The sequence below is a fragment of the Oryzias latipes genome, chromosome 22 (genome assembly GCF_002234675.1).
Source record: "Oryzias latipes chromosome 22, ASM223467v1".
NCBI classification, from domain to species: Eukaryota; Metazoa; Chordata; class Actinopteri; order Beloniformes; family Adrianichthyidae; genus Oryzias; species Oryzias latipes.
In genome coordinates, this window is record NC_019880.2 from 7,410,916 (window position 1) to 7,555,094 (window position 144,179).

Consider the following 144,179-nt stretch of genomic DNA (forward strand, 5'->3'; position numbering starts at 1 on the left):
TTGTTTTTATGGTTTGTTCTTGTCAGTACAAAAAGTCAAACTTTAAATAATAATTTTCTGTATTTCTCCATGCAATGATCTGTAGATGGGCACGTTGTTTTGGGTCTGTATAGAGAAAGAAGGATGCAGCATTTTTTTGTGTTGTTTTGTTGAAAGCACCACAAGTGTGTATGTGTGTTTGTGTTCTGGCCACTTATCCTGCAACCTTGGATGGCCTGTTCTGAAACTCAATTTATTGTCTTGTCATTTGAAGCCTTAGTTTCTCATTACACTCAAACTTTTTGTGTCCTTGTGTGACAAAAATTAGCTTGTATGTCCGTGTAAATCACCTGTCATATGCACATGCTCCTTTAAGGAAAGGCCAAGGGTGTCATTTGGCTCCTGCCGCCTTGCCTTCATATTTATGCGTCTCATATTCACGTCCATTGGCTGTGTCTCAGTTGGGCAATCTATCAACACTTTTTATCCCCATTCGCACCAACAATAAGGACATAAAATGTTCTTTTACGTCAGCAAAAACGCTGTCACAAATAAAAACGTAAACAACACACCTCTTTATTTGTCTGGATAATAAAACTGCATAAATTAAATGTGATAAGTGACAAAATTTGCATTAGCCATTTCTTATGAGTGTGGGCTTTCATGGAAATTACAAGGGAGAACGGCTGTTATAAAGCACAACCCACAAAATTGGAAATCAGGTGACATATTAATGAGTTAACAAAACTGAAGGACACCCAGGCCCAGGGGGATTGTCCTGCTTCTCTCCAGGACAGGGACATTTTTTAAGCCGACATATCAAAGGAACATTTGAAAACTATATCACTCATTCTGTCAAATGAACTGTCCAGCAGAGATGAAATATACATTTCACAAATATTATTTTGGTTGGTTGTTATTGTGATTTATTTAGTGTACTTCACAAACCTGTGGCCCAGTTGACTTTTACCATGCCACAACATTGTGTCTGAATATACTTGAGTTTTCCAAATATAAATCACAATTTCTTTTATTGTGGATAGGTATAATAGGATAGTTTTTTTATTATAAACATGGAAATAAAAAAGAAGCAAAAGGTAAAGATAAAATATTCAACATTTTTTCTCGTCCCTTTGGTGTAAAATTAACAAATTATTTAACTTATACTGCATTGAAAATGTATCACTAAATAAACAGCAAGATATACTTTACTTTTTTCTTGGTGTTCTACAGCACAGATTATCCAAATCTACAAGTTTTAGGCTTTTTATTTACTCAGGATGAAACAAAAACAGAAACAAAACAAAAAAAGGAACCTAGTTAAAAGCGATGGGATGAAGATACGTCTCTCTCAATTTTGTACTTTCAGACAGAATGAGTTGCCTTTGGCCCGCTTAAGGGTAGAAGGTGAGAGAGGCACACAAAAGCTCTGCAATTATTCAGCTCTGGCACAACAACAGAGAGCAAAAGGAGCATCAAAGGGTTTCCTCTGAGCAAAACAGGGCTCCCTTAGAGGAAAAGCACTACCTCTGTGTGTGAATACCAGTGCATGGACTTTTGGTCCTCTCATGGGACCACAGGAAGCAAAGGATGAGTGTGAACGAAGTGAGGGGGCCTATCTACTTTGATTATGCTGTAATACACTATGCACTGCGGCTGGTGTAAATAGAAAAATCACAAAACTTGGTACATTTATTCAACATGTGGTAAGTTTATAGTAGACCTGGGAATATATGACTTAAGATAACATAATTGATAAAAGGCAAATCCCCATTTTTATTATTTGTATAAAGTTAATGTGAAAATTTATTTTTCTAATATTGAATTATGAAATATTTTGTTGTTTCTTTTTTATGTAGCTACAGCATGTTCCATATACAAATTCCCATATATTTTCAATTGAGGTCTATTTTACAAATGAGCTTGGTAAAATTAAGTTGTGTCCTGCCAGGACATTTAAAAAATACACTTAGTTGTTTTTCTTAAATTATTATTATTATTTTTTTAATTAAATGTTTGTCTCTGTAACAGTATATGATGTATGACAATAAAAAGCCTGTATCCTAATATGCATTGTTTTAACAAAAATGAACTTTTATTATTCGGAACTTGACTTGGTACATAATTTTTTAATAACAATATCTTTTTTTTAACACACTAAAACCAAAATAACATCGAATTACAATCAGGCATAATAAACGACAACTTCCATTTTAAGGGGTCCTTATTGAACCCCGGAAGTCTGTTACTCACATGTTCTTGTTTACATTAGCAAGTTGCTAGCGTGTATTTTGTACCCTGTGCCATAGCAACTATTTTCCTCGCGTTTCTAAACTCCTGAACTATAAATCGGTACAACATGATGAAGGTGGTCGCGTTGATAAGGTAACATTGCTAAGTTTAATGCCTTAAAATGATTTGTAGTTTAGTCAGTGATGTACTGTTGTAGAAAGAAAACCGGCGTCCTAGTGTTGCATTTATCCAATGATATATATGCATCCACCTTCTCCCTTTTTCAAAACGAAGGTTTAAAGGGATGTCGTTAATATTTAGCGTTTTGATAAAAACATTCATTGAAATAATGCAGTTGAAAATTCAGAGGGTTTTCTTCTGATCTACTAAATAAAAATTATTAAAAAAAAAAAAAAAAAACTTAAACCTGCACAGACATTTTCCATTTCTATTTAAGTGATGCACAGTATCTTGGTTAGCATATTTTGTCTTTCCCCTTTTGCGTGTGTTTTGTGTTGTGCTGCAGTGGGGGTAAAGACAGCTGCTACAACATGATGCAGTGTGTTGCAGCTGGACACAGGATCGTGGCTTTGGCCAACCTACGCCCTGCTCACACAGGTGAAGAACAGCTGATAATGTCTGGATTATTATATTGAAAGTGGGTCTCAATCTTTTCCTAGTCATGTCTCCTGTCTAAACAGCTCAGTAAAAAAAAAAAAAAGAAAAAACTTTTGCACAGATATGGAAAGCTTGGACCTTCTCTGTTTACTACTTAAACAGAGCAAAACGTTTTATTGATATAAAATTCACATTTTCATGTTTGATTTTTTTTTACATTTGAAAACAAAAGAGATGAAAACAAATTAAGGCTTGTACTAAAAATAAAATAATTATTTTATTGTCAACAGAAATTATTCCACATAAAACTTCAATTTTTGTTTGACTCCACAATTCGAGTTCTTAAGGTGAGAGTGAATGAAAACCATTAAACACTAATTTCTATTCATATTTTTATTACAGGGACAACAGAAGTGAAATAAATCTTTTTTAGACCTTAAAAATGCATCTCAAGTACCTCTGGATACTATCAAATTTACCTTACAGTGCGTACCCCTCTTTAAGAACCACTAATTTAGGATGTGCTTGTCTGTTGTGTATGCATAATTTAGAGCAAAATTAACAGTATTCACATGACCTAAGTTTTTCAAGTTCATTCTTGTTAATACACAGAAACACTGACTGACATAGCCTACTTTCTTGGTACACTTAACACTCGCAACATCAGTAAGTTTTAGATGATATTATCTACCTTTTTTTAAAAATGTAAAGTAAGTATGTTGTCAGTGGGGACATTAACATGTTTTTGATTAATCATAGATGAGCTGGACAGCTACATGTACCAGACGGTGGGCCACCAGGCTATTGAGCTGTATGCAGAGGCCATGGACTTGCCGCTGTATCGACACACAATTCAGGGCTCAAGTCTGGACACCAGCAGAAACTACAGTGAGACGGAGGGCGACGAGGTGGAAGACCTGTACCAGCTGCTGCATCTTGTTAAGGTAGATATTTTATTTCTTATTTCTGCCAAAGGGGTTCACCTGTAACATGTACCTATTCTGATTTGTTATTGCTTAAAAATCTCCAAACCTCAAGTCAACTGTTATATCTCTTGAGAGAACAAGCTTGGTGTCAGGTTTTTAGGTGACTGGATGGAAGAGCTAATTGAAACTCAAATTCAATTTGTACACATTTGACCTATTTCCTGGATCTGCTCTCAACACCAAAATACCATAAATCATCACAAACTGTCAGGCAGTGAAACACCGCAGGCTTCTGGATCATTACTCAATAAAAAGTTCCTACATTTACAAGCAGTTGGACTTTGTGTTGAAAAGAAGAACACAACTGTGATAAACTTCTTTGGATTGATCTTGGGTGTTAGCATTTTAAACATGTACATTTTGGGATGCATGGTGGTCTGGTGTATCATACAGTTGCTTAACTGTACAAAGGTTCATTTCTGGATTAGGTTTACATCTTCTTGCAAATACAAGTTTTTCTGGCTTTCTTAGAACAAAAATATATGCTGATTTTTTTTTTCTTTGCTGTGTGTTTTGTCTTTCTATGGTCCTCATGTGATGGAAAAACGAGAAAACAAATCCCTCAGGTAACCACCTTACGCCATCAGAGAATTTAAATATTAAAAAAACAGGAAATCTTTCTTTTTAGTAAGATTTACTATTGATACTAGTTTTTTGTTTGTTTGTTTTTTGCTAAAAAGTTTGAATTTCATCATTCTTTTTGATGAACTTCAACTTTTTATTCTTTTTTTAACAATATGTTTGTATAAAATTAAATTAAAGTTTAAAAAGTGAGTTATTTTGGCTTCATAATGTGGACTTACCTTTCCATACACCACAAAACCATGTATGTGTTCTGCAGATAACTATTCTGTTAACATGACCACAATAAGGTAACCTCACTCATTCAAGACATTCATGGATATTATAGAAAAAATTCCCTCCAGTCCTAAAACATAATAAATTTAGTCAGATACATGTTAGACACCCCTAAAAATAAAGAGCATACTTTATACAAAAAAGAGATTGTGACTGACAAAACATTGATTTAAAACATTTTCATGTGTTTCCACAAACCAGTAATGCCTGGAAACAAAATGTTTGATGATAAACTTGCTGTTTAATTTTTTATTTTTTAATGTCATTTTATTTCTTATGCATTTTGTTTCTGGCACGTTTAATGAAACGAGGCTAATACTTAATAAGTGCAAAAAAATTGCTAAATGCCATTTTTAGACTTTAAGACTTTAATTTACTTTTGAAATCTTGCTATGTTTTTTTTTTAACTGGTATTTTCATTCAAAATTGTTAATGGAGTTTGAAGCTTTTTTTTAAAAGCATGCATTTGTTAATTCCCTACATATATATTATCATTCACTCTAATTTTATATGTAGTTTTCTTTAAATTTTTTAAATGAAATAAAGAATATTTATAAACACATCCATACAAATCTGCTTTAAAAAAAGTATAGTGAAGATTAAGATTCAAAACACTAGTTTTAAATTAAAGAAGTACTCCTTTCCCCAGCCATGCATTATGTCACAGTATTTAAACACATCTCTCTTTATAGAATCCGACTCACTTCATCCTCCTGATGTTATCCGTACTACCAGCTGACTCAATTTGTGAAATGTAACCAAGCAACGCAGAAGTGCACAAAGTCATGTTAGTGCTTTTAGTCTGTCTCATTGATCATGCTTATCTTTACTTTTAAGTGAAGTAGGTTTTCTTTTCATTGTACTCTGGAGCTATACAGCACTTCCTCTGATGCTTGATCAAAGTTTGATGCTCAAAGTTGGAGAGGAACCCATCACAAGAAAAGAAAGGACTTGTTTTTTATCTCACTTGACAGAAGATCAAATGCGAAAAATTAATCAGTGAATTAAAATTTAATCAAATACCACTTTTTTTTTAAACTATGTTGAGAAAATATTAATTCAATTGTAATTTATGCACAAGAGCGTGGTGGTCCAACATGGTACAAGGACTTTGACTGACAGGTTTGAGATAACTGCGTGTGTGTTTTACTCACCACTAGTGCTGCCTGCCTATCTGACTGCCTGCAGTTATGAGGAAGATACCTGGACAGAAACATCAGCAGCGGGCAGAGCGCAGTGCTGTCAGCGCACACCGGTGTGGGGAATCATCCTGTGAAGAACTTCTTTACTTTCTGTTTGCAGCAAACTTAGGCAGCGTTTGTGGACTAGTGGATTGGAATTTGTTGGCCTGGATGATAAGGAAGTGAGTTTGCTTCTCTGTGACGGGACATGTTTGAGTGGAGCACAGGACTGATTTGGAGCTTTGTCATGCCAACAGTTACCATTCACTTTAGTAGCAGCAAATCCCGCTTTTTGGGGTTTTTCATCCTGTAGTTTTTTTTGTTTGTTGTTATATGTTTAAATTATAAATGTACGTATTTTTCTCCACAGTTAATCTGGTTTAACATTTATTTTTTTTAACCCCTAGATGCTTATTGGTGGAAAAACGCAACAGACCACTTCTGCTCCAAACTTGGCTTAATTTAGTATTTAGTTGAAAGCAAAAATATATGCTTTTTTTTCCATTGCTGGAAATAAATCCAGGTGTCAAGTGATCCATTATTTGCAAAAAAAGACAAAAAAAAAGTTGTTTTTTTAATCAACTTTGATGCATTTGATAGTAAATTAGCAAAAGTCTGCTAATTTCTCATTTCCAGGGTTTGTCTGGCAGGACCTCAGCAGTCAGGCCTTCCACAGATCAGGGCAGTTGAATTCCCATGGGGGTCACAGCAGACTTGCAGACCTCCACTTATATCCCAGCTTACCCCTTTCAGTGTCCTAAACAGTCCAGCTCTATAAACAACAGGCTTCCCTGCATGCTGACTGAGTGATGGAAAATGTAAAAATACAACTCTCTATCTCAGATTTCCATTTCAGCTGCAGTTCTTGAAAGTGAAATAAATGAGCTAGTTGACTAAATTGGACTAAACGTTTTTTACTGCAACTCTTTTTATCTGAAATATTTACCTATGGTTAATGAGAACAGTTTGACTCAATTTTGAGATTTAAATAAAAAAAAATTATTTGACTTTTGGTAAAGTCTGTGATTTTAGGCAAAACACTGAGGCGTTAATAAACCTCTATTGCTGGAGATAGCGAAAAAAGAGCAGTTTTAACATGTTGTGTTTGCAGGTTGTGATATTTTCAAAGATCTTCTCAAGCAGTTTGAATTAATTAGAAGCTTTAAAATTATATATGGCAATTTACACTTGGGGCTTAGATGAAAGATTTTTTCCCGTCTGATCCAGAGTTCAAGAGTTTTAGGTGGATGCTCGGTGGCTCTCCTCCTCTGTTGCAGTGCGGACAACCACCCCATAGCGTAAGCCAACAGTGCCATCTATGGATCATTCCCGTTAGCTCCCAAACCCAAACGTGCATCTGAGAATGTTTGGAGCCATTCAAAAAGTTTCAAAGGGAAGAGATCATATTCTTCAGAACCATTGTTGGTTGATAGAGAGGAAAAAGACCAATTATAAAAGAAGGAAAAAAAGAGCTTTCTTTTCCTGGCGTTTATGATAATGACAGAACGATAATGTGGCTCTTTCCTTGGACCCTTTGCTCTCGTTTCTGCTTGTGCATCGCAGTTTTTCTTTGAAGTGTGTAACCTGATAGACATGCAAGACGCACTGTACCCCCTTCTGTCCTGCAAGGTGCTGATCTTTGAACCTGCTTTTTGTGAGGAGGAATAAACGTTTAAGTGAAGAGATATCTCTGTTTCTGTCAACAAGAACTACAAGAATTGCAATAAGAATGCATGTTTTCTTCTTATTGCAATAGGATGTTCTTTGTTTAAATTTTTTTAAATGTCTGGGACATTTTTCAAATAAGCATTTGTGAGTTGTATGCCGGCAATTTGTTTTGTGGTTGGTCTGCCCTTTTCTCTATGATTTGCTCAGATGTGTGATACAGATCAACAGTGTCAGTCACCCCTGGCTGTAACGCCAGTACCCCCCTCCTCTGCCCAAAGCCAGCAAAACCCCTCATATTAGTCATATCAAATCCCTTAAGTCCTTTATCCTTCTCTCTGCATGCTGCGACCTGACACAGTGGCTCTTTATGCCCCATGACCCTGCGTGCGTGTGTGTCCCTGCATACACATTTGTGTGTTCAAGGTCAGATCAAACCGGGCCTCTGTTACATGATAACAGGTCCATCTCTGTTCTCCGCGTACACCTCTTCCTTTCTTCTTTTGCCCCGGTTTGCTTTCTTTCAACACTGCAGGTAAAACAAAGGTACTTTCCTGGCTCTCATCCATGGACCCCCGCACCTCCTTCCCCCCACTGAACTGAACTAATTGAAGTTGCACACAGATAGATATTTTATTGATACTTTAAGGGAATATTGTTCTTTAACAGTACAAGCATTTCGGAAAACATGATACAGAGTTTTGGGAAAACTTCCACTTCTGTCATTTTTGTGTATAAAACATATAGAAGCAAAACAACCTTCTACAGCATCTGTGAAACCTTTGAGCTGATGAATAAAGACAAAGACATTTAGGCTCATTAGAGTGATGAGAAACAATAGATGATATCTACGCACATGTTCTATTCCGCCAGCTCTAATTAGCAGCCCTGAAACATCTCTGTCATACTGAGACGCAGCTTTGAGAAGGATGGAAATGTTATTTTCTAATTTAATTTCTTATCCTAAGGCAGTCAGCCTACTATTTTTTCAAGTTCTTGTATTCTTGTATTCCCCCAATAAAGGCTTATATTCCTTTTATTTAATTTAAAAAGAAATGTATGTTAAACGTCCACATCAACCATGTTTTGATCAATTGTAAAAGAATTTCCATTATGATTATGATGTTTTTAGCCAAAATCAGAAAACCTGTTTTGTTTCCTAGGACTTAGTGTCTGCAGAGTGGCAGTAGTTCATTAGAAATTTGCCTTTGAGTTGTGGGCGGGACTGTTGGCACGTAGTAAACCTGACTTAATTTCCCATCATCCATTTGTTTACACTCTGTCCTGCTAACTTACAGTCACTCACAACCCCAACCTAGCATTAGTGGTGCAACGAAAATGGCAAACAATATCTAATATTCAGCCGCAGTTTTGAGCCAGATGCCAGCTCAGACAGCAGTCTATTTGACTGCAGTGGATGCATCAGAATGAAACGGAGCAGGTAGCTCGTGGCCCGCCGATTTTAGCTTCTAAGTCACTGCTACAGGCATTTTCCAGTAGGAATTTTTCATCTGCTGCTGATTCATAGCAATCTGAATAAAGAAGTACTCAGAAATGCAATTTTAACTTAGCTTTTTAAAGTATGTTCTCCATAATAATAAAAAAATTGCTGCAAAAAGATGTTAAAACACGATTTATCATTGTAACAGGGGTTTAATGCTCGGAGAGGTAGGCTGATCCTTGGTCTTTGTTGATAAAACAGCTGCTTCCTCTGGTGTGTTAAAATACTTTTTTGTTTGGTGATCTAATTTTCTCCAACTCGCAGAGACTCTTCCACCATGTATCCCACCTCCCTTTCACCCCCAGCCACTTCCGTCACTTCATTATCAACATCAGTTCGCAAAAACAGACCCTCTGAGATCACCTAGGCAGTGTGTCCACAAGCCCAAATCTCCCCTCTTTCTTCTCCCTCACCCTTTTCCGTTCCTCCACCGATGTTGTTCTGGTGTCGTCGCACTTTCATCCGGATCTATCTGAAGTCTTGTTGCAAATGTCCTGATGGAGGCGCATCCTGCTGTGAGGAAAGAGGAGCAAAAAACCGAAGGGAGAGGAGAAAGGAATGAACAGAAGAGACAAGGAGGAGGAGGAGGAATCTCTAGTTGATTCAAGAGCGCTGTTGTATCGATTAGGCAGCTGAGGTGTTGTGAGACAAGATGTTGAGGAGGTGTGTGAACTAAGAAAGGTGGAGGGGGGCTCAAAATCAAACACCCAACCCTTCTCTGATTACTGGTATGGTGCCGCATTAGATGTACATTGGGGGCTCAACAGGAAAATGGATTTCTTTAAAAAGCTGCTTAATACATAAATCATGACCTCTGGGGTCACAGTGAGGGTTTAGGAGATGAGATCAATAACAAAGCTAATGTGTTGTAGTTGGTTTGTGGTGCAGACAGACCTGTTAACGCTGCTATTGGATGTAGCTTACATGTAGTTTAGGGCCAACAGATTTGTTGATTTATTTTTTTGTTTTCTGCAAAGTTCAGGTTGTTTGTTTTATTATTTGGGAATGTATTTCTGTAGGAGGAGGTTCAGATGACTTCAAACAACTATCCTGCCTTTTTATGATAGCCGTTGTTATCTCTTGCTCTGGTCTGGATCCTTGTACTTATGTTGGTCCAGACAGTGGCAGTGGGGCTGAGATTGCTGGTTTGTTTTGCACACGAGGAAGGATAGCATTAGCGCTGAGATAATGGCACTGTGTATTGTTCGCTGGCCGTGTGGAAGTGGTGGGACAGGATCTATTAGATGCAGGCCCATTTCCCACCAACTGACTCTAGCAGTCCCCACAAACATTAGATAAAGAGCCAAGCCTCAAGCCTTTGTAATTTGTTTGCATTTTTCTGCTTAATGTACTTTGCTCAATCTTGTTTAGCAATGATGGAAGCTGATAGCCTTATCTAGCCTTGCCAAGGGCATAAGTCACCACAAACTGCTTGATTGAACACTTTCCCAATAAAGACCCAGAGATTTTTTGTTTGTTTATTTGGTTTGTTTGTGTGACTTTTAACTCCACTGTGGATCTATCTATTGAGACTGCTGAAAATATCAAGCTTAGTCCACAATTATCTGCCATCCAATTCACTAAACAACACTCTTTTTAGTTATAACGCCATTAAAGAACAAGCCTAGTAATATTTTAATAATTAACCCAACTGTTGGAGATATCAACAGCGCTTTACTAGAAAGGATTTAGGAGCATAAACTAAAAATATTACTGTATGCCTGCTAGGTTTTCTTAACAGAAATTGCATGTGGCAGATATGACATCTGCACAGCACAGAACAGAGGAGCAGCGAGGTTATGTCATTTAAAAGGCGTCAGCTCTATTTCTCAGTCAACTTTATCAGAGGAATGAAAACAATGTTAAATTGTAACTTTCAATCAGCCGCTCATGTATGAATTATAATTATGCTAGATAACTGTAAATGCATACATTGATGTTACCAACATTAACCTCTACTGTCAAGTAGGTCCTCTTTAATTTTAGGTATTGCCTAATCTTTTATGTTTTAACACGCGGGTAAAAAAATGTTAACAAAATAGTTATTATTTTGTTATCATTATTATTTTTGATCTTTTTTCTTTTTTATCATAGCAGTATTTCAGAAAATCTTAGTATTTGATAAAAAAAAATTAAAATCTTCATATTTTTACTTAACTTAGATTTGAGCTTTGTCTGAAGAAATATTCATGGTTTTGCATGGTTGCCACTAGAAATTTAGGGAAATTACAACTTTAAATGTACTGAGGTTAAATGCTCATCTGGTAAGTTTGCTATGGTCTGTTTAACACGAAGCTGTGAAAAGATGGTGGTAAGTCTGTCTCCCAACTGCCATTCATCCACTCGAAATTGAAAAGGCTTTTATGTTTTGTTTTGAGAGCCATTCCCCTGGAGATGTTTTTCTATCCCAATCATCTCCTGCAGTTAAAGTCATAACCATATATAAAAATAAATAAATAACACAGTCTGGAGTCTTGAGAGTTGGTTAAACCAGCATCACTGCTATATTTTCCTCTGCTCCGTCTCTCTGGGGAGTGGAGGAGGGATCCGTGATTTCTGTTGGCACTATGGTGGATGGATGACGGGAGAGCCACAATGCCAAGAGCCTGGAACGTGACCTCACCAGGAAAACATTTACATTTTTGAGTGTGTCTTTGTGTGCATGCTTAGGCCAGCAGATGCTTGCGTGTGTATACTTGGACATCAGTGCATGTTTGTGCATGTACCCTGTGGATTAGGTGCTTGTTCTGGACCATAAAAAACAACCGACATAGTTTACCTCTCTGTGGCATGAGACTTGCGCTTTGATTCTGTCCCTCTCTCTTTCTGAAGGCCGCTTCCTGTCTAAGATGCTCAAAGAAACTCTTACATCAGCCAAGTGGGAATGGTAATACGACAGAGCTGGGATTATGACTTTGTTTTATCCTCCACTGAAAACCTGTGCTTAGTCTTATCCTTTTTGTTGAGAAAAAAAAACAAACCAAAACCTGAAATGTTTGGAACTCCATTTATTCTCTCACCATTAAAGGCCATTCTTTAAAGTAAAATCTTCAATTGACAGTTTGATTAAAGTAAAATATTCAGCTTTTAAAATCCATTTACAAACGTGTTTGCCTGCATTTAAAGTATTAATAAATTATGTTACATTTCTAAACACCTCCCTGTGTGTACTCATCTCTCCATGTAGTTTTCTGAACGTGCTTTTTTATGAAAACCTTCCTCGTCCTTGGTTGGATGAAACTAAGACTTGTGCTTGCTTTGGCCAAGGCTTAGTCTCTCCAAGCCTGACAACTGGCCGGCTCTGAAACCTCGGGAAACGTTTGTCTCCCCACGTGTTTAGCTCTGATGAATTTCTACATTTTCCAGTTGTGCAGCACGGCATATTTACGCTCAGCCTCTATTCCTCAAAACAGTTCTGTCATTGTAAATGAATCACCATGGCGGTTGTGTATCTACGTATAAATGTCTGGCTTCAAAACTTTATAAATACCAACATGGCTATGAAATGCTGCTGCAGAACCTCCACAAAAAGGATCTGTCCTACTGTCTGTGTTATACCATATTCAGTAGAGACTTACTTGACACTCGTCACATTGCAGTAAGTTAATAAGCATTCATCAGTCATTGCACTGAAGTGACAATGAGTCTTCTGATGGCTGGTCTCACCTGTTTACTATCCTAAAGCTCCTTGCCTAACTGATTGTTTCTCTGACTTGAATAACTGCAAAAACTCAGCATTTGCGTTAATAGGCACTCGACTTGGGAACACTTTGTTTTTCTAGTTTTAGTGCTGCCTTAGGTTGAAGAAGGACATGCCGTGAGTCATCTCACAAGCCCATCCGAAAGCACAAAGGAAAAGCTTGTCTTTCAACGGCTGCCTTAAACACAGGGCACCTCTAATTTACCAATAGGAATGTTTCTTAAGCCTTTCTGACCGAGATCTTGACTGGTGTTTGTTCTCTGAAGGCACTTGCTAAACTTGCTCTTTCTTTTGTTACGATGGATTAGAAACAGGTCACAGTGTTTTACTCTCAGGTACTCGGTAGATTCTACAAAACTTACATGTCGTTTTGTATGTGTTAGATTGGAGAATTACATTAACTCAGTGTAACAACAACAAAAAAGTCCAAACAAAGATCCCTTTGTCTAGATTGGCATGTTATTGTCATGGTACATTACAATAAAACAAATACTGACATGACTTCATCATTAATCATCTTACCACTGTAAATGTCACAGAACAAAGTGCAGCATCATGTTGGGGCAGAATACAGGTCATTTCAACAAACTTTTTTTTATACATTTAACATTAAATGTTTTTTTCTTTTTCACTGTATCCTTGTCATACAGACAGTACATAGAGGTCAACAAATTTGACTAATTTCATCACCTTTATGTACTTCTCGTGACAAAAAATAGGTGTGATTTAGTTGCATTTTAAATAATTTCTTTAATTTCTTATGAGTTTTGCCCTTTTTTCCTTTTCGTAGCTTACTTACATTTGAGTAAAAGTTTTGTCTGTTTTTGTTGGGAATTGGTTTTAATTGGTTTTAATCGAATTGCGAATTTTATATAGACTAATATACACCAAGAACCATTTGTACATTGGATTGTATACCCTCCAAATGTATGGATTTCCTACGTTTTTACTTTTTCACCCAACCTGATTTTCATCTAAAACTACGCGACATGATGATAAAGAACAAATAAGCAGCGATTACTGAACCGTAACACCTAAGCTTCCAGTGAGTTTGGCTTGTCTGAGCTGTCAGGATTTCCCTACATGCCCCAGGTCTATGTCAGCATTACATTAAACACAATCTCTTGACCTTAGCACACCCTGTCTCCTGTACTGCGTTTACTTTAGCAGCTACAACAACCCCCTCTCGATGTCCCCCACTTTGTCAGCTAACATGGGGGAACAATCCCATTACATTACAACTGGCTCATAGCTGATCAGATGCAGAGAACATTAAAACCATGTCGCATCAAGTCACTTACTTGATGGATCCAAAAGGGAGGGATGGAGATGAATGTTGAGGAGATGGAGGCACGAGGTTGAAGGCGGTGGGGTCAGATGAAGTGATAATGCAACGTTGTGATTGCAGCTATGGAGTGTATGTGATGGCGCTCCGGTGCCCTTGAGCAAACTGTCAGTCAAACCACTTTCATTAATTATCCCTACTTGTCCACTTTCCCACCTCCCTGCCATCTCTGACAAGCACACTGCATACAAGGAGGCAATGATATAATACAATGCACATGTCACCAACTTTGGGCTTGATAAAAAGAGGGTTTTGTTATGGAAATTTACGACTGTGTGTGTGTGTGTGTGTGTGTGTGTGTGTGTGTTATAGTTATGACCTGGCAGCTCTGGGCTCCTGCTTGTCAGAACAGACAGAAGCAGGCATTTTAGTAACCCACCATTTTGCAAATTGGAGCTTTGTATTGTTAGGGTGTATAATTAAGACCTCATTGTGACAACCATTGAGAAAGAGTTAATGAGGGTTCTGATGTATTCCATATGAATATGAATATTGAATTTTAAATATTTTATGGCTTTTTAATTGCCTTGGTTGCCGTTAATGGCTTTTACTGTTGAGCATTAGTCTGAGTGAATACGTGGCATGGCTAAGTACCTTTGAAACACTATAACAGATGAAATGGTTACATTCTTAAGGGGTTTTTTTGGTCCTGATTTTTAACTGTGTATCTTTTGGGCAGAAACATTTCTTGACTGAAGGCATGTCTGTGACTGAAAACATTTGAAGCAGTCTCTTACTCCCCTTACAAAGATAAATGTATATATAATTACAAACTATATCACGCACGCTACCTTGATATAGAGTTTAATGGCCATATCGTTTCTTTGTGGAGCATGTCTGCTGGCCTTAATCTTCTCCACAGCTGACATCTTAATAACTCAGCCCTCTCCATCCATTTCCACAGGAGACATCCGGATGTAGGGGAAGGATTAGTTTAATGAATTTGACAATTAGTAACAGAAGTTAATGACTGCATGGGGCTAAGTACCCTGATGGACATGGCTGGGGGGATGAAGGACTTCCATTGCTCTGAGCCATAGATCCTCATTAATAGCTTCTCTGCCAACGAGGGCAGAGGAAGTCGGGCCCTGCCTTTGTTTAGTCTGCCTCTGAAAGAGATGCTAGGGGTTTGCGCTGTTACACACCACTGTGCCAGAAATAGACTTTCTCCAAACACAAGTGCTGCAAGGCCTAAGATGTGGAATCCTGTTATGTTTCTTTTCAGAAAATAAAAAATAAGCACAACAATTAGGCATTCGGGCACTAAATTTCTACATTTGACTTATTTTTTCTACAATGATTTATGAGCTGCTTTGTTTAACTTGAAAGTTTTTTTTAATTTTATTTTTCCAATTTTAAAGCTGTTTTTTTTGCCTGCAACATAACATCAGTGGCATTAGCCAGCTAAAACAATTCATATTTCCATGTGGGTTTATGCCATCATTCATTCCATAACTAGTTGTGCGTAAGCTTTGCACTTTTAAAAGTCTTTGGACACACCAAATAAGGAGAATCTTGTGGCCCGGCTATTGTAGATTTTTACATAACAACTACAAGCTTTTCTCAAATGGCTTGTTTTGTGTGGTTCGCAACAATTTTCTTTCTTTAAAGCCTTCACCATAAGAAAAATGTCACAAGAACACCAAAAACCCAATTTTCTTTGGAGTGGGTGTTAAACTTATGGAAGTCAGCAACTAACAGTTTCAACAGCTTTAACCCAATACACTGAATACACTTTTTATACAGTCATACTCCTATGAAAACATTTTGATCAATGCCCAGGCTCCTGCACTGACACTTTAATAGTGGCCAGTCTGAAAAAGGAAGACTAACACCTGAGCCAAAATCGGTCTCTGAGTAAAGAGAAGGATTATCATTACATTAGGATAGATTGTTGGCCTCAAGGCTTATGTGGAATTACATGAGTCTCCCTGCAGCCACCTTTACCTCTGTGCTGGGCGGAAATGTTATCAGTCTGACTTAATTACTGTGACTGGTCAGTGGACTTGACTGTAATGGACATTCCATCTTTGGACTCTTTGCAGAAATGTTCAAACTTGGTTAAAGTCTCTTGCCGTGATCTGCTGGTGTTTAACCTAGGTCAAAGAGTTAATTTCTGGCTGTGTGTTTGCCGATCAGTGTTTAGCTTTATACCTCATACCATCTGCTGCGCAGTGAACACACACACACACAGAGCACACCCCTTATCTGATTAGCCAGCACGCCTATGTGAAGCTGTGCACGTCTTTGCGTTTGTGAGGAACTGCGCGTTTCAGCTCAGCATCAGGCCTCAGGCAGAGCATGGATTTCATTTAGAAAAGTATCAAAGGTTTACACGCTGTTCGCTTTAATCAGCATGTTTATCAGGCAGAGAAAAATTGCAGGAAGGGACCACAGGGAGAGGGGAGGGGCAAGGGGGTTATCTTAAGGACCAGTAGCCAGGGAAATTGATAATGGCTACAAGGTAATTTACTGGAGACTTGTGCATCCTTCCACTGCGTCTACCCGCTTCTCTCATTCTAATTACAGCCCATGTAATGTTCTAATGAATCTGCAGGTGTGGGTAGAGGGGAAGTGGGGGTGTCTATGGACGTATATGTGTCAGCATGGTGCTCTTGCTTGCTTGTGTGCATGTTTGTTTGTGCATGTCACTCCAGATCAAGGCTGTTTCTATGGAGGAAGATTGAATGCATCTCAAGGCTCTGCCAGTATCTCTTGAGTGCTTTGTTGTCCCACTGTTTCTGAAATATGAATATGAAATGAAAAGCAATTAGATTAGCCTTTAGCAATATTAAAGATACATGCCATTCAAAGATGGAGGTTCAGCTGATACAGTACTTCAAGATGTCAGTACTGGTCCATCTCACAGTGTTGTGTAAAGCGGATGGAAGCTGTGACCAGATGCACTCATGTCCTGCTTACTGGAGATGGCTGATAAGGTCCAGTAACTCCTATTGGCGCTGCTTCTGCCTCCATTTTTGCACACACACACTCACACACATTCACTCATGTAAACCCCGAAGGGATATGGGCTGGACCGCACTGGCCTTGATATGACCAGAGTGTAAACATCCCCACAGGATTGTGGTCCAGTTAAAAGGCAGGACCTGTCAGGAATCTGTTTTCTTTGTTTTTCCCATTGGTGTGCGCCTGGGTGTGTTAACATGTATTTTTATGTAGTTTTGGTTTTCAGTTACGGTTTTGAAAGTCACGTCAGGTGTATTTAAACCAGAATTTACAGTCCCATCATAGTGCATTAATGGTTCATGATATTTCTTCCCAATAAAGGAAAGTTTTTGAAATTTCTGTTATGTGACCATCGTGTCTTCCTTCCCACAGGAAAAGGAATGTGTTGAGGCAGTGTCTGTGGGGGCCATCATGTCTGATTACCAGAGAGTCCGTGTGGAGAATGTGTAAGTCAAGCTCACTGAAGTATAAAAGGACAGAGACAATAGATACAATAATCAGGCAACAAAATGCCAACTAATAAAAAAAACGTTTCTCTATAAACTTTATCTTATTGTTAATTCAAACCGGAGTTTTGCTAATACACATTAATGCACACAACTCTTTTGTTCCTTTTTATTTAAACTAGGTTAGTAACGTTTGATCGACTCAATCAATTAATCGATTTATATTCCTACACTCCCACCAGATCAATCTGTCTGAGGCAAGTTGGTTATTATTGTATTAATTTATACTATGATAAAAAAATGTTTTAATCGATTATATTGATTTTTGCAAATACTGTTTGGATTGAGGCACAGTAGGTTTATTTTACTATAACGTAATAAACACTCAAGTGCATCACAACAGACAAGACATACAGTACAGACCAAAAGTTTGGACACACCTTCTCATTCAATAGAATGGGAAGGTGTGTCCAAACTTTTGGTCTGTACTGTATGTGATGGCAGCAAAAAATGATCAAGTCATCATTACAGACCAATGAGTGGAAACACTTTAAATTTTTCTAATCATTGTTAAAAGGAATCATTACACCCTTAATTTAAACCAAATTTTTTGTTTTTTTATAAAGTCTTGTATCTTTTAGGAACAATATACACCAAAGTCATAACTGTCATGATAGCTTGTTTAACTAGGAAATGGACACAGTCCCCCTATTTCTTGTTGATTTCCTTGTTTTTTCTCTGTTTTTTTCTGGATTTATCCCTGTTCTTCAACTTTTCTTTTTTATAAAATAAAAACCTCAAAGCATTGAATATCTAGCTGCCATAACAGATGGGAGCATGTGCTATAGGCATTTCAGAGTGGCAGCCTTTCTGTAAATGAAGAAGGTGCCCATCAAAGTAGCTTAGAAGCTGTTGGAAACTTGGCAAATATTTAACATTCCATCCCTTTCACCTGTTCCAAAGATGCTCACGGCTTCACTTGCAGCCCTTGGCCTACCTGTGGCACCGGAACCAAGAGTCCCTTCTTCACGAGATGATATCGTCTGACCTACATGCCATCCTCATCAAAGTTGCCGCCTTAGGTTAGTTTCCTGTTACTTTATGGTTGTGTCTCCACCATCCGGTGAGCATTCTGATGTCCTCTTTTTGTAGCAACACTTTTCCTGCACTTTTTATTCCTACTCAGTGAAAATTGTTGAGTTTCCCCTGTTGCTTTGACAGAGTGTGTAGAATTTGGGTAAGTAAAAGATAGTAGGAGAAAAGAGGGGGTGAAACTGGAGGGAAAAAAGAGACAGGTAGAACACTGCCCTAATCATTAATCTGTGGCTTAGCATTAGTGTTAAGACTTGCGCCAGCGGCAAAGGTATTGAAGCAGAGAACAAAATGGAAAGATAAGAAGCGCAAACGGAGGAGGTGTGAGGGGAAATAGGCACTGGTATTGTACGGGAAGGTGGAGGGAGGGTTGGCAGTTGAGAAATAATCACAGGTGATCGCCCCGCACATTAATGCAACCTGTCAATAAGCGACGCATGTCCCTATTGTGTGAGAAACACTGCAGAGTGAAGCTTTGCGGGAGCTCTGCTCTCCGAATACATGGTCCGTGAAGCGAAGATTAAAATCTGGCATCTCATTTGAGATTTTCAGCTGCTCGAACGCCGAGGAAAGGGGTTAATGCTATGTCACATGCTGTCTCCTCGCCTGTTTTGGAGCCTGAGGACAAAAAGATCAGATTACTGAAAAACAGGAGAGATCCCGAAAAAAAAGTTTCTCTGAGTCTTTTCTCTAATACTTGATGTTGAGATCTGCTTGACAGTGCAACCGCTTCTTCTTTGACGGTGCCAGTGATAAATGATAATTAGGGTTTCAAATGGTTCTTTTTACTCTCACATGTTCGTGGGGATAGATCATCATATAGACACTGTTTACGTCCTGTTAAGTGCTTGTTGTCACCTTTGGGAGCAATCAGCCGATAGGGGTCCACGCCTGACTGATGACCCGCACCGCTCAGTACTTTACCCGAGATATTCTGCATATCTTTCAACACTGCTGAGAAAACCTCTTATGGAATGCACTTTCTGAGCCATTTATCTTTGGTACTTTAGTTACTGGAGCCATTTTTCATTTTTAATGGCTTTGCTAAAGGACATTTTGGTAATAAATAGCATAACATGTCAGATGCCCATCAGAGAGGATGATGTCAGAATCCATACTTTGAAGATTTTTTTCCTCTATGCTACATTGTAGTTGTTTGCAAATCAAAACTACTGTTAAATCTTTATACCGAGAGTTCTAACACATTATTTCAAATGTAATTGATAATTAAGTCAATATATTCTGAAAAACAGCCACGCCCTTAAGATCTTTGTCACCCTATAACCCTGCTACCTTCCTCCCAGCTTTTAGATTCAAACTTTTTTTTTTTTTGCGGCGCACATTCTCAACATTTTTTGAAAGATCATAATTAGAAAGGAGGATCAACTCCGGTGCCTTCAAGCGTGTACCTCGGCTGCCCCACTGTAGATGTTTGTGTGAGCATGTGTACATGTGTGCTGTGGCTACAGATAAAACGAGCAGATCTTATCAGCCTTGACTTCTCACCTGTCCCAGGGCAGTAGTAATTAGAAAGGAAAGATTTCAATGGGGGTGAGCACCTAAGGCGTTTTAGGCAGCGCTCGTATAATTGCAGCTTTGGTTGGAACAGGTCTGAGCAGTGAGGTGTGCCTTTTAGGAGAGATTGGGTGACAGAAGGGGGTACACCTCCTTGGTTTTAGTTAGTGTGTGTGTATGAGAAGAGTGCATAGGCAGAGAGTTGGGGAGGGATTTACTTGTGAAAACCTCACAAGGGGAAAAAAAACCCAACTTTCACAGGGCAAGGGTTAATTCTGCATTTGAACTGAGAGAAACAATACATTGTGACATCCTGTGGCAGTTAAGATAGATGTTTATCATTTTTCTTTTACATATAAGTGAAATTTGTCCCAAAATATGTATTTTATAAGTATTTGGTTATGTCCTAATTGCAGAATCATCAAAAAACGATTATTCTGCTTTAAATCTCCCGTACAGGGAAAAAAAAACGTAACCATTGGAGTCTGTTATTGAACGCCAAATAAGAATTTTGAGTTGGACTTTCTTGTGGTGGAGTCTTTTTCAAAATGCTGTATCTCATGGGCTAAATGACATATGTAAAAGCTATTATTAAATATTAATGTAATGAGATGATTGATTGGGTAGTCCAGGTTTGTATCAGGACAAAGGTCCGCCAGTTAATTGGTCTGCAGCTCCAAAGAGAATTGCCATGTGTGACCAAGATCCAACTCTTGGATCTTTTATATATAACATAAAAAAATCTGTCAGCTTCTTAGATGAGAATCTATAATCTTGCCTCTACTCTTGTTGTTTTATCACTTAAAGCCAATTAGAAGAATTAAATTATAGTACCTTGATATTTAATGTGCAAAACTGAAAAATGTAAAAACTCCAATGAAAAAGACAGCTCCAATGACAATTGTGTTTTTAACATGTTCTTGTAGCATTTTTCTCATGATGGAGGACATATTTAAAGAAAATTAAGTTTAAAACTGCCTTTCTGAGTATTTCTTTATTCAAATTGTGATGAATCAAGAGCAGACAAGAAGTGACAGCTCGTAGTTGTTAGGTACAAACTACAATGGGCGCGCCCCAAGCTTGCTGCTTTACTCCTTTCCAATGCATCCCCTTGCAGTCCTACTTTGGTTCGTTTTATCCTATACCCAAAAAATAAACGACCGTTTTGATGTTTGTTACATCATATTCTATCAGCATTTCAGTTTCTCTTGAATTCGGGTAACTCTTAAAACTGAATTAAAATGACCCCCCTGTTCTTTCTTAAAAAGATTGAATCTGCTAGTTATTGCTACACAATTTGCCCTGAAAATTATTATCCCTAGAGACAGAGTTTAAGATAAGAGCATGACAAATTTCACATACAACCCTAATCTCATCATCCTTCACACTGTGGCACTTTCCCCCCTTCTCCCTTCTGTTTGGATTTTTATTTCTTTGTCTGTCTTGGAAAGATTTCTTGATGGCAACAGCTATTTTTTTGGCAGGAGTCTTTTATAGCTTTGTCTAAAGGCTGATACGGCTCACCTACATGGAAAGAAATACTTATATCCTCCATTTAAAGACTAGAATGTTACACATGAATCCCATTTTCTGTGCCTTTTCTCTGCGAAGGGTTGAATTAAAGCCTAGCTGTCAGCTGACACGCTAGATCTTAAGACAATCGCAGACGCCTTCAATCCTGAGCTCAGCTCAGTCTATCTGGAATCTCCTATCTTGTAATTTGGCATTAGGCACAGTAAGCACAATTACACACAGCTACAACTAGAACGAGAGCTCAATGGTGTCGGCTTACCAAATTCAACTATTAAAAGTGAGAAAGCCAATTAAAGCTGATTAAAAGAGATGATTAGATCATGTTTTTGTTGGGTAAAGAATTTATTTTCTGTTGATTTAATATTCTCTTCAGAAAAAGGAAGTTTTCCAGTTTACAAGCCAAACTAATGACATTCTTTATCTTTGGAATATTTTTAATGAATAGTCAATGCATTCTTTACACCTGGATGGCATTTCTCAATACTGTTTGAGTGGCCTGAATGTACTTTAGAAAACTGCTATCAAGAGGCATCCTTTCTGAGGATGTGTGCACTCCTCATGCAACAGTATATGTGTCCTTTCAAATTCATATCTTTGTATTTGTAAGATCCAAATATCACGGCATTGCAGCAAATCAATGCAAATCGCCCTAGAATTTTCTCACCTAATTCTAAAATAAGCTTGATTGTCTTATTTCCTTGGCCAACTTTGTCTTCCTTGTTAATTTCCAGCCCTCAATGCCAACAGGGCTTTTAAAAATTGTAGTCTCTCATTACTAAACTCCCTGGTTTTAAAGTTCGCTGAATTTAATTAGAGTTTTATAGGATAATACAAGGCAAAAAGCCCTTTTAAAAGAGAACTATTCACTCAGTCTCTCTTAGGGAAGTGCAGTCTTGCTGTCTCCTGTGGCAGACTAATGGCAGCTTCTAGTGGGCTTATTTGGGTTTAATGTGGCATAATGAGGTTAGGTAATTGAGTTTAGGTCAAGTTGTAAAACAGGTTCAGAGTAGACAAAGATGTGAAGATCATGTAAATGAGTGGCATTAGATTGGTAAGGGCTCACATCAGTAGGTATTCTTTTTTTTTTTCGTCAAAGCATGTATTACACTAGTGCACACTCATTCCACCTTCCCTCTTGTCCAGATGGTTTCATTCAGTCAGGTACGTCAATTAAGAAAACAGTCGTAGAAGTGCTAAGTGGTCCAGGGAGGAATATTCCACGTTAATTCAATCTTTGCATCATTTTACCTCTCACTCCTGTCTTCCTGGCTATCTGTTGTCTTCTTCCGTACTTGTAAATATCACTTCATGTGTCATATATTATTTAAGAGCTGGGAAGTTAATGAACACATTAAAAAACACTGCATCCACTCAGCAATTTGGAGCCAATTATTAAAATTTGTTAAAAACCATGACTAATTAAAGGGGATATTCAAATGGGATTGAATTTTAATGCTTTTTTTCCACCTCCCTTATTACCTTCATGGCAGGGTTAAGATGAGACGATGTTAAGATTAGATATTCTCACACTAATTAAAACCACAGATCCCCTGGGAGGAGAATACGGTTGTGTTCTTTCGCTCTTCTGTACACCCTTTTAGTCCCCCTCTTTCCAATGATAGTGACCCTGTAATTCCCCCCCGTCCCCTTAATTCTGGACCAAACAGGCCCGGAGGAGAATTACATGTGGGATTAAGACGAACCAAGGATGGGATGCGACATCCCTCCTTCACATCTCCCGTCCATTGCTTTCATCCTTTGCCCCCCATGGGGCCCGAGGATGACACATTAACCTTTGAGGTTGTCAGGACACGAGAGAAGAGACATTCTCACATTAGGATTAACTTTTTCCCTCTAATTAACCACATGAACATGCCCATGAGCAGAGCCATGTGATGAAGGGGCTTCTATTGGATTTTCAGAGAACTTATTAGGCCAATTCAGCAACTTTTTTTATTTCAAGAGACATCAATGTCACAAATGCACATACCCTGTGTGGGTTCTCAGTCGCTCTTTAATTATCATGTCAATCATAGGTAGTTTTAGATATCGGAAGTGGAAACATGTTGAAGGAATAAGAAACCATTTTTGGATTTAAAGAACTTTTTGAACAAGAAAAAAAAATCTTTTTTATTCCAAACATTGCAACTTGTACCAACAAGTAAAGTGTTTGGTGATTCTTTAAATTTGGCATTTCACATTTTAGTCTACCCATTATTCTATTTTTGGCTTACAAATCCAAGTCAAGTCCCAAGTTTTTAGCTATAAATTAAGGTCCAAGTACCAAGTCTTTAGCTTTAAATTTCAGTCAAGTATCAAGTTTTAAGCTATAAAATAAGGTCAGGTCCTTAACCTTTATTGTTTAATTAATGCCAACTCCCCAGTGATAAGCATTAGATTAAAATCCCAAGTCTTGACTTTAACTTACAGTTAAGTCTAATCTTTACATATATTTTAAAGTCAATTCCCATGTCTTTAGCTTTTAACTAAAGTCAAGTCCATAATCTTTAGCTTTGAGTCAAAGCCAAGTCCCAAGTCTTTTGATATAAAATTAAAGCCCGAGTCTTAAAAAATTACTATTAATAATTGGTTGGTTTCTTTTGCACAGATGCTTCAAATGTCTGTAGAACATTTGTCGACACAAGATCTGAAATTTAATGTTTCTACATCTTCCCCAATGAAACAATAGCAAAAAACGTAATCATGCATTTTGTAGACCTTAAGGTAAAAGGACAGATGTCCTTGAGGTACAAATAAGTGAATAAAGTAAAACACAAAAACGGGTAAACACTGTTCACAATTCACAAAAGTCAAGCCTCAAGTCCTTAAGGTCAAATCTAGAGTTTAAGCCAAATCCCATTCTTTTGCGCTTAAATTGTCAGATTTTAAAATATATCTATACATTTCCTTTTGAGGTAGATATGTTTATATTAAAGGGAGAGAGGATTTCTTTTTATATGACTTTGATTCCCAGAAATTTTCTTAATTTGTTGAGCTCCAATGTTTTAGAAAAGTGCTTTTCCTTCTATGCTTGTGAGTCACTTCCAAGATCCCTTTCAGGAAAAGGGGAGGAAAAAGGCAAATAAACACAATCTCTTTCCAGAGTTTACGTTCTCAAATGGAACGATATGTCGGTCTGAAAGGTCAAGGGTGTTTTTTGCGTGTGTTTCGGGGGGTGATGTGGCCAGCAATTGATAATTGTTGCCCTTACCAGGACAGATCTGTGTACATTATTCCCAAAGTCAAACAAATAGATCCAGGGTGCAGGTTTATGTGTGTGTTTTTGAACTGCCTGTAAACCTCCTTGGCTGTCATCTTTAATTACTGTTCACTTTTTCTGATCAGACCTTTTTTCTCCCCTTTCCTTGCATCATTTTTAAATAAAATTGTGTTTAAGTGTTTATTTTTTTTAACTTTTTTTTGTTGTTGTTTAAATTCATGTGTGTTCTTTCCATGTGGATGCCAGGCCTGGATCCAGAGAAGCACTTAGGAAAATCCCTTGCTGACATGGAGCCGTATTTGAAAAAGGTTTTGTCTTTTAAGATATCCTTCGAGATTAGTGTTCATGCTCAAAGTAGGATCTGGTCATAAAATTATGTTACGCTATTTATTTTCATCTAACGTTCAATACATAGTTTAGATTCTACCTTTGTATTTCAACTACTGTATTCTTTTAGCTCGGCTTTCTGATGAGAAAAAGGTCTCATAAGGCTTTCACCAAACACTAAAGCCTCGTTTCCACTGAGCGGTCCCGTCTGGGCCGGTTTAGAATGATCCAGGCAATTCAGGTGAGCATTTCCACTCAAAGTTAGACAGTCACGGTCATGTGTGGTGAGGCTAACAACAACAATGGAGGTCTAATTTTTTTCCGCTTGGTGTTTTGGTTCTTCAAAGCATTTATTGTTGTCTGAGAGAAGACTGTGGGTGGTGAAGAGGAAGACTCCCGCTTTCTTGGAGCTTTCTTTTTTTTTTCGCAATGACCTTCAGCCAATCAACAGGTTTCAAAAGTAACGCTGCTCTAATCAGCTTGTTCCATTTTTCTATGGACCTACAACCAATGGGGGCCCTAAAATGGCATGATTTAGTCTGACTTAATTGGTCCATTTTATATCAGAAACCCTTAAAATACCTGATTGGGCTGAATTGGACCGTACCATACCGCTCAGGGGAAATTAGGAATAATTAGCTCCGCTATTTATTCAAGATCTGCTGCCTCGTAAATATCTACCTCTACTAGGAGAAACTGAAAACAGAAACACACCACAAACTGGACTTCAAATGTGAATAATTCCCACATTAGAATTAGATTAGAGGTTTATGTAGTATACATTTTTATTATTTTACTCTTAGTTCTTTGAATGTATTTTACAGAAATGGTCATAAAAACCTCTTTACTTCTTTCTGAAGATATAATAAACTCTAAATGTGAAAAATGGTTTGACTTTTTTCTACCTGGCACAGCTGTTACAGATTTTTTTTTTAATGAAACAGTGCTTCATAAATTAAAAAAAGAAAGACTCTTGAAATATTTATTGAAATTTGAACCTTTTAATTTATTGCCATAATATGATCTTTATTTTCTTACTTAGTGGCATAATGTTATGGACGATGTGTTTCAATTATTGTGCCGTGACATGTCAAAACTGCTGTTAAACCTTTGTAGAAGAAAAAAAGACAAATCTAGCAAAGTTAAAGTAAAAAAAGAGACTTTGTATTTGTTGTTGTATTACATTTTTTGTGTTCTTATTGGGCCTTGCTTTATTTTTTTCTTTACACTGGGCAGCTTTCTGAAAAATATGGAGTCAATATCTGTGGTGAAGGGGGAGAATATGAAACATTCACCCTTGATTGTCCTCTCTTCAAAAAAAAGATTGTTATGTGAGTAAACACAGTTTAACTTGGAAGGAACTTTATTGTTGGAGATTTTCTGAAGTGTTTTTTTATGCTTTTGCCCAGTGATGCAGCAGAGACAGTGATCCACTCAGCAGATGCCTTTGCTCCAGTCGGCTACCTGCGCTTCACCAAAATGCACACAGAGAAGAAAACCGGCGTGAGTCAAACGTTTCACAAGTACAACGTGTTTCACAAAGGAGATCAATGCTGTTCAATGCTCTGTCTGTTTTACAAGCAAAACTTTGGGTTGCTTTGGGGTTGATCACTTTAAAACTGCTGTCAGGGCAAAAACAAATGCAAGAGCAAAACCCTGTGGTGCCTGATAACTTTGTGGAGGAGAGGAGAAAAAGAGGACTGCAGGGCAGAGTTCAGATCGGGCTCCAGAGGGTCTTTCTATCTCACTCTTGCTTTTGGTTCTTCCCTTCATCCCATCCACATGCTCCTTTAGCCTCACATGGCCTACTTTGACGTCTGCAATATTCGCTGCAGCCTGAAACTAGGCCCAGCTTAATAAACATGTCTGCTCACATTAAGGCGCTTTGCATTCAGGTAGCTGGCTAAGTGCACACATGCAAGAGTTGCAGGCTGGCAATAGGAATTGGCTTTTGGTAAATTGGAAGCTGAATTTGGCCTCAAAGACTAATGAAGATTTTTTACTTTGTATGCATAGAAAACATTTTGAAATCTTTATTATTATATTTTCAATCTAATCAGCTAATTTGATAATAATCTGTGCAGCAAATGAGAATCCCTAAAGACGAGTGCTCCTCTCTTGCTATTGTAGTGGTTTCTGAGCTTTTGGGGAGGAGGGGTTAGGATGCTTAAGAAATACTCAAAAATCTACATGTCTGCAAGCATGTGCTTTGCAACGTTACTTTGCACACTAATATGCACATGTGCTTTTGTGTTTATGTGCAAATGCCTGTTCTTGTACTGTATATCATAAGGGGGGGTGGGGGTGGGGGGATGGGACTCTTATGGACAGAAAACATACCCCCATCCTACAACCTCTTTGACCCTGCAGCCTCACTCCCTACAGCTATATATTTTTTCCTTCCCCTCTCCCACCACCGCCCTCACCCCAAGCACACAAGCACACATACATGCTCCCTTAGCCCCTTTTTGCCTGCCCCCCCCCCTTCCCCCAGGTTGCTTTGAGAAGAGCAGAGAGAGCTAAAGCCTGCAAGAACGGGGGGGGGGGCAACCAGGGGAGAACCTGCCCTGGTTCAGCCTTCTGAAGCTCTTCTCGTCAGGGTGACAGATCCACGGTGACACCAGCACTAGAGGAAACTGCACCGAGGGTTGGACCACCATGATTTGCCCTCCATTAATGCTAGTCAAGCTATTTTTCATGCTGGCCAGGAGAGAGGGGCTGAAGTATAATTAATTTGATTATCATATGGCGTAATGCAGCTGACAGCAAATTTGGAGGGATGGGGTGGAGTTGGGGGTGGGGGGGGCAGACATGAATGAATGTTGGGTTAAGAAAATATGAAATATGTATTTAAATATGTGACGCCCCAGCAAGATTTGGCAGGTAATATGTGCGCCTTAGAGAATGGTAATTATTTGTTATTTAAAGGCAAGGCTGGAGGCAGCAGCAGAACAAACAGGATACCAAAAAAACTAGTGAAATCCAAAACATGTCTCACCCATCTAGTCATGAGTTTTGACTGACAGGCAGCATGATTGAATCTACAATATCAGAAAACACCACTCCCTATTTGCCTGAACCACGAATATGTTAGCATGTTGTTTCATATTCATTCACCTTGAAGTTATCTGTGCCTTGGTCCCTGTCATGCAAGACTGACGCACAAACATAGTTCACTCGTGTTGGAAAAGGTTGGCTAATTATACAACGTTTTGTCTGTCCGTGCAAAAGGCTTTCTGCTCTTTGGTGGGCATTTGGCCTGATGTATTCCCTGTGGTGCTTCATTGCAGGACTTGGTGGCAGGAGCTTTGCCCCATGGTAGTTGTCCTTGCCAGAAAGCCATTGACAAGATGACAGAGGAGTTGGAATATGCTGATCAAGCTGAAGACAACCCGTGCAAATTTACATCAAATTCTGACCTTAGTTGTCAGGGAGGCCACGGTGGGATTCATTTGTTTGTGAGACACGCACGTGCTGATGTGCGTGCATGGGTGTGCGCTTACGTCTGTGTGTCAAATGATATCTTTTAGTGGTGGGAGTGATCCCTGAATCTTTGTCATAAGCAACCAGCATTGTAATATCAGTGTTTTTTAACTGTTTGACAAGACTTTTTGGGATTATAGATTTCAATCATTTCTTTTTTCCTTTGTTTTTTAGTCAGACTTGCTTAATGTCTTTAGCAGTTCACCCCATGATTGTAATTATGAAAAGTACTCTACATCCTTTCAAATTTCCAATCAAACATGATACAAAAGTGAACTCTGTGTTTTTTTTTCCTTGCTTTATCCATGAAGTTGTACTCACATTTTTCGTATTGATACTGAACCTATATTTGCAGAAATTCTTCCATCTGTCTCCCAAAGAAGCTCCAGAGGTTTCCAGTGGATCTCTGGCATCAGTGGGCTCCAGAGTGAAGACACTGGGATTGAAGGACAGACTCTGGCTGCTTTCAAAATGCTGCAAAGTATGTTAAAGTGTTAAAAAGTTCCTAGACTAGAGCATTGGAAGCATTGAAAAAAAAAACAAATTTTCCAAAAACTTTCAAGTCCGATTTCATGAAAACCTTTAGACAAAGTGACCACGGAATAAAAGGAGATTCTATCGCTAATAGTAAATGTTCATGGAAATCTGAGTCATGGCAAATTTCTGTTAGGATTTACTTTGGGGAGTCTAGAAATGTAATAACTAACAGAAGAACACGACTTCAAGCAAACTTTTGATTAGTGTGTGTCCTTTTTCCTGCTGTGTTAGCCAGACTCACAAGAATATGTAGCACCCGTTTGACAAGTCGTTTCTTACTCAGAAGTGTTTCTCAACTCAGCATGCAAACCTTGTGTCAGAGTCGCCTGTCAAACGAAAAAGACATGGTGAGCTGACCACCAATCAACAACAAGCATTTCAAATTAACCCCAGACCAGGCTCTTGTTTTATCTGCTCATATTCACACACACATACAGACACGCAAACATGGACGAGTTATTGTTTTTGCCCTAAAGAAGTTTAGAAGGGCTCACTTTCACTGTTTTTTTTTTTCTTCTCTTTTTTCCGTTTTTTTCTGATGGAGATACAAGAGCGAAAGATGAAAAGCATATTTAATGTTTATGGTGGTGCTGGGCTGAACAGCCTTCACAGTTCAGAGACAATATTAAACAAGTTAATATTTAATGAAGAACCTCTTTGTATAAAGGCGATGCAGGCTGAGATGCTGGTGTTAGCAAAGGAAAAACAAACTTGAAGATCTTTCAGATGGGAGGCTGTGCTTCAAGGGTTTGTCCTGTGTTTACATACAAAGCCCACAATGTGCACACATGCTCTATTGTGTTGGAGTTCTTTTCACAGAGATGGACAGTTTTACTACTTTAAACAAGAGGTTGGCTTTTGCGCAGCCTCCCCAAAATTCCTGATAAATCAGGCAGAGGATTTTCTTTGTCTTATCTATTTGATTGTTGTGTTGTAAAGACTACTTTAGGTTAAATTTAGCTGTCCCTCAAAAGGTATCCCTAATCCTGCACCACAATGCTTTACCAATGGTGGAAGGCGTTTGAGCTGAAGAAGTGTTGTTTTATTTCCTCAATGGGAGCTGGAGAAAAACTGCTGAGGTGTTTACTCAAATGGAAGTGACAACCTTGCAAAATGGTTCTTTGTAGAGAAAATATTCTTCATTGTTAAATGATCATCTTGTTGGAAAACTATCAGGTTTCTAACTTTTAAAATGAAGTTTTTTTCCTATACAACCTTTATTTACAAAAGGTTGATTACAAGTCGATTAATAGTGACAAAACAATACATTCATGTAAACAACAAGAACATTTGATTTTAAAAATCTACTTCTGGATGCTTCAGACCAAATAATATAAAAAATATTTTCTAACAATCATGCCTGTTTCCTGCTATTTTGTGTCTAACGAAAGTGTTTTCTACTTAATTTTAGACAAATGTGATGTTTTAGCCTATAGTTTTTATTCAATTTTGAATCAAATTAAACTTGTTTGCGTGTAATATTGCTGCTATAACTTTACTACGATGTTATATATCAGGTTGTATCACGTATTATGTCACTGATGCCGTTTTTTAAAATCTTTGTATCTCCAGAAGAGTTGGAAAGCAGATGTTTGGCGGTGAAAAACATTATTTTGGTTCACTTGTATGTGAGGAGCATGCAGGACTTTGTTGCTCTTAATGAAGTCTATAAGCAACATTTCACCACAAATCCCCCAGCCAGGTAAACGTCCTTCACCTCTCTTTTGTCGGGAATTTTGTTGTTGTTGATGTTGTGATGAAATTTCTTCCTGTTCCATTGGTGCAGGGTGTGTGTCCAGGCACCACTACCTGCTGGTCACCTCCTTCAGATGGACTGTCTGCTCCATAACCGGCCTGAACACTTAGAGGAGAGCCGTTTCTGTCCGAGAGAAGCCCTCCATGTCCAGAGTCTGTCACACTGGGCACCAGCCAACATCGGGCCGTACAGCCAGGCCCTGAGGGTAAGACTCAAAATCCTCCCACAGGAGCACTAGTGCACAGCCGTCCTGACAGCCATTAGATTTGTGGCAGTAAAAAAAAAGAAAAGTGCTGCAGTTTGAGGCTACATGTTTTTTTTTTTTAACAAGTTAGAAAAACTGATAATACTTCCTTTAAAATGTGACAGTTGCAGGAAAAAGTTAACTTGTACATAAACAGGGCACAGATATCTGTTTCAAAATAGCTTCTGTACGTAGCTTTGTGAGTGTACTTTTATAATAACCTGCTCTTCACTTATCATTTTTATTGCATATTTAAACCTTTTCACCCTTAATTCTCATTTTTTTAATCTAATTGGTTCCTGATAGAGGCAAACTTTTGAAAATTGTTTAGGTTGAACTGAGGTAAAAGTGTGTATCTTGGAAGTTGCCCTTCACTGGTGGTTTCTTGACACGTAACTGAGCATAAACCGTCTAAATAATCAAACATGTTTGTGACTCTCATGCTTTGTTTAGCTGTGCTGTAAAAAACAAAACAGTTGCCACGTTTGACTTGTATTTAGATGGATGTCTTTAGATGCAGATGATGGTGATTTCATGCGATGGATTGTTCTCACGATTGCTTTTGTCTATACACGTAAATATGTATCCCTCTCATAGTGGGCAGTGTGTATCCACTTTTGCACTTGTTTGTAAAGCTGCACGTTGAACGTCTTTCATATTGTTTCCAACCCAAAATAAGAATGTGAAATTCAAAGGCAGAGCAGAGGAAGTGTAGGCCGTGGTTACACGGTTGGCTTGGTGTTGTGTTTATCCAATGTGTATTATATAGGATTACACTTGTCAAGGTACTGTCAACAAGGATAGTGTCCATCTCCTCTACACTGTCCTTGATCCTGCAGCCAAATCCGCCTGTGAGTGAGAACATGTGTGGATTAGCCATTCGTTCAGAGCTTGACGGCATATCTCAGCAGCATGGCTCTGAAGTTCAGTTTGGATTCCCAAGATGGAACCTACAGAGCCCGGTTTGCTTTTAACATGCCAGCAGTGTTTGATTTCCTCAATGGAGCCTCATTGAGACATGAAATTGAAGTCAGCTGTGTGAATGTGCTGTTGCCTCTGGAAAACAGTCTAATCTCTCATTCCTCTAATTACCATTCATATTCAGAGCAATTTGAGAAAACAATGAGAGGAGTTCGCTTGCTCAGAGCTGTGCGTTGCACTTCACACGACCCCTGTGTACCCCCTCAATGTCTACTCCTCCTCCACGCAGCAATGGTTTAATTTGATCAAAAATGTATTAACAGCTCTTCAGTGCAGCCAGAGAGTTTTACATATTGATATAATTACCCCCTTGCTGTGAGCAAGCATGTAGCTCCACCCCACCTCACCGCCACAATGTTGTCTCCATCTTAATGACAATTTTCCTTGGTAACTGTTGCTGCGTGACAACCATAGAGACAAGGCTCCGGCAAACTGTTGTCTGAGACCAAGCAAGAGAACTCTATGTGCTCACAAAGTTAAGAAGGGATCCATTTAGCTGCGAAAGTCCTGAAAAACAAAAGGATCCAACTGATATCAGTGATCAATGAAAGGGCCTATATGATGCAAAAAACAACTTTTTGAGCTTCTAAGTGTATTATAATGGGAATTCCTCACAAAAAACAACCCCAAAGTGGTATTTTGATCCATTCACGCATTTCTGAGTATCCCTCTAAAAACCTTTCTCTCTGAGCACCAGCCCCTCCCAATCCATGGAAATGAGTTGTGTCTCACATTGTGATGTTTATAAGTGAGGAACAGCCCCTTCAAGGGGGAGTCTGCGCTGCCAGCCCCTCCCCCAGACTAACACAAACTTTCTCTGCGGAGCTAGCAGTGATTGGTAAAAGGCTTTCATTCTATATGTATAACATGGACATCCATCTTTGCAAAAGTTAGGATGTTGTTTGTTTTCATGGGCGAAACGCAGACTCTAGTTAGACTTCATGAAATGGGGGGCACCTATGTGGAGCCAAAGGCGATGCCTAAGAGATCGAGTTGTCTTTCTTCCTTTTAAGAAAATTTAAATATAAATGTAAATTTCTAATTAGACAATCACACAGCAGCAACTCACTGCATTTAGGCATGTAGACATGGTCAAGGCGATCTGCTGCAGTTCAAAGCGAGCATCAGAATGGGGAAGAAAGGTGAATGAAGCGACTTTGAACGTGGCATGGCTGTTGGTGCCAGACAGGCTGTTCTTAGTATCTCAGAAAATGCTGATTTACTGAGATTTTCACCCACAACCATCTCTAGGGTTTACAGAGAATGGTCTGAAAAAGAGAACACATCCAGTGAAAAACTCTTACTTTCGTTTGTTTGAATGTGATTTACTCAAATTAATTGATATCTGTAGCTACAGTAAAGAAAACGTCCTTTTTTCCTGGGTTGCTTTAGGAGCTCCTTTCCTCAGCCTGTTCATTTCCACAAGAATCAGGATAAAAAGAGAGTCAGGGGATTCAATCACCGACCCTTCCTGTAAGGCAACACTTTTCCTGCTCCTTCTAGCAGTGGAGAAAATCCTATTTCATGTTTTTAATATTTTAGAAGTTTGATCTATAAAGCTCTAAGCTGTTTGAGTTGTAGATGTTGCGAGCCAAAATGCAACTGATGTCTCCTGTCTAGCCTGTGATAGGACTATTTTGGTTTTTTATGTGTGCCTGGCATTTGATAAACAACACATGGCCAATGACAGAACGGGGCATTGCATATTTTTATGATGGTTATCCTGAGAGGGCTGCTGCTGGTGGAGTTATTGAGGAGCTGTGTTTCAGATTGGCATGTGATGGATGCTGGACTTTCAAAATCCATCCGTCTCTTCATCTGTTTGCTCGGCTTGTCCTGTCTCTCTGCGTCTGCTCATGGAAATGGCAAGCTGACTGAATGTCGACTCTGCCTAGCAAACTGACAGATTTGGATCTGACTTGATTTAAAGAATTAGTTAACCTTTATAATGTCAGCGCTAGGGGGGCGTGGGGGTGGTTTCCTATGGGTCGATATACAATATGGCAACCATATTTAAAGCTGCACAATGAAACTTCGTTTTTAATTTATGGATAAATTTAGCAATTCATACATAGTGTACATTGATTAATCTTAAATCTTTATTTATAATAATAAACATTTGGTTTTTTGCACTTGTTTTTAATAAGTATTTTTAGAAGGTTAGATGTAAAAGAAAAACAAATTATTTTGATAAAAGAAACGTCAAACGTGTTTTGCTTGTGAAGAAAATAAGGTGTTTCTATCTTCCCTAAATGGCAAACTATGAAAGCACGATGAATATCTTTACTTACTATCAACATGTTAAATTTGATAGTAAATGAATATTTTTAAAATGAAAAAATACTGCACTTAAAAGAACCCTATTGTCTGTCTAAATTGATTCTTGTTTGGAACGCCTTTGGTGGCACATTTACAGTCAAACGCAATAGTCCCGTATGTCTGAATAGGACTATCAGCTGAATGGTTGTTAAACATCTCCTCTTTCCTGTTAAGGTAAGTGGCTCACCCCTGGGATATTTGCTGGGAAATTATACTCACTGATCAGATTCTGCGGGGTGTGTTTAGGGAGCCGACTGCACCAGCCTCAGGTTGCTCCTGAGCAGCAACCTCGTGTTTCAGTCCCTTAATTGTGAGTGACAATCAATAATAAGGGAGATTGTCTTGCCCAAGCCCACGATAGGATTTGCATTGAATTTTTTGTCTTTTTTTGTTTTTACTTCTCCTGTCCAACAGCATTTGCATTGGATTTTTAACATTGTCAAAGTGGACTTGTGAGCCATCAGGACGGAAGCGAACCCGACGGTGCCCATTAACATCGAAGGGAGGAGTGTACTAAGGCGGGTGATAGAATTCGAATAATCTTCTTACTGTACTAGAAATATCTAAAAACAACGGGTTGAACTTTCTTTGTTCTTTTTGATGGTGAGTCTAAAAGTCTAAGAGAGTTTAGCCCACCCATGGTGGACAGGAGAAGGAATTCAAATCACAGAGTGATTTTTTTTCCCACTCTGATTATCTTTTGATCTATTGTAAAAGCATTCCCAGTGGTCTTTTTAATTATGATTATGCCGGGGGTTTTTTGCCAATAAAACCTGTCATTTTCTAGGACATCGTTTCATTAAAAATTTGCCTCTGAGTTGTGGCCACGACAGGTAGGTGCTGAGCATCCCCACCCCCTTTTCCCTCCCCGTTGCTGAGCGCTCTGAGCAGGGAGCTTGCTGGATCACCCAGCATAATTTCTGCGACACAAATAAGCAATTGTCCAATTTTTATTTTTTCCTTTAGCTCTAATACATCAATTGAAAGAAAAAAAATACTCAGAAAAGCAATTCTAAGCTTAAGATTATTTTTATATGTCTATCGTGAGAAAAAATGTAATCAGAGTTGTTCTTTATAGCAAAAAACTTACTATGTATAAATCATTTTCTATGTAAAGTAAAAAAAATATTATTAAGTTAAAACTAGTATTTTAACTGTTAAAAATTATGAAATTAGTCTTTGTTCTAAGGTGGAATATTTTTATAAATTTAGTTATTTCCATTTATAAATGTAAGAAAGAAAAGGGACGAATGCAGAAATTAAGACAAATGCTTAAGTTTAATGGTTAGTTCAGTACTTCACCGTTATGAAAGAAACGGCTTTCAAAATTTAACAACTCACCACATCAAGTTTCCCTGCGCCTCCTTCAACTTCCTCAGCACATATCTAGAGACTACATCCACCTCAATTACCACTGAAGAGTAATTAGCTAAAAAACAGTGCATGCATCTGCGTTCGAGGAGGTATTCATGCAGCAAGAACAGATTAATTAGGACATTTAACTTCGTTTCTAATACGACAAAATTAATCCTATAAAATATGAAGGTTCTCAGAGGAGGTGCCTGTCAGCATCTGACGCGTCTCCCCTGTTTGCCATTATCTATTAAAACCTTGCTTTTATCTTGCCTCTCTCCTGTCATACTTTATGGATTTTTTCATAAACATGGCCTATACTTCATAAATGTCTCAATTTTCTAGTCTATTAACATTATTTCAAAAGCGTTTGATAAAAGGGGAGAGCGGGCGTGAAATAATGCACCAATAATAGGAAATGCTGGAGGCTAGAACAGTAGAAGCAGCTCTCCAGCATGCAAGCTCAGACACTGTGAGGGATGTTATCAAGTTTAATAAAGGAACAAATGATCACTTCCAACTCAGAAAGAGGGGGGTTGAGGCAGGGATGAAGGGGTGGGGCCAGGAGAACAGTTGTCGAGTAATTGAGTCGATGAAAAATGAGGTCTTGAAGGCTCAGCGGTTTGAGCAGTTGTGAGATTGAAGGCTGCTGGAAGCTGCTGTGTCCTCTGCCACGTGTGTTCGCTCCTCTATGCAGCAGATGATTTTAACACAGATTTTTTTTTCCGTTTAATTTTACTCGAGGCACAAGGAGGATAGGCTCGTTGTTTCTTCTCCGGAATTGTGTGCATCAAGTTCATCCCTTTTGTTAGGGGAGGACCAGAGCGGTTTTTGACTGACAGCCAAGCTGCACCTCAGAGCCTCTCCCCAGCGAGCATTGATTCAGCTCCCATCTCTGAGCATCACCTGAGCATCTCGGTGAGCTCATTCCTAAACACCAGGGTCAGCTGTCTTCACTTGAACTGGACACGTTGGAAATACACTGATCAAACCCAGCAGGACCTGACCACAGACGCATGTCTGCTGTACGCCCTGAGGCCAGACTTACAGGGACACACACATACACCTGTGTGCTCTACGTGATAAGCGCCCGCTGTGTGACAAGGTGAAATGGTTTGATTGAAAAGAGTCACGGTCCAGCCAGTCAGTCATTCATGACTGACAGGAAAGGCTTAGCCATTCAAATGAGTCCAATGCAAATACTGCAAAAAGGCTGTTGAGTTCAAACTCTTTACCTCAAAGTATTTGAATAATTCTCACCTCGTTTTGTGCTGACAGCATGTTGTTTATTTTTTTATTCAATGTAAACTCAATTGTTCAACACAAACATGAACTCTTTCCCCTAATTCAGCCAAAGCAATAAATCTGCGTTGACACTTGGCCATCGCTTCATCTTTGGATGAAGCTGCTCAAAGGGGGATGGGAACCTGTGCCTTTAAATGTGGATGCATATGTGTGAGAGGTCAACTCGTGGCACCTCTTTAATCCGATGAAGGGGTGGTTTTATTGGAAGTGGTAGACGACAACAGGGGTAATTATGTTGTTTTCCCTACCCTATCCTCCAAGGCTTGTGCTTTCCCTTCCTCTCCCGCTGTGACGGCACAGAGGCTGACCTGCCATGACGGCCTTCATTTTCCCGCAAAAAAAAAGTATCCTCTGCTCCGGTGTACTGTGCTGCTGCCGCGGCACCATGTGGGCGCAGGCTAGTATCAGCTTGTACCAGGCGAGGACAGGGGAAGGACTGGATCTGTCAGAGTGCATCGGCTCTCAGGCAATGGCGTTCGCCTGCGCTGCGCCTGTGCCTCGGCCCCTGCCACACGCCAACTCATTAATGGGCTCAGGCCTGACAACTGATCCTAATTGTCTTTGAGCAGCTCTTCATGTATTATTGGTGCCTGACTGCTTTGGTTCATGTCAACAAGCCATGGGAAGTCGGGAGAGGATAGCCACAGCTATCGTGCCTCTTTTTCTTTCATGTTTATGCACACAGTGTGCAGACAAACAAGCGGAGATCCACATCAGAGTGTTTACACATTTACTGTGTGTATATTCTTCGGTTATCGTTCTGGGATCTGCTGGTCCTTATGCTGGGGGTCTCTAGTGAATCCATATTCACCTAAACTAGTCAATCATTTCTGAAGGATTGTAAATAGAAATGATATCTTATCGAGTGAGTCTCTCTCAGGGGACTATCAGAACATTTTTATTTCAGTTTGATAAATCTAATCAGCTTTAGAGTACAATTACATCTGATAAATGACAAATGCTGCATTGTAGATTTGAGTCAACAACAATGCTGCATTAGTGAGAGAGCACCAGTGTTTGCTTCTCAATTTGTCAGGGCTGATGAGCAGTGGAGGGGTGAGCGGTTCAAAGACATCAAGAAGGCATCTGAAAAGCATCGTGTAAAGATGGCACAGCTGCAGACATCTGCCAAGACACTCGCACTAATACAATTGCAATCACAAGCATCCAGTCAAAACACATCATTTTTCCTGCGTGAATTATTACCCCTATATCCAGCTATTTACTTCCTGTTTGGCCCCCCTATTTGAATAGTGAGAAGGAAGAGGTGGGATGGCTTGGCTTTTTATTTGTGAAATGAAATAACCGAATACCGAATGCATAGATAAAAAGCGTAGCAGCGTGTCCTGTCCACTCCCATCACTGTCTAAGAGAGGAGAGATGTATGACCATCCTATTACTATGGTAACTAGCCACTATATTCAGAGCTGCCCGGGTGTGCTTTTTTTCCCCCACCATGACGGGAGGGCATAGCTGACAGGGCCTGTGCACACACAAACACACGCTCACATTGGAAAAAAAAAAGAGGTTGCCTCTGAAATCTACACTTGTGGCAAATATAGACAGAACAATATAGGGGCCAACTCCTACACATAGGTGGGTGTTAACACCCAAACACGACAGTGAGGCAGGAATTAGGAAATGTAATCTGTTACCTTGTCAATATTTTACTTCTTCTAATAATCTTTTATCTGAACAGGAGAATTAAAGCAATCTTGCAGTACAAGAACTTGATCAAACCTTAAGGAAAATGGATTTGAACTGATCTGAGAAGATTGTCTTAACACATTATAAAAATGTTTTTTTTTTCTTCTTTTTGTCCAGTACTAATGTTGCAGCAAAACCAGGACTGATGTTCCTGACAAACACAATCTGTACAACATGTCTCAGAGGTTAAGAATGGCTTGTGGTGAATTTATCCTCCTGCAATTCTCCAGGCTTTTTTGCTGATTATTCATTAAGCTGCAAACATTTAGAACAACTAGACAGAAGGAATTACTTAGCCCAGGTCAAGATGGGACTGTCTGCATTTTGTCTTTGATTTATAAAGATTATTTCTTAGAAGTACTGAATTCAATGTAAAGCAGTTTTTAAAAACTGTTTTTTCATAGATTCCTTCAAAACCCATTTTTTGAAAGCTGCTGGAAAAAACAAGGCTTCAGGGTTTTTTTCTTTTTTCAGAAGTATCAATATTTTAAATATTTTTATTATATTTTGGATATTGTAGATTGATACTCTAAAGATAATGTTGCTCTTCAAGTTAGGTTTTCATTCACATTGTTTATTTTGATTCAATCCATACAAAATATTTTGCATTTAAATGCAAAAAATATCAATCTTGTCTCAAATATTATTGTTTTCTGCTAACTTATTTTACAGTTATGCACTTTTTACAAATTTTAATCAGATGCATTGAGAAAAATATTATCTGTATCAGATAATTCATTTATAAAAAAAGTTAGTTTTGGAAAAATATGATTATGAGAGTTTTCTCTTCTGATTTTTTGTGTTTTGCTTTTAGATGTTTTGCTTAAAAATAAGTTTGTAAAATCACTAGCATTTATTGATTAAAAACGACAAGAAAAAAAATAATTTCATATTTCACTGAATCTGAATTTTGTTAATTTTTTAGGCTTATTTTTTCACTTTTTTTTTCAAAATTCCCACTTTCCACTTTAGAAATGATCTCAGTTGTTAGTGTGAATAGTTTGTCAACACTTAAATGAAAGACAAAAGTTGAGAAAAAGAAACTTAAAAAAAAGAGAAACTTTTAAAGCTGCCTGGCCATCCAGTCTGTAGCTTTAGTGCTTTAGTGCACTCCGTTATTAAAAAAAGCTGTGTACCTTTTTAGTGCAGCCATACTGCCATCTATTGGTCAACAGAGGAACTACGTATCTTGTGCATGTGTGTGGCTTGTTTGCCTTATTTCTTCCTTTCTGTAGCATTTGCTTTGTTTATCATTTATTCATTGTCATTTTCTGACTACAAAAATTTGTCTTTTCAAAATATAAAATAAAATATCACCCAAGCAGACATAAAAGATTCTATTTTAAGTGTGTTCATTCAGATTCAAATACAGAATTTAAATAGATTTAATCGCATGATGTTCCTGTCTCAGACATAAGGACTTATCTTAAATACTATTTTGTTTTTGTTGACATATTGACGTTGCATCGTCTATTGTTTTTTGTTGTCTTTGGTATTGGCCAGACCATGAAATGTTGCCTTACAGATCAAAAATATACAACTACAGTAGAGACGAAATGGTCGCAGCTGGATAGTGAGACGGATTGTGGGATGAGGGTTGCAGTTTCAGCATCATTCAGTCAGACAACATGCCCCTCAGCTGAAACAGCGAGACCCACCCCGATTCTCTTGAATTAGAGAGATTAGCGAGAAAACGCATAATGCAGGATGATGGAATTTGTCATAATTTGCATTGTCCTGGAAAGATTCAGCTTGATAGAGCGATGCATGGAGGGGCTTGTCATGTCCCACGGGCAGGTCATAGAGGAAGCTTGGCAGAAATGATTTTTGCGATATGTGCATCAGTCGTAAAAGCCTCACAACCAATTTGTCAAAAAATGTGAGGTCGGGACAGTTGAAGGCAGCAGGGCATTTTGCCTAACGCAATGAAAAACCATGCCCCTCCATCACTCTTCATTCACAGTCGAGCTTTGGCATGGTACAGTGCTCCAGTGCAGTGGGCAATTTCATTACAACAGCCTTGGGTATTTGTTTTCTTGTATTAAATTTTATTATTCTTTCTTTTTTTTTTTTTTTTTTTTGCATTTTCTTAGCAAAAGTAAATTTACCCAAGAATTCAAAGGGCTCAATTTCTTAAAAATTAACAATGTGTCCCCGTTCTCTTTATTGATTTATTTATTTGTTCGCGTGCTAATTTTCAGGTAGATATTGTGGGCATTTAACATTCAGGTTCAGTTGAATGTAAAGTTGAGTCTAGACCTTTTGAATCACTGCTCCATGCAGTTGATGCTCTGTGGGGTGAGCATTTTCAAGAAAATCAGGCTAAAAACGGCAAAATAAAAATACAGCCTGAAGGATGTGGGGGGTTGGGGAATGGCCAGTGTCCCCCAGACTGACCACACATTGTTTAAAACAATAGCTTATCATATGAAAATTGCGTAATTTAATGCTAATGTAGGTCATTTTGAAAATATTAACAATTCAGAGCATATTTAGGCAATTTTAGACGCACAAAAATGCATTCAGAAACCTTGTGCTCTATTTGTGTTCCCTTGTGCACTTTATACAGCTATTTATGTCACCAATTAAGTTACACTGATGTTGTGTGACAGTTGAGCATACATGGGTTAGACTCAAACTGGAACGCAAACAGAAAGGCGAAAAGAAAAGGAGTGATAGTGGCGAAAGAGGGAAAAATGGAAAAAGGCAAATGCATTTTCGCTTTTTCCATAAAGTCGTACACTAAGACGACCAACAAAGTGAGAGGTTCTGTAGGATGGAAGAAATTTGTGGCTCCCCTCAAAGCTTTGCATTTGTAGAAATAAGGTGTCAGAAAAGGCAGGATTTCCTCAGGGCGCCGCACAACATGAGCCCATTTCTTATCATTTCCCATTTCCAGACGTGATCTGCTTTGAATTCACTAATGCTGAAAGAGCCCCACAGACTTGAAGCCAGTTTAAGATGAAATCACAGCAACACAAACCTGACAAACTGCCATTCAACACACAAGGATTAAACGGCCTTTGCATGTCAAATCCCTGCCAAAATGTTCAAGTCATACATGCTCCTAAAGGCAGAACATACAAACGAACTTCAGTATTCATACTTTTGACTCTTTTCAGCTGAATTTCTAAAGAGATTTACAACAGAGAAAACTGACAAATAACAGGCAAACTTTTAGTTAATTTTACAGTATCAAAGCGTATATCCACTTTTTGAACCTGGATGTGGTGCTCATCACTGCTGCTGACCACAAAGCATGATTTGAAAAGGACACACAAAATTCTAAAATAATCATGGACACCCTTAACCTGAAAATGTTCTCTTTTACATAGTCCTAACTAGAATAACTAGAAACTGCTAATTGCAAAATAACTTCTGCCCCCCAAAAATCAGTTCACATAGTTATCTGTTTTTGGGCCTTCATTACCTCTTGGTTACATGGCTCAATGCTTAAGAGAAAGGTTATATCATATTAATCTAACCTATTTTACTCATTTTGCATTATCATTTTCCTAGTTAAATTATGTATGAGGTCTCAACGGGGAGAAATGTGACCATTAGCATATCCGATAGGAATGGTAGGACAGTTTTCCACCTTTCTCTGTCCTTGGAACCAGGCGGAAAAACCTGACTGTTAGTCAATACCAGGTCATTTTATCCAGACCGACCTAGTTCATCTACACCATTCCAAAGCTCCCCTAATGACACTCAGAGACGTTCTCAACAAGATGGGGGGCCCAGAGGGCTCCAGCACCGACGTGAAAGTAGTCTGGCACAGACATCCGTAGAAGCCCTTTGACAAAAACTGCAATTAGGAACACCTCAGACGCACCAATGTGAAACAAGACACTGTTAAGGTTTGGAAGCAGACGCGGCCAGGCGTTTCCTGAGCTCATTTACTTGTGCTGCTGTCCAAACATACAGAAATAGGATAATAATTGTCTTTGATGCTGGTGACCTTTTAGCATTTTCTGGCTCCATTAGCAAAGATGATGGTGGTGTGACCATAAGGTTAAAGTAAGGATAATATAAAACAAAAACCAGAAAGAATTGTTCCAGTAATTGCAGTCTTGTCTTTAAGATTGTGAAAACTGGTTTTGGAATTAGCCTTGAAGTCCATTTAATGTTTAAAAATGAGAGACTTTTTTGATGCAGCTGTAATATGGGAAAAATGTGAATGTTTATCCTAACAGGGATACTGCAAAGACGAAAAACAACGTATTTTTGACTAATTTCCGGTTAATTTTCAATCACCTCCCTCAATTATTGTAGATCCAAAATTACTAAGAAATAGAAAAACAAATATAAACTAATAGAAATGTGTTGTATTAATTTACTGTCCCAATGGAAGACATTATCCCATTTCTCTGAGGGCCATTTAGACTGCTAGGGCCAGTATTTGAAAAATACTTACCTTGTTAAAGAAAGTTTAATGTCATACACAGTTGTCTGACCCTTATGAATATTAAAGCTTCTCGTCTCCTGCTTATTAAAGATGCATGTGGCGTTGTGGTTGTTGATCACGTTTAGAACGCCCATGCAAATTGGACTGTCTTCCCTGTCAAGGCCTTAGATGAATAATGTAGTTGTGTTGTGTATTCGGGAACACACCATTGACAGTCAATTAACAAGTTTGATTGGTGTGTGAACTCATTCTTTTGAACTGTTAATTTTATGTAAATAGTATTCATTCCCCTTTTACATTGTCTTTGCCCCATCTAGGATCAACAGACACCAAAAAGACCCCAGATCCCCAATTCCACCTCCCACTAAGAGAAACCAGAGTGGGATCCTTAATAATTGATCATCACACACCTGCTTGGTAGATGCTCTGGGAGTCTGCCTTTAACAGTCAAGGGACCCCATGCTATTACCTTTTGATATTCAAATTGACAAATGGAGCTATAGTCCTTATGAATTCCGAATGAGGAGAAAGTGCGTTAAAAGATTGTGGCCACCCGTCCAACCTGATGGAGCTCTCCTTTGTTGGACTCAATGTGATGGCATTTGATGGCTCATAAATGGAATGCCAATGACAATTTGTTGTTGACGTTTGAGAATTTAGCTTTTATGTTTGGCCATCACAGTAATGCAGGCTCCTAGGCAGATCATGCTAGCAGGTAAATGATCCAGTGATTGATCCGAGTGGTTGACAGCGGTGAGAGCCTTATCTCCCTCCTCTCTGCCCTCTCACTCCCTTCCGCACCTCCAGCTCATCTTCCCTCCATCTCTCGTCTCATGCACTGTCCTAGCAATTTGCAGTAGCAGAGATGGAAGCTGAAGCTTCATCAAAGCTGACAAGTGAACCCAGGAGCTGAGGATCATGGCAAACCCATTCAATTATGGAAATTAAATGACAATGTCTGCCCTCTAGCCAAACAGTTATCTGGGCAACATCATGTTCTGCTAGTATTTAATCAAAGTCGGGTTTCATATGTTAAAAAAAGCGGAATATTTTGAAGTAAATTTTCTAATTTAATAAGAGGTGTGTCACTGTCTGCCATCATATGCAAATGCTTCAGTTTGGCAGTTCTAAACTGATCAAAACCAATTAAAAATGTCTTAGAAATACAAATTACATTTCATGTAAAGGGTGCCAACTCTCAAGAAGTCCCTTTTGTCCCTTCTAACCCTTCTAATCTCACTTGTAACCCAAAACCCCTGGCTGTGTCTCAGCAAATCAGTAAATAACCCCGTTCATGTATCAATTGATCCTCTCAGGAGATCTGCATATCCACATGGGTCCCTGCCACTCTAAACACATCACAAGCCTCTTTTTGCATCGACCAGCAGCTCGTCCAGCATTAACACCGCTCAACTTTAAACACTGCTGAGCTACCAGGTCTCATAAGGCCTGACCTCTTTAATGCCAGTCCTCGTCGCTTCTCGTCTGCATGCATTAAGCAGATAGATTTCTTTACTCATTTCGTTATTCAAAGAGCTTATTTCTAACAACGGTATTTAACAGAGAACCAAGCTTATTATCACATGGTTAATTATCCTTATGACTAAAATTGGTGCCAGTGTGATGTATTGGTGAACATCTCGTAGAATACCAGCTTCCTTCAGAGGTGTTAACTATAGGATGATGGTGATAAGATGCCGAAAAATGGTGAAGGTTGAACTTGTTAATTAATGTACTGCTAACAAAACAGAGGCTTTTAATTGATGTGATTTGATTATAGCACCTTATGGTCTGCTTCTTTTTTTGGAATTAAGCTTTTAAAAACTTTTGGAAAACTGAACTCAGGTTAAGTAAAGCGAAAGGATAAATAATGTATTTTTTTTAATTAGGATAAAAGGGCTATTGAAACTTGTTAGGCCCATGTCAAAGTTCGATTGAACCGTAAACCTAACAAGTGGTTAAACCACCACTGAAACCAGCCGTATTAGCGGCAACCTGCAGTGTATCTGTCCCTAAACCCACTCTTATTTTCTCCCACAATATTTTTATTTCACTCGTATTAGACTGATATGAGTTTTGTATACCGTATTTTCCGGACTATAAGTCGCCCTTTTTTTCATAGTTTGGCAAGGGGTGCGACTTATACTCTGCAGCGACTTATATTAGAACTAAATTGAAATGAATACATTGCTAACCCTCCTGTTATGTTCATTTGTGAGGAACAGAGATGATGTTCCTGGGTCAATTTGATGTATGAGGTATGTTAAGTGTTAAGAGTATGTTCAGTGACTCAGAGAATCAGCAAACTTTTTTTTACAATAAGATCTTGAAGGCTAACAACATAATATTCTATTTTCCAATGATTTCATAGATTCAGAAATGCAATAAAAATGACAACTGTTTCTACAAAAACAGGATGAAAACAGAGTATTAGTTGGCCAATGATGCTTCATGAAAGGAATAAATAAATAAGTTTGAGAAAAAATTACTGTGAAATTATAAGATAAACAGTCTGCTATGATTGTGTCATATAAGGTTGTGAAAGTTAAAATGCGACTTATAGTCCAGTGCGACTTATCTGTGTTTTTTTCTACTTTATAATTAATTTTTGGGCTGGTGCGACTTATACTCCGGTGCGACTTATAGTCCAGAAAATACGGTATGTAGTTTAAAGACCCATTCCAATTTAAATTGTGTTTTTGGTATTTTTAACAGGTTTTTGTAGCATTTTTCTGATTATTGTGGACATATATTAAAAACATTATGATTAAAATTGCATTTCTGACTATTTCTTTTTCCCAGTCATTGTGAATCAGGCCATACTTGTGTAGCCGAAGGGAATATAGACAGTCTGTGTTGTGGACATACATATTTTAGCATTACTGTGTGCATTGATTGTTTGTGTTGAACAGACATTTGAGGTTTCTGATTCATGATTTGGTCTGCTTTCTTTTTTTTTTTTGTTAAGCTGTTATGATGATGCCCTCTGGCATCCTGATCCTGCATTAAAAGATCTACTTCAAGTTGCTTGTGTAGACTCTGGTCTTGCTTTTACAACCTTTTTGTGTGTTTTCTCTCCTCCAGGTGAACAAGGAGGTTTTCTGTGCTGGTCAAATCGCTCTGGTCCCTTGCACCTTGCAGCTGCTTCAGGGTAGCACCCATCTTCAAACCCAGCTGGTCTTCAGCCATGTGAAGAAGGTTCTGGAAGCTACAATCCACAGCTTGACTTTGGCTCATGTTATCCAGGCCCATTGCTACATCACAAGGTACCAGGACATCTGGCTGGTTAGAAACGCCTGGAAAAGCCTCTTCAGGGCCACAGAGGAGGAGAAGGTCAGTTGCTGTTGAGCTGTATTTTCTTTTTATGAAGTATAAAGCAGCGGCTGTGTTGAATACTAACGTCTAGCTGTTTTATTATAGATGTAGAGGAAATATTGATCATACTTATGCAATGTACTCAAATAGGATGAGGCCATATTTAATGAATCAGAAGACAGAGATGAGTTGAAGAGGGTAGTTTTACTTTGGTACCAGAGTTTTTCAGAGGCCTTTAGAATTGTGTTTTGTAGTTGTAAAATAAGGCAGTGTTTCGCTCCCCTCTCTGCCCCCCTGAGACTGGAGCCGCTGCTACTGATATTTACCAGTGAGTGCACTCATGAAAAGTTGATGATGTGGGAAGCGCTCGTGTCTTTGATAATGCCGAGCTTGGCACAGAAGCAGATGTCTTCCTCAGAGCCTCCCTAATCCTTTGCCCCCACACACCATTTTGGAGCGCCGTTGAACTCTCAGAGCAGCTTATCCCCCTCCTAACTCCTTTTCCTTGCCACCACCCTCCACCCTTGCCTCTATTCTACCGCCCTGGCTTACAACCCCTTCTCCGCACATCTATTAGGGGCTTCAGTCTCCCTTGGCAGCCCTTCTCCTCCCACAGTAATCTGTCTAACTATGGGGATGGGGCCTTAGGGAAAAGGCAGGAGCCCACCTCCAACATGTGGCTTGCTTTAATGGTAAAAAGTGTTAAAGACTGGGAAGAGAATGTCAACTTGGTGTCACTAGTAGAACTCTGTGTAAAATGATAAAGACAGTTAAAGCCAGTAATCATGCTGATACATATTGAAAATGATTAAAAAAAGAATTTTTGAATTTTAAAACATACAGTTCACATGCATCATCTATAAGCTGGTGCCTTTGTTCAGTGATTTGACACGTTTTTCGTTTTTGCAGTTCATATTGGAATAGAAACCCTGAAAGCCTTGGCAGTGAGTGTCCATTAAAAGTAGTCAATCACTCTAATAACAAGGCTAACTCAGGGGCCAAGCTTCTAAAGTTAGCATTTTGGGTTCAAGTCAAAGGTTAGTGAAGATGGATGGCATTGTCTATCTGTTGTGCCTCTGAATCCTGTCACAACAATCAAAATATTAATTTAACTGACCCAGGATTGCTGCCAAGAGATTGCCTTTCGAGACATTTCCCCCTTGAAGCAGCACTAATTGACAGCTCAGGGTCCCACCTGTAAATTGTTTTTCAGACAAAGCCATCTTGTGCTCAGGGTCAGTAACCCACAACCCTAAACTGGGGAGCAGATATTCCCAGTATGTATTTAATTGAACAAATATATATATGCATATACAAGATGATTTTTATAAATCATCTTGGATTTCGCATTTATTGTTGAAATCCTTATTTTGTTGCAATTTATACACAAACACTTTGGAGGCTTTAATAAAAAAATAATTAAATGGAGAAATGACCAAATGGTGCAGACTAAGTAGTACTTTTTGCAGATGAAATATTTAATTCCATCAATGCCACTTTTCATCATAACCTCTAATGCATTGTGGTATGTTTTGTCTGATTTTAGCTTCCTTAAAATAAATCATGTAATTTCTTTTACAAAAAAAAATCTGTGAGAGAATTTTTTATGTTTTTTATGTTAACTTCTTCTTCCACTTTCGGCTTCTCCCATCAGGGGTCGCCACAGCGAACGAGTCGCATGGTAAATTTGGCAATGTTTTACGCCGGATGCCCTTCCTGACGCAACCTTCTCAAACCGGGCTTGGAACCGGCAGAGGTAGAGAAGGGAACAGGGAGCAGCCCGGAGTCGAACCCGGGTTTCACGGACGGAAGGCGCCGCAAACCAGCACGAGCTAAACTGGCTCCATGTTTTTTATGTTAACTATACAAGTAAAAATAAAGTAACTATAAATGCATTCATCTTAAATGAATTTGAGAACAGCTTTTCAAACGTTCCGCTCCTTCCACTTGAAATGAACTCTAAAAAAGCATAGATGAAAAAGGCAGGTTCATTAGATCTATATCTTAAGAAAAGAATTGTTTAGCAGGGAAATGTTACATTTTACCCTTAAATTACAAATATTTAATATTGATGTTTATAAGTGAATGTAAGTTAAATCAAATAATTCAAAATATTGTTTGTTTTGCTTTAATGATTTTTTTTCAGTTAACCTTGAACTGTTTTCCACTTCGGTTAAAGCGTTCATAAAAAAAAATTCTGGTTTTCTTTTTTGTAAGTAAAAGGGGTTTTAGAGAATATTCCTTTTAGATTACAGTGCTTAAGAAATTGCCAGAACAATGCATACTGTTTGGTTGTATTATATAGATACTGACTGCATACATTGACAGTAAAAACATATTTTGTGAGATGGAGAAAAAAACCTTACCTCACTGGTAGAAACCTCTGGTGTGTCTGTGCAGCCCATGAACTCAGTTGTTGTGCGTTGAGAATTTCTCTAATCAGGTGGATGAAGAAGCTTGCAGGGTTAATTGGGAGCATACCGGAGTTGCTACATGTGTGAAATTGTATTTACGCTGCATTAAACCACAAAGAGTCTGTTTGTCTTTGTGCATGCAAGTGTGGGCCCAAAAGGCTTCATTTACAGGGGAGACGGGAAATCAATAAATGCTAAACAAGCGTCTCTTATAGTAAAGTCATATTGAGTTATATTAAATTTCAATTGGATTTGTGAGTACTAAATCTTTGTTTAAATAAAAATGCTTATTGTATTTGCACAATACATAGAATTTAAGAAAGCCTTTTGTTCTGTTAGTTTTTATACCTTAACTGTTGCTAATTTTAATTATTACCACATTTATGCAAATTTAATTTAAAATGGCAAAAGTGTTCAAGATAATTTTTTGCACACTGACGCAATTTTCTGTTTAAACAGTCAGGTGAGTTCTGCAGACGGATCTCAGGAAAATGAAAGTGAATAAGACAGGATAATACAGCAGACTGACAGTGCTATAGTAAGTGCTGAGATATAAGAACCACATGCTGAAAGTGTCCTGCTGGGCAGGAAATGTAGGGGAACTGGCTAAACAGTGCACTCCCATCAGCTCCCTGCTGTTTCCCTCCTTTACACCTCTTCCTTATTACCGTGTTTACCGTTCGGCTTTCACGCCTCTTAGCCCTCCGACCCTCCGCACGCTCCAGGCGCACGGCCGCCAGTTAGAGGGAGGAAAATAAGAAGAAAGAAAACAAACATAAAGAGAAGCAGGTCACACCCCATCAGTGTAGAAGGCTGAACACAGCAGATTCAGATTATGTGCTTTTACCTGCTGCCCACAGAGAGGAAAGCATAGGAGCTATCAGAGTAATGAGATGGATTGCGTTATCTGGTGAGTGAGGAGTGGGACAAACCCTCAGCACACATGTGCACACATTCTACCGTCTGCCAGCCCTCTCAGACTGCCACTCCAGCACTCAGCTCCACCGCATTTTGAACTTTATGTTGGATCAGACAAATTGAGGATGGAAAGGGTTCTCTGTCTTTCACACACAAACAAAATTCACTCTTAGTCTATGGGCCACATCACTGCTGAATGAACTTCCTGTCTGATGCAAAACTGTGATACTTAAAATAAGAAACAAATGGGAACTGATCTAACCTCATCTGACAGCTCCTATAAAAAGTCAGCAACTCTGCCACAGCAACAAAATCCTGCCAGGGGCTGTAGCACAGCGCTGAAGTCCTCAAATCTCCTCTCAGACTGTGGATTGGGTATAGTACCTCGGCGCTGAAGGCCTGCAGGGTGGCCTTTAAGCCTCGCTGAGCAAGAACTCCCTGCCCTGTCATTCCTCCCCACCACTTTGCCCTCTCAGTTCCATGTTCAATCACTATTGACAAGCGCAGGAGCAGTTCCCTCTAGGAGAAAACCTAACCTGTGCCAGCAGTGCTAATATAACATTTATCAAAGCGGTGGACACATATATGTGCTGTCACTTTGACATGCAGAGAGGTCTGTGGCAACCGCGAATTGTTGTCTGCTTTTGTGATTGTTGTTGATCGCTACATACAAGGTCTCTTGAAAATAAGCACAAGGACTTAACCCTGTCAGACACTCATTAAAGACTTTTTGTCTTTGTTTTTATGTCAAACTCTTAAAGAGAAGAGCTTCACATTGATGCACAAAGTGCGTTTGCCTACGTCTAATCTAAAGGTAAATGCTGCTTGAGTGATTTTGGCGGTTCGGTTCGTGACGGGTCTGTCCGTTGAAGGGACAGAAAAGCTGCCATCTGCTCTTGTCAGTGATTTCTTTCTTGTGAGCGAATATCAAAATAAAATGTAAGTAACCTGTTATTATTCTGCATTTACGAAGTGGGGTGTAAGTGGATGAAAATTGATCCAACAAATTGAAAAAGGGGTTAAGTGTTTTTGCCCTATCGACTGACTGAAACGACGGTTACATAAAACACTCATTTCTCTCCCATTAGCGGATGGAGACACAGCGAAGTATTATTAAAGGACCGCATGGTAGCACTGCTCCAAGACATTTTCTTACTGCTAATGGTCCTCAGTCCAAAGGAGAAAAAAATAAAGATATTTTGCCTCTGTGGATAAATTGAGGCACTAAATGTTATTGGTAAAATGGCATTAACATGCTTGGAATGATCTTCACACAAAGGTGAGAATCCATCTTGCATAGATCCTCTAATTAGACCAAGTGCATCTTGAAATGATTTCATTTGTACATCTTATTTCTGGTGCATGGGATTCTTTTTCAATTGTTTGTACACTATCATTACCAAGGGTCACCTCACAGCATTGCATTAATTGATGGCCTGTCAGTCTGTCAAGTAGAAAGCCTCTCTTAGTGTTGTGGCTCTTTTCTGATGGGCTTTACAAAGATGTTGATGGGTGAGTGTTCAGAGACCACAGTATGTATCTCAGCGGGGGAAGGGGGGGGGGGGGGTATGTAGGATTGATCAAAGTGTATAACAGCACATGGTATGTAATTTCCCACATCGTTAATTGAAGCACCATCTGTGTGTTTTTCAGGATTTATTGTGGGAATCTGACATCAAACCTTTGCCACTACTAATCGCAGTGGTGCCCGCCTTACCCAAGGATGCAGCCGTTGAGATTCACGTGACCGCCGTTGAAGACGATCCCACCAGAAGAACTGTTAGTCACGTGACTTCTGAGGTGGCAAGTGGGACCATTGAATGCCACGTGATGCAGTCTTCTGATGGCCATAGCGGCTCACTCGCCATCTCCCTGTCCGGGCCTGCTGATAACCTGGGCAGCACTGATGCCAGGCAGGTGACTGAAGAACTTAGTACCGCGTTTGTGAAAGCCAAGAAGATGATGGACGCGAAGCTGGTGCCACAGTGTGCAAGAGTCTTCTACAAGTGCAGCCACTTACTGGCACAGCAGATTGTTACAGGTATGTCAATCATAGCAATAAAACCAGCTGACAAATGATTTTCTATTTAGTGAAGCCTGAAAGCTCAAGTTAAAGAACAAACTTTTAAAAATGTGACTTCCAATGGATTTGTTTTGCTTTAGCATCCCAGATGTTCAGTTCCATGAAAATTGAAAGACCAAATCCAAACCCTGGGCTTGTTTCTTGATCCTAAAGCTGTTTGTGAGACGCTTTTTATCTCATTGCTGGTTGATATTTCCTTTTTGTGGAAGCTATCTACTATACCAGGGGTCTGAAACCTTTCGCAGCCACCTGGGTGAGTTTCTTACAGACCAAAACCCAGTGAGAGCCGCAAAGTTCAGAAAAATCCCCTTGTTTTTTGTTTTTGAGACCATCCATTTTAAAATGTAGCTTTTAAATGTAAGCAATAATGAATTATGAAAGTGTTTTTACTTTGTGTTAAGAAGAATATATGATTTAAGCTTATTCTAATAATAAACCACTCTGACTGTAGATTAGACCTTTTCCCATCATTTGCTCAGTTGTCTGACTTGTTAAAAATCTAAAAATAAATGACAAAACTTAAAGACCCACTCAATCATCTTTTGATTTATTGTTAAAGGAATATGGCATTTTTAGGCAAAATCAAAAAGTATTTTCTAGGACATACATTGTGGATAAAGCCTGTGCTCAGCCTTTTATTTACCCTCTCTTCCGGTAGCTAACAGCCCCTCATAACCTCAAACTAGCATTAGCGGCCAATATCGGAGCTGTCCAGCCATACAGTTTGAGGCAGATGGCAGCTCAGACGAGAAAATCAAAGATGCACATGGATCTATTTGTCTGCAAGTGGATGCATCGGATTAGGGCGGAGCAGAGATCATGTGACATGCAGATTGTAGTTTGTACGTCATACCTACAAGCTGTTTCAAACTGCATTTCTTTCGTCTGCTCCTGATTCACAGCAATTTGAATAAAGAAATACTGAGAAATGCAATTTTAATCTTTATAAATGTCCTCCATCATCAGAAAAATGCCACAGTAACATGTTAAAAAACACCTAAAACATCATTTTCATTGGAGTATGTCTTTAACCCCGTGCATGCGAGGGTTCTCTCCGGGGACTCCGGCTTCCTCCCACCGTCCAAAAACATGCTTCATAGGTCAATTGGCAACTCTAAATTGTCCATAGGTGTGAGTGTGAGAGTCAAAGGGTGTATGATTGTGGCCCTGCGACAGCCTGGCGACCTGTCCAGGCTCCCCCCTGCCTTCGCCCACAAGTGGCCAGGATAGGCTCCAGCAGCCCCGTGACCCTGAAAGGGACAAAACGGAAGAAGATGAATGAATGAATGAATGAATATACTGTGCTACCAATCTGTGCCCAGCAAAGACAGTAAACACCTCATACCTGTTAATATATTTGAAAGTTCACTGGGTTGTTTCTATGGTCAAAGACATGACATGTTTTAAAAAAAGGTGACCCAATTTCAGAAAATTTAAATCCAGAGCCATTACGAGAAAGTCTGATTTTTTTCCAGCTTAATAAAAGAAAGGGAGTCTTTTATCCATTGTGAATGAAGACAGTTGTACTATACTTACTCAAAATTAGATTTTTCCTTTTCAACCTCAGTTTCTTAAGTGCTTTTAGTTTACGCAAAGTATTTTTTTAGAAAATACAGACCCTTCCCGGGATTTCTTCATGTGTTTAATTACAGTAAGTCATTTGCTGTGTCTGCAGTGTGTACAGTAATCCTAGCAGCTGGCACGGTCTTTTGTCATCATTACTCTTTTATACTCCTCTGTCTCTAAGCTCCCAGGGTTCTCAGTTCTCGATGATGCAAACGGGAAGCGGTATTTGTTGGTCCTAAGAGATGTTTTCTCTGAGAGAAAAAGGCCAATGAGTACATCCATCACACAGACCCGCTTGTCAAACCTCCCAGAGACAATCAAATAAAATTTTGGAGTCTTTGCTGAGCTGACCATCTAACTGTCATATTTAGCTATGACAAACTGTGTATTTTAAACATGAAATGTATGGATGCCAGAAATAAACGGGAAAAGGTTGATCTACTTTGAGTATTTTTCGATATGCAAGGTAGAGGAAAAATGTTTTTTTGTGCTGTTGCCTAATTCTGTCATTCATATCGAATAATATTTCATCATAAATGTTAGCTGTCGGTTTTGTGTTTATCTGTACCAGAAGGGAAAATGATTTTTTTTCTTCTTTTAGACAAAACTCTTACTAATAATTAAATAACTATGATGTTTAAGTTAAAAAAAATGCTTTTTCAGCTTTAAAATGTTATTTTGTGTCCTCAATCACTTGAATCTGGGTAATTCGGGTGCAAAATGAATGTCAATCTTTCCCCCTGACAGGAATGTTCCTTTGATTGTGGACTGCACAAACTGATTCTCTAAAACCTTTTACTTACTCATCGTTGATTTGTAATCTGTTACCTTACAGTCGGTGCACATCTAAGCCCTGTGAGCTTGCTCACGGGTGTCTTTATGGGTCACAGACTGTAATCACTGGGTGATGAATCCAAAAAGTCAAAGGAGAAAAAGTAACACCTCTGGCGCTAGCAGTCACAGCCTTCTGACCGCTGCTGTCAGCACGCAGACAGGCAACACTGCAGCAGGAGGTGGCTGCACACCCCCTTTTTTCTTAGGATTTACAGTTGATAGACATGGCATATGCTCCGAATGAGCCTTTAAACATCCTGTCTCAACTTGTTACTTACAATTGAAAGGTTTTCTCAAAGAAACTACTCATATCCGATATTACAAGCACCCTGGGTAATCCGAAACGCAGGTATTAAGTCTGTGTGGATGCATCCCAAACCACAACAGGAGGTGCTCTGCAGATACTTTTTCCCAGTAATCTTCAGCACTTTTAAAGGAAATGTTTCTGTTGTCACAATAAAAGACCAATATTTGGATGAGTCCACAGAAGTCCAAAAAATAACATTTTCTTTGGTTTCTGGTAAAATATCTTTTTTAATTTGAAAAAATGTATGTTTAATGTAATAACTTCTGCCCCCCTTTAGTATTTTTTTCTACTTCATAAACAGGTGCATTCATTTTATTTTTTACTAAATATTGTCTTCGCCCCTAATAAAACTTTTCATGAAAAGTTTTTAAAAATAAGACAATTTTCAAATGATCAAGAACACAGTTTGGGGCCCAAATGAAATATAATGATTGAAGCTTTATTTATAAAGCACTTTTCCACTCCCTCAGGGCACCACAGTGCTTTACAATAAAGAGTAAGACCAAAGAACATTTAAAATTTGGCAGATGAAGAACATTTTTTTCAAACAGCATAAAATTATAAAAAACAAAAAACAATACAAGACAGATACGAATGCAATAAAAAGAGTTAAATAAAATAAAGTGCCACCAACTACTGAGTTTTAAAACCCATTCACAAAAATAATTTTACTAGAAGCAGAGTTGATATTTTACTTAAATTCAGATATTTATGTTCAAAAAGGAAAAACAGGTGTTTAAAAACAATTGTTTCTCTGTATCTTTGCATGCACAGACATTTATCTTCATCTTTTAACTATTACGTTTTTAAAACGGCTTTCAAAGGTCAATTTAACCAGCGTGGAGGGCTATAAACAGAACTGTTACTTCACTTTGGTTACATAAATACCCTCCCTTTATTGCTATTTGTTACTGAAATGACACTCCTCCTTTTTGAAAATTCTTGATATTTTGAAGTCCCACTGCAATCACCTTTTGATCCATCTTAAAAGCGTTCCCATTGGTCTTTTAATTATGACTATGCCATTTTAAGATAAAATCCATCAAACCTGTGTAGCTTTCTAGGATGTAGTTTCTGCAGAGCAGAAATTTGCCTCTTTGTTGTGGGGCGGGACTGTTGGCACAGACGTAAGTCTGCCTTCATATCCCATCATCCCTTTGTTAATCCTTTCTTCTGCTACCTTACAGCCCCTCACAACCCCAAGCTAACATTAGCAATGCAAAAAAAAGGCGAGCAATATCTGAGTTATCCAGCTGTACAGTTCTGAGCCAGATGTCAGGTCAGACGAGGAAAACGGAGTGGTCCTAGTCGTCTGCAGGTGGATGCATCAGAATGGAGTGGAGCAGGGAGCTTGTGGCCCGCCCATCTCTCTTTCTACATAAAACAGAGAGCATTTTCAAACTGCATTTTTTTTTCTTCTGCTCGTGATTTACATCACTTTGATTAAAGGAATACTCAGAAATGCAGTTTTAAGCTTAAATTCCTTTATATATGTTCACCATCATCAGAAAAAGGCTACAAGAACATCATTGGATGTTTCATTGGAGTGGGTCTTTAGGTGTTTAGCAAAGGTTAGCAGTCTTAGTTTGGGCTTGTATGAAAAATTTACATTAGTTAAGATATGGTTAACCTTCAAGTCTGGGTTCTTGTGCAGGTTTCAGAAGAGCACAATGATTGGTAACACTGTGTGTAATGTAAGGTTCACATTGGATTTGTTCTGTTTTTAACCAAAGGAAATGTTGGGTCTGAAGGCCCATGTGCTGCCTTTGGTCGATTTTTACCTAAAGCCAGATGAAAAGCAGAAAAGTGCATTGACGTTCATGTCACCTTTCCCACCCTCGAAGTCCACCTTTCATGACACGACTGCACGCACAGACTAAAAGAGAGAGTGCAATTATTTCCCATCTGGTGGCACAAAGATTAAAACATCCTGACTTAAAACAGGCTCAGCGTTGAAGGTGTGATGAAGGGTTTGTTTCTTCTCAATGAAACAGGCCGCTGTGTGTGATCTGCTTAGTGAATCGGTTGTCAGCTAACTTATCTCCAGAGGATCCGACTTCCCGTTGTGCTCTGATAACAATTTTTTTTTTTTTAGGCTTTTTATGCTCCCAAAAAATCCTGTTTTCTATGGTAGCATTTTAAGCCGTGCTGCATATTAGCTAATTAGAGTGTGGGGGCTCTTTGTAACATGTTTGGCATGCTGAGTGGGCTTCAAATGAGAGAGCATGAGGGTTATGAATTGTGCTGAATGGCTCTCATCTCTGGAAGTTCAAATGTGAAATAGGGAATACAGTAGAGGATATTAAAAGAACTCTAGTTTGCTTGTCTACCAGAAAAACCACAGAGGAATGATGCTTTGACAGAAATTAGTTTAGACAGATGTCACCCTGAATGTATTTAGGTTGACACTTCCAATGGCCGTAGTGGAACAGTGGTGCTCTCCAGGATTTATTACGACAATGCCAGTTCATTTTGACCACACCCACTTTCCGTCCAGCACGCCATTAATACAGATGATATGAGGCCAAACTGTCAACCCTAAGACACATGACTTGTGACCAATTAATGTACAGATCACAAGAGAGAATGCCCACCGCCCAGCTGGCTGTTGCTAAACAGACAGGCTGTCATCAGGCACAGCTCTGAGACACTCGATGGATTCTCCCAAGTCCACTAGTCTAGCCTCACACACACATACTAACAGTATGTGTCAGCTGGTGGTCCCAGCACAGCTTCATAACATCCCAACTCAACAGGGGCAGAGGATCTATTACACCGGAGACTCCCAACAAGCTGCTCGGTTGCTCCTTTTTTATGTTTGTATGTGTGAGTTAAGTCATGCGTGGCTCTGTGTACAAAATTGAGACGGGTAGTCTGGCGTTCAGTCCTTTCTGACCATATGTCAGCACTGCGGGAAGCTGAATTAGACGTGGGGGGGGGTAAGAGGCTGCAATCTAGTTGAGCATGCCAATAAATTGAAAATAAGCCTTTTGTGTCTGGCTGAAGGGTTAGGTGTGTCCACAGCACTGGGACAGCCCCACTGGGACACCCACACAAGTACCAAATGTTGACTAAAGCTCGAAATCTCACAAGATTAATCTCACAAGATTAACAGATTTTGTCTCTTTCCTTCCATAGGACTTGAAGAAAGCTTGAAAAGCTCCTTGTTAGAGTCCAGTCCGTCGGTGGCTTTGGTCCCTGTCCTGGACTTTCCCGACTCCAAGATCCTCCACCTGTCTGGCTGGTTCAGTTCATAGAAACAAAGTTGAAGTGAACGGACATACTTGATCTGCCTACCAGAAGATCTAAGGGGACCAGAAAATAAGCACCACCTATTAATGTGACCCGCTTGCCGCTTTTAATTGGTTAAAATTGAAAGTACACATGTATCCAAGTTGTTTAGATGTATTTATTCCATTTTATTCCGTTTTAGATCGAAGGGTTTTATACCAACAAGAAACTCTTTAATCTCCCACAGCAGCTGTCCCTTCAGCTCACAGAGAAGACTTTTGGAACATCTGCATACCACAGAACTTTCCTCTGCAAAGGAAGACTCCAGCAGTTCCTCACTCCACCAGGCAGCACACCCTGATACCCCGCTGTTTGTGGTGGAATCTTTCTTAACCTGCATCCTTTGTACAGGCTGAGCCACCATCTCTGACGCCATCAGTTGGGTTGTAAACCTAGAGATTTACTGTGAGACTGGTTTGGAGCTGTGCGTTATATGTTCAGAGGATGTGAGTGGGATTCCTTCTCATGCTTCATAGAGCCCTTGGTGTGTTATTATTGTGTAATAGGCAATCAGTGCCAAGTACCTGAAAAGATTAGACCTTTTTATGTTTTCTATTGATTCTAAGGCAGCCTGGTTAATAGAAGAAGGACACTAGCACACATGGCTGCAGGGCAAGTTTTTTTTCTATGAGTGAGCAAGTATTAAAGGGGGATAGTCATTGGGAACAGTGTGACGATGTTGCAAGAAAATACCTCCATTAACCATCGCTTCTGCAACATTTCTTTTCTCAGAGATCATGAACCGTATTGATAGTTGGAGTTGGGATGCATCTTCACCCCAGCTTTTCTCTTTGCCGCCCTTTTGAAGTGGACTATTGATCTCCACCCTACACATTGTTGTTTTGATTGTTGTCATCAAAAATTGAACAATGGTGGTAGCCAACGGAGCCTGAAGATGTGTATCGGGGGGTTGAAAAATACAAACAAGCAATTATTTATGAGGGCGCAATCCAATTCCCCATAAACATACAGTGTGTTAATGTTGAGCTGTTAAGTTGTAAAGACTCTTTACAAAGTGAGAGTTTCTGAGCGACACAGCTAAAAAGAACCACTTCAAGATCACATTTTCTTTCTATGTTTTCTACCTTGAGTTTTCCATTTGTGCACTCTTTTCACATTGGTCAGGTCAATTTAGCTACAATTTAATTTGAAAATACTCAAACTGTGGATCATTAGCATAATTCCTGTTAAGACTGTAAACCTTTTTTCTACTATATCCTGATTATTTCTAAAATAAATAAATAAATAAAAATAGTGCTTTTTGAAGATGAATTTTTAACATGTTCTCTATGATTTGTTGATCTGTTTGTCTTTGTGACAATGTCACAAAGACAATGTCTTTGGTTTAATTTTGCACAATAGCTAGATTCCACTGCATGGCCACCACTTATCCATCAAACACTAAACATAATGCTCTGTCTTTCAGCATGCTTGTTTTTAAAACACACTCTGGCAAACCCACAAGTGTACTTTCACAGCCTTGTCTTAAACATCGTGATGGCCTATGGCAGGCACATTTCTTTGTATCCTCGCCACAGCGCTTCATCATAAAATGAGCAAAGACAGGGTGACATTTATTTTTCTCGTGCATTTTGTCAAATGTACATTTTCTGCCATGCTGACCTGCAACCACTGCACAAAGAAGCACTGTGTTTTGGCTAATACTGTTCTTGTCCCTACCAGCCCACGGCCCTTGTCATCGTGGCCTTGCACATGGACTTTAAACAGTGTGTTTCTTCCTCCAGGCAAACCTTGCTGATGTCTGTGACTCGGTTTCCTCATAGCAGTGGGCTTCAGAGTGGGGGAGCCCAGCCTCACCACATGAGGCGTCTCCTCACATCGTGGTCTTCTTGACTCAGTCATTGTGGTTTAGTTTGTTTGTTTCTGTCTTGACATTCTTTTTGTTGTGTAATGCTTTGTTTCCATCACATGAACGATTGTGAAAGCATGCATGTTTATAGTCACAGCATTGACTTTATCAAACTTTCTCCATTTGCTGAAGGGACGGTCACAAATGCTGTTCAGTGGTGTGTGCTCCCCTCTTGTGGTCAATCGAAGTACAGCAGTTTTTCCTTGGCTTGAATGTCTTAACATGTTCTCTAAGATTTTTCAAAACAAACCTGAATTTTACTTTTTTTTTTTAAATATCTCAAAACCAGTTTTTAGACCTTTCATCTCAAATCACTTGGCAAAGCGTTATTGCCACTCATCTTAAAAACTACTTATTTAGTTTATAAGATGATATATTGTTATCCTATTTCAAAGTAGAAACTTTTTTGTGCTTGAAATTAATTGTTAATTTAAAAATAACAATTATCTGACACTTATTGTATTTAAGAAACAGTTTATTCATGTGCCAAAGAGCATAGCTTTTTTTAAATACCACCAATCAGACAAAAAAGAAAAAACAAACTCCTACATTTTGTCTCAGACAGGCAAAAAATGTATATTTTCACCAAAACATGTCAATAATAGTCCAATTTTTGCAGATAATAAAATCATGTTTAACCAAAGTGAACCCAAGGGCAATTTTCTTTTGGGCTTTGAAAGTTAATTTGACTTTTTTTTTTTTTTTTTTTTAGCAAGAACAACCAAAAAAATTAAAAAATATATAAGTAAAAACAGCGGCCAAGATTTGGTTGGCGGTTCTGCAAAGCTAGTTCTAAGATATGAATGATTCTTAGTTTAATCTTAGACTATTTTTTTTGGCCTTTGAGACGAGAGTATGCAGGGGAGGAGGGATAGGCAGTTTATAATTAAAATGTACTTTTAACGTAAAGCACATACATAACTATAACATTATCTATAACTTCATGTATAGTAATTTTCCAAACTTACGTAATATGCTCTAGAATAGATTGGAAAACTTAAATACATTTCCTAAAATACTAAATCATTTGCAAACATTAACTGTTTAATGTTTTTAGTAGCATTGGTCTAACCTTTGATCTTAGATCCTTCTGTCAAGTTTGACTGCCAACTGAAGCAGAAGTGTGAGACCCACTAGAAACATTTCTGTCAGAGTTTGACTTAACCTAGTCTGGGTTTGAACATAAACCTGCTTATTTTTCTGGAATATACATTATCAACATGACCCTTCTTCAAACTGCCACATCTTTACCACAAGCAAATAAAGTTCTTTCTCACATGTAAAATAAATAAATAACTATCCATTGTATCTGTAAGAACAACATTCTTTTTTGCCAATTTAAACACTTTAGTCACTGCTGTAATTTTCTGATCAAAGGTTTTTAAAAATTTGTTCACACCGTGTAAGTCAATAAGAAATGCAACAGGGAAAAAAACTGTATACAGTTTTAAACCTTTCCACCAAATAAAGGAAAGAGATGGGAACTGAAAAGCGTTTCAACAGAACATTTTGAGAGCTGCAGACTTGTCTTGAACAGCATCTTGCAAGTGATGCTAGAATTTTGAGAATTATAAATTTAATGATTATACCAAGAAAAAAAAGCTTCATTTATATAAGTTAATTTGTCCATATCAGTGTAAAAGCAAAAAATGAAAATGTCCATTTGCAAATGTTTTTTTTTTTTAAATTATGTTGGGTATGATGGGATTCTGAAAGTCTAAGTTCTAAATTACAAGAGTGAGCAACACCAAAAAAAGTGGGGGGACAACACAACCAGTCAACTGATAGAACACTTCAGTGTATCAAGGTCTTGACTGGAAAGTTGTCAGTGTCTGAAATGAAAGTGTATTACAACTGAGCAACTGGAATTATAAAACAAATCCTGGAATCGGTTTGTATACCATAAAGCATCTGCGTCTATATTAATTTAATTTATAAAGGAAGCTAATGTTGGTAGCCTAAATGCTCTTTTTTAATCTCAATGGGATTCCAATCTGGAGGTGTTTTACTCCATGTTTTAAAGGTTACCGTCTTGTTCTTTAGCTATGGCATATTTTAGACTGTTTGGGGTATTCACTTCTTGTAGGTTGAGCCTCTTACCAACAAAGTGCATACCAGACGTTGTTGCAAAGACCAAATTCACCAACCCTGAATTCAGCAAAATAGCCATATGCCATTACACTTACACTTCCATGTTTGACAGTTGACATCTTACACTGTGAAACAGTCAAATATGCCTCTAATGTATGCAAAGCTTATCATTTTCATTCTTTTGTTTTGAATAAAGCTGTTTTGGGGTATTTTAATTGTCCTTTATTCATTATTTTAGATTAAATATTGCTGTTGGAGACATGTTTTGACTAAAACCAACAGGTATTCCATTATCAATATATTATCTATCATCATAACTGCTAATACAAAGAGAAAGAAAAGAGAAGAATTTTGAAGCACTTTTAACTGGATTAAACACTCAACAATCATCTCAAAATGTTAAACACCTTTGAGGCAGCTAAAAACTGTGGATCAAAAGAATCAATTTATTTAAAGGGCCCTTTTGAATATATAAAATGTTTTCTTTTTGTTTTGAATAAAAAAAAATACACAACTGCTCAACAGATTTGAAAACATTTTTTTTATAAAGCCATTCCAATTCTCCCACCTCGTCTCCTATGTACACCTAATTAAATTCTGTTGTATGAGTGACCATGACAATAAAAGTATCTATCTATCCTGAAAGTCTCAATAAATCAGCATGGATGCCCCCAACCACCCAAACCAGCTTCCCTAATGCAAACAGCTCCAAAGACATACAGATAAGTCTAAAGAACATACAGACAAAAACGTTAAAAAATATTTAAATAAAAATAAATTAAATATAAAATTGGCTACTAATGAAAAAAATCATTTAAATAAAATAAACAACCAAAAGTTAAACAAATAACCTGAAAGAAAAAATGTTGTGGAAATAATGGGTAAAACTGTTCAAAGCTGCTAAGAGGCATATGAGCCTGTTTAGAGAGGTGCTGTAGCTCAATTTGTTACAAAACATAAAATATATGCCTAAAACTGGTGTTTCGACCTAACTCTGCAGTATTGGAAAAATAATCCGATAATTAAGACGAATCTTGGCCCCCAAAACATTTGAGCCATTAAAAGTTGAGAAATGTATATGCGGAACCCTGTGCTTGTCGCTGTTCCAGGGGACAATGACAGAGACGTACCCATTCAGGAAGTTAGTGGTAATCGGCGCGTTGTTGTGTACACGCTTGTTGTACAAGGCGTCGTTTTTTCACCACGTTTATGTCAAAGTAATTAACTGTTGAGGTTAGTTCATTTGTCTTATTTCTCAGGTGACAACATATGTACAAGTTTTATATCTGAAATAAGTTTGTTTACGCCGCTAAGTAGTAGCCTAGCATATTGTGGGGAAAGCTAACGTTTCTATCTGTTGGCGTTTGGCAAAACAAAAGTACGAAGCCAATCGCAAAGGAAGTTGCCATAATGTTTCCGAGTCTTGCCCTCCATACACCTTTTTTTCCACAAAAGATTTCTAACGGCCTTTTTTTTTTCTTTAGAAGTGCATATTTCTTCAAAGCTCAGTTAGTGTTCTCTTTAAGTTTTACGTTTGTCCATTTCGTTTGCTATCTTATATTAGTAGCCACAATCTTAACCTTAATCGGATTGGCGTTTACTTATACCTTTTATTATCTTGCTGCTTTTGATGTGTCATCGATCTCTGTTGTTTACTGTGGATGTCGTCTCGTAGATGGCGACTACTACGGAGAAAGAACCCGCTGCTAAGAAGGCTGCAGCGCCTTCAGTGTCTCAGATAAATGCAGAATATGTCACCCAGGTAAGCAACAGAAGCACATTTCATATGTACTGCAAAGATACGTTTGAATAATTATACCACTCTCACATGTTTGATTTTTAAGGCTGATTAAATTTTCTCATTTATATTTCCAGTTGGCTAATAAGTATTGGGCCCCTCAAGCTAAAAATAAGCTACCGTTTGACCCCAAGGTAAATCAGAGTTTCAGTATTTGCATGTTTCCCTTTCGGCTTTTCCCATCAGGGGTCACCACAGCGAACGAGTCGCATGGTAAACTTGGCAATGTTTTACGCCGGATGCCCTTCCTGACGCAACCCTCTCAAAGCAACCGGGCTTGGGACCGGCACAGAAGCAGAGAGGGGAAAGAGTTTCAGTATTTGCATACAATAGCTTAATCAGAATTATTTTTTCATCTTTTAATTTGGACTTTTTTCAGTGGACATTAACTGATTTTTATTTTTACTCTGAATAGTCTCAGTAGCTGATCCGTCCTTCAGCTATTTGTCTTTTCTTCTCAATGAAGTATTCCAAGTGCATTGTAAAGACTTTGGACAATGTAGCAACAATAGCAGAAATTAAACACTTGAAGGTCAGACAAAATATAAGAAGAAACTCACATTGCCAAAGCAGTGTTAACTGTCTAGCATAAACCTGAGGAATCTTGATTTGTTCTGCACTGGCTTGGCACTAGATGTGTAATATTTTGTCAATTTCACTGTGCAAACTTTGTAGATTGCATTGGTCCATTTCATTTAATGTTACTTTGGGATATAAGAGGTTTTGGGATAGGTCAGTGCTTTGCTTTAATAGTTGTTCCTGGAGCTGTTCAATAATTCCACAATGGGAAAATATTTGATCTGGTTTGAACAGGTTTTTATTGATAAATTTTACCGAACAAACACTGATCAAAAGGACTTTTGATGCAGTTAACTTTGTGGGTTGAATTGAGACAGTAGTTGTGTCTGCACAAAATACAAGAGAAATATTTTTGTTTTTTTTTTCTTGTTTGTGACTTATAAATTTACTCTGACATATCGGTTATGGATTTTTTTCTGTTTTTGTTTTTAGGTGATGGAGGATGTCTACGAAAAGGAAATTGTGCAGTCCAAGTAAGTCTATACTTTTTCCTCTTATCTGTCTTTGAAATGCTGAACAATCTTTTTCCTTAACATATTTTTTAATTGTTCACAGATTTTCTATCAGAAAAATTATGCTGCTTGAATTCAGGTGAGGAATTTCCATTTGATTTCTTCTAAAATTGCAGCAGGGAAAAAAGGATATTACAATTTTGAACTGTCAACAGTTTTGTTTGGTTTCATATTTTGTCCCTTTTCTATTTCAGCCAATACCTTGAGAACTACCTTTGGGTGAATTACACACCAGATGTGTCCAGCAAAGCTTTTATGATGTCCATTTGTTGCATTGTCAATGAGAAGTTTAGAGAAAATGTTCCAGCATGGGAGGTAAGCAAGGTTATTTTTGCTTTTAATAAAAGGCTGAGTCATGTATTCTAATTTCCTTTGTTATTTTTTTGTTAATAATGTTTGTAAGGTGTTTAAGAAGAAGCCCAGCCACTTCCCCTTCTTCTTCAAATGCGTGATGGAAGCTGTGTTGACAGGCGATGATGCTGGACTCTGTCTGAAGGAACAAACTGTTCTCCTGGTTTTCCTGGATCACTGCTTCAACAGCCTGGTTTGTACTGCATTAACCAAACGTTTTAGGAAAAAAAAGGTGTCGGGGATGAGAGTATTGGATGCTTCCAGTCATTCAAGTATTAAACTTTATTTTAAAAAATGCTTTTCATGCTTTGAGCAGCTCAAAGGGCTTTACAATTAACAACAAAAAGGCACAAACGTTGAATTTACATTTAAATGTATAAACGTACATAAATAATTACATAAAATAATTAAAACATTTTAAAATAAATAACAAGCTAAGATAATAAACAGGCTGCATGCATTTATTTAAAAAAAGCCATATCCTTTGACATTTCAAAAATATCCTTTTAAAATAATACTTTATGTGCAATTTTCTGTAATTGTTTGGAATGCCCTCTAGGTGGCAGTGGTAGCCCGTGCAGTGCTTCTCTTGGCAGGTCGTTTGTATCCTTAACAGCTGCATCAGACCTCAAAGAAACACACGTCTCAATTTAAAATCTGCTGCGATAGCCTGCTGCCCTTTGATTGTATGCCATAAAAGCTTGTAAATAATTTAGTTCAGACTTTTATTAGGGGCTGAGGTGCATTAAAATTTGTCACATGCTGTGCTTTTGGAAAAATCCCATGACTGCATTTCATCTTTCTTCTTGTTCTATGCAGGAGGTTGATTTGATCAGAGAACAGGTACAGCAGCTCGTCTCCCTGCCAATGTGGATGTGCCTCTTACCAGTAAGCTCACATTTTCTAGTTACCGCCCTATGTTCTGGTTGTCATTCCACATCCCAATCTTGTGTTCTTTCAAATAATATTGTCTTGTGTGTATTTATTGTTTAACACTGACTTCTTCCCTGTTTACTAATTCTCCAAAAAATTGGATTCTTACATTTTTTTGCATCATATTTGCAGTCTAGGCTGCAGCAGGAGCTGAAAAAAGTCCCAAAGCTGCAAAAGTTCTGGAATCTAATCAAGAAGAAATTTGACCAGATGGATGCTGATGCGGCTAAGCAGTAAGCCTGTTTTTTGGGTGTTTTGAATCAAATCTACGCCAATTTAAGTTTGCTCTTTATTGTTTGTATTTTGATAATTCTGATTTTTTTGTATCTTCTCCAGGGCAATCAAAGAAAGGACCTTTCTCTCAGCTCTCATTAAAAAGTTTCTCGGCGTTCTCATGTCAGTTCCACCAACAGGTAAATAAATGTGTTTGGTTTGGGGGGGAAAAAGCATAAATGCACAAATGGAAGATGGAAAATTAAATAAAAAAGTCCTTGGAAAATATTAGTTCAGCACTTCAATTCAGATTTAGGTGTTTATGTGATTTTTTCAGCTTTATTCCTGTATTTACCATTACCTTGATATCCAAACTAAATGTAGTATTGCATTCCAAAAACTCACACAACTGGGTGTATGCACTTTTTTTCTGCACTGGGGTACTGGTGAGGGAAACATTTTGGCAGTTTAATCCCCCAATCCAACCAACTAATGCTGAGTTAATGCTTAAGGTGGGATTGAGTCCCATTGTTACCATCTTTGATATGGCATGACCGGGAACTCAAACCCTCGATCTTCTAGCCTTCGGGCAGACACTTTACCTCCAGGCCACTCAGCTAATGTCTACTTTTTCTTATAATTTTGTCGCCTTGCTTTGAGTCGTGCAGCAGCTTAAGAAACATGCACTCCAGCTTCTATACAGTTAAATGCGCTGGCCGTGATGCCGTGATACAGGCCGACACACGAGTCCCCCCCATCAGAATGCTAAAAACTGAGTGTTTAGATAAAATTCAACCTGACACTCTTGATTACAAGCAAAAACCCAGCAGGGTCAGCATCACTCTATTGGCTTGCTGTATGTCTCCACGTTAAGTGCGCACACACAGAGACACACAGAGAGGAACAGGAATGCTTAATGAGGGCTGAGCTCCCAGCATGCTGCTGAGCTGGCCGTGCAGCCTCTCATTGTGAGAGCTCATCCACTTAGCAAGGCAGGTTGGTGTTTTCTTCATGTTTGCTGGCTTCAGATTTTTTGGAAATGTTACCATCTAGCTTCCTGACATTTTGGGACAGTCTATTACTCATGTTTCGCACTTTAAATGAACAACATTGTGTATCTGAAGTAAAATCTTTTTCATGTCTGTTTACCACAGGGCCTCTGTCAATGGACAAAGTCCATTATTGTGAAAGATTCATTGAGCTCATAATTGATTTGGAGGTAAGACAGATTTTTAATTTGAACTTTACATCCCACTCTTGGTTTTCACTCAACTAAAGTTTATATGTAAAAACTGAGATCATGTCCACTGACATTATGTCTAGAATCAGTCATGAACAAAGTAATACGTCATTACTATGGTGTTAGTACAGGTGTTTTAGAATTTAATCATCGTTTACCTTTTAATTTCACTCTAATCAAATTTTTGTCACAGGGTGTTTGATAAATGTCAAATTCCAGCTCCTACTGAGGGCAATGTCTGGGGAAATGGGCTTTGGTTTATTGCCTAGTTCTATTTAGAAATAAAAGTTAATTAATTCAAGTTTTAGTTTGAATTCATATTAGCAAGAATATAAGATAATCATTTATTTTGAAAGATTTTTTTAGCTCCTAGCCATTCCCCTAAAAAGATCTACAGTCAGAAAGGCGCAAAATGTTCTGATGGTGAGTTCTTTTCTGTCAAATCAAACTTTTGTTTCTGACCAACGACTGTCAATGAAAGAAAACATGAAACATAACCCATTGGGTATGAAGTCAGTCTTTGGTTTTGTCACCATTTTGGGAGGATATATCTCAGTAAAACACAACCTTTCCTCTAATCGGTGACTAAATGGGAGAACCAAGCCAAAAGGCTATTGGAGCACACCAAGAACGACTGTTGTAAAGAGATATTATCCATGTTTGATTGTGTTTTGAATGTGAAAATGATACCAAATGATTAGCCTATGACAAATTTGCCCCTATTAAAGTTTACATCTATGTTAAACCTATCCATAGAGATAAAAAAACAATAATGGTGCAAGACTGTTAGTCATTAAGAGTGAATGAGAACTGACCTACTGGTTCAAAACCTCCTATAGGGATTAGTTACTCCACCAGGATGAAGTTAGTTTATGTTTTATATCTGCCTCAAACAGGAAGTTATGGGGATACGTCATTTTTAGGTTAGTGATTGTTGTGTGTATCTTTTTAATTTGTTGGAAATGAATAATTGTAGATATCAGTGTTTTACATTTAGCAAAATCGTGCCGACAGTCTTAAAATAAAGATATAAAGTTGTGTTAAAAAAAGACGGGAATGGAGAACAGTCAAGCCTTCAAATGAGGTTGTTGTGAAGACATGTTGTGCCACAAGACGATCATTTCTGCTGCCTTAGCAGATCAAATCTGTCTAACACAGACGCTCAATAGATTTCATCTGGCTCTTTGCTGACAGGTTAGCCTTGCAGTTCCTGCCAGCAGCTTGTGGTCAGCTAGCCTACTGTCTCCAGAGACTTTTCATGTCCTTCAGCACTATCCTTTCACAAAGCCTCAATCGCAAGAAATCCATACTTCCCATTCTGACGAGAATCTAAATATGATTGCAGGGAAAAGGATCCTATTCCGTCCGAAGGGTTACACTCAAAGGTGGCTTATAGATATTGAATTATTTGATTTATAGTTAGGGATGCAGGCGCTGCAGCTGCTGTCTTTAAAAGGCAGTTTTGAATCATGAAGCTGAAATGTATATCTTTCGGTTGGGAATCTGGCTGATTCTTTTTAAATTTACTATGATGTGCTGTGTTTTCCTCTCATAAATGGGGTTGACTTGCTGAAAAACTTGGTAATTGTTAAGTCAGTTGCTTTGTTTTACCCTTCCTGTTTAAAATGTTGGTGAAAATGCAATTAATTAGTTTTTTAAATGGCTTTCTTTCTTACAAAAGCATTCGTTCATGTCTGCTCAAAAGTACAAATGCTATGGCCTCCCTGTGTTTCCAGGCGCTGCTGCCCACCAGACGATGGTTCAACACAATGCTGGACGACTCTCATCTTGTGGTCAGCTGCCAACTCTCTGGCCTCCTTAAAAGAGAAACGGAGGGCCACCTCTTTTGTCAGGTAAAACAAGCTTTTAGTGACTTTGAAAACCTGTTTTCTCCGTGAAGAAATCCTAATTGGTGTTATTTGTTCTTTTCAGCTTCTCGACATGCTAAAGTTTTACTCTGGTTTTGAGATCAATGATCAGACAGGAAATGCTCTTACGCAGAAAGAAATGACCACGTTGCACTATGACAAGATCACTTCTCTGCAGGTAAACAGCGACTTAATCAGAGATCAGCAGAGTTTCTATCAGCCCTCTGTTAGCTGTGGGCTTTTTTTTTGGACATCCAGTTTTTTTGTCAGGTTTTAAATGTATTGAAAAATCCCTGGAAATGACAGAACCCAATCTGACTGAGAGGATTGTGAAAGAAATCACGTAGTGCTTGAAATTGACACAAGTTAATATATGTTTATATATATATGCACCAATAATTCTTTTTTTCATCTTGCAGAGAGCAGCCTTTTCTCATTTTCCAGAGCTGAATGACTTTGCGATGTCCAACGTAGCAGCAGTGGACACTCGGGAAACCTTGACCAAACACTTTGGCCATCTTAGGTAGGTAAACAAAACTGTTGGGACAAACAAATATCAAACAAATGTCAGTTTGTTCACTCTGGAGTGTTTTTTTTTTTTGTGAGCTACTTCGATAATGACTGCAAGAAGTGATCTAAATGCTTTAACATGACAAGCCTTATTTCATTTGACCAAACACATGTAAAACATGTCATTCAGTCACGCAAACTATTTGTGCAAAGTGAGCTAACACCTGTGCTCAGACGGTGTTTATGTTCTTCTGGGGTGGATGAAAAAAGTGGTGAAAAAGAGAGGGAGAGTGCCTAGTCATCTCCACACCAAGACCCCCGCCAAGGCAGCAGCGGTAGCCAGGACCCCCCAACACCCCACGGGATAGCAGATAGAGGAAAACTGCTGCCCCCCCCCCCCCCCCCCCCCCAGGACAGGGGGCCAACCAGCCTGCCTATCTGCCTCCCCCATTTCCCCCCATCAAATCATACCATCATACTAAGGGGTCAGAAACCACCAATACTTTGTTAAACAAGCTTTCTTGTTAGCCTGCCTTCGTTTTGTTTAAAGCAGAAGAAAAAGGTGTTCCATTGATATGAGAACGCTCCGTGTTCTGTTTTAATGAACTTTTGCTTGAAATGATCTCTCAACATCAATAATAACAGATGTTTAAATCAAGGCAGTGTCACTTTGGGGCACACTAAACAGGACACTGGTTGTGTTTCGAACAAAAAAAAACCCCCAAAGTTTTAAATCATGACTCTTGACTTTTCTTGTTTCCATTTTTTAAATGCTGTAGTGAATGATAAATACTTAAGCCCTACAGTTGGTGTCCTCCAGTCTGAATATTATGAGCTAAGCTGAGCTGACTCAGGTGAAAGACTTAGCTCAAGCATTTGTATATTTTTAGACTCTAGTCTCCCTTTTCCCTCCGTTTGGGTCTTGAATATAGCAGGCACTGCATTGTTCCCAGCTTCTCCTTCGCTGTCACCAGAGCGCCTCCCGGGTATCGCCGAATACACCCATCATATTTAACGAGGCAGTTTTCATTCAAACATCTCTCACTAATGCCAGTTTATTCCAGCTGTGCCACCCATGGGCTAAGCTCCCAGTCAACTGGTGTTCCGAGTTTATCCGCTAAGTACAACACAACACACAGACGCAGCTCTTCCTGCACACACACACACACACACACACACACAATGAAGACACAAACACGGGGAGTTTATTTCAGGACAAGGGAGCATAACTATTTCAGAATCATGAACATTCAGCTTTTATTACTGTGAATTACACTTTAGTTGTAGTTTGTGCAAACAATAAGATTTCAGATTTAGTTTAAAATTGGTGTCTTTTCTAAGCATGCACAACAAGATAACAATCAAGCTGTCAACCATATGTAGGGCAAAGTATAAAAAAAAGATTTAAACTTTCAAAATTAGATTTTAAGTTACTAAAATAATGGGTTCATGGGAAGTAATATACAAAACTTTTAAATACCTGATCAAATATTGATCTGTTTATTCTTGTAGAAAAATTGACAGTGAAAAATGAATTGCAATTATCCCTGCACATAAGAAATACATGAGAATTTAAATAACCTTAAGTGGCATTTTTCGTTTAGCACAATAAAAAGAGATTTACATAACTTGTTTTACTTTTTACATGACTGAAAGTTCAACAACATAACTTGGAAGCATTAGGTCAACAGGCCAGTTACTGTTCTATTCCTGCCATCGGTTGAGTTTTTGTCAAATGTCATTTTTCTGACACAGTTGTGCTGCTGCTATTTTGTTGCCAAGAGTAGAAATGGAACCAGATATTTAATGGTACCAGATTATGACAAAGTAAAATATCTAAGTAAAGCATAATAGGGGTGGGGATTAAATACGTTTTCTTCCTCCTAGTCCCTTTTGAGCAAATTGTCAATAACAGAAGATTGATAAGGAAGGGTTCAGTTTTCCTCCTTCCACTTCTTGTCAAGCAAATAAACACTATTAACAAACCTCAAATTTTATGGATTCAGTAGGTATTGTATGTATAACAACAATGCAAAGAAAATTAACATTTGATCCCTGATTAGGATGCAACATCAGTCTGAAACTACATGATCAGCCCAGATTTCCAATCTCATGATTTTGCTTAATTATATCTTAACATATTTTTACATGCGTTTGTTTATGTATGGATATGTATTTTCTTTTACTTTTAAGTTTTTAATTTCCCAATCAAGTCACAATTAGGTAATTGTCCAAAGTTTGATGTATCTATGTATAGATATGTCGTTTTTTTGTTTGTCTTTATTATTTTTGTTTTGATTGCTTAAAATAAACCAATTCAAGTGTGTACATGACCCATGCCTGAACGCCAACAGAGCCACCAAAGTGCACCTCTGGCAGAATATTCCACCCTACCGCTCAAGTGGGGCTTAACAAGCAGCTAGGATGCACATACACGGTCACTCTGGGTCAGTGCCACGTGTGGCTGTCCAGACCTGTCACTGTGTCCAGGCCCTGTCCTTCCCCCTGCACCAGACCTTGCCTCTGTAACAGTGTCAGCTGTATTAGAACAGGTCTGTATGCAGAGAGCCACGCCTCAGCTTTCTGAGACAGAGAAAGGCTTTGATTTTCATAATCCTGTCTCATCGCTGTGCCCTCAACCCTCGACACACACGCTGACTGAGCAGGACCACGGTGTCTCAGCACACAGAGGAACTGCTTTGTGAAGCAGGGCAGACAAACACAAAAAAAAAAATGATATGCGAGTGTTCTATTTGGGGAAAATGATGTCCAAAAAAGCTGAACTGACCTAATTTTGACAGACATCAGATTGTTTTTTTCCCCCCTTAATCTTCATCATTTCACTGCCACCAAATCATTATATCTGTGCTGCAATTAGTTATTATCTGCTTATTGTTATCCCTGCTCTGGATAATATGAGATACATTTGTAATTTGTAAATGCATTTTTTACGCGCCATCTAAACTTCTTGTTTACCTTCTCTGTGTCTGTAGTCCCAACATGCTCCACCGGGTGGCCTCATACCTGTGTTTGCTGCCAGAGCTGCCTGAAGGACAAGACACCACCATTGAAAAAGACTTTCTTCTTGAGTTGCTGGTTTGTTCTTTTAGATGTACCATATTTAAATGTTTGTCTATTCAGCAGATATGTTTATTCAACTGTCATATTTGGAATTTAAGTCTTGAATTTGTTAAATAAGTGTATCATTTTTAAATCTTCTCATCTGTTGTCCGTTAAGACATATTTTAGTGTAAATTTGCATCATTTCTTTTGATAGCCCCAAATAATCCTGAGGTATTTTTATTGTTTTCTATTTTCTTAGCATCTACTTGACCTTTCTGATATTATTTATTACTTACTATGACAAATGGTTCAAACAAATCTTTTGTTGGAATTGGCATTTTTCCGCAGATGCAGGAAATGCTCTTCCTAATGTGTTTCAAGTCTGTTAAATCAGCACTTGCAGAGAGAACTTCTACATACAGTACAGACCAAAAGTTTGGACACTCCTTCTCATTCCAAGAGTTTTTTTTTATTTTCATGACTATGAAAATTGTAGATTCACACTGAAGGCATCAAAACTGTGAATTAACACATGTGGAATTATATACATAACAAAAAAGTGTGAAACAACTGAAAATATGTCATAATCTAGGTTCTTCAAAGTAGCCACCTTTTGCTTTGATTACTGCTTTGCACACTCTTGGCATTCTCTTTATGAGCTTCCAGAGGTAGTCACCTGAAATGGTCTTGAAGGAGTTCCCAGAGATGTTTAGCACTTTTTGGCCCTTTTGCCTTCACTCTGCGGTCCAGTTCACCCCAAACCATCTCGATTGGGTTCAGGTCCGGTGACTGTGGAGGCCAGGTTATCTTGCACAGTGCCCCATCACTCTCCTTCTTGTTCAAATAGCCCTTACACAGCCTGGAGGTGTGTTTTGGGTCATTGTCTTGTTAAAAAATAAATGATGGTCCAACTAAACGCAAACCAGATGGAATAGCATGCCGCTGCAAGATGCTGTGGGAGCCATGCTGGTTCAGTATGCCTTCAATTTTGAATGCCAACAGTGTCACCAGCAAAGCACGCCCACACCATCACACCTCCTACTCCTTGCTTCATGGTGGGAACCAGGCATGCAGAGTCCATCCGTTCACCTTTTCTGCATCGCACAAAGACACAGTGGTTGGAACCAAAAAGGTCCAATTTGGACTCATCAGACCAAAGCACAGATTTCCACTGGTCTAATGTCCATTCCTTGTGTTCTTTAGCCCAAACAAGTCTCTTCTGCTTGTTGCCTTTCTTTAGCAGTGGTTTCCTAGCAGATACCATGAAGGCCTGATTTACACGGTCTCCTTTGAACAGTTGTTGTAGAGATGTGTCTGCTGCTAGAACTCTGTGTGCCATTGAGCTGCTCTTTAATCTGAGCTGCTGGTAACCTGCCATTTCTGAGGCTGGTGACTCGGATGAACTTAACCTCCGCAGTACAGGTGACTCTTGGTCTTCCTTTCCTGGGGCGGTCCGCATGTGGTTATTGTGACTGCACTTAGGGACACTTTCAAAGTTTTCCCAATTTTTGGGACTGACTGCCACTATGAAGAACCTAGAATATGACATATTTTCAGTTGTTTCACACTTTTTTGTTATGTATATAATTCCACATGTGTTGATTCATAGTTTTGATGCCTTCAGTGTGACTCTACAATTTTCATAGTCATGAAAATAAAGAAAACTCTTTGAATGAGGTGTGTCCAAACCTTTGGTCTGTACTGTATTTGTAGCAAAGATAACTCAACATGATTACAATAAATTATGCAGTACGCAGTTATTAACTGAAACCCTTTTAATAGCATTTTGTGTCACGGAGACTCTTCCTAAACTCACATTTGTAAACTGGAAAGTGTTAATGAAAGGAAAGAGCGGATGCCAGTATAGAACAAGATCCTAAAATAAAATTATAAGCAAAGGCAAGCTTTTTGCTTTAAAATAATAATAAGACAATGTTTATTTTGTAGATCAAATATTTTGTATAAAACTAGGTTTACTCTTTTCAGAAGTTTAGGTTTAGCATATTTTAATGTCAAAATAATGTTTAATGAATGAGTATTATAATATGTTTTTGCTCATTGAATATCTATTATTTGTCATTTTTCTTGAAATGTAAACATTTGCTGTGATTTTATAGCTGCAGACATTTAAGAAAAACTATCTTTAGATACAATATGATGCACACATAAGTGTAGCTTTCTGTCATAATGACCTGGGTGGCCTTTTATAAGCCTCAATAGTGGACACTTTTAGCAGAAGAGCTATATTTATAAAGAAAAATGATAAAACACAATGGTTAGGGTGACCCACTTCCTTTTTTTCCTTTGTGTGTCTTCTTGAAAGAGAGAAAGTAAAAATCCTAAACAATGGCCCAAGGGCGCAGTGGGGGCATTTTTTTCATTAACCCAGTTTCTGTGTGTGTGTGTGTTCTGTGTCACTGCCGCACGCACAGGTGTCCCGTCATGAGCGCAGGATCTCTCAGATTGAGCAACTGAACCAGATGCCGCTTTATCCAACAGAGAAGATTATCTGGGATGAAAACATTGTCCCAACAGAGTACTACTCAGGGGAAGGTGTGTGCTGGGAACCAAAGTGTGAACCGTTGTAATTATTAGTACTAACTCTAAGGGGTCTGTTGCTAATCTTATATCTAATTTTTCTGTACAACAAACCATTGGGTCTTTTTTTGAAGCTCTTTTAGCTGTGACATTAAATAGAAGCATATTATTCATTATTCATTTATTCTGTATGTAGTATTTTAATTTTTATTCACAGTAAATATTTGAGTTTATGCACTTTATTGCTGTCTTTTTTTAGGCTGCCTTGCTTTACCAAAGCTTAATCTTCAGTTCCTGACCCTCCATGACTATCTGCTGAGGAACTTCAATCTCTTTCGTCTGGAGTCCACATATGAGATTAGACAGGACATAGAAGATGTGGTTTGGAGAATGAAACCATGGTAAGATGTCTCTGCTTACAGCGGTGTTTATAGAACAGCCTTTGTCCGCCCTTGTTTCTGCAAAAGTAAATAATTTAAAAAATATGTCTAATGAGCAGCTTTAAATTAGGCCATTCTTCAGAAAGACTTGTTCCAGCATCTTGTGGTTTTTGTGCACACAGGCAGTCAGAATATGGTGGCGTGGTGTTTGGCGGCTGGGCGAGGATGGCTCAGACCATTACCGCCTTTTCCATAGTAGAGGTCGCCAAGCCCAACATAGGAGAGAGCTGGCCTGCACGTGTACGAGCTGATGTCACAGTTAACCTCAATGTGCAAGATCATATCAAGCATGAGTGGGAAGGTAAAAGTTCTCTTAAACATAGCCTTCCTTGGCTTTTACTTCGTCCTGCTTCCTCTTCGAATTTTCCTCATAACCACTCCCCCCCAGCATGCAGGTCATCACCTTTCTGAAGCCTTTCCCCTCAACGCACTGACTTTTTATTTTTTCACAAGTATTTTCCTTTCCGCTTTAGATAAAACGGATTTGAAAAGCTTTTGATTCGTTTGAACTTTAGGAATCCGTTTAAGCGTCAGACGTGATTATAGTTAAATAAAGTGAAAATGTAGTGTTTATCTGTAGACTTTGGGGATTGCACAGTTGTTTCTTGTTATTTCTCTCACCGCACAGCAAGAAGGGCCTGGTTCAAATCCTTTGTGTGTGGAGATAGCATGTTCAACCTATGCATGCGTGGGTTTTCTCCAAGCACCCCAGCTTCCTCCGGCAGTCCAAAACCATGCTACATGGTTGTGTCTCTGAATTGTCCCTCAGGTGTGAATGTGAGTGTGTGGTTGTTTGTCTCTGTGTGGTCCTGCGATGGACTGATTAACCTAAGTAGCCGGGTAGGCTCCAGCAAACTCGTGACCCTGAACTGATACAAGTATATGTAAAAAATGGATGGATGTATATCAGTCTCTAATTCTGTGCATCCAACAATAGGCTCTCATTCCAGTCTGTGATTCTGTTGTCTTTTTCATTCTATCTCTTCCTTCCATTCACCCTCCATCAGGTCTGCGGAAGCACGACGTTTGCTTCCTGATTACTGTACGGCCCAACCTGCCCTACGGCACCCGCTTCGACCGGCGCCAGTCCTTTGTGGAGCAGACTGGCCTTGTGTATGTGAGAGGCTGTGAGGTGCAGGGTATGCTGGATGAGAAGGGACGCGTCATTGAGGAAGGTATTCCTTTGCATCTGCTGCCCTTATGGACTCACATATTGAACAAAGATGACACAACATTCATGAGAAGTGGGAAACATTATTATAGTACATTGATATGGATCTTAATGCCTAAAAAACTATTATTTATTTGCACAAGAAAAGCTATGTTCATATGAAGTGGCTATAATTTATTAAGGGAAACTGTTTTTTTGATTGCTAATTAGCTAAAGCATTTTTTACTTGTTTATCTTTATCTGAGATCTCTGCATATTTGTAAAGGACTCTTCTATGACCTCAATAAGGATAGAATTGATTTGTTTATGTTATAATGCATAATGAACGTGCTGAGATCAAAATTGAACCATTTATCTATCATAGAAGGTACAATTTTTTTCAAATAAAATAAAACAAAACCAAATCCTGCTTTGACTGTTGTACACTCATGTCTGCAACCCAGACCAACCCAAAAAGTGGCATTCACCTAGTTTAGCCTTTTTTATCTGTAAGAACATGGATACGAGTGTTGAAGCACTCTTCCTTTGCTGTCTTGTCTGCTTGGATTAAATATGCAGCAGGAGTTCTCTGTAAATAGACCCTTTGCCAGGGAATGGGCCCAAACTATCTGTAGCTCTTTGGCTAACTGGCTGATTCAACAAAGCTTTGTAAATTTAGGTGTTAAGTTATATGAGCCAAAATGAAGTTTCTTTGCACATTTCTTTGTAGTTTTGCTCATATCATCTTTTTTAATTTGTCAATTAGTGACGCCTGGATGAAAGGTTAGATGGGCACCTCCACTCTGGATGGAGGAGGAGGAGAGGAGAACTTGGGCTGTTTGTTTCTGTTGACCGCTATTTTTCGGTTTCTTTGCAGTCACCTTTTCAGCCCATTGTCAGTAATGCTCAAACAAAGTCAATTTATTATTGTCTCCCTGATTTATTTTGTAAATAAAAATAAAACAGAATGGATTGGGGCATATTTTATAAGACAGAAGCGCGTCAGACACTAAACTGAACCCATCGCCTCCTCAGCTAGCTTCAACAGGAAAGCCGCCTCAACTTCAGTGAAAGTTTGAAATAAAATGAGCATTTTGGCTGTTAATATAATCTCCAATAATGTTTTAGAAAATAGAAGAAAGCATTTTCAGGTAAAACATTTTTCTATGAAAAGCAGATCTTCAGGCACTCACCTTAAATAATGGCACATGCACCTCGATGCGCGTTCCACTATTGTATTATCTGTAGCTTCCACTCTCCAGCTATCCCGCTCTCATTTCAGTAATGGGGTTTGATGGTTTCCCACGTAACTGCACATGGCCTCACAAGTTGAAAGCAGATACGATTAGTGACATCCTCCTGCGTTCTGCCCCACAGCTTCAAACACAATCTATTTGGATATTTGTGAAAGCTGCACTAGAAAAGACACTACAGCCCGAGTTCTGTCACTCAGGTTATATTTTATGAAAGCTACAGTTAGTTAAATCTTTTCAGTGTTTTCTCCTTTTCAAAGTGGGTTTATTTGTCAAAATTATACAAGTTGTTATTCAAATATTTTGGCTGAGCTTTATTTTATATAAAATGTATAATTATCTTCTGTTTTTTTGTATTCAATTTTATACTTGTTTGCAGAGAATCTCTTGTATAGTGTATAGTTCTAAGCTAAAATGCATTGATTCCTTGTTTCTGTATTTATGTTGCGATGTAGGACCTGAGCCGAAGCCAAAGCTTCGTGGGGACAACAGAACATTCAGAGTGTGGCTGGATCCGAACCAGTACCAACAAGACATGACGAGCAGCATCCAGAATGGCACAGAAGATCCATATGAGACTTTTAACATCATCATGAGGCGTAAACCCAAGGAGAACAATTTCAAGGTTCGCTCTTCTCTTCGCTTTCTGTATACTAGCAGTCCCTCCTAGGGAAAAATAAATGATGGTCCAATTTTAGTGTTTGTCCCAGCACCAGTACCGTTTTTCTAAAAGTTGTGATAAAATTTGCAATGTCTTTCAGTATCAATTTTATTCGTAGAATGATGTACACATTTTGAAATAGCTTTTTTTTTTAATAGTTTATTAAAGTGATACTTTATCCAAGTCGACAAAAAACTTTCTTGATGAAACTGTGCGTGAAACAGGGCTTTATTGCAGGATAAAACAAAATTTTATTATTATTCAAGACTGACTGTAAAATGTGTTATTTCAATTAAAACGACATGCTTGCTAAATTTTACACAAGAATGACCTAAAATATCTTTATATTTAGTTGAATTTTGACAAATGCAGAAAAGAAACTCAGATTTAATCAGTTTTACTTGTTTAATTAAGTAATGTTGCCAAAAAAAAGTTTATTTACAAGAAAAATCTGTTATTTTTTGTTTAATTAAGTTAAGTCAAGCACACAGACAATGGCCACTTAGCTTTAATTTTTTTTTAAAATTAATAACTAACATTTAATCTGAACTTCAATTTTCTCTGTAATAATAAAAATCTGTAACATTAGAAAACAAGAGTTTCAGTTAGAAAGATCACTTTGGCTAAACACTTGTCTCTGCCTGTGAATAAAATCATTTGGAAACATTGTAACTGTAAATTATACATTTAGAGTTTTTGTTTATACATCTTTTCTAAGAGAACATTAGTAATTAACATTACTATGTGGTAAAAAAAAAATTATCCTTTATGGCTACCGGTATTAATAACCTTAAATGAGCTCATACTTCATTCAACAGTCTGGCCAAAGGGGTTGATGGGAAGTTCTGAATATTTTCTTGCAAGCTGTAACTGCTCTCGGTCATGCGTGTTTGTAAAAGCATCAATTAAGACCTGGTCTTTTTTTTTTATTTTTGCAAAACCTTGCTGACATTAACAAGGAAGTGCAACACGACAGAACTTGTTCAAAATGAGAGTGACTGGCAAAGTTGCAGCGAAGTGATTGTAATTGGACAAAGTTGGAAGGTCAAAAAAAAAAGGAGTTGGTAAAATTTTTGGGAATCGTGTGATAGAAAAATGGCAAAGTTCTGGACGATTTTACTGCTAGGTGATTTATCTTGTGCCCGGGAACTTTTGATCTACTAACACTTCAGTGGTGTATCACACAGCCAAATTCCTCTGTAGATTGCGCAGGATGAGTCAGAATAACTCTAGTGGTGCTATCTAGCTAATAATTCTCTTTAAATTCCTCTATTCTTCTAGAAATATAAAACTTCCACTGAAAATCCTCATCCCTTAATTGTGGAGAAAGCTTGATATTTTACCACTTTTTAATGATGGCTTTGCTCAGTCTGTTGTGTCTGATCCCACACTTTTCTTCACAGCCAGAACTTCATTTTATATTTTGGATAGTGGAACTAATTAGCAAGAATCCCTTCTTTCTGTAATTTTTTTTTGTACAGACATAGTCTGCAAGTGCCTAATGTGTCTGGTTCAAACAAAAAACTCCTTATATTAGCCAGTTTCATCTGCCTCATCGTCCAGTCAAACTAACTATTTTTGATATGGCCCTTAATCCGTTTTGAATTCTAACAGAAAATGAAAGTGTATCACGTTTCTCTTTACTGTAGGCGGTGTTGGAGACCATCAGAAACCTGATGAACACAGAATGTGTTGTCCCAGACTGGCTTCACGACATCATCATTGGCTACGGTGACCCAGGCAGCGCCCACTACTCCAAGATGCCCAATCAAATCTCTACGTTGGATTTCAACGACACTTTTCTTTCCCTTGAGCATTTGCGATCTGCCTTCCCGGGTTACTCCATAAAGGTCTCAGAGGAGAACGCCGACCTTCAAATCCCTCCTTTCAGGTAAAAATTATAAACGTTCATGGAATTGCAGAAACAAAGATGCATCATAACAGCAAACTCTTTTCTTCCCTTCTCTTTACATTGCTAGAATCAAGTTTCCCAATCAAAAGAAAGCAGACAAAGGGAAGAAGAGAAAGGCCAATGAAGATGGGGAAGAAAAAGAGGAAGAGAAGATCTTGATTGTGGAGCCATACGTCACTCCCAACCGTGGACCATATCCCTACAACCAACCCAAACGGTAAGCAATGGAAACATTCAGGTGGGGAACTCCAGCTCTCAAGGGCCACAATCCTGCTGTTTTTTTTTAGATATACCTGGTCTACTTGCTGCTAATTACCTGGATCAGATGCATTTTATTAGCACAAAGCTATAGGGGGGACCAGGTCGAGAGGGCTGTGTGTGTACCATTGTGCACTTGTTGGTTACAAAGTTGGACTGTTTCATTAAGGCAAATCTTTTCTTGGCTTCCTTTCATGTCAGGTAATGCAGATATATCAGACTGTCCGCAATATTATCTCCAAGTTAGCATTATCTTTATAAAGCACAGCTTCAGTCTATGTTTTTTCCCAATTTTGTTGGTGTAAAAAATTTTAGAGGCAACAATGTCTAACAACTCAATTATGACTTTTACTTGTTTGCTGTTGTTATGCATCTGTTATACACTGAACCTATTTAATAAGAGCTGTACCGACTAAGCTTTAATACCCCGAAACTCCTAGACCAAGCGGAAAATTAAGATTCATTTAAAGGTTGTTTTTTGCCCTGAGATTTTTCTTCTTGCTTTGATACTTAAGTCTTGATAGAGACAAAATGTGCATGGGGATGCTTAACACTCTTGGTATTATGCATTTTTCTGAAAAACTAATGAAAGTATTAGAATGCAACATTGTGCTCAATGTCAAGGGTGTTCTGCAGTTTTTCTGACATTTGCAATGTAAATTGCTCACAGGAATACAATTCAGTTCACGCCTACTCAGATTGAAGCCATTCGAGCTGGAATGCAGCCAGGACTAACTATGGTAAGGATCTTGTTTTTGCATTTGCATTGTCTAAGCAGCACTGAATAGTGTTATTATAAATATATTTTTTAAAGTGAAATAGAGTCAGACTAAAGGATCATTTCTTGGGACCCTCCTGCTCCTTCCTCTCTGTTTGCAGTGAAGTGGTTGATGTGTCAGTGGAGCTACTAATCCGCTCTTTCCCGTGCATAAAATCAGCTATGTAATCCCTACCTGCTATTTTCATGCCAGGAGTAGTGACACAGAATGCTGTAAGGGCTATTTACATGTGATGGTTGTAGGCTGGTGCCGGGATCCGAGTTGTTTACCGTGAACATAATTGCATTTTCAGGAAAGTGTCAACAATGTTTAAAAAATTGACTGCGTGCTTTCATCTGCCCCTCTTCAACCATTCTTACCTTCTCTTCTGACATATGTTCCTCTCATTAACTGCTCCAACAGCCCCTGCTACCTCCTGGTTTGCCTGGCTTTCATGTAGGGAAACCAAGGAGCTTATTATGATCTGATTTATGCAGGAATAGGTTATTATGCTTTCTATTTTTAGCAGGGATTACTCACCTGAGAGACACAAGCTAAGACCAACCTGTTTCATGAATATGCATTAATTGTGGGCCTCATTTACTCTTTGTTTGTCTAAGGCAGGTTCCTGTCCATTTTTATCAGTAACCTGTACAACATAAATGGTTTTTAAAAAAACTGTAAAACGAAAAATGCAAATGTTGTACAAGACCATATAGGACAGATTTCTATGAAGATGGATCACAATAAAGGGGGGCGGCCGTGGTGCAGCGGTAGGGCGGTCGACCCATGATAGTAAGGTTGCAGGTTCAATTCCCGCCTTGCACGCCCATGAGTCGAAGCGCCCTTGGGCAGAACACTGAACCCCACCTTGCCTCTGGTGGCAGACGGGCGCCTGTGTTTGGCAGCGGAGCGGCCACCAGTGCTTGAATGAGTGTGTGAATGTTTGTGTGACTGGGTGAATGGGTCTGTGACTGTAAAAGCGCTTTGTCCTTGTAGGTAGAAAAGCGCTATACAAGTACAGTAAATCCTTGTTTTTCGCGGGGGTTACGTTCCAAAAAGAACCCGTGAAGTAGAGACCTCTATTTTTTTCTTACAATAATACTCTATTATACATTGAAAAGAAAGAAAAAACATTTTACAGGCTCAAGCATTTGTTTCACAAATAAAAGTACTTTAGAAACGTTTTTTTCAACAAATAACTTCTGTACTGTACTGACAAATAATAATTTGAATCATCAATGTGAACAGAAGGCTTTAAATTGCGGAGATTAGCCCCACCCACCGCGATCCGAGTAATTGGATTAAACGGGAGAAAATTTGAAATGATTGTGAAAAAAATACAAAGTAAGGTGGGACAAATAGTGACTCCGGTGTATTTCACCGCTCTGCAGACTGAGCCGCTGCATCCTGACTCCGCTCTGCAGTGTTTTCTTCTTTTGAAGCCCGCGGTGCAGCTGTGTGTTTGTTCGGGATAAGATCGTAGTGATAGGCAGTTGTTGTCGCTCTTTTTTCTATTGGTTTTGGAGAAACTCGAAATTGCAAGATAATTTGCACGTGCGTAATGTAAATTTGGCAAGCTGTTTTACATACGTGTACATATTAAACTGCAACGTTATTGACGCACAGGTAGAGAAGAAGCGGAGTGACTTTTTAGCCAATCAGAATGCAGAACACAATGCACAATGCAAATCCGTGTGGTAGCGAAACCGTGAAAAGTAAACCGTGTTATAGCGAAGGATCACTGTATGCGCCATTTACCATTTAAAGCATTCACAGCACAAGGTTTTCTACATTATTATATTCTTGCAATGAGTTTTTTCCAATGCCTTTTACTTATTTATTCCTATTACTAGATTACCAGATTTATTTTCTGTGTTTTATTTATTTATTTTTGCGTTTTCTGTAGGTTGTGGGACCACCAGGCACTGGAAAGACTGATGTTGCGGTGCAGATCATCTCAAACATCTACCACAATTTTCCTGACCAGAGGACGCTTATTGTCACCCACTCTAATCAGGTTAACACCCACCTTCAAGATGTTCCTTACAAATAATACTGAAGCTGTCTTAAAGCTTTGGGACCCCCGCTTACGATTCTAATTAGTACATTTTTACTTGGGATGTAAAGATTTGTTTTTAACGATTTTATACCATAATTAGTAGTTGCTGATCAGATTCATTGCTGATATTAGTTCATTTTTTATCTATTTTCTATTTTACCTACCTAAAATGGATCCAGGACATCTTTGGCCCACTGTTGTTTTTCCACATCAAAATAATCCAAAGGGGACTTTTTTAGAACATTCTAGCACACTGCATGGTCACAGGTCTTTGCCAAATTCAAAGGTTTTTCCCTGGATAGCTTGCTCATTTTTTGCTGCCATCACGTGTGTGTGTCTGCTGTGACACTTGGTCTTTCTTACATTACAGTAAAATAAACCCACTGTCTCAATCCAAATGGTATTTTCCAATATTGTTTGTGATCAATTTATTTCATTTTGAAATGATTTTATAATTGGTATAAGACGATTTTATTTGATTAATCAATTAAGTCGATTGATCATTACACCCGTAAATTTTTACCATGGGGGGGTAATAGAGACTCAGTTATGTTCCAGTTACTGCCCCCCCCCCCCCCCCCCCCCCCCCCCATTCTTACATGCAAAAGTACCGTAGTCTTAAATAACCACAAACATTATATATACATATCGAAAAATGTCATTTGAAATCTCTTCAGGCTTTAAACCAACTGTTTGAGAAGATCATGGCTTTGGACATCGATGAGCGCCACCTTCTGCGTCTGGGCCATGGTGAGGAGGAGCTGGAGACTGAGAAAGACTTCAGCAGGTGAGGACAGCAGATGGCAGGTGGGAGGAGGAGCCTAAACAAGCAGCAAAACTCTGCGACTTGAACTCGCATATTCTCAAGTGAGACTTCATGTAACCTATTAGCATAGGGACTGTGTTCCACAAAACATTCACATATGCAATTGAATGTCCTTATATATAAGGACTGAAAAACAACACTTAATTCTCCTACATACTAGACCATTCACTTTTTTAGACAACCTAAAAGTAAAGGAAAAAAGATCCTGCAGCCCTGCACTTACTGCTTGAACCTTTCCACTATTGATTCTGGACGACGAGATGAAAAAACCCTCTGTAGACAAACAAGAACAAACAGCAACTGCTCTGCCTCTTACCTTTTGTACCTTGCCTATAACCAAAACCAGGTTCATGCTTCCATTAACAGTCACCCCTACCCGCACTCTTCAAAAAGGCAATGCACTGCTGAACTCTTGAGATAAAAGCCCACCCACCACAAGGACACAGTAATGTGAAAGAACACTTAGTCGAATGTACTCAGAATTTAATATTTTGATTGGTTACTATTGTTCTGGGTTTAGCTTACTTAGCTTAAGCTTGTGCATATTAATTGTTAAAAAACTTATAAAAGATTGGGTATTACCAGTAAATTGTAAAAAAAAAAAAAAAAAAAAACTAGGAAGGTAGATTTCCTGCTCTAGAGCTAAAATATTTGTTGAAAAACTATGATTAGATAAATAAATGCCAAAATAATAGACTGGTTAGTATATTCTCAGCTTAACAAACTGTATTTCTTTATAGAAATAAACACTCTGATCATCTTGGAGCGTTCCCAGTGATTATGATGCCTACCCCGTGTATTTTCTACGTCCAAAACGTTTTTGATTCACAATAATTTGAATAAAGAAACACTCAGAAATGCAATTTTTAGTTTAATTTTCCTAATGTATGTCCTCTATCATCAGAAAAATCACGCAAGAACATGTTAAAAACAACCAAAACATAATTTTTATCAGAGTGAGTCTTTAATCAAAAAGGTTTGTGACTTCTGTGTACACACACTGGGTTTGTTTTTAAAGTGCTCTCAGACATGACAACCTCCGTACAATGAAGAGGCCATGGTAGTTTGCAGCACTTTATCCACTCTAAGCATTCTGTGTGTGTTTGTTTGGGATTGTATGTGTGTGTGTTTTAGTGCCCTTAGGCACGGTGACTCAATTTTTACTACTGAGACACAGGGAGAAATGGGGTTGTGCATTATAAGCATTCCTGATGGATTTGAGGAGGACTGGGCTTTCTAAAGATACCCAAAACATTTACAGATCTACGTGACAGTCGCTAAATTTACCACCATGACTGAATTAATTGGCCATCTTTTCTTTTTTTTTTTTCTCTCTCTCTCTAGAAAGGTTTTTCCGCCAGCTGTTGGATATAAATAGCTCAGTGTCGCTGAATATTAAAACATTTTTTTGATGCCACTATTTAAAGTTACTGTATGGGGTGCAGTTATAATCTCTGAACTAACTTCATCCTGTACCTCAGCATTATTTCTAAAGCAGGACAAGTGCATATTTGTCATTTAGTATTGTGTAGCTGCCACGCAGATGCATTAGTGTTGTATGAAGACGAAGGCATTAAAAAAAATTGTGCACATGAAAGCATGCTCATGCTTTCTTAAATTATGCAGCAACACAGACATAAAAAAGAGCTTTCGCTAGCAGCATTTAATACAGCCCCCCTGCCTCGATGCCTTATAACAACATGCAGACTCCACACTTCTTCCAGCCCACTGACACTAGGAAGACGAGGGAGCCAGAGTTTTAATTAACACTTTAGTAAAAAAAAAAAGGATCTCTGTGCTTCACCAAACCCCTAACAAGGGGAAAGCTACAGCATCATTTAACAAGGCTGCCTTAAACCTGATTAGAATCTTTTTTTAAATTTTTTTTTTAATTAAATTAGATGTTAACCATAAATCCTGATGGAACCAAGACACGATTTGTGTTTTTATAAAATTAGAAATAAAGGTTTTTCCACAGTCGCTTCCAAAATAAAAAATGTGAATAGTTTTCTTTAAATTACAACCCACTTGTTGGTGATTCTAAATCCAAAGCTTTAGTCTTGGATAGAGACTGACTGCTTAACAGATGTGTCACTCTAAGAAGCAAGGTCGTTTCCCATTTTTAATTTTATTCTGGCCAAACAAGCAAAGCTGTGTGATCCTCTTTGAGTCATCTGCTGACTGTGAATCTTTGAAGAGGATCTAAAAATAGTGTTCACCTCTATTATTACCCTACAACCCCCGCTTTCTCCCTGTGTCTGTGTGCATCTTCTCATTGCCATCTCAGAATTGCTTTGACAGGCAACAAAATGGATTTAAAAAAAGGAAAGAACACAATGGGGTTCCACCTGCACTTTGTGGGGGAAAAATAAATAAAAGAAATGTCCTTTAATTTGTTGGTAATCTGTATTTTTAAGCAAATAAAATGTTTAACAAGAACAGCCTCTTAGTCATGCTAGTACCAGTAGTTGGGTTTTATTGAGCAGTTATTTATGAGCTAATGACCTAATTCTTGTGGCGCCTGCAGATATGGAAGAGTGAACTACGTTCTGGCAAGAAGACTGGAGCTTCTCAAGGAGGTGGCAAGGCTTCAGGAGAGCCTGGGCGTCCCAGGAGATGTGTCATACACCTGTGAAACTGCTGGTCACTTCTACCTCTATCAGGTTGGATCAGGACCTTGTCTTTCTTTGCAATGGGAATTGAAAGTAATGAAGGTTCTTCTTCTCAGTTTGCATGGTCTTTGACAGTGTTAACGTTTTCTGAAGTTCTGAATTAAATCCAACTTGGATATTATCTTGGGCAAAAAAAAAAAGAAAGACAATCAGACTTTTTTAATGGTTTTTCATCGTTTTTTCTGGATTTAGTTATTGCGTTAGAGCAATAAAATCAATGAAAACTATTTACAATTTTAAATGCATTTAATTTCTATCTGTTCCTCAGGTCCTTTGAATTGAAATAATTTGACTGAAGTTTGTATTCATTAAATCTATTAAGCTTTTTTCAAAGTGTCACAGTTTTCCCGTGGACTCTCAGTTGGTGGTACTTATTCCCGCCATCTCAGAACTATTTCTTCAAGCGCTTATGAGGAATGCTTTTGCAGGCAGTTGTTTATTTCTCAAGCTTCATTAGCAAAACTCTAATTAAGAGTTTTTCCTTTTAAAGACACCCACAATCCATTTCTACAATCTTTAATAAGTCATAGTTTTATCTCTCTAGAGAGTTTTGAGCTGTCACTCAGTTATGGACTTTAACATTAAAAAATCAAAGTATTCCCAAACCTTTTGTTTCACAAATCTTTTTTCTTTTTGTCTCTTTTTTTAACATAGTGGGTTTTGTTTAAAACTGGCCCCCTAAAAATAATTAGTTGCTTTAGAGAGGCTATTTTTGCTTTTCCAATCATTTTAAGCTGCAAAACAAAGTGGCAGATAACGTGTGTGACATTTAAAGAGGTTTGTTTCCAAACTACTTGAAGGCGATTGTGTCTGTGATTTATGATGATTGTGTGCATCTTTATCAGTTAAAGGTTTCTATAATAAAACGAGCTATGGAAAAAAAAGTCCACACAGATGGTTAATACCCTGTTGAGATAGATCATTAAACCAGTTTAGAGCTTCAAGTTGCTTTTTACCTGAATATTTGTGGGGGATATTTATTCTACTGCTTAGTTTAAGCTTAGTTATTACCTCCTCAGAAAACACAAAGCTAATCTTTTCTCATTGCTGTGTTTTATTATTTTTGTTGCAACAATAAAATTAGAATCAGTTTATCCTCATGCTGTCCTCTGGCATTCAGCAGTTGCTAAAGTAGATTTAAGCAGTCACAGCTAGGCAGTACTCATCCTCTGACACTCAAGTTCATGCCGACAGAAAATAGAATATCAGTAAATAAAGCTTGATTGATATTCCTCTCCCATTACAGGTTATGTCCCGCTGGGAGGAATACATGAGCAAAGTCAAACCCAAACAAGGCAAAAAAGCGGACGTGGGCGATGTTGCTGCACATTTTCCCTTCCACAAGTACTTCTCCAACGCGCCGCAGCCTGTTTTTAAAGGCCGATCATACGAGGAGGACATGGACATCGCAGAGGGCTGTTACCGCCACATCAAGAAAATATTCACCCAGCTGGAGGTAAGGAGGTCACCGACAACCAACGTTCACTGGTTCCTTCTTTGAGCTACTCTTTAGATTTATTCAAACACTGCATCCCATTCCATGTAAAGTTGAGATAAACCTCTTTTGCTTGAATAGTTTGGTTTTTGCAAAACAATAAAGCAGACTTAAAAGCATGTAGTTGCTTTTTAAACATTGATAATTAAGAAAATGGCATTTATAAAAACACGTAATTACTATGATTTAAAGAAGACAACATAGGTAGACAATTATCCTCTTTTTTTCTCCCCCCTTTCTGATTAATTTAAAACACTTGACAAATACAGCTGACTAGGTTCCATTATTTCTTCTCAGCACAAGCGTTGGTCTAACAAAAAAACACCTCTGATTTATGGGAACACCAAGATGGTCTCCAAAAAGCAATAAAGAAGTTATTGGCTAGAGGTAACATCCCGACATGTGTGGTGACCTTGGTTTATCTGGCTGGCCTCTGTATCACTGCATCACAGCATCTCTCCCTCCTCCCTCAGCCTCTCCCATGCTGCAGTGAAATCTGCAACCCCATTAGGAGGTGCTGCTTTTTATGGTGCAAGGTAGCAGGAGCAGCATCCTTCTACTTTAGCTTATCTGTCTGTCTTTCAAATCGAAAATCCATCTTGAATAACTCCATATGCTGTCTATTTTTGGAGACAAAGGGTTACTGCAGATGCTCTGACATCCAACCACATTTCTCTACTTTTTTTTAATTTAACTTTCTTTTTCTGGAATTCTCTCCAATCCTTAATCCCTTAATTTAAATTTCTGATCACTCTGGAGTCATAAAGGTTAAAAATAGACTTTATTAATTTTGCATTTTTTTGATCGATTTAATATTAATGCTAAGATAGTAACACATCAAACATTTATACCCCAGTGCTGTCCAAGTCTACTTCTTCCTTCCTCCCCCTTTACCCTTTACATGGCTTATGTGGTAACCTGAAACAGCCGGCTCACCCATACTCCTACTCGGTTTTATGTACTGGTTTTGCTGGAAGAAACTGGTTGGTTATTGTCAAAAACCCAGCTACTGTTCTTAGATGCCATTCAAAACCATGCATGAAACGCTTTTTATAAAGCTGCAGTTTTTTTCAGCGATTTAATCCTCCAAGAAGGAAAGGAAAGGAGCATGTGGGTTTTATTGTCCCCCCTTTGAAATTGTGCTAAAAAAGCAGATATTTGGTTCTTTCTTGGGTTTGTTTGGCTTTAAAAAAACACATATTACCCAATAAAGAGGAGCCGCCTGTAAGAGAATATTGGTATATTCCCTCAGAGTAGACACTTCTAGTGTATTTACATTCAATTATTTGCTTATCTGCTTGTTCTAGATTTGTTAGTGATGGTCACATTTCTTTTAAGAGTTCTTAAACACAGACACAACTGTTTCATATTTTAAAACTGTATTATAGTTAGTACAGATAGTATATACTTAGTTTAAACACATAAACCTTTTTTTTTGTTTAAATAAAGACATACAAAACACAATTCTTATGTCCAACAACTGAGCAAACAGATCAGAGCTGAAGGCCTTTTGCGTTGGACAGGTTTTACAATCACAAAAAGAGGTTATATATCTTCAAAAAAAACCATAGTGTAAATTTGTATAAACCCCTTTTTGCTTTTTATTATTTTTTATCTATTTGTTACATTTAGTGTGCGTGGGGAGGGATTTTAACATGTTTCTAAATATGTTTAGTGATTTAGCCTCTTTGATTTGTTGAAGATCTATCCATACCATAATAGCCTGCATTGAAAAACATATCTATTCACTTTACTTCTAAATTGAGGTTTCTAGAAAAATACATTAAAATTAAAATACATTTTTCTTTCTCAAATTTATTTTGTATATTCTGGGGTAAACATTTATGATTTAAAACCAAAACTATATTTTACAAAACCGGTGAATTAAAATACCGGTATATATTTTATTTGGAGGATGCCTATAGTTACTTCCTGTGATTATTTTTGTTGCCTTTTTCCAAAAGAAAATAAAAAAAATTGAACCTGTAAATGTTTTGTTTGGGTTTTCTCAAATTTCAATACAATAGATCAAGTATGAATGTCTTTGACAGGATTTTTATTTTTGGATTTTAGTTAGAGTTTTTAGTTTAAGAAATCATTAAAAGTGTTTTTTTATTTAACTATTGTAATTTTCCCAGGATTTGAAGATAGAAATAATTGTCTTTGCTCACAGGAACTGTTCATTACATTCTGCAGTGAAACTGAACTTTCCAAATACAAAAGGCATGAATAATAGAAACAGGAAGTTCTGTCACACTGATTGTTTTTTTTAAGCATCATAGCTCTATAGTGCATCTTTTTGCACTATAAAGATGCACTACTAACCCAATCTTCATCCTTGTTTATAGGAGTTTAGGGCCTTTGAGTTGCTCAGAAGTGGACTGGACCGTACCAAGTATTTGCTTGTGAAAGAGGCCAAAATCATTGCCATGACCTGCACGCATGCAGCACTCAAACGTCATGACCTGGTGGAGCTTGCTTTCAAGGTAGATTCATTTACATCAAGATGTAAGAAAGCATTCCGTAACACATTATTGAGAAACATAAACCAAATGAATCTTCTTATTGGTAGTATGACAACATTCTGATGGAAGAAGCTGCTCAAATTCTGGAGATTGAGACCTTCATCCCCCTTTTGTTACAGGCAAGACTTTTGTTGTAAACTAAAACATATTGCCAATTTAGACAGTTTTTCTGTAAAAACAATTATTCTATCTTTGTATCTTCTTTTGACTAGAACCCAGAGGATGGTTACAGCAGACTGAAGCGTTGGATTATGATTGGAGACCACCACCAGCTGCCCCCTGTCATCAAGAACATGGCCTTCCAGAAGTACTCCAACATGGAGCAGTCTCTCTTCACTAGATTTGTGCGCCTGGGAGTTCCCACCATAGACTTGGATGCACAGGGCCGTGCACGCGCCAGGTGGGAACACTGACGAAACAAAGCAGGGTTCTGGGGTTAGCTTAACAGTGAAAGTGCTGCTTCCACCCTGAAAGGCTGACTGAAAGAAAAGTTGTGTTTGTCATTCCACAGCCTTTGTAACCTTTACAACTGGCGCTATAAACATCTGGGTAACCTGCCTCATGTCCAGCAACTTCCCGAGTTCCAAGTGCCCAATCCCGGCCTGACCTTTGACTTTCAGCTGATCAACGTGGAGGACTTTAACGGGGTGGGCGAAACCGAGCCCACTCCTTACTTTTATCAGGTAGGTAAAAACGCTTCAGTGTACAAAAATAATGTAATCCACCAAATTTGTTGTAAATCCTTTTAGGGAAATCATAGTAGTAGGATTAAAGGTTGTCATCTGGAGAATTGACAAAGCCTTTTGGATAAGAGGTGAAACGTCTTCAACTTTAAAAACCAAGTCCCGATGACAACCTTTAAACCTACTACTATGATGGAATCAACCTGGATGAAAGAGAGTCGTCATAGACACATTTTAGGGAAAGCTTGTTTGTGAAAAGTGTTTTTAATGGGATTTACGGTACCTGGTTTGGATGAGTAGGTGGAAAAAACAATTGGAAAATAGGAGGAAACCATAACAATCTTTTTTTTTCAGAGGTAAAAGAAAATGTTCTTTTAAGCCAAACATTTTCTCAAGTTTTATATTAAAATGCACAGTGACAAAGAACTTTACATTTCTTTTTAAAAAGACAATGCAGCAGGTGGACAGGCTTTGCTTAAATTGGTATCTGTAAAGACTGGAGACCTGCTCACTCATCCCCTGCTTTGATTACTTTTAATTAAAGACATTTAGTTTAATTAGTGACTGTTTCTCATATTTATTGCCAGCCTGCAGTGATTTATTGCCTCCAACTGTGGACTTGGTTATTACAGCAGATTATCTGCATGTTCTGGATTCGTTGGACACAATTTGACTGTAGTTTTAGTTTTTATTTAAATATTTTATGGGAAAACATTTATTACAACCTTATGAACTTAAAAAAGTAGAGCAGAGTAAAAACAAAAATAGGAAGTCAGTCTTAAAATCAGACATGAAAACTGGTAAGCAAACGGTGTAGAGTCAATTAAGCTTTTTGAAAAGTAAATTTTGCACCGTTTTGTACGTTTTTAAAAATTATTTACAAATGCAGTTCAGATATGTTATGTTTTATTTTTGACCCTCATTTAACAGTTGAATGAGTGACAGAAACTACATTTAATGTTGTAGTTTCTGCCTGTTAGACTTGAAGTTTAAAACATAAAAAGCACTAACGTAGTAATTTTTTTAATTTGGTTTTGTACAAATGGCCTTTAATTTGATTTAAGCGTCTTGAAAATGTCGTAAAAATCCTTAAATTTAACTTCTGTAAATCTGTAGACACTCTGAGATTTAGGCAAATCCAAAGTGTTTTGGTGGAGGAATTTCATACAATCGAATCATGAAATGCATCAGATTCATGGATCAATTAACCTTTTTTGAATTATTTCAGACAATAGTTTGTTTGTTTTTAGTGTAAGAACGAATCATCATATTGATGAAGTTCCACTTTTATGCAAATACTTTTTTTGCGAAAGGTAATAAAATCATTCACTTTTAGAAATCTTTAAATATAGCAAATCAAAATAAAGTCTTTGTCTAGGTTTTTAAATGTAATACTTTGCTCTAATTAAATTAATCAGTTATCATTGTTCTGTAACATTTTAGCTAGCCGCTCGACCAACACTTAATGTTTCACTGCTCATATCAGTGGCATGGTTTGTAATCAAGGACATATAGCTGCTAATTCCTCTGTAATCCCCTTTTTTCCCCTTTCTTTTACTTTAACGTGCAGCATGAGTCCGTATTCATCCATCACTTCATTTTCAATGACATGACATCAGTATCTGTTACACCTGTAGCACCCATAAAAACACTGCAGGATCAGCTGAATGGCTCATGTTGCACAATATGCAGCACTTTCTGAGCACAATTGATTGCGTTCTTTTACAGAGATACTGTCACGTACACACGTCCTCCAATGTGGAGAATCGTATTCCTGCTGTGCCTCCAGCTCCTCCTAAGTGGTTGTTTTTACAGCAGTTTCATTCATTTTTAAATTTCTGTGGCTCACCTGCCAGTTCTTAAGTTAAATCTATTACTCTGCAAGCTTACAGTGGTTGTCCGGCACCCACTAGAGGGTTTGTCCTTCACATCAGGAGCCAGATTGAGTTTCATCATGACATTGCTCAGACTCCAAAACAGCGTGCGGACAGGCGGATCTGCTGATGGGGTTGTTTGTTTTTGCACAAACACCAGCAAAATGCCATTTATTTGGTCAAATGTTATGTCTTATGCTTGTCTCAATGCTGTATCCACCTGTTGCAGAAATACACAATATAAAATTATAAAGTTTCACAGAGAAACAGGTTTTTCTAAATGACAATACAGCTGTTTGTATTAGATTTTTAGTTACGCTGATAATATTTGACAACCTAAAATGAAACATCAGACGTTCTTTTGAAAATGTAGATGTTCAATAATTGTAAAAAACAAACAAAACAGCTCTTTTGATTATCAGTAGTATAAAATCAAAGCATTTTTTTAAAATAGTCTAATTGCGAAATGTTTTGTTTATGCATATTCAAGATTGCATTTGCAACATTATTGCAACATTATTAGTTACACAATTTCAAATTTTTAATTAAAAAAGTTTCATTTCTTAAAAAATAATGTCCCATTTTTTCGTCTCTAATTTTAAATATTCAGTTTTCGTTGTCTTATGTTTGCTTTTGCAGATAACTTATTTATTTTTAAATGATTTTTTCATTGATAACTGTTTTATTTCGTATTTTTTCATTTGATTTCACAATAGTGTACTGCTCATCAAAACGTTCTCTACTGTTTCACAGTCCTGGTCCTTCTTCTGGTTGTACCATGCATTTTCCTCAGGCCTTCATTTACTCCTAAATCCAGATCATGTGCGCGTCTTAAGGCAGCAGGTCACATGAATCTCGTCTCCCCTCCAGGTTACCAGTTTCTCACTTAGTTGCCAGGATATAAAAAAACAAATACTGACTTTCCAAGGAGACGGATGGAAAACACTGGAGTTGAATCCAGACCTGGATAGTTGAACATGTTTTGCATTAAACTTGCTAAAGCTGAACCATGTCGGAACCAATAAATGCATGCAGAAGTCTTTTGCTTCTTCCCATTTTCTAAATGAAGTTTAAATCCATTGATGTTACTTCAGTGTTGTCTAAGGGCTCATGAACAGTGAGATCAATGGCCTTTCTGTCACACAGCTTATACATTTCTGCTTCACATTATGCATCTTATATTACATGAAAGCAATTGATCTGATGAAACCGATGGCAGTGTAGATTTATGCTAATCTTTATGTGCAGTTTATTTCTATGTTCTTGTTCTATCCCTTCGTCTTTTATGGTCTGTATTTTTACTTGAGGACTTTCTAAATTCTGGTGACTAAATTTAGAAATTTTAGATTAAATTAATCAAATTCATAACTTTTTGAACATTTTTGTTTAACAGGAACATGAGGGTTTGAAACTGGAATGGTTAGACATATTTTAGATGGTTTTCCTGGTGTGCACTCTGAAATTGTTTTTTTGTAATGAACTACTGCTTCTCTGCAGAGACACTGTCCTATAAAATGACACAGGTTTGGCATAATCGTAGTTAAAAGGCCACTGAGAATGCTTTTAGAATAGATCTAAAGATGGTCTGTAATGTCATTTTCCAAAATATACAGAGCAGTGATTAGCTTACGTTTACCGTTTATTTTATGTATAAATATATATAGATATAACCTGTATGTGTATGGGTCTTTTTTAGTACTGGCTGTTGGAAGGCCAACAAAAGACGTCATTTTTTTGATGTGTTGATTTCAGTTCAACTGGATCAGAAACTGTTGATGGAGCTGCATAAATTACTAGGAGAGATGAGTGTCCTGTTTATATTTAATTGAATCTGGCTGAATAATGCATAATGTTGGGTATTTTTTTGAATAATTCTGTTTCAGTCAACATATCAGTTTTGCCCGTGTCACAACATGAAGGCAAAACATGGTTTGTGAATTATATTTTGATAATGTGTGTTTTTTTCTTTTCATATTTCTTCTTTCTGTGAAGAACCTGGCTGAGGCGGAGTACTCGGTGGCTCTTTTCATGTACATGCGTCTGCTGGGTTATCCTGCTGATCGCATCAGCATCCTGACCACATACAATGGACAAAAACACCTGATCAGGGATGTCATCAACCAACGCTGTGCTTCAAATCCTTTCTTCGGCCAGCCGAACAAGGTAAGAGGCCGTGGAACTGGATTGCTTGTTTGAGCTTTCATCTTTGAAAGATTTTTTTTTTCTGAAAACCTGCTGCATCTTGCAGCTCGCAAAATACTGTAGATTAAATCGGTGTTTCTTCTACTATACAAACCACTCCAGTATTGGTGTTATAGCAAATACTTGTAAAGCCTGTGGATGTCTGTAATCCATCAAAGAAGTAGCTGTTTGGATTAAAGTCTGATTTAAAGATTGAAGTTTTTTTAGACTTGAGGCAGGTTGTCTTGTCATTTTTAGTGAGACTTGTCTGAGCTTTCCTGCAATGGTGAGAACAAATTCTGCAAAGGATGCAAACTATTTCACTTTTCAAGGCTGACAGAACCACAACATACTAGACTCCAAATGTTTGATCCATTGACTGTAAATGAGAACTGAATTGGCTGAGTGTGACATTGAAATGGCTTATTTCCAGCTCCAACAAAATTAACTCAATTCAGTCGCAACAAGGACGCCACCATGATGGAGCCAGACGTTGTCTGTAAGCCGTAATTAGTTCAAGTTGGTCTAAATTAACAATCTACAGCAACCACTTTGGCCAATCAGAAGCCAACTTGTCGGAAAGGCCACACCCCTACCACTTGAAAGTGGCGTACACAAAATGTATCAAACATTTCGAACATTCAACGTGACGCCACATACTTGAATTGAGGACTTGCACCATGAAAAAAATATGAAAAACAAATTAGGATTAGCAAGAACATGTTAAAAAAGGTTGCAGAGCAAGAGTGGTTCTTCTGACGAATAGAATGACTGAGTCATAGCTGTTTATTTCTTAGTCAAAGTCTATAGCTATGTCCGAATTCCCATCCCAAGCCCTAACTACTAAAAAACAATTTAGTACGGGTATTTATAATGCCCTGCATTTTAAAAGCAATTCGGACACCACGCTCATTTCTTTTTTTTTCTTAAACTGCGAATATGACGTCATCAATTTCAGTTAAAATTGATATGTGTTTTAGGATGACTATTTATAAATCCACTGTCATCTGAAGATAAAAACGTTGATGGTTTATTATAAAAATACATTTAACTACATTTTTTTGCAAAAATTGATCGAATGCAATGCATTGTGGTCTATATTCGCCAATCTAGTAACCACTGATGCACACTTGTTTTTTGCAGAGACTTTTGGGAAATTTCTAGGGCACTCGATTTTGGAATTGTAGATTCGGACAGCACTAAAACATGGCGAACACTGTAGTAGGAATTTAGACACAACCTATGAGATTTTGGGTTCCTGGAACTAGCTAACAACTTCCTGTTTGGACATGAGTAGGGAGGGGTCACTCTGTCCAGTTCTAACGTGTACAGTCAATGGTTAAATCACTTGAAGGTGACATGGCTGCTTTTTTTTGTAATAAGGAAGGATTTAGCACTCCCAAAATACACGTTTTCTCATGTTTATGTGTAAAAGTCTCACTAGAAAAGGGGAAACACGCTCAACTTACAAGGAGAGCTTCTAAAGGGTTTCTTCACACCTTAAGATGTCAGTGTGAAGTCCAACCTCTTATCCTCTATTGCACCAAGAAAGTCATTTACAGCTCTGACTTCTCACAAGACTTCAATTACCGTGGACACTCTTTTTTTTGTGTCCCCTTGGCGGTAGAGCATGTGGGTCATACAGAGACTTGATTAATCTGGAACAGTTTAAAGTTAAAGTGAAACCATGAGTTTTTCAGCACATAGAGCTGCTTAACCCCGGAGAACCCAACAACAGTTTTCTTCAGGGCTTTCAAAGTTAATTAAACAAATTTGGTTTTTGTTTGTTTATTTTGGGAAGCAGCAATTAACAGCTGCGAAAAAATGAAAAATATAAACACAAAAATAATTTAAAAATAGGGGAGAAATATTACATATGAAAAAAAAAATCAAACGATAAATAATAAATAAACAAGGATGTGGATCCTTTTTCTTATGCGATGCCGTGCCAACAGCCAATGGCAGTTATCTATCCCTATGCTATTTGCTCTACTAAATGGTTGTACTGTCTCGCCGTAGGTGGTTTCCTCTTTATTTATTCTTTTTTTGTTCTCCCACCTTTCTTCACCTCCTCTTGGATTTTTCACACATGCAAAAAGGTCACTTTGTCTTTAGGCATTCCAGGGAAACTTGCAAGATTAGAGTGAAAATGTCAATCCAACAGTTATATAGTGATGTTGTTTGTGCCATAGCAACCAGTAAACAGTGCAGTTCAGACACAGTTCACACATGTAGCTGTTTCTAACGGTGAAATATTTGATTCCTTTTTTTCTGTTCCTCTTTTGACTTGAGCTGACAATAGGCAAACGAATTTCAGTACTTGACAACAGGAATATTTGATTACTGTTTTTGTTGCCAATATTTTAATTAAAATATCCTGACTTTCAATATGTTCTGTCTAGGAAAACTAAGAAATAATCAAACTGAATGATTCGGCCATGTCTAGACATTACAACAGATGCCACATAACAGCACAAGTCAGAGCCTCGTCTTTAAAGTGAAAGATGAATTTCCCTGTCCTGTTTCCCCTTTCTGTCTCTTCCTGTCTTGTCGGCGGTTGCCACTGACTAAGCGACTCCTCACTCGCTGACTCCTCCAAAGTAACTTGCATACCAGACATTTAGTTGGAGTCTGCCTGCGAGCTCCACTAATTACATTTTTAAAACATTCACACGTCATTTGGTGACCGTTTGTTAAATGTCAAGCTTGCTCCCAGGGGTGTCTTTCAGTATCTCTGGAAATGTTTCTGAGGCGGAAAACTTTGCGTATGAATGTAGTTTAAACAGTGTTTGATGTGTGGGGGACCTGAACTGGCAGGAGCTGCGTCGGAATGACGGCGCCATCAGCTGCACTTCCGTGTCTTTATATCCCAGTTTGATGACTTCCTGTCCCGCTTTTGTCAGATGATGGAAAAAATCCAAACAAGAATAATAATAAGTAAATAAGAACATATCATAAAGTTTAGGAGGAGAGGGATCAGATTCTCCTCCATGTTTGTTTTGGACGGTGCTTCTTTTCTGAATTGCTGTCAAGAGAAAATACTGATACACATCCAGCTGCTGTTAGTGGGAAACAAACGCTAAAGAGCAACCGGTTGTCAGTGGGGAAAAATTGAATATATCAGCCTATTTATGTTTTTAAAAAGTCACATATGTCACTCCTAATTATAAGTCACACCCCTGGCCAAAGTATGCAAAATAATCAACTAGTTTTGGGACAATAAAGTTTACTTAAATTAATAGTGAACTAGTTTGCCTCTTAGTTTTTAGTCTTTGTGGCCTCAAGCAGCTCATTTGTTGCTTCTGAAAAGTAAAAAGTGGGTCATGTGTGAGGGTCATCATCCAAAAACATCAACATCATTTAGGATCGCAATTTTAGAGTCCAAAATAAATCCCGTTAGACCACCTGCAGGTTAAATGTCCCACATGTGGTTATTTTTTCCGCTGTGCAACCGCACCTTCTTGCATTGTCTTGAGGTGCATTCCCCTCCTCTGACAGGGCGACAGAAATTCTGCTGATGCATGTGGAGTGTCCTGCATTGTTAAGACATAAAGCATCATTCAGTGTGCTCACACCCGTGGTCGGTACACGTGCCCGGTCATAAACTGACAGGAGTGACAGGCTGCTGGATTTGCTGAAACGAAGGCTGGTCAGACAGCGGGAGGGGAGGGGAAGGAAGAAGAGGGATTCTTGTGGGAAAATGCTGAGCAGCTGAAAGGTCAGACGCTGAGCACTGGGCCCACAACATGCCTGACAACATGTCACAATGGCTAAACTGAAGCCAGGCGAATGACAACAACTTTACTCTGCTAACTTTAATAAGCTAAAAAAAAAGGGAGGAAAAGCCAGTTAGCACCAGTCAGCCTCAAAATACCAACCACTAGCATAAAGCCTTCTACTGAAGGGGAGAGACGTTTAGGAAACATCCAGTCATACATTCTTTATTATGTTTGCCTTTACCCTGTTATTTTTATGCACTTTCATTTTTTACTTTTAAATGTGAAGATGTTATCCAGGTCATAAAATAGAGGATTGCCCCAAATAAAAGGAGTGATGGACTGGAGGGAGCAGGATGGGTTTTACCTGCCTCAAAGAAGAAAAGTGGAAAGTTTTCTTGTTTAAAGTTCTCTACACTCGTCTACAAGGCCACAAAAAGTCTTTTGAGAGTTTATTGTTACAGAAGCTGCTAGAAGAAAACCTGCTATTAAAAATTTGATAATGACACTTTGACAGGCTTAGCACTGAAGCATCGTTTTGCATGTTTTTCCACATTCTCAGCTGTGTATCCGCAAGTTTGACTCTGCAACATGCATAATAGCTAATTGGTGAGGAATAGTAGTTTTATCCTTTTTCCTGCAGCTCTTTTAGTTGACAAGGCCAATATTCCCTGTACAAAATCGGTTTGTGTGTGTGGCTCATGGTACATCACGTGTGTTTGTGTGCCTCCTCTTGTTCACAGTCATGTGTCACATTGACACGACCTCTGTAATTCTCTCCCTGGAAGATTTCTCATAAATAACTAAACACCATGCAAAATGATGTGCCTTAGGGAGATTGTCGATATGGGCTCCTGTCTGTGGGCCAAGAATAGCTTCCTGTCTAAAGCCCCTCTGACTGCAAGTTCTTAGTTTCGTGTGCTGAAACATGCATGCAGATCTGCAGTTCATGTTTGGGTTTTAAAAAACACAGGCGGCGATTGCTCGTTCTGCTGTGAAACCACCATATTTTAGCCTGTGGTCCTGCACCTGTTCTACATAGCAACAAAGAAGCAAAAATGGGTACTTCATTAACCCCTATGGCTCACCTTTTTACACATTTTGCACATCCTCTCTCATACATGCATTTGTCACATAGCAGTCCATATGTTCCAACTGCAAAGCAGTTTGTTAAAGGTTGCTTCTTAGTGCCCGCTGCTGTGGGTCTGGTTGGGTTCTCTGTGGTATTCGATGTTTTATTGATTCTCAATGCTGTTTCTGTCGAAAATAACCTTAGATCGAGTAAAAAAAGGGGGGGGGGGGGGACCTTCCTGCCCCCACCAATAACTAGAGGCGTATTCTGGGGGGCCTTGATAAAAGGCTAGTGGTGGTGAAAGCTTTGTAAGCCGTATTGGCACTCCTGGGTGCCCATGTGGCCCTCAAAGATAACCGGAGTAGCAAGACAGCACCTCTCAGAAAGAGAAAAACGCGATTTAACATTTTCATGTCTATGCTTCAGTTTAAACCACCCAAACATTCCAGCTGCCGAAATTTAGCTGAAAGTTTTTACTTATACGAATATATGTGCTTACCTTTTAATCAACATAATTGATGTGTTTTTGTCCAGGTTACAACTGTGGACAGGTTCCAAGGGCAACAAAACGACTACATCATCCTCTCACTGGTCCGAACCAAAGCTGTGGGACATCTGAGGTAAGTCATTCCCAATGAGCAAAAGAAACCAAACACTAAATAGTTACTGACTCCCCACAACTACTCTACTCATAAACTGCTGTTGTACCTTCAAGTTTATCTAAAATAAATACCTTGAAGTAAACAACATGACAGAAAAGCTGGCACGGGTGTCTCCTGAGACAGCTGCTCTGGAGACTTTATCTGAAGTTTGGAAGTTGTAACTACACCGAAGCATGTCTTAAACACGCATAAACAGATTGTCACACTTATCAGATCTCTTTTATCCTTTTCCTAAATTACACATTACCTGGGAAAATACTTGTTTTTGTGGCCTCTAGCTGTTGCTATTGCTGTAGTTTTTAACTATTTTTCTTTTTTGAAGTAACAGTTGTGCTAAATATTCCTCCACATGACTGAACATTTTCAGCTTCTTTTTCTACATTTCCTTTACTCTTAAATGGTTGGATTTACTTTTGAGAACTTCTTTCTGTGATTAAAGAAAATTTATTCCTGTAGCTTTTTGTTAGTTTTTTTACATCTGTTCATAAATGTAAACAACATGTAAACATGCTGTTGTTAATTTTAGTACCAATGACCATTCAAGAGACTTCACGTTTGTCTGCAGCTGAGTCTCTGTACCTTCCTCTTCTGCCTCCATTTAACTGAACTGAGCTGTTGTCAAACTGCTGAATTGCTCAGCTGCCATGTCATCCTATAGATCTTGCTTCAGTATGCTGCTTGTTTTATTATCTGAAAATGGAGGGAAAATCATACCCGGCTCTTGTGTAGAAAACACTGGCCGCTGGCTGTGATGCACGTATAGCTTCATTGTAGCACCGGACAGCCAGTAAATTGAAGTCTAGCTGGGATAAAAGCACTTGGAGTAGCTTACAGTACGGACTTCCCTTTTAGGTGAAATAAAACTCAATTTTGTTCTTTTGTCATCTAGCAGATAAAGCCACAACGTTGTAAATGAGAATTAGATTGGCCCACTGAAAGTGGATGCTTGTTTCGCTGCCAGTGACTGCTGTTCTGTCTGTTCCATTCATCTGATCTTATCTCACTCCTGATATTACATCCAGCCGTGTTGGACAGCGTCCAGCTGTTTAGTGCACAGGATGTTATAGTGAAGCATCTCTAAGCACTGAAGCCTTAAAACATCGATTTAAGTTAGCACTTTGTCATGATCAATATGTCTACAATTTTTATATGTTAACGTGAAAACCTTTGTGTGAAACATTTTTATGTCAAAATAAATGCAAAGACTATTTCCTTCTTGATATAAACTTCTCAAATTAAAATACAGCCGATTTAAAATTAGAATGCTAGACAATTAAGAAATCATTTTACAATGTTGTAAATTTGATCAATAATAAACGTTTACAGCCAATAAAAGCCATCATTTAAGACACAATGAAGAGAGATCAATCAAAACTGAGCCTCCATACTATGTATACCACTTGGAAGCAAGTACCAAATGTTGCAATTCCGCAAATGACCACTGGAGGCTGGTTTCAGATCCTCAAACATTAGACGTGGGGGCCAGTAGCCACCACATACTTTTACAAGGCATCTGATTGGTCAGTTTATAATAAAAAAAACTTTAACAAAATAGAAATAGCAAGACCATGGTTAAAATGGTAAAATAGCTAGAATGGTTATTCTGACAAAGACAGAGTAATAGCTTTTTATTTTTCAGTAGAAGCCCATGAGATCTTAGCTTCTTGGAACCAGCAGACACTTCCTGTTTGGAACATGAGGGGTGAGTCGAAATTTGGTTGGCACAACTGCAGAGTGAAGCCCCAGAGTCCCCATGACCTCCTGTGTGAGGGATAGGGGTGTCCATCCTCCCGTTAACTGAAGTGTTACCTGGAGAGAAGTGTGTGGACAAGCGGGATGACACTAAGAGTGAGCTCACTGGAGTATTAGGACAGGAGTTGGGTAGCTGCGGTGCTCGCCAAAAGCGAGTGCTCCAGTCTGTGGATGGAGAACCAGAGACTGTATAAAGAAATGGACAGCCAGGTGTAACGTCACCCATAGAAAATGCCTTACCTGCGGTTCCAGAGAAATTAATCCGATTCAATCGCCGTTGTTCTGTGATATGGGCATCGCCATTTGAGCCGGTCGACAGCGATTCGTCGAGTCGGTCTGAGTCAACGTTTCGTATGGCAACTACTGTTGCCAATCATGAGTATGCTTGTTTGAAGTAAGCTAAATGGAATTGGCGTTTTTTTAGACAGCGCTACCTGATCGATGCACTGGCTCACAATACCACAAGCACCTGGCGTCTGCATGACTGTGCACAGGGTGGGTGGAGGCTCTTAAAGGAGTCCGGTCGCTATTGGAGACGGGCGTCTAAAGTAACAGGCACCTGTTGCACCCGGCGTTTATTGGAGATCAGCGTCAATTAAAGATTGGCGACTGTTGGAAGATATACAGTATTTTTCTGGATTTTGGCCGCTTGGAGCTAGCAGGTACTTCTCGATCTGTGGACACTGGACAGTTTAGCTGGCTACCAAAATAAAGTCAGAGATATTATCCCAAGCAAGAAGAGGTGTTTCAATGATGTTCAATGAGCTATTTATAGAGAGGTGATGCTATTGTCACAATCACAAGCCAATCAGATTTGGCGTAATTTCAGAAGTGCTTCTGAGGAATGTGCAGTGGGGTGTATTCCATAGTGAGACATAAAAATGAATGCTAAGAAAGAGAATTATGGGAATTTGGCTGCTTGGAACCAATGACTACTTTTTATTTTTTATTTTTATATTTTGTGTGAGATTTATTCACAAGCTAATGTCCCAGTGTTTCTTAAAGAATAGCGAGGCTGTTCAAAGAAAAAAAAAGAAGTGTTGTGTGTGTGGTGCCATAGGAGGAGGATTGTGACAAACACTGGACACTCTCCGTCCCACTCCCCCGGACTCGCATCCTACCCAATGGCAGCATGCTGCCATGACAACCACAGCTGACCATATGATGAGCTGACCCCTGCTTTGACAAGAGAAGCATTCCCGCTGATACACACAGGCAGACTCACATGCGGGATCTCACACTTTTGACAGGGGAGCGCAGATCCAGACGTGTTCTGGCATGCACATGCACACATCTGAGAACACAAACAGAAATAGCTTTGGTCCACTTTTTGTCATCATGTCACAGCATGGCACAGTACAGTACAGGTGGGCATCTTTCAGCAGTGTGTCCACAGGCTACCATGCCTTAGAACAGGTTCATGTCCTCCTCAGTGCTGCTCTCATTAGTGAAGGTTTCTGTAATTTGTCTCTGGGGAATATTTTCATACAGTTTATAGAAATATAAAGTACATTTGAGCAAAATCTCTTCAGTATTGTGATGCTAAGGTTAACATAGCTCTGCTCTCCTTAGCTACTCCATAAGCCTGTTTATGTGCATATTCATAAATCTCATCATACACATTGCAAAGATTAATCCCTCTAATCTCAAGGTGCTCAGGTGGACTCTAAATTCCATATTTTGGACTGCATTTCAGTGTGAACTTGTTTTTTTCATACATAATAGGTCTGCACAATAAATTTCAAATTTATTGTTATCACAATTTCAAGCTGTGCAATACCCATAATCTGGTTAGGGTTAGGATTTTTAGTTGTTTTGCTATTTGTTCATGTATCGTAAGCTATATCGTCATAGCAATATTGATCACCTATATGGCAAATTGCAAAATTTCGTCATATGGTGCAGCCTTAATATATAATATTATTTTCTAAGGCAGGACTTTTTTAGTGTGTGCTCTTCCTGCTTTAATTTAAAACAAAAAAAAACTCTTAAAGACCCATTCTGATCATCTTTTGATATGTTTAAAAAGCGTTCCCGGTGGTCTTTTAATTATGATCATGCAGTTTTAAGCCACAATCGACAGGACAGTTACTGCAGAGCGGCAGGAGTTTAGTAGAAATTCACTAATTTGAGTGCAGAAATATTTAGAAATGCAACTCAGAGCTTAATATTCTTTGTATATTGTTCCCATCATCAGAAAAATTCAACAAATACATGCTAAAAACACCAAAAAATATGGCTTCCATCGGAGTGGGTCTTTAAAATCCAAGAAAAACAATAAGGAACAGTTACTTCTATGTTGAAGTGTTCCACAATATTTGACTGTGCTTTTTTGTGTTTTAAGAGGCCATGCACGGTTACAGTGAGGTGGCTAAACTCCCACCTTTGCCTCTTCAGCAAGCCAAGCAGAACTCTTCATCTGCTGGAGAAAATGACTTTTGTCTTTAATCCCTTAGTTCTCCACAATGGGGGGGGAAAGTTACTAAACCTACTCTTTCTTGTACTCTCCCACTCTCCCTCTCTTTGTCTTCTTATCTGTGCCCTTTGCCTCCCATTCCTTTATTTCTCTTTGAGCTTTCATATTTGTTCCACTAACCTAGTCCTTCTTATCCGTCTTTAAACCTCCCTCCTCCTACACCACACAGCTTTTTCCTTGTATCATTCCTTGTATCATCATCCCAGCTTTGTTTTTACCCCTACACAACAATTTTTTTCTTTCTTTTTTTCCTCTCCTACTCACATTGTTTTGATTTTCTTTTTTTATTGTCCCCTTTGTGTCAGAATGTTTCTGAAGTGGATTTCTTCCCCTCTATCTCCACAGGGATGTGCGGCGTCTGGTTGTGGCCATGTCAAGAGCCAGATTGGGTCTGTACATCTTTGCTCGGGTGTCACTGTTCCAGAACTGCTTTGAGCTGACTCCTGCCTTCAACCAGCTCACTGCCAGGCCGCTGCAGCTGCACATCAGACCGCACGAATACTACAACCAGGAACAGCCTGTACGCGCACGCACACACATGCACACGGTCGTCTCTTGACCCATTATAAATGAATGCGACATATGTGTGCTTTTACTTCTGTAAGCCTGGAGCATTCTGTGCATCACTTTTAGGACACAAGCTATTATAGTAACAATTTCTATTCTTACAATTATTACCAACTGTAGCTTTTTCAGAAAGGCCAAGTTGTTTTAAATATTTCTGAAGCTCCTAATTTTTTAAAGATAAAAGCAATTGTTCTACTTAGCATCCCATCATTCCACTGCTGCCGCAGCTGTCAGATCCCTTCCCTCTGTAACAAAAAGATGAATTATTCCTCCCAAATTCTCTCTGATCTAAATCCTGTCATTAGTATTAGTCTGAAATGCAGGCTTTATCTGCAGTTTAACCCATTGATCAGAAGACGAAAGCGCACGACACGACTCCTGTGTGGTCAGTGCTTCTCACTGACTGGAGTATGTAGCAACTGGGGTGTCTAAAATGCCCCATAGCCCCTGACACTTCCTGTGACTCCAGAGTGCTCATCCCCATGAGGGACAGCTCTTCTCGGCACACACATGCGGCCCCGGCTAAGCCTGTCCGTCTGCAGTCAGAAGACCCCTGCTGCTAACACACAGATGCAGATTAGAAGTCAGATTTCTGTCTGGCAGCTCTCGCCTGTCATTGGCTGTTGAACTGCACAACGTTTAAGTAAAATTACTACTCTTAATTCAATATGTTTTAAAAAAAAAAGTATTATTTCACTTTGGTTTACTGATCCATAAACAGCAGTGAAATTACACAGTAGGAAATGTTTGAGGCTGCAGCCGGCTCTGCTAATGATTTTTACCCACTTGACTCTGCAGTTTAAGCAGCAGATTTTCATATACTGTCAGGTCACCAACTGCATCCTAAACCGTGATCAGTATGTGAGCAGTGACAGCTGGAGAGGAAAATTAGCTTACAACTAACAAGCAGGTGAAGGAACCGCAATTTCCTCGTTTATTTAGACCCCGATCAATATTTCTGTGGGTGAAGCTGAAGGATTGACTTCTAATCAGACGGACAGAAATCTTTCACAGCACATCCTGAATCCTAAAGAACCTTCCTGCTTTTGCTTTTCAGAGAGATGAGTCTGGGCAGCCAAACCAAGTGGTGAAGGACATGCCAGAGATGGCAAATCTTGTGTACAACATGTACATGCACATGATGCATCGCTCCCAGAAGTACAGACAGGTAAAAACATTTCATCTTCAGTAGAATCTGTCGAGGAAGAATAATCTGAGCATTGTTGCAGGTTTGTTTTAGTTTTTGATTCTGGATTCATGTTTTTACTGTGACCCCCAGGACAAAGGTTTTGTATTTTTCACTGTGTTTGTGGTTTTAGTTGAACCGTTTAACCACCACAGCATCTCAGCTGTAACAGGAGGAATCTGCATGTTGACATTTAAGCGGCTAACGTCCATTTTATTCAGTGAAGTTCAAAAGCAACCGGTTAGAGATGCATCCTGCCTTGTTCATCAAAAGAATTGAACATTTTAATAAAAGTTTATCAAAGTGCTGAAACTCTTTTGTTGGTTGTAAAAATAAAAAGCCTGGCTATTTTTTGCTTTGTGATGCAATAAGGTTTTTTTTTTTGCTTGGATGTCTCAGGAGCAGCAGCAGCAGAAGATGGCTTTGCCACCACAACAAACCAAGACGGATGCTGGAGCTGAGGAAGCACCAGACAACTCCCAGAAACCACAGGATGACACCCCCATGGAGCAAGACACCCCAGGAGACACGGGCTCCGAGCCAAACACAGGAGACACCAGCGAGGCCCCGACTGACCAGGGAACAGAAAACCATGCCAAGATGCCCGAGCATCCAGGCCGAGACAGCGACAGTGATGAAGACGAGGCTGGTGATCAGTAGAGCATCCTCTGTGGGGCTGCTGTTGAGGGAACAGTTGATTCCTTTGGATAAAGGAAGTTTGTTTTCATTGATTATGAACAAGCGTTTTTTTTTTTTTTTACTGCAGAAAAACCATTTTGATAAAGTTTTATTTTTTTCTTACGTCTTAGTATGTGTTGCCATCAATAAATGATTAAAAAAAATCTGAAATCCCTTTTCCCGAGATGAAAATGTGTCTTATTTCTCCATCCCACATCCCTCCTATGAGAAACACTATAAAGTCATCCTCTTTCAGGTTTTCCTTGATTCCTTGATGCTTTTATCCATTCATCTGCTCAGTTCCCCTGTGCGTTAAGCACAGCTCAAATCTGATTGGCTCAACCTTTACCAGCAACACGATCTGCAACTAAGCTCCATTTGTAGGTCAGTCACTTCACCCAGGAGCCAGCGTGCATACAGGGGGATTTCAGTCTGCCCCCAGGACATACAGCCACTCAACCAGCATTAAATTCATTCATATATTTCTAAGCTAGACTAATAAAGTGGCTTGCAGAGTTGTTGACATCCTCTGAATCACTGTTGGAAAAAAAAAAACAAGCATCTTAAAATTTGCAATGACAAAAAAGTAAAAGCCTTGTTAAAGTCCTGGTAAAAAGAGAAAAAACAAACCCAAACCATTGATGAAAAGAACAAAAAAAGTTGCTTTTTTTTGTCAAATTGAAAAATATTTTTGCAGTCAAATTTTCAAGCATTAATATACTCAATTTAAGGAAGAAATTAAGTATTTCTTGGAGTGTAAAACCACAAAAATGTTCTAACCTAAAATCACGTGAAACTCATTGAAAGGTTTTGGGTCACATGTGTCTCTGCGTTGTGTAAAACCGCCTGTTCCTGTTCCCTTTCTGCCTTCTCCAAGCTGCCTGACCTCATGACGGTTGAGTTATCTGTGGTACTTTGTTGTAAATTGGAGTTAACTGGTGGGACCTGGCTGCTGCTCCCACAGTCCTCTCTGGAAGGCTCAAGCAGGATCCGGGAGACTTGTTAGGCACAAGAAAGAAACCGGGCACTCGTCTCATCAGACGCTGAAGGTGAACATGTCTTTTATACTCACAGGAAAGGTATTCAATAGATTCACTGATTTGCAAAGCTCTTCTAATATTTGCTCAGAACTAAAATAGGACAGAGACTAACTGCATGCAAGAAGTCAGAAGGAGTTTGTGCAAGTGCTGTTGAGAAATGTTGCTGATTCACAGATGCAATAAAATCAAATGACTTTATTTGTCAATTTAGAACCTAATTATTGTCAAATGGCATTTACACAGTATTTGCTTTTTTGCAGTCGTGTTTTCCCCTCTTTTATGTGTGGGAGTTGGCCAAAATCCTGAGATCAGCCACGAGACTTCCTCGTGTGGAATGAGGAATTTATTGCCTGACCCTACATGACAGTAGTGTCACAACAGGATATTACACATAACATGGAGCAGAGCCTTGTAGTGGAGGAGGGTTGGACTGTTGTGTCTTCAATCTGGAACAATAAGCATTAAGACACACAAGGACTTGACTTTAGGATGGATTTTATGGTGCATTTTTCCTTCAAAAGCTGCTCATTGAAACATTCCAATTGACCTAGTTCATTTCCTAATTGATATTGATCCCTATCCCATTAGAATATTTAAAACATAGCTTTGAAAACCACGGTCCTATTACTGGGTCCGAGTTTTCTGCCCTGTAGTGGATTATTATTCCACTAGAGGCAGTAGAAGGGCTTTTCCTGTTATTTTAAAAATGAAACACTTAATGGGAAAAGTTTTGCTCCTATTTTCCGGAGTATAAGTTGCAGGAGCAAACAAATGCATAATAAAGAAGAATCAAATATAAGTCGCAATTTAAGGGGAAAGGGTTGATGTTTCAGAACAAATCCTCCAAAGCATCGGTAACCACATCTCCACGTCTGTCATGATCTTTCAGTCTTATTTTTAAGGCGATCTTTTCCCTTTTTGTGCAGCGAAGTGCTGCATCTGAATAACATTCAGTGGTTCTTCATCCTCTCTGTAACCCAGTTTGATGACTTGCTGTCCAGCATTAATCCGAGGAGGGAAAAAATAAAAACACAAATTATAACGTGCTGATGCAAATAGGAAAAATATAATAAGTTCAGGACGAAGATCAGCTTCCACTTTTGTTTTGGACGGCGCTTCTTCTGCGTCAACTGATTGTTATTTGATAAAATAATCAATATATGATCTTATTTTTTTTTTTTAAATCAGCTATAATTTGCTTCTGAAAATAAGTCTCACCCCTGGCCAAACTAAAAAAAAAAACACGACTTATACCTCGAAAGATATGTTAATTTTCAAAACTTTATGGTGAGATCATCTCATATATTGTTAATATGTTTTTAAAGGACTTCTTGCTGTATTGAAATTATGCAAAATGTGTTGATAATTCTTTATAAAGCAATTGAACCATGTTAAAAATGTGTGGATCAAGTTTGAGACGGTGGGTAAATAAGGTGTTTTTTTTTCTAAACATGTCAATATTTTTGCATATTGAACTAATAATCGTGAGCAAAAACCCAACTGATTATGCGTTGTATTATAACTGATACAATCTATATCTCATAAATAGAATATTCCAAAAAACTTCTAGTGGATTTGTTTAAAGGCTTAAAGCCATCTTAAGTCCATAAAATCTGAATTTTCCGTTAATCCTTTGATATGGGCTTCATAGGGTCAAGATTGTTTTTCTTTTTTGTAGAAGACTCCTAGTTCAGAAAAACTGCTTGGCATTAGCAGTTGTTATTTGTCAGTGTTGACATTTCTTGTCATTACCAAAGATCTGACCTCTACTGATTTGCTTTTAGTGGGTGACTAATTTGCCAGGTCAACACAATGTCAGTGGGTGGGCACTTGACCTCAGCAGGCAGACTGGCCTGGTGGGTATTTGCGTTGTAGTTGCTGGACCATCATTCTTTATCAAGATTGCTGCCTAATTCTGACAAACATTTTGAGATTATCAACAGTTCTTCTCTCTGTCAGCTTGGTTGTGGTGTACGGCTTTGCTTTGCAAAAATACATCTGTTCTGGTTCAAATGTCCATCACTCTGAACTTTCAATTTTTCCTCCAGACTAGGATGGCCACTTGTGGGTCATGCTTCTGGTGCATCGTGTGGCTGCTGGTCCTGCTGATCATTGGCTGGCCCATCAGCATCACCTTGGGGGGTCTCTATGGCCTAATTAGCCCCCTCACTACCTGCCTGGGGTTGGACCGCCTCTCTGATTTACTGCTGGAGGGAGCCAACGTGGGCCGGACCTGTGCCAACAATATGAGACACGCCAAGCCTTTGTGTTGAGAAATCAACACTTGATCACACGGATCACAGCCGACGTTGTTGCCTTCACCTGAAGAGAGAGCTCCCCTTTCAGAACTGTTAATGTCTGTTTTTTTAATACACTGAAAGTTTCAAAAGGTCTGGAAAATGGTTTCCACTTCAGCTGTTAACACAAGTATTAACCTCAGATTTATGGTTTGTTTGGGTTTTTCAGGAAGAAAATAGGCTTTGGGTTCACGGTCTGAGCTTGCTGTTTAATTCATGATGACACTGCGTACAGAAGATAAGAAGGAAAAGAGCATTTTTAATAATGGACATATTTTGACTTTTAAATGACTATGGAAAGTTATAATGCGATTAAACATGCTTTTGAACTTGCCCTCTGTGTTTATTGATTGGTTGATGGTGTGCAGCACTCTGATGGAAATTTATGCAGAAATCTTGAGGTAAATAAAGTCTAAACAGACTCGATTTAAAGGTTTATTCACACATCTTGTTTACCATCCTTTTCATATTTAGGCACACAATGAGTTTAGGTATATCCCAAAATAATCCAAAGTCTGGTCATAACCTAAATACATGATGCTTCATTTTTGAAGGTTATATGCGTTTAAGTTTATTGTAATTATAAAATTATATTTTTTGTTCAAACCTTTACTTATATCTTGCTTCTAAATGTCTTTGTTTAGGTCAGTGGTCTGCAACTTTCAACACTTAAAGCACCATTTGGGTTGATTAGTTAATATTTACCATAACTGAGTCAAAGCAGCAACGTCTTACTTTACACTTGAAAAAATAAGACACTGATTATGTTAATGTCAATATTATTAAAAATATAAATAAAGTATTGTTTTTTTGCATAAATAAAACAATTTTTTAAAAATTTATGAAATAGTTAACTTTGTCATAACTTTTTTTCACATGACTTCCTTTCAAAATAAAAGGCAATATGTACAACCTAGAATCGTATCATTGCAGCAAATGTACCAGTAGGCGGTTTGATGTCAGCAGATATACACACACACACACATATACATGTGTATATACACATATATATGCCTTATAATCCAGTGCCTCTTAAGTATAATATTTGGTTGTGCTTACCGACCCCAATTTTTTTTCTGCGGTACACGGTGCTCAAAAATCTGACTTTAGGAAACTACAGTACAAAGCTACAAATCCACACGCTGAGATCGATTGTTGAAGCATTATGAGTACTGTGGTCAGAAGCGTGGTCGAGTATATGCACAGTGCGTCATCTATTTTGAAATAGTTATTTAAAGTTTGACGTATCTGAATGTTTTATTTTATGGACCGTATATAAAATTCAAATTTCAAATTATAAGCATTTTCTTTAACCATGTCAGGTTGAAGACCCCTGGTTTAGGAGCTCAAACCAAGCAAATTAAACTATCTAAATTAAACCCAGTTGCTATGATCTGTCACAGCTTGCTTAATTAAAAGTAATGTTTCATGTAGAACAGTTCACCTCTTTTGCTCAAGGAAACTTTAGAAAGCAAAAAGAAAATTTCATTTTTAGTTTTGGATTTACATAGTGGGAGCCGGTTTAGCTCGTGCTGGTTTGCGGTGCCTTCCGTCCGTGAAACCAGGGTTCGAATCCGGGCTGCTCCCTGTTCCCTTCTCTACTTCTGTGCCGGTCCCAAGCCCGGTTGCTTTGAGAGGGTTGCGTCAGGAAGGGCATCCGGCATAAAAACATTGCCAAGTTTACCATGCGACTCGTTCGCTGTGGCGACCCCTGATGGGAAAAGCCGAAAGAGAAAGAGTTTTGGATTTACATAGTCTAATTTGCACAAATATGTTTTTTTTAATTTACTGTAAAATCCTTTAAAGAACATTTAATTTCCTACTGGAACTCCAAATCTTGATCATTACCTATTGAAGGCATAAACACAGATCTGACTATGCATTAATGATGCAAAAATATCTATTAAGCTGTCAGAGGCTTTTCAGTTTCTTCCCAAGAAAGTGAAAACATACTAAATTACTCTCTGGCTTAAGATGCTGGATAGCAAAATTGGAAAACAAACTACAAACTTTTGCAGAAGAAACTGAGATAAAGCTTTAGGAGCTCGGATCAAAATCTTCAAAGCATCTCAGATTGTTGCTCATGATAAAGGGGCTCTTATTGATTAGACCAGGCCTGTGGTTCGCTTCGAAAAGAACAAGTGAACTTTTACGGTTTGAGGATCTTCTTGAACCTTTAGGTGTACAATTCAGAAAATCTTTTGAAAACTTACAAATATAAAAGCTTTCTTTACAACTGCTCCACTGGTATTTTCACTTTATGTTTACTTGAAAGGTTTTTGGTTTTTTTGAAAACTAACATTCAAAGAATAGATTGAATTGCTTATCTGAATTCAGAAACTTCTGTTTCTCTGATGGCCTTAGTTCATCTGATTTTCTCAAATCCAAAGTAGCAGAGCACGTTCACCGTGCAGATTTCATTGATCTTGTATGTGACTGAGCTTGTTGCTGTCTGGAATCCAAGCTGCGGAAATACCATCAGCCTGGCTCTTGAAAAATCCATGCGCTTTTCTGTACTGAAGCAGAAACAGACAAAAACATTAACAGGCTTGTTTTTCTCAGTTGAGCCCTCTGTCACTTTCATCTCACATCAAATAATATGACAAGGATTTCCAACCTACCTGCCTGATGAAGATTTTGCTTTGTATCTCAAGTGTTTCTTTCATAATTCATTTCCATGAACTCTGTGTAGACCAGTGCTGCCCTGGTCCTTGAGACCCACCACCCTGCCTGTTTTACAGACCCCTCTACCCTGCTTTCTGTTGATTAGCGTGCTCAGGTGTCTCTTCGTCCTGCTTGGCTGAGCACACCTAATCCAGGTAATCAGCAGTAAAAAGTACATGAAGAGCTGGAAAGCAAGCAGGGTGATGGAGCCCAAGAAGCAGGATTGGGCAGCCATGATTTTGGATCAAACAAACAGTTTGGAAAACTTACTGCCACACCAGCTATAAACAAATGAATAGTTTTTTAAAAGGTGAAGGTCATGTACTCCAAAAACTGAGTTGGGAAACCTCCATTTAAAAGCTGTGTTTTGTGCAACTCTTCAAATGTTTTAAAATAAATAAATACAATAATAAACCAATAAACCAACGTATTCCAGTTCAGAGTGATGCTGGAGCTTGGCCAGCTACTGGGCAGAGGTGGGGAAGGACCTGGGCAGGACTGAACACAGACAGAACACACCTTCGCACCTAAAAGATTATTTAAAATCACCAATTAACCTATGAAGAATGTTTTTGGGGCTTTGGGAGGAAGCTGGAATTTCAAGACAAAACATGAAAAAGATACACAACCAGGATTTGAACCAAGGTCATCTCATTGAGAGGCAAGAGTTCTAACCACTACAGCACAAAAAGGCCCAAAATGAATTAATGTATAAATGAAATGATAAATCATGGATCAATTGTAAAAATAGAAGCTGATTATGCTTTAATCTACAACTTTGACATTAATTCATAGAAGGGTTTACCAAAGTCTGACAACCAGCATCGCAAAAATGTGTAGAGGAAACCTGAATATTTCCTAACCACTGCAGACTACGGAATTATTTCCTTTTGGTTTCTATAGATGGCATTTGGGGCCTTTCAAGGACACCAAATGTGAAGGTTCTGCGATCTGTAGTTTATGGTGAATTTATGGTGAATTTTTTGTTTTGCTTTTGTCTGGTAGTTAGGAGGATATTTATTTATATTTTTGTCTAAATTATTTCCAAAATATGTGTTAGACATAAATATATTTAGAGGTTTTGAGAAGTTCTTTAGACTTAATTTTTAGTCATTTTGGAATCAAATATCTTGCTTCCTCCATCTTATATTTCTGTTCGTGTTTTGGAAAGCATGCATGCGCATGCGCTTCCATGATAAAAGTAATTAATCTAAAAGTAATTAATCTAAAAAAATAAAAATAAAATAATAAAATAGTTCTCAAAACCTAAATCTTGTTCATGAATTTAATGTATTCATTTTAGTGTGAGTTTGTAGCATGCAGGTCTGTGTTGAGCAGAACCACTGAAGCTTTCTTTGTGTTTCCACCTTTAAAGGAAAGCTTAAATGACAGCTGCTCAGACAGTTGAGCCAATTATTGGAGTGGTGTGGGAGTGGCTGCAGGTTGTAATGTCCTTCGTGTTTGCCTTTTCCACACGTTGACTGGCATAAAACTAACTATGACCTTAAGTCAAGTTGGATCTGTGCTTTTCCCACATGTGTTGACTCAGAGGGACATTAGACTTTGTTTAATTGCATTTTTTAAAGCGTAATTGTTGGTTTGAACTCCCATGACTCTCCTGAGTGCACTGAGCTTTCCTAATGAATAAGGGGGTAGGGGGTGGGGGGTACTTGTGCATGACCTGACGTTTCAGAGGAGTATCATAAAAAATTACCATTTTATCTCCCACTTACTAATTCAGCGACCTTGCCTCACCCTCTTTGCGATTGGGCTCTTAGGGGCATGCAGGGTTTGCTTTAGCAGAGCTTTAAGACAGACAGGAGCATTACTCATTCTTAAATCTATCATTTACATAGAAGTTGCAAACATTCTCCTGTTATTGTCTATTTAAAAAAAAGAATAAATTGCAACACCCAGAAGGGCACTTAGAAGGAAATTCTTTGGAATATAATAAGGCAAATTAAATGGATTAGTTTGCTCTCTTGTCATTGGCCATGTGAAGAAGGAAGAAACCTATTGTTCATGTGAGAAAAATAAGATCCAATAAAGTAAGGAGTTTGCTCTTTTTAAATCTTTTCTAGTGTTCTAGATGAGGTAAAAATGTATTACATATCACTATTTTTACGAAAAAGTTTAAACATAAATGGCAAAAATTTGAGAAAAAGATCACATTGATTTGTGTTGGTTTACCACCATTACCATGACTGTAAAAAACTCTAACAACTGAAAGTATGGGAAGATAATTAAAATCTCTAAACAGTGTACGTTGCCCAGTTAACCTTCCTCTGGTCAAGGTTATTTCTGAAAACACAAGACAGTATTAAAAAACAGACGCCAAGAACTCAGTACGATTTCTCGCGAGGAGAGCTGGAAACAAAACCGTTCAACACCTCTGCTCCAAGCAGCTCTGAGGATGTCTGTTCCACCTCACATCTTTATTCGGAATTGGGTTGCGCTGGTTACATGGGGAGTGAAATACCTAAAGGTCACAAGCTCAGTAGTTATCAGTATACTCGTTCTTCCCACTGCAGATGTGAAGTCTTGGTTCACAGTTTCATATCAGTCTCCATTCCAATGATGTGCAGGTCAACAGAGTTCAAAAGCAGTCTTAAAAACAGCAGTTAGAATGATAATAAATGAATAAAGTTTATACATCCAACACTTCAATCATTTATTGCTCGTGTCGTTGAGGATGTGACCAGAAATTATTTTAACCCTGGAGCACCACAGCCAGATGATTTGCACCCGATCAAAACTATTTACATGAACTTCAATATGTCACGTGTCAAGGAGTCTGTGCCTTCGCCAGGACAGTCTCCCATGTCCCAGGAATGGGTGGACCAAAGACCAAGTTTCTAGTATCATTTTATTATTTTTTAGGGATTTTTGATTCACAAATTCCTAATTTTTCAGTCATTTTTGAGCATGTTTTTAGGAAATTGTTTTTCTTTTCGTTTTGTCACACATCCCACAGTTTAAAATAAGAGAAAACCACTCCAATTTGTCATGTGTTGTCATGTTTTGATCTATTTTATATGACAAGTAGTTTTTGTTGGGTATATTATACCGGGTAAAAATTACCCGGCAAAAATGATGGTGTAACTTTTTATAGCGAAAGTGTTCTAGGGTTAAAGTGTCAAGTTCCCTACTTCCTTCCTTCATAGTTTAACATGCTCTCTGCTGGAAAACTCAGAAAACGCCCTTTCAGTTTTGAATGGCATCGTAATCTCCCAACCAACACCAAAATAGCTCAACATATAATCCTCGGGAACCCTCCTGTAAATAATTCCTCCAATAATCTCGCCGAGCAGTGGACAGACAAATCTATCTTTGTTGCAGCTTATTCAAATTTAACTCATAAATATTTTATTTCCTGTCTCTTATTATCCTAATTTCTTTCCCTTCACTGTTGACTATAAGGACAGGAGTCGTTCTCTGACATGAAAGTAATAATCTGAGACCAAAAAAAAAAAAAACTTGTCAGGAAACATTCTGCAACATTCATGCAAGTGCCATATGAGACCTACTTTGATTGCTTTTTTTCTGCCCAGTTCTCCTCCTAAATATCCTAAGGAGAGAAGCCGCTAGCCCAATTTTAAGACTGTTTTTCCCCCTAGAAGCCTTGGCAGAGCCGGCAGAAGGCAGCAGGCTTGAATGCCAAGCTGACAGGCCTTGTACCGAGAGACTTAGAGAGAGGCAAGCTGGTGAATTTTTTACTGGGGTCTGGAGCAAGTTGTGGAAAAAGTCTGATCCTGTACTAGCTGCAAGGATACCTGGGAGACAGAGGGAGAAGCCTGGCGCTTCCTGTTCAATTAACCACATCCGGTTCTGTAATGTCAATCATTAATATACACATTAATGCAGGCACACAAACAAACTAGAGGAAGACAGGAAATAATAGATTCTCTTCTAAAATGGAAGATTTTTCAAATCCACCGGAGCTGCAAAGTCTCTAGGTTTCCAATTTCCAACTGAGGAATTAGGAACTTGTTTATGTTGATTTTAACACTAATAGCAGAAAAATGCTCTGGAAGCTGTGTTGGTTAAAGTTTATTTAATTGAGTATTGCAAATGGCTCTATCAGCCGTTTGAACCAGTTTTTGTTCAGGTTCCAGGTAACTTCCTGGTTTCAGGTGTTGACAAAATGCACATGGCAGTGCCTAACTAACCACATTGTGGAGTTTCAAACTGAAACTTAAAACTGTTTTATTTTGATTTTCAAAAAATTACTTTAACTAAGTCCAGTTCATTCCACTTTAACCCCTTTATTTCCAATGTTATGAAAAACATATTCTTCAAATTTTTTGTTTTTGTTCAAGGTGACGCTAAAGTAGCCCTTGTGCTATCTATAGATGACCCCACCCTTACATTGACGTGTTCTCCCTACCATGACAAAGGTGGATAAAGGTGGAGAGGATTCCATGTAATCCATGGACACCAGTGAAGATCACAAATCATTGAAGAGAAAAGTTCAGCGCACTGTGCGCATAGCGGTAAATATTTCCCTTTTAAATCTATATATTTTCTGAGCATGACCAAACTGCAATTCTGTGCATATGTGTTTCAATTTGTGTGCACATTATTGACTGGGATGCAGAAAGAGGCAAATCACTTCCCCTCAGAGCTCTTTGAAAGGAGCTTCTTCTCCGTTTACGATGTGGAATTCCTTTAGAAAATCAATGTGCTTTTAGTTAAGGAGAATTTTTCCTTATTATCTCATCTCTACAGATGAGCATGAAGCCAATCTCCAGAGGGGCTGTGAGTAGTAGAATTATCATCATTGTGCCAAAAAGATTTAGTCTCAGTAGCAAAGACCAAAATGGAAATGTGAAGATTCAGATGAAACCCAGCCACCAACCTGCACCTTTCACAGAAAAAAAAGACTTCACAAAACATTTCAGAAAAATACTTTGCAGGCACAATGCCACTGCACAACTGTGGAAATCCTTTTGCTTTGAAAGAACAATTACACTATAAATGTATTTTTGACACAGTTTTGATGGCAGGCACAGGCGAAATCGACTCCACCTTTCCCCCCTATTCTTTTAGGGGCTTTTCTCCAAAGAATTAACTGGGCTCTGATCAAAAAATGTTAACATTGTTTGAATACTGGGACAAAATGATGCTTAAAGCAGACCACAACCCACAATTCATTACATAAGAACCAAAAAAAAGAGTCATAGTGAAGGGTTATGGCTTGGGGTCGGGTGACAGCAACATATGATTCATGGCTGGCTGTGCCCTTTTGTCTTGTCCTCCTTGTGGTGGGACAATCCACTGCTCTCAGCCAGTAGTTTTTTTTTTTTTTTTTTTTTTACAATAATTGGAGCTTGAAGAGTGTCTGCTTCAAGTAAAACAGTCCTGCCCTTTGCTGTGTCTTGATTTACTCTGTGCAGAGTAAGAAAAGTATCTGACTAGTCACAAAACAACAGATTTTATTTATTTTTCTCCAACATTTTGATCCCAGGGATTCAAATTTTATTATTTTAAGATTTTTGATGCAAAGAGGTTTGAAAATAGACATTTTTCCTTCTCAATTGCAGATTCGTGAGAAAAAAAGTTGGAGAAAACAAAATGAAATGACACATTTTTTTCAAAGGAATTATTCAGTCTTCACAAATTACTACTGGATTATTGAGAATCAGTTTTCAGAGACGGTGTCATCTCCTGCTGTATGACTTATTAACTATATACCCTACCTTTTCTGCTGAGACTAAGTTAAAATAGGAAGACGAGTCCAGCAGCTACAGCAGCAGCTGTGAGGAACAAGTTATCTCTCCTTTTGTCAGCCTGCAGAGATCCTGCCAATCGGACAAAACGACAAGACAACCGCTGCTTGTTTGCTACTGTTAAGAGTGAATAAATTATGACTATGTTCTGACATGTCCTCTGACACAAGTGCATCATGCTGTCATGTGTTGCTCCATGTTGTTGCAGTCTTTGTCCTTCGGATGTTATTCCTGGAACAGGGTGTATTAATGTGATTTTACAGAGACTCATCTGCAAATGATCAAAGAGAACATTGTCTTTATCTACTGGGTTATATACATGGGCGGTGCCAGCACAGATGTCTGCTTGGGAGTTCCCCTCTCTTGTCATGGTGCCCTCAGAGTAGGGGAGGTGAAGCTATTAAAAGTGATGTAGGGGAAAATTTGACTCCACCAGTTTGCACTTGTGCTGGATGGTGAATATAAAGATTTTAAGGAAAATCTGACAGTTTCCACTTCTGATTGACCAGCTCTGCTAATGCTGAAATGGATCGTTTCATATCCCCTTAGGAGTAAGAGCCACATTGGAATGACTTTTGTCACAAACTAAACCATCAAAATAGACTGTTTAGTTCTGGTTTGTATATTTGTTTGTATTTTTTCTTTCTTTTTTTGTCTGTTTGTTTGCAGATTTAATACCTGTAAATGCAGTTAACCCTTGTGCTTTATTTAGAAGACCCCACCCTTACATTGACGTGTTTTTCCTACCATGACAAAGGTGGATAAAGGTGGAAAGATTTCATGTAATCCATGGATACCAGTGAAGCTCACAAATCATTGAAGATCACTGTGCTGACAGAAGCCCCACTCAGTGACTCAAATCATGTTGTAAACTTTTAAAGTGGGAACAGCCATGGCTGTTGTCTTCATTCCTGTCTGGGTTTCCCTGCCTGTAGAGAAGAAAATTTGATATTTTAACATGTTGTGAGTATATGGATAAACACTTCACTTTGGACCCCGTGATGGTGTGACCCACAGTTTGCCAGTCCATGAAGATTTTGCCCTCCGATCCATCAACTGCAGTCACCTCCGATGAAGTTTGGAACGAAGCACAAGACATCCTTCGTCACAACAGTCTCATTGTTTAAATTGTAAACGACTTAAATGTGAACTCTTGGATTAGCTTTCTAAATGCGGAAATATTAGTTATTAGCATAAAAACAGGGAAAAGAAAATTACATCCGAATTTTATGATTAGTTGAACACGAAATTTTCTGTGACATCAAGAAGAAGCACATGTAACCCTTGTGCTATCATAGGCACTTTAACATTGGGAGTTGGGTCATCTAGACCCACTAGACAGTGCTCTGAATGATTTTTGATCTTCACTGGTGTCCATGGATTACATGAAATCTTTCCACCTTTGTCATGGTAGGGAGAACACGTCAATGTAAGGGTGGGGTCATCTAAGATAGCACAAGGGTTAAGATGGCCTTGCTTGTCAGCTCCAGACTTTAAAAATGAGATGACCACAGCTGCCTCCTCCTCCACTCGTGAGAAAAGGTACGAGCTACCTGAGGGTCTGGTCATCACCTTCGGTAACCAGCGTTTCCGTTGGGGTCACTGCTGCTTCCATTCATTGGTGCGTATAAAGACAAAGAAATGTAGTTTTCTTACCAGAAATAAAGGCAATTCTAAACAGATAAAAAAAAGAAAAGCTTCACTCTGATTGTTACGATGATGATTTTTATTTTCAAATATTTTTATATTACTGTTATCATACTATTATCAACATTAGTTTTTGAGCAGCATGAGTTGTTGCGCACGTTGTTCACCAAGTTACACACTTTGAAACCATATCAAATATAATCAGATAAATGCCACCTTTATTTTCTCTGTTATAGTTTAAATCAGACCGTTACATGGTTTTTTTATGTTTTTAACTCAAAACATTAGAATGTGATCATTGGTCGTTTTTCTCACTGTTTCCCTTGTGAGTTCCTAAGTCAGCTTTTCTCACGGACACTGAAACGTGATATTTTTCCCGACGTGCTTAGTGACCATCAGCTGAAGGTGACTGTTTGTCCACCTCGGATTTATCACCTAAAGACAATCATGTGTAATCTGAAGCAGCGGATTTAAATTTACTCCGCAGTAATGTTGGGTTGTTGGCGGAGCTGTCCGTTTCAGCACCTCCTGTCCCTGCAGCTAAAGACACCGCCAGAAGTGCGCTCTGTTGCGGGGGCCAAACCTCACTCAGCTCTTCCTTCCCCCCACTCCAACCCCCCCCCCTCCCCCGTTGGCACGAGGAGTCTGCTGGAATTCCCGAAACAACCTATAAGAGCACCATGAAGTGCAATATAACTGTGCTGACTGACAAAGTCATTTCCGGTGGCACAACAATATTCAGTAGGAGATCCTCTGTGTTCTACACCAAAGAGCCAACTGAACTGCATGTTTTTTTTCTCAGATTTTTGCCCCCATCACCCTAAGAGGAAACTCCTCTTTTATTGCATCATCAACATTTAAACAGATGTGGATCAGCAAACCGGAATGTAATGAATCTGGACCCCATTATCCACTGGAAGTGCTTCTAGACACAATAGTGTGCATCCTCTTCGTTCTCATCCCCTTTTTTTCTGTCAAATTCAGCACTTTTTGCTTGTCCTCAATCCTCATCTTTACACAATTCACTTTTGGTTGTGGATGTATATGTTTATAAAGAATTGGCTAACTCTGTCATCGGCTTTCTTTCCGTGAAGCAGCATAGCTCTGCCCTTTCGTCACGTGATGGATGCGTAAAGGTTATTGAAGATTTGAATTAGAAAAGATTACAGCGAGTCAAGAGGATCATCTGATCCACCTCATGAGAAATTAACCCCGCCAACAAGTTTCAATTTAAAGGCGACACCACTATCACGTGACACGGAAACTCGGGTTCCAAGGAATGAGATGATAATGGGGGAAAATCTTAACTAATATTAAATTATTGATTATTTTGGAGCAAAAATGTGGGTGGAGGATCTGGGAGCCTTGCATTCTCGAAAGTCCATCTCAAATGTTCACACTGGATACGTTGAAACCTCCAGGAGATATGCAGGGCGGGGAAACATTTCTATTTTTAAACTTCAGAGGGAGAAGCAAGCAGGCAGGCAGGGCTGCTTTGTAAAGCGATTAGCAACTGGGATGGTACTTTCACTCTGTCACTGAAACAACAGCGTCATCTCTCCCCGAGCTGGAAGCAGCGGCGCTACCATCCATGCTTGTGACATGGGAAGGGGGCGGGGGGATGCGGGGTCGGGAAGGGGGGAAACCCCAAGGCACGCAAAGCTGGCCTCTTCCAGGAAAGAAGATTGGCTCTGTTATACAGCCATCTCCAGGGTTCCCAAAGTAGAACAAAGAGGAGGAAAAACAGGCTTTGTGGAAATTGGGCAGACACCGTGCGTATCTGGATGCGATTGGAGAAGTAAATGTGACAATTTTGGTAGAAAGCGTTAGAAACAAAGGTTCAATGCACATCAAAAACAAAGAAAAAATCTTGGGCTGAACATCCCATAGCGGAATCCTCCAAATGCTACACCCAAAATTCAAAAAAATCAGAAGCCTTGCCACTCCCGCTTGCGCTCCACCGACCTGTCTGTGCGTACGTGACGCATGGGAGGGGGGAGACTACTTAAGGGCGGATTAACGCTGGCAAGACATTAAATCCAACCTGCCTCCATTCAGACGCAGCGCCCAGCCTATCAACCTGATCTGAAGATCGAAAATAGGAGGGCTTACAGTAATCAGCCCTCACACTCTGATGACAAGGAACGGCGTGGCCACGTTGTGGGAGCGCTCAGCACGCACAGCTGGACTCTTCCTGGCGCTGCGCTCTCAGCACACATCCAACCAGATAGCGCACAGAGACAGGAGGAAGGCAGTAGGAGCATCCCGTAACGGGTGCCTTTTTTAGTTCCTTTCGGACTCTTTGGAGCCTGACAACGACCAAAAACAAAGAGAACTCTGAAAGGAAATAAAGCCCTTTTTGAGGAATTTGAACACAGTACCGTTGATCATTCGTCTTCTCCGGATGCTCAGAAATGGGGGAATGGACTATACTAGAGAGGCTCCTGGAGGCTGCTGTCCAGCAGCACTCTACTATGATCGGAAGGTAAGATGATCAGCAAAAACCAAGAGCAAACGAAGAAACCCAGCAGCCTCCAGGACCGTCTTTAGCATGGTTCCCAGTCCCCCGTTTCTGTGTTGTGACTCCAGGATCTTCTCGTAGCATGGTGCCAAGTCCTTCGTGTCTGTGTTGTGGATTTTTTCTGTCTCGTAGCTTTCCTTTTTTGTCGTCTTCCCATACGAGACAGCAAAGTGCATCAGATGACAGCTGTCTTGTAGGAGCCTGGGATGGTGCTGCAAAAAAAATCCATCAAAAAGAAAAACCCATGTGTTCATTTATTCATTGGGTGTTTGTTGGTGAGTTTGGTGGTGGTTGTGCGCTCAGAAAGAGACCGAAAGAGAGTTCTCACCTCATTCCACGAACATGTTCACACAGGTACAATCGACTGTTCACGTGTCATAATCATTCAATCACACACTGACAAACAGACACGTGAAGACTGAACGGTAAGAAAGAAGCACCCTGTTTCAGCACTGGACAGCTCCCCAAATTGAGCAGCGGGGGAGCGCACAGCCGCACCACGTCATCTCCAGATATCCTTCCACATATTTTCACATTCTTTGTTTGTTTGCTTGCTTTTTAGGATCCTGCTAACAGTGGTGGTCATCTTCCGGATTCTAATCGTAGCAATAGTTGGAGAGACTGTCTATGATGACGAGCAGACCATGTTTGTTTGTAACACCTTACAGCCGGGCTGCAACCAAGCATGTTACGACAAGGCTTTTCCCATTTCACACATTAGATATTGGGTTTTTCAGATCATCATGGTGTGCACGCCGAGCCTTTGTTTTATCACATACTCAGTGCATCAGTCTGCCAAGCAGAAGGAGCGGCGCTACTCCACAGTCTATCTTACATTAGATAAGGATCAAGATTCACTAAAGCGAGACGAGAGCAAAAAGATCAAGAACACCATAGTCAATGGAGTACTTCAGAACACCGAGAACTCCACCAAAGAAGCGGAACCGGACTGTTTGGAAGTGAAAGAGATCCCCAATTTGGCCATGAGAACTACAAAGTCCAAAATGAGGCGTCAGGAGGGCATCTCCAGGTTTTACATCATCCAGGTGGTTTTCAGAAACGCGCTGGAAATAGGCTTTTTAGTGGGCCAGTATTTCCTGTATGGATTCAACGTCCCCTCCGTGTACGAATGTGACCGCTACCCCTGCATCAAAGACGTCGAGTGCTACGTCTCCAGACCCACGGAGAAGACGGTCTTCCTGGTCTTCATGTTCGCGGTCAGCGGCTTTTGCGTGGTGCTGAACCTGGCAGAACTCAATCACTTGGGCTGGAGGAAAATCAAAACGGCCGTGCGGGGTGTGCAAGCCCGAAGAAAGTCAATTTATGAGATCAGAAATAAAGACTTGCCCCGGATGAGTGTGCCCAATTTCGGGCGCACGCAGTCCAGTGACTCTGCGTATGTGTAACGCATGGAAGCACACCAGGATGGACATGAAGGACTGCTTCGCACGCCTAGTTCTTGTCATGAGTGGGCAGATTTTCTTTGTCTGATTATCAGTCTTGTTTGCGATTTGTTGACCTTTGAAGAACTTTCGTGGCAAGCGTGGATGACACGTTTGTTCTCTCATTTATTATTGCACTGATGCAACTTTTTTGGTAAAGTTTCTACTCTGTAAAAATCGAGGCCATGTGTTCAGAGTGTCTCTTTGTGGGCTGATCTGCTGTACTTGAAGAGAGAAAATGCAAAAATTGCACTAAGAGGTGAACACACTCTAGAGCCTGATCTTTTACCCAAATGTGCTTCTGCCCTAACAGTGTTGTAAGACTTCTTTTTCATTTCCTTTCCACCCGTTTATTCTAACTAAATGGCACCATTCTAAGGAGAAAAATCTACCATCCAGATTTATATATCCATATATAAATCCTCTGTATATGGTTAGATTGAAATCAGCCTAATTCGTGTTATTTTTTTGTTGCCTGTGTTGCACCACTAACCTTAACATATGTAACCATTCCATTGCTTATTCGCTTACTTGCAAAACAATATGTGGTGAATTTGCTGCAAGCAAACGTCTGTGACTTCCTTAATTTATGACACACCAAAGCGCCCACTGCTTTTATTTGTGATGTGTTCTTTTTCTTTTTTTTTGTTGCTTTTTTGCTTTTGTGTAATCAAGTGCCATACTTGTATATAAACATAGTATAAATATTTATATGTATACATATAAATATATATATATATATAAATCTATTATAACAATAATCATCCTGAAAGCTGATTCCCTGCTCGGATTATGCCTACTACTGACCAATTTTTTATTTTGCTCTAAATGTATTTGTTGTGAATCAAATCAAGAAAATCAAGATATACAAATGTCTAATTTATTTTGCAAATGACTGGAAAAAGAAATGGAGTGCTAGTCTTTTTATATATGAAAAACAAAAACAAAACAAAAAACTGCAATCGAAGCTGATCAACACTGAAAAATACAGCACAAAATTGATATTTTTATCAAAGAATGGGCAATAGACATCTGTTCTGGTGCTACAATTTTTCATTGAAACGGTTTTAAATGTAACCTATAACAGATCAGAGAGAAAAGCGTAAAACACCATTTTCTTCTGTGGAAAATAAACGTGGAATTCATGTACACCCGAAATGTGTGAGGTGCCATGCTTTGTGCGCTCCCCCCGCCCCGTAGCCTGTTTTATCACACAGATATCCAGTGGAAGTTGCTGCAGTGAAGATGTTAGCCACACCCACCACTGCAGGACACACCTTGTGCAGGATTTCACCTCTCTGCAATGCATGCTGCAAAGATGCTGCCATGAGCAACGCTTTCACTTCTTCCCCACGACACAGGAGGCCTTTTAGCCTATTTTGGGATCAAATGGCTTGAATTTAGTGTGGTCTCAAAAGTGTATTTTTGATATAAAATAAGGACACAAAACTGGCCGTAATTCTTAGGGGGATCTCTTTTTGGACTTTTTTATTTAAGAAAAAAGCAGAGTGCACTCAGGGGAACACTGTGTTCTCTTTTCAAGGTTAAGATAAAAAAAACAAAAATTTAAGAAAAGAGAAAATACACAAAACAAATGAGGGAGACAATGAGACAAAAATAGACAGAAAAAATGAAACCCTCTGTTGTAGATGATTTGGGAGAAGACTTTTCCTGAATCTTTGGCAGAGATGACTCTGCAAAAGCAGGAGAAATTAGCAGCACCTGCACATCCACCTGCAGATCAGCAGGGACTGTCTTAGAAAAAAAAAAAGTGGGTGTAGAAAGACACGCCATTTATGAACCATACTTCTATGCAGTAATGTTTAAAGCAGTATTCTCCTTTTTCTATTTAAAAAAAAAAAATTTAAAAAAATGTTAATTTAAAGGATTTTGTTTGACAAAATAGTGCTTCACACTTTAAGAATTTCTTATTTTATGTGGTTATTTGTTATTCTTTTCTGAGATGTTCAGACTGTTTTGGAAACTAAAAATTTCCAGCTCTTTTGTTGTGCAGTAATAGGTCTCAGAAGAAAAGGGTGTTCCTGCGGTTATCTCAGTTTGAGTCATTCCTGGCAAAACTGGGCTGTTGGGGCTTTAGATCAGAGTCAATAAGAAACAGGAGTTACATCACAGTCTTCTCCCTGAAAGTGGACTGACCTTCATGATGGAGATCTTAAATTATGTTTGAAGCACACATCAAAATGAGCATGAATGCCATTCTATTAAAAATGTATTTAAAAATAAAAAAAAGTATCCTCTAAAATGTTATTTTAATTTACATCAAAGAAATTTTTAGTTTATCTGAACACTGGATGCAGATTTCGTGGCATGATACGTAGAATAAAAACCATCTGGGCTGGGTTTATTGTTGCTGATGCAGCACAAATGTTCCTGATAGTAAAGCTTACATGAGAGGAAATAAAAAAACGTACATTTTTATCATTTCTGTCATCAAAACTTCAGTTTTAATAGAAGGACTTTGGAGCCAAATCTGTGCAATAAATCGACTGAATGAACACTTTATGTCTTCATTAGTGGCACAGGAAGGTAATAAAGTATTTTTAATTGTCAGAAGTTGGATATGTGATGTAATTTGAATTTTTCGATTAAAAACTTTGCAGCTGTGTACTTTACTGCACTGTGCAAATAAAAAAAAAGATCAGTTTAGTTTTAAAGTAGCTGACAAAAGAAAAGGAAGTGATTAGCAAAAAAAGAAAAAAATACTGTATCATTGTGATGTTAATAGCAACAACATAGCATGCAAACCTCCTGCATTAATGCCATGTTAAAGAGCTTGACTTTAACATGTAATTAAAATATTTGCTTTAAAACCACGTCTGAAAAAACAAAAGAATCGACAATTGAACAACTATTCTTGAATTTTTTTAATGGTTTTCTATGTAATAATGTGCCGATTAGGTGAGGTTTAAAAAAAAAACAAAGTCAAAAAATGTATATTATTCTAATGAGAACAGGTAAATGATTCAAATTTTCCTTTTAAACATGGAACCAGAAGTTAGCTGCCCTAAATCTTTGTGGAGCTTGCAGTGAAATGCCTGTGGACTGATTAAAAGAAGAGAATGAAATATCTTCCTGCTGGTGTCGACCGGTGGCGGTTGAGCATTGATTTACAGCAGTTCGGCTGCTTCAAGGCCTGCGCAGATTTATCACAGCTTAATTTTTAGAGTTGTTCAAACAGGACTTGTTAAGGCTTGCTGTCCCACAGAAGCTCTAGGACTTATGGAGTCGTGTACACCCAGTGTGGGTTCAAACAAAGTCCAGAGCTCAGCGTGACTGAGATGCAGTCATGTCGTTCACTCTGGCTTCTGTCAGCACGGATGTGCTGCTGAACACGTTTTTTGGCAAAGAATCCTCTTTAGTTATTGGTGAAGACACTGATGAAAGCGTTCTCGGCCGTCCGGACCGGCAGGATAGTTATTGCAGAGCACACTACCCAATTGAGAAAACATAATGGTGTAACATAAGTCTAAAAACATCTACAACCTGCCGTCTGACACACAAACACTGCAGCAAATCACCGGGCTCTGTGGCTTCAACTGATAAGGCCTCAGTGGAAGCAACTCATCCTGAGGACATTTGATTAGAAATTAATGTTCCAACATGTTTGTGGCCAGATGTTTTTAGAAGGTGCTTTCAGAAGACATCACAAAGTTATTAAAATGCGAAGAGATGTTTGGTGCTGCTCTGATTTAAGTTGCTGGGGGGAATCCTGCCTTGGCTCAAAGACACCTTAACTCCAGCACACTCCTGTGGCCACAATCACATAGAAGCAATTCTAAAAATGGAAAGGTTTTACAATAATGACTCACTAATCAGTGGTTTAAATGATTTGTGTGATTGTTCTAAATGAACCCAACACTACATCAAATTTATTTTATAAATTTCAGAAATCCAGCTCTATCCAAACCGTTTTCGCCTTGGACTGACCTGCTCGCATGTTTGGCCTTTAAAAATTGTGACAAATTAATCCAGGACTTTCACCTGAGAGTGTCCCCAGCAATCCCTCTGCCCCCAAACAAGCACGTCCTCACGATTTCTCCCTGTTTGCCTCCTCTGTAATCGGAAGAGAAGGCTGGCTTTAGAGGGCTGCTGCTTAAAGTCTGCCTTTTCACACAGATTACAGCATGAAAGGGTAAAGTAAACAGAAGCAAAGCAGTGAAAAGGGGGGTCTTTTTGATCAGTTCAGCCAGAAAAAAATCAATTAGCCAGGTTATGACATCACACGTGTATGGTCTAGCATGGCACAGGCAGATATGGCAACCCCACTAAAACAAAACAGACTGATGTTTAAGTCCTTGTGGGGGAGGAAGCAGAAATAAGAGTGCAGAGTGCAAGAAAGTTTCTCCCTCTGTCAAAAAAGTAAATGTTTTTTCTCAATTCTGGCTTTAAAATAGATCCTCAGCCACACTAGTCTGTCTTCCTACTCACCACATTACCCAAAAACGACAGAAAAGTTAACTTTCCATACTGTAACCAATTTGAATGCTTTATTCACCATTGTAAAATAATCTTCCGAATACAAGGACAAAAAGACCGAGAGCGTTTGATAAAGTCTGGACTGAGGGATTTGGGTGTCTGATTTGCCTGGTGTTTTGTTCGCATCGGCCCATGCAGATGGATTTGTTTGAAAAAAAAAAGAAAAAGAAGCACCAGTGCTCACAAAATATACCTGACAGACCTGACAGCAGATTAATTTCTCATCCATTTTTTTAATGTGACCCCGGGATTAAGAACATTAGCGGATTATACTGAGATTTGTCAAGCAGAGGTTCACAGTAGGACAGCCAGGTAGGACACAATGCACCCAAACCCAAAAAACGGACACATTCTGTCGTTTCTTTTTTTGAATAAAGTGACTTTAGGTAAAACAAATTCACCTACCGAGACAATAAAACAAAATTTTCCTTATGCACATTCATATGTATTCCATATAAACATGGAATATTGATTACATCTGCATTAGAGTAGGTGACACTGGCAAAAGTGGGTTTTCATTCCACTGCGGCAAAAAAACAACCCCAAAGTCGTGTTTGTAGCATATTTTATTTTCCTAAAGAGGAGACAGTTCATTGTGACATCCATTGTTTGCTCAAACATCCTACTCCCACTTACAACCTCCCCCCCAAGCATTTCCTAATAGCTTGTAGCTGCTACACAAAGCCCATCGACCCTGATAAATGTTTAAGTTCTGCACCATTACACAGCCAATAAAAATCAGTGGCTGGCAAGTCTTAGTTGGACATAGAGCTGTTTGCCGGGCAATTGGGCTTGCACTGAATAGGTACAGCAGAAGGCAAGATTAAAGCAACAGTGGAGGTATAGTATAGAAATATCAGTTCCCCACACGAGATGCTGTCACACACGACAAAGCTTATGAGCAATAAACAGGCACAAAGGGATGTAGGATGAGAAAGCATCTGGAAACGTTTGTGGGAGCAGAATAAAAGGAGCACCTTTTAACTTGTCGACTTAGCAGCCAGATGTGTGGGGAGGCTGAAGATAAAAAACAGAGGCTGCCATGAAATTAAAGAAAAACAGAAAGAAATGAACACATGCATTAACATCTTTACTTTGGTGATAAGAATTAAATCTGAGACTACCCTCACACTCTTCTCTTTTATTGTTTCTATCCTGGTAAAATTTCATTTTCAACTGCTCCTTGTTTTGCTTTATTTGCATCCATCATCCTTTTGCAGTTTCTGACCTTCCTATTTCATGTTCTCCCACCTGTTTGTCCTTTAAGTTGATAAGTCTATGCTGTGAACCCTCACTCCTTAAGTGGCCTATACCATGCAAAATCAAATTTTTAAGCTTTAAAGTGTAATAATAATGTTCACTCCTCACGCAAAGGAAACCCAAAGTGGTATTTTCATCCGTTCATGCATTTCTGAGCTTTCCTCTAAAAAACCTCTGAGCATCAGCCCCTCCCAAACCCACAAAAACAAGCAGGTTCTCACATTGTGAGGTAAACCAGTGAAAACCACCCCTTCCAGGAAGAGTCTGTGCTGCCAGCACCTTCCCCTGACTAACACACATGCCCACTTTCACCGCTCAGCTAGCGGTGTGTTTGGCTAAAATGCTTTCCTTATATATGCACAATATGCACATAAGTCTTTGCAAAACTTTGAATGTTGGTTGTTTTCGTTGGCAAGACACAGATACGCTGCTGTGGCCGACTCTAGAACGATGTCATGAAATGGGCGACACCCAAACGGTGCCTCAAAGATCGAGTCGTCTTAGAAGGGAAATAGCTCATGAAAATAACTCATATTTTATGTAACCCTTGTGCTATAGGCACTTTAACGTTGGGAGTTGGGTCATCTAGACCCACTAGAACAGTGAGCTGAACCTTTTTTCTTCAATGATTTGTGATTTTTACTGGTGTCCATGGATTACATGAAATCTTTCCCCCTTTATTCACCTTTTTCATAGTAGGGAGAACACATCAATGTGAGGGTGGGGTCATCTAAGATAGCACAAGGGTTAAAAAACTTTCTTTTGTGTTCCAAAGGTAATATATTATCATATATAATGTATGTATATTGTTTATAAAGCTTAAGAACAGCATGGAATAGGCCATTTAAATGTATTGGGATGGCATTTTGCAGTGTAACTTGTAAAATATTTTTTGAAAAGCAACAATAGTGAGAGGAAAAATAGGGATGGTTTAAGCTAAATCGTTCCAAATCTATTCAGACCACTTTTATGTAAGGTCAAGTATGAAATATGAATATTGTCAAATCTGAAAAGCAGGAATTTAACAAATGAAAAAAAAAAAAAGATTTTTGTTCTGATTCCATCATGAAAAGTACACTGAAAAAGATCCATGTTTGCAACTGAGTTTTGACAGAAAAAAAGCATAAAAATTGGAGTTACTGTTTATGTTAACAATGGAAGCATTGGTAAAAAAAGTGAAGAAGTAATACAATGAATGTATGTTTCAGTTATAATAATAATATTAATACTATAAAACAAAAGAGAATAAAAGACTAAGTTGGAAGCAACAAACAATAGGGATAGTCAATGTTTGGTTTCAGTAAACTTTGTCTTTTGGCAATGCAAACCATTTAGCCTAGAAATATGCCATCAAAGATACAATCTTTTTGCAATTACGTATATAAACAAAAACAGTTTATACACTTGAATTAAGATGTACCAAACTCTGTACTACCCAGTGACTGTATAAGAGAACTGGACTGAGCAAGTGTCACCTATAGAAAATGCCTTATTTCTGGATCCAACCACATAAGGTCAATTCAGTCACTTTATTTTTATTTTTTAGTTTTCATTTCTATGGCAACCGCTCTTGTCAATCAGGGGTGAGCTTGTTGGAAATCCACACCCCTACCACTGAAAGCAGGCTTGGAAGAACCTGTCAATCAAACGTTTTGACTGTTCGACGTGAGACCACATACTTTTATCAAGGCATCTGATTGGTCATTAAATAACTCGCAACAAAGAAAAAAATTGTATTAGCAAGAACATGTTTTAAAAAAAAGTAGCAGAGCAAGAATCGTCACTCTGACAAAAATAATGACTGAGTAATTGCTTTGGAGCCAGCAAGTACTTCCTGTTTGGGAGGGGTCAATCAGACCAGTTATTTTTTAAAGTCAACAGCACCATCAGATCTTTACAGCACAGTTTTTTCTTTTAACCTTTGTCCTAGGCACTTTTACATTGGGAGTGAGGTCATCTGGACCCCACAAGACAGTGCGCTGAACTTTTTTCTTCAATTCTTCACTGGTTTCCATGGATTACATGAAATCCTCTCCACCTTTATCCACCTTTATTGTGGCAGGGATAACACATCATCGGTCATCTTGACCCCATAGGATAGCACAAGGGTTAAGGTGAGTCACATTTTTACCATTCTAGCAAACAAACTAACCCCCAGCCTCTTTTCTTAGGATTTTTACTTTCAATTGTGTGGTTTTCATAAATTTTGGCAACACACTGAAGGCAGCACAAATCCATTCTCTGGCATGTCATTATACAGTTTTCATCCAAACATCTTCAGTCTAAAAGACATGCATGTTTGTCCCTTTTCTTCTTGAAAAAACTTCCCACCACATATGTTGTGCTGTTCCCCTCCAACTGTTTTCAAAAGACAACAGGGCTGCTGGGAAATTTCAGCAGAAACGTATGCTGCTGTTGTTGCTGAGGCGGTAATTAGACTGAGAAATCCTGCCTTCTACCCGCCTTCCAAGCTGGCCAGTCACACACCCACATAACACCTCCCCCAAACAGCAGAAATCTAAGCCCGCGAGCCAGAAACATTTCAGCTGCAAGCCAACAGAAATGTGTGCATAACATCCCACCGGATCATTAAAGATCAATCTTAATCTGCAGTTTTGTTATTTCTTTGAATCACTGCTGCTAGAGATTATGTGTTAAGCGTTGTTTTCTGCCTTTTTACGCGCCACATTTGGAAACTACAAGCAAACTAGTTTTAAAATCCAAATTGAAATAAATTTTAATTCAATAAATGTACTAAAAAGTGCAACAATTGCATAGAATATTCAGTTAATGTCAGATTTAAACCCCAGTATTGACAGCAGTGGTAAAGCTTCAGATTGTAGCCTCAAGCTGCTGACGCAGTGGAACATTTAAGAAAAATAGCTGAATGGTAATCTGGAATCAATACACCATCAGCAACCTCCTCAGGGTCTACCTTAGGGTGTGTTTCCAATGACTTCAACTGATCTATGCAATTGCTGTGTTAAAAATATATCTTGACAAGTCTTAAAACCTTATTTTCACTCTGATTGCAAAATCATTTCTTCTGACTTTTGCAGCAATGTTTGCTTGGAAGAACTCCATTAGTGTGAAAAATGGAGAACTTGTTAAAGGTCAGCGCAGAACAATCTTGATGATAAATTAAACTAAACTAAAAAATAATACCAATATTTTAATGTGGTAACAAATGAACAAACAGGATCAAGTCTTAACTGACTAACTGATCAATCAATCAATAAATAAATAAATAAATAAATAAATAAATAAATAAAACATCTTTCTTGGTATCTGGAGACAAAACAACTGAAAAAAACTATCATGTTTGCAAAATTAAACTTTAAAGGACTAAGTTATAGAAAAGACGTGTTTCGTGTTTATGCAACATTTTTTTGTCAGATCAGCAGAACAATTACTACGTGGAACAACCTGATGCAAAACCATTTACATTTCTTTTAATATCCCTATTTCTAATAAATTATTAGAAAATTTGTTTGGACTGAAACATAAAACCACAATAAAGCAACACAGAAACTTTCTTCCAGAGCTTTTCCAGTTCTGAGGAACCAAAATGCATCCAAACAGTAGCTAAACCCAAACATCACACTTTTCTATTGTCGTAAAACAAAACAAACCAAGAAAATAAATCATAGAAGAAAGTTAACTCCTGCCTGAAAGTGAAACAAGAAAATATGGATAGATCATCAGGTTTGCCACATGGAAATCATCAAGTGTTTGTTTTAGAAAAAACAATTTAAATGAAGTAAAGTGACATGTGACAGTTATTATTACTAAATGACTAATTAAAACCCAATGTTTTGATGAAAAATATTTATTAAAGCCAAGGCAAAATGGAAGAAGGTTCAAGTTTAAGATCTTAGTATATAAAAGTAGGCGATGACAAAGGATCTGTTCCTTGGTCCTCAAGGAACTTTGAGTTACTTTAGAAATAGAGAAAAAATAAACAGTTTTATTTTGAAATATTCATATTGCTAAAACCAGGAACATCCTGTCCCAAAGTGAGTTAAAACAGGAGTCCAGTCCATGTCTTGCATTGTTTTATTAGATCTTTACTTCTCCCTGATGCTAAATTATCTCATGAATATTTTCAACCCCTCCAGCTGTTAGAAAATATTGCAGTCAGTCTGGAAACTCAGATATCACACTACCCCAATGAGCAAATCACAAAGATAGCCTGTGAAATGAAGAAAATAATTTGAATGTCTTTCTTTTGCTGCTTAAACTTTTAATGACCCAACTCCAATTCATCTTAAAAGTTCGATCTTTTCCCTGAGGAACACTTTGCTCTTAGACTGTAAGCATTGGCTTCAGGGCTTCTTGTATAAAACTGATTGGCTTCAAATCTTTTAATTTTCAGACTGATATGGGCACCCATGTTGAATGTGTAGCAAAGTGGAAGCGGTGGATGCTTAACGTGGAAAGAAATGGGAGAACCTGACCATTAAAGCTGGAGAAAAATATTTAAAAGTATAGAATATCACAGAATAATCACTTCTGTTGACCTCATTTCCAGTCTCCTGTCACTAACTGTTTTCTTTTTTTCTTCAAAGTTTTTGTCCTGTTTGTTTGGTGGTCTCAATCTGCTCCAGCTGATAAATTCAAAATTACTTCTTTCTCTCAAAGATCTTTAAACAAACTAAGAGATTTCTTCCTTTTCACGTAAGTTCATGATTTCTACATGTTTTGCTCATTTATTTAGTTAAACTTCATATCCTGTTATTTGAAAGGAAATGTTTTATTTTAGAAATAGAATGGAATACAGTGTATTTAGGATAATTTAATTGGATTTGTATTATGTGTTTTTAAAAAAAAATTCAACACAAACGAGTAAAATATATTTTGGAAATGAGTTTGGGTCAAACAGTTCAACTTTTCCACAAACTGAACATCTGAGTTTGGAGGTTATACTTCCAGAGGAGCCGTCAGCCATTGATGATGAATGACCACTTTGAAGCTCACTGCAGCCACTTAGATTACATTTGAATAATTATTTAACATGGATACATCCAGTCTGTATTGAATTATGATCACCACTTTGACAGAATTCCTCATGTATCAGTAGCATCCTTTTAATGAAAAAAATGATTTACAACCACAGAAATTCAGGAAAACGCTTTCAAAACAGAAAAAATGTTGACGTGATTTAAAATAGAAATAATCTGAAAAGAGAAATCAAATCCCATCAGTCTGAAGGCAACATTTGTCTTCAGAGGTGTGAAGTAACCTTACAATATTTATATAATCTCCACAAAATTCCACCAATAGAAGCCAAAGGATGAACTGACCAAAAAGGACCAAACATGTCACTGAAAGAGACAAAGTAGCTTTTAACAGAGATAAGTGCTCAGATAAACAATTTTCACTTTGTCATTTGAAAGAGGTCAGGGAGTGCCATCTCTCCCAGTGACAGTTGATTCAGGCAATGTATGTTGACCCAGACTTGAAAAAAGATATTATTTAAAATAGACGAGTTATTCCTAACTTTTAATAGATTGAAAACATATTTATGGTGGTCATTACATATTTCATTCGGGCTCTGTATTTTATTTGTCATGAAAAACTGACTGACTCTTTGTGATGTCCTTTTCACGGCAGAGCTTTGATTCTGAGTCTGTCCAGTTCAAGCTGGCCAGGCTCAGGCTGGTCTGGGAGCTTTCCAACGGCCTAAGGAGACACAACTGGAGACAAGCTGGTTTCCCTCCAAATAGAGATTTGGGTTCACATGACCTGAGCGAGCAGCTGTCCCCCCCATCTTTCCCTGCAGCACAATCCATGCAGACCAGTGGAAATGTCCTCTGTTCAAAGGTGCTGCTCACTCACATCATTTCATTTCTTTTTTTGTTTGTAAAGTTAAGCTTTTTACATTGACATAAATGCCATGATATGGACAACCATTCTTCTTTATGCTATGATGAGGTAATGTGTAGATGTGGACTCTTCCTATGAAGGTTGAATGTTGAATTTCTGCTTTTAAATCATTGGTGGAGAGACATTTTAACCCTTGTGCTTTCTTAGATGACCCCACCATTACATTGACGTGTTATTCCTACCATGACAAAGGTGGATAAAGGTGGAAAGATTTCATGTAATCCATGGACACCAGTGAAGATCACAAATCATTGAATAAAAAAGGTTCAGATCACTGTCTAGTGGGTCTAGATGACCCAACTCCCAATGCTAAAGGGCCTAGGATAGCACAAGGGTTACAGACCTGTCCCAATATAAATGTTATTTGTTGTGTTTTTAACATGTTCATGTGGCATTTTTCTCATTATTGAGGACAAAAATAAAGAAAATTAAGCTTAAAACTGCATTTCTGAGTATTTGTTCAAGTCGTTGTAAATCAGGAGCAGATACAAAAATGCCATTTGGAAAAGCTTGTAGCTGTGACATTGAAGATACAATCGGCAAGCCACAAGCTCCCTGCTCTGCTCCTTATCTGACCCATCTATGTGTAGAAAGATGGTCAGAGTGGGACTTTAAATATCAGTAGAAGCTTAAATCTTCATACAAAACATTTTTGTAGTTTAACATCAAGGTTTCTTGTTCTCATTTTCAAAGCCATATGAATAATATAGAATTACACTAGAACACTAACACACAATGGTGGTCTTTAAAAAAAATAAATTGTCAGGTTGGTTTTAGGAGGGAGAGGCTGTGCTTGAATACAAAAGTGTCGTCTGACCATGCAGATCTATTTATGAAAATCTCACCTCTATAACCCTTTAAAACCGGAGCTTTAGATCCAGAGTTGAATTGATTCCAGAATCAAGTTCAAGATCCTCCTGTTAACCTATAAGGCCTTACATGGAATGGCCCCGTCCTATATTAAGGACCTCATAGTCCCTTACCATCCAATGAGAACACTTCGCTCGCAAAATGCAGGACTGCTTGTGGTTCCTAGAATTAGTAAAAGTACGGTTGGAGGTAGAGCGTTTAGCCACCAAGCCCCTGTTTTATGGAATAAACTCCCAGCTCATGTAAGAGAGGCCGACTCAGTTTCTACATTTAAAGTTAGACTGAAAACATTCCTCTTTGGACAGACTTATTGTCAGACTAGTTAGTATTTAGAGATTATTTAACTTAATGTTAATTTGTTTAAATTAAACTTAATAACTATTTGTTTTAAAAGGCTGCTAGAAGTTGAACCTAGGGTAACTATGGTGCTCTGGGGTTCTGTCCTCTATTCTTTTCTACTTCTACCCTTCCTCTCCTCTATTCTTGGTCATAATTTATCATTTAGTTCTCCATGCCTCTGTTTGGTACAGTGCGATTCATGTATTGTCCCTCTTTTCCTCTCCCCTCCTGGGGAGTGGGAGTGCTTCCAGACTCCAGTTGGCTCATCCGTGCTCCAGTTCCTGACCGTTTACCTCGCCTTTGCTCCCGCTCCGGCACCTGGCTGTGGATCCTGCCTCTGGCTCGTCTCTGCTCTGTTCCTGACCGAGTACCTCGCCTCTGCTCCCGCTCCTACACCTGGCTGTGGATCCTGCCTCTGGCTCATCTCTGGCTCATCTCTGCTCTGTACCTGACCGAGTACCTCGTCTCTGCTCCTGCTCCTACACCTGGCTGTGGTTCAAGTCTCCGGCTCGACTCGCGCCTTTGACTGTCCCCACAACCACGGCTGGATGAAGCTCGTCTGATGGACTTTTATATATGTAGTTGTAGATTTAGATAAGTTAATTCTTCTCTAAGAGTTCTGGTAAATCGCCTGTCCGTCCTGGGGGAGGATCCGTCCTTCATGTGGGCACCCCTGAGGTTTCTTCGTTTTTTCCGGAATCCGTTTATTTTTGGAGTTTTTCCTTAGGGGTCTAAGGGCAGGGATGCCAGTATAGCTTAGTCAGTTTGTTAGTTCATTTTAGTATTTTCCTATTGAACTCTTTGTATTCGTGATCCTTTTGAGTTCATGTTTTACTTCGAAGCCCATCGAGACGACTGTTGTTGTGATTTTGGGCTATACAAATAAATTGAATTGAACTGAATTGAATTGAATTGAATTGAATTTTTTCATCTACTGTAACTATTCAACCATTTACGCATTACTTTACATGAGTGAAGTGCTTTCACGATAAACGTAAATCAGCTGAATCTGACAAAGAATTAGCTGATTTACGTTAATCGCATAAACGGTCGAAGTGTTGCGGTATGTCAGGGAGCGTCGGTTTCCGGTGACATCGCTGGTGTTCAACGGTTAATCCCCCCAACATACCAGCAGGTTTTGAATACTGTGTCTGTTCCCCTCCCAGTGACTTCTGCCCGGCTGATCCATGTGCCAATAAAAGCTTCAAGCGGAGCTGGCTCATGGCGGCTCAGATGAAAAACTGACATTGTCTGTTTTTGAGCGACAAGAGTTATCAGTCATGCTCTGAGCTGATTCTCTGTACTGTATGTCATCTGAGCTAAAAGCATGCGTGTGTGGTGAGAGGAGGAGGCTGGAATTGGTTATCCATCAAAGTTGCCTCTTCATCCACTCTATCTGTTTGATTGCCTGGGCATGAGGGAGGGGTTTTAATTATGTTTTCTTTTATTCAAACGATTAATCCTGCAGCGCAGTGGACCAGGGCTCCCCCTTGGGAGACCTTTCACATCTGGCAGACTGTGGTGTTATCGCTCTCTCTGGGTTAGTGGAGCTCTTGTATGCACTCATGCACAAAGAAACACTCTCTATCCATTCATAGTCAATGCTGGTACTGTTTTTTAAAGTAGTTTTTCTTCTTGTCTGCTCTGTAAACCCAATTTACTGCTTTACAACACAATGGACCTGAATTACATCACTTCTGTAGCTTTTCTTACAAACCACCAATCAAATAGAGGCCAGGACAAAGGTGAGAGTCTGGAAAGAAAGATAAGTGGAAGAAAAAACCTGCACCCAAGAGACCAATAATGTGAGGAGCAGAAGAAGGAACAACATCGGACTGGAAAACAAAGACGAAGGTGTTTTAATCCTTGTCTATTCCACAGTTTTAGTCTTTTCCAGCAAGCCAAATATTACTTAAACACACATGCAATGTTTCTACACATCGCTTTACTTGTGCACCCAGAGCCTGAGCCTCCTAGCACTCGTTTGAAGAATCAAAACACTCCCATGCGCTTCTCTGCCAGAACCTGCAGGATTCCTACAAACTGTTTTGCAGCCTTTGATAAATCATGCAGTGTTTACTACGCAGGAAACACAAGAAAAACCCAAATCCCCCTAAAACACGTGGGATGATCCTTCAACTGTATAATTCATCATCGAGGTGCAACTGTGCCTCAGGATGGAGATGTACGGCTAAACATTTCAATTTCAGAGCTAAACCTTGAATTCGTAGTTTTACACAGTTGGTTCGGTAAAAAGAAATGCTCCACATGCAATATTCAGGGGGCCATATCTTTAATTCATGTTCCATACCTGCCTTGTGTGCTGGGCAAAGCTGGGGAAGAAAAGATATTTTTAATCTTTACTCTGGCAACCACAAATTGTAAGGGAAAATCTCAAAGACCCATTCCAATGAAAACTGTGTTTTTGGTGTTTTTAACTTATCCTTGGAGCATTTTTCTCCCGATGGAGGACATATATATGAAGAAAATTGAGCTTAAAATTGTGATTCTGAGTATGTCTTAATTCATATCATTTTTTTTATTCAAATCAGACACAAGAGATCCAAGTACATCTTTGTTTTCCTCATCTGAGCTGGCATCTGGCTCATAACTGTACAGCTGGATAGCTCCAATGCTGCTTGCCATTTTTGTTGCACCACCAATGTTATGTTGGGGTTGTAAGGCGAGCGTGTAAAAAGATGAATGATGGGAAATGGGGCCGGGCTTACTCCGAACCAACAGTTCTGCCCACAATTTAGAGGTGAATTTCTAATGAACTCCTGCTGTCCTAGAAAACGACCCAGGTTTTTTGATTTGGGCTAAAAATAATCATATTAACACGAGCATTGGTGACACTTTGAAAATAAAATAAGTGATGATTGGAGTGGACTGAGTTTGGCAACGTTTTTTAAATGATCAAAACAAGAACGGACAAGTGACCCAATGTGAGGGTCAAAAAAAAAAACTGGGTCTAGAGTTACCTCGAGGTTCCTCACAGAGGGAATAATATAGGAAGCGAGTGGACTTAGCCCCTGGACTACCAAAGGGAGGCAATTGTCAGGAGCACAGATGAGGACCTCAGTTTTAGCTTCATTTAGTTTGGAGAAAAGTATCATTCATCCAGCTCTTGACCAAACACAGACACCTGTGTAAAATCTGAATTTTGAAAACATCCTGATGTTTAAATGACACATATAGCTGAATATCATCAGCATAACAATGATCAGAAATATCCTTAAAAGAGCTTAAAATATGCTGCAAAGGCAAAAGATATAAAATGAATTACAGAGAACCCAAAACAGACCCTTGCAAAAATGTGACATATCTGTTCTATTTGTGCCTCCAGACACAGATGCTTTGCTTCACCCTGAAATGCATCACCTAAAAAGCCCTTTTGAGTTTTGATAGTGGCACAGTTTGCATGACCTTGTTTGTTAGCCTCATTCTGGCTCGTCTTTTGCCAGTCTGGCTTTTTCCACTCTCCCACCTCTGGGTGCCCATGTCTGCCAGCAGAGGAAACACTCACTGTCAGTCATTTTTCTGTCAAAAGGCTAAGAGTGCTCCCCCAGGACTGACATCTCAAATCAGCCAACCAGTTTCCTTTCTCTCTTGCCCAGTGTCCCATCGCTCGTGTCCCACATTGGTCTCTCAAGTGACAGGGCACAAAAGAAAAGAAGTTTGTGATTAAAAAACTCAGCAAGTTTGCTGATGAGGACAGACAACTGGTGACGTCTCCAGGTTTGTCCCCACAGAGGCAGCGTCAGGTAAGAGTGAAATTCTCCTTCAGACAGCCTGGGAGGATTCCTCTACACCCACATCATGAATATATACAAGACAAGTTATATTGAAAGACATATCATTACTGTCTAAGGCAATTCTTTGGACGTTGTCAGACAAGTTTTCCCTGTAACAAAGAAAGAAATTGTCTGGAAGGTATTTTGTCCACAGATTCCTTGTTTTTTATGTTGTAAACACAGCAACTCTGCAGTTTTGTTTTGTTTTGATAAAAATTTACAACTAGAAGTAGATCCATTTCCAGAAGAAAATGCAGGGTTGAATGCTATATTGCTGACTAAACAAAAATTAAGAAATCATTAGAGTTGATCATATGTAACGTGAAAACAGCACAATTACAACAAAATACCGGTATATTATTGTGAAAAATGCCAGCACCGAGTATCGAACCAGCAGGCTTCTGCACCAAGGATTCCACATGTATTTCAATGGAGGTACAAATCCTGGAAACGCTGGAATATCTTGAAAGGTTCAAGGATTTGGAAGACAAAGTCGTAGCTGGAAAAAGCTGAAAGACCTGAACATTTTGATAGTTGAATAGTAAAGATAGCTGTTAAATTGTAGGAGTTAAACCACTTAGAAGTTTAAAAGTTTGCTTAGGCAACAGGCAAACATTTTAAGCTTCTGCCTATTTATTTACTCAAAAATGAGTGTTTAAAGAAAATGATGATCATGACACACAGTATGTTGCTTTAATAGTGTGGATCAAATAGATAAAACCTCTCTGGTTAATTATGACTAACTTTTTTATTTATGGTTAGTTATTTTTACATTAACAGTTGTTTGATTTAAAAAAAGAATGAATGTATTAATAAAGCAATACTAACCAAAAAAGTGGTGAGAACTTCAGATTATAAGTCTATTTCCAGAATAGTTCCCTACTTAGTAAATTACTAATTTGTTAGTACTTTTTGTACTAACAAATAAGTCTGCTGGACTTTAAATATGTAGTTGTAGATTTATATAAGTTAATTCTTCTCTATGAGTTCTGGTAAATCGCCTGTCCGTCCTGGGGCAGGATCCCTCCTTCATGTGGGCACCCCTGAGGTTTCTTCATTTTTTCCGGAATCAGTTTTTTTTTAGGAGTTTTTCCTTACCGTGAAGGGGGGGTCTAAGGGCAGGGATGTCCAGTTTAGCTTAGTCAGTTTGTTATTTCAATTTTGTATTTTCCTATTGAATTCTATGTATTCATGATCTTTTTGATTTTATGTTTAACCTTTTCAATTACCTATACGAAGCCCATCGAGACGACTGTTGTTGTGAATTTGGGCTATATAAATAAAATTGAACTGAATTGAATTATTTCATCATGAATGAATCATTTAGATGAGACAAACATTTCAATTTTATTTATTTTGTTAATCTGTTTCTCACATATTATAAAGCAGTTTGGCACATGATAACATTCATCTAACTGTGGTTCGAAAAAAACAGAAGTTATTTTTGAGTTAAGCCACATGATTAGCTTTTAGGTTCTTACCAAGGAGTTGTCATGCAACTGTATGCATAAAAGTAAAACAACCGTTGGCTTTCTAAATAAATAAAAATTTGAGTTCACTAATATTTTCCTCACAAAAGTTATGCTTAGACATTAACATTTTTAAAAAGCAGACATTTAACTTCTGTTTGAAAACAAATGTAATCATACAGAAAAAGAGCCAAGAGATGATGGGATCCTAGGAGAATAAGCAGTTTCCAAAAAATCCTCTAAAGGCTTTTACGCCCTCCCTCCCCCACTCCATTACTCACAGCCTAACAAGTGCATGATGGGATCCATGTGC

The 144,179-nt window shown here is 38.6% G+C and overlaps 3 protein-coding genes and 1 long non-coding RNA gene across 6 annotated transcripts; all 4 read left to right on the forward strand.

Moving 5' to 3' along the window:
* Positions 1–1,891: 1,891 nt before the first annotated feature.
* Positions 1,892–59,242, forward strand: dph6 (diphthamine biosynthesis 6). 2 transcript variants are annotated; one of them, XM_023951414.1, is made up of 15 exons: positions 1,892–2,364; positions 2,738–2,829; positions 3,589–3,773; positions 17,405–17,478; positions 18,442–18,560; positions 25,085–25,146; positions 26,402–26,496; positions 26,575–26,668; positions 28,456–28,606; positions 29,004–29,129; positions 30,761–30,887; positions 30,972–31,146; positions 46,343–46,591; positions 51,559–51,946; positions 57,834–59,242. In XM_023951414.1, the coding sequence occupies exons 1-15, from the start codon at positions 2,339–2,341 to the stop codon at positions 57,950–57,952; spliced, it is 2,082 nt and encodes a 693-aa protein (XP_023807182.1). In that variant the 5' UTR covers positions 1,892–2,338; the 3' UTR covers positions 57,953–59,242. The 2 variants fall into 2 exon arrangements, with proteins under 2 accessions (XP_023807182.1, XP_023807181.1); XM_023951413.1 differs by having other exon boundaries at positions 1,909–2,364; positions 30,758–30,887.
* Positions 59,243–63,049: 3,807 nt separating this feature from the next.
* aqr (aquarius intron-binding spliceosomal factor) lies at positions 63,050–108,590 on the forward strand. 2 transcript variants are annotated; one of them, XM_023951542.1, is made up of 36 exons: positions 63,050–63,180; positions 63,623–63,709; positions 63,823–63,879; positions 64,757–64,797; positions 64,880–64,915; positions 65,031–65,151; positions 65,240–65,380; positions 66,007–66,075; positions 66,253–66,353; positions 66,457–66,533; positions 67,488–67,552; positions 69,310–69,426; positions 69,506–69,619; positions 69,861–69,964; positions 72,945–73,047; positions 75,447–75,567; positions 75,812–75,953; positions 76,115–76,293; positions 77,000–77,167; positions 78,851–79,020; positions 80,706–80,947; positions 81,036–81,185; positions 81,897–81,966; positions 83,894–84,004; positions 84,724–84,833; positions 87,400–87,535; positions 88,791–89,000; positions 91,388–91,525; positions 91,612–91,683; positions 91,777–91,964; positions 92,076–92,247; positions 96,114–96,284; positions 101,625–101,710; positions 106,326–106,500; positions 107,605–107,715; positions 108,133–108,590. In XM_023951542.1, the coding sequence occupies exons 2-36, from the start codon at positions 63,623–63,625 to the stop codon at positions 108,391–108,393; spliced, it is 4,416 nt and encodes a 1,471-aa protein (XP_023807310.1). In that variant the 5' UTR covers positions 63,050–63,180; the 3' UTR covers positions 108,394–108,590. The 2 variants fall into 2 exon arrangements, with proteins under 2 accessions (XP_023807310.1, XP_023807311.1); XM_023951543.1 differs by having other exon boundaries at positions 108,136–108,590.
* A 664-nt stretch (positions 108,591–109,254) lies between these two features.
* On the forward strand, positions 109,255–112,082 carry LOC105356908. The gene is made up of 2 exons (XR_910958.2): positions 109,255–109,460; positions 111,500–112,082. It is a non-coding gene; the product is annotated as an uncharacterized LOC105356908 (long non-coding RNA).
* Positions 112,083–123,749: 11,667 nt separating this feature from the next.
* Positions 123,750–126,909, forward strand: gjd2 (gap junction protein delta 2). Its single transcript, XM_004082196.4, has 2 exons — positions 123,750–124,273; positions 124,872–126,909. The coding sequence occupies exons 1-2, from the start codon at positions 124,203–124,205 to the stop codon at positions 125,713–125,715; spliced, it is 915 nt and encodes a 304-aa protein (XP_004082244.1). The 5' UTR covers positions 123,750–124,202; the 3' UTR covers positions 125,716–126,909.
* Positions 126,910–144,179: the final 17,270 nt, after the last annotated feature.

Excerpts from the sequence above, each read along its gene's own strand:
- dph6 (XM_023951413.1), top strand. The coding sequence starts at position 2,339 with ATGATGAAGGTGGTCGCGTTGATAAG. Across the intron at positions 2,830-3,588 it reads CCTACGCCCTGCTCACACAG|ATGAGCTGGACAGCTACATG; the intron begins GTGAAGAACAGC and ends GATTAATCATAG. Across the intron at positions 29,130-30,757 it reads TGCTTTCAAAATGCTGCAAA|AAGAGTTGGAAAGCAGATGT; the intron begins GTATGTTAAAGT and ends TTGTATCTCCAG.
- aqr (XM_023951542.1), top strand. The coding sequence starts at position 63,623 with ATGGCGACTACTACGGAGAAAGAACCCGCTGCTAAGAAGGCTGCAGCG. Across the intron at positions 73,048-75,446 it reads ACTTTCTTCTTGAGTTGCTG|GTGTCCCGTCATGAGCGCAG; the intron begins GTTTGTTCTTTT and ends CCGCACGCACAG. Across the intron at positions 91,684-91,776 it reads TCATCCCCCTTTTGTTACAG|AACCCAGAGGATGGTTACAG; the intron begins GCAAGACTTTTG and ends TCTTTTGACTAG.
- gjd2 (XM_004082196.4), top strand. The coding sequence starts at position 124,203 with ATGGGGGAATGGACTATACTAGAGAGGCTCCTGGAGGCTGCTGTCCAG. Across the intron at positions 124,274-124,871 it reads CACTCTACTATGATCGGAAG|GATCCTGCTAACAGTGGTGG; the intron begins GTAAGATGATCA and ends CTTGCTTTTTAG.